This window comes from Melopsittacus undulatus, chromosome 4 (genome assembly GCF_012275295.1).
Source record: "Melopsittacus undulatus isolate bMelUnd1 chromosome 4, bMelUnd1.mat.Z, whole genome shotgun sequence".
Taxonomy (NCBI): Eukaryota; Metazoa; Chordata; class Aves; order Psittaciformes; family Psittaculidae; genus Melopsittacus; species Melopsittacus undulatus.
Window position 1 is genome coordinate 27454757 of NC_047530.1, and position 144179 is coordinate 27598935.

The 144179-nt window shown below is 39.4% G+C and overlaps 1 protein-coding gene across 1 annotated transcript; it reads left to right on the forward strand.

Annotated features, from left to right (window-relative positions):
- The first annotated feature begins 774 nt into the window (after positions 1-774).
- On the forward strand, positions 775-59941 carry DICER1 (dicer 1, ribonuclease III). Its single transcript, XM_034061630.1, has 29 exons — positions 775-864; positions 7875-7940; positions 8857-8957; positions 17785-17977; positions 18806-18968; positions 19393-19523; positions 20412-20546; positions 21327-21487; positions 22823-22991; positions 25048-25520; positions 29320-29452; positions 32985-33227; positions 33324-33478; positions 34915-35047; positions 35525-35600; positions 36730-36869; positions 38726-38905; positions 39759-39972; positions 40299-40452; positions 43092-43274; positions 43577-43682; positions 43783-43958; positions 44245-45028; positions 46424-46579; positions 50250-51132; positions 53136-53404; positions 55845-56007; positions 56099-56174; positions 56461-59941. Exons 4-29 carry the CDS (start codon positions 17834-17836, stop codon positions 56624-56626), a joined length of 5766 nt encoding a protein of 1921 aa, XP_033917521.1. The 5' UTR covers positions 775-864; positions 7875-7940; positions 8857-8957; positions 17785-17833; the 3' UTR covers positions 56627-59941.
- The last annotated feature ends 84238 nt before the right edge of the window (positions 59942-144179 follow it).

Consider the following 144179-nt stretch of genomic DNA (forward strand, 5'->3'; position numbering starts at 1 on the left):
GCCTACTCAAATAAGGCAGCTCATTTGCTGATAAAAGCAAATGATTAGTCAATGAAATTGAAAGCCAGTTGTATTTAAATATTTAGTTTGCATAATTTAAAATTTTAATTATAACTTTAAGATATATTTGCATTGATTGAGTTGTAAATTCTTTCCAAAGGCACCATAATAGGCATAATAAGCAGGGGGAAAATTATACTACATAATGGAATATACCAGTTAATAAGTTAAATGGTATAGTTACTTGAATATTAATAATGGCTGTGACATTACCCTCTTCCTTAATCAGATGCCTGTATTTGATAGTTGCAAATTGAGGTAAATAATGTCAGTGTGGCAGCACTTGTTTGTAAAGAAAACTGCAAACCAAAATGCTTTTGATAGAAAGGTTAGCCATATAAGAAACATATGTAAGGTTTCCCAGTATAAATCCAGATTAAATTATGGAGTGTTAATACTTTTGATCTAATCAGGCTTGCTGTATTGGGGTGTTAATGGTAATTTACTTTAAAATGATTGATTATTCCCTACTTTAAATTTTTTGGTCTCAAGATTTTTAGTAATTTTGTTTGTTTTCCTTTTGTAAGCAGAATTATCTCAAATTTTCCAAGGTTTTTATTGTGTTCATATTTTTCTGGTTTACTTCGAGAAGCTTGCTCCTTTTCTTTGATTGCCTCATAACTAGATTGTCTTTTAAATGCCAGCAGCGTTTCTTCTGATTCTGCCTAACAGGCTACCAGTTCATTAGGGCTGCTCTGCTCCATCCCCTTCTGTGCTGCTTTATGGATCTCTTCAGAGAGTCTGGGTTTGATTGACCTCTGGAGAACTACATAGTCTGACCTTCTGGAATTGGTCATCTGCAAGGTAATGCAAGGACAAATGAGGGAAAGAAAATATTCCTAATTCAGTTCTCATCGCTAAGTGAAATTATTGAAAGTGTCTGCAGAGCTGCCCAGATTGGAAGAAGGATACAGTCATAACTACATTAGATTGTGTGTGAATCTTATTTTTCTTTTCTGAAATTCAAAATGGTGGAGATGTGTTCTTCTGCTTATCTGATTCTCCTGTCATTTCCCAGCTCTTCTGTTTGTTCGCTTGCTTTTGGATTTGGTCAATTGCCAAGATTTCTGCAGCAAATGTACCTGCCAGTCTGTCACTTATTTTTTGTAGGGCTTGATGTATCCAGAGCAGAAGCTTAGCAGAACCAGCAGAAAGCAGAGATGGTTCAAGCTCTGCTGTTGCAGCTGTCAGGAAGACCTCACAGAATTTGACTGTTTGTTTTTTTTTTTATTTTTATTTTTTCTGGAAACTGAGTTAATGAAACAGTAAAATGCTTCAGTTTTTGTGGATGGTTGCTTGATGTTGATTGTTTAATGTTGCTGCAGTTAAGCAGCCTGTAAAATGACTGCCATTATACTTCTGGTAATTAGGTTGTATTAGTCATTGACCACTTCTGGGGAAACTACAACTGGTGTTGTAAGAACAGGACAGAATTCTTTTGCTTCATATTTTTTGTTGATACTATTGTTACTTGATAACCAATGCTGTGGAGATGGTAATTCCAGGTAAAGCAAAATCTATGGTGATATTTTTAGACAAGAAATTAAAACTAGTATATTTTTTCTGCCTTGAAAATGCAATTCAGGACAGATAGAATTACAGTATTAGAGAATTTTAACATTACAGAATAAAGGAGTTTACTTCAGCTGATGGCTATGGACCAGAATCATGTAGGTATGTCTGTCTTTCAGTGAAATACTGTGCCACTTACTCAATCTGAAATGGAAAGAACCGTAGGAAATTAAGTTGTGCTCAGCAGAAGAATTAATTGACAGGTGCAGTACTGTATTAATTGCTTCCAGAACTCAAGCTAATGTCAGAAACCCTCAACTGCATTATATACAGGGATTTAACTCATTTAAAACACAGTTTCTCAACCCCGAGTGTTTTTAGAGAATAATATAGAAAATGTGGATTTTTTTTTCAGCAGTATTCTATTACCTTTCCTTCTAACCTGCCTCAATAGTAATTGAGTAATGCCTTATTCAATAAACTATGCTTTGATGTCTGGAACAGTCCTTTCATTTGCATAACTGGAGAATGCTTTTGCCTATATGCTCTAATAGCTTTCACTCCATTCTGAGAAAAGAAGGCAAAAAAAATGAACTTATCTTTGCCCCTCAGGTTTCGAAGGTTTTATACTGTTCAACATGGAGTAGCAGCTTAGCTTCTTTTTTTATTAGCCACATAGTATAATACCCAGTCCTATATACGTAATGTGCACAACTAAGATGAAAAATTGTGTTGAATTGGTCTGCACTGGGCTGAAGAGATTCTTAATTGTAATGTAGACTGGCAGCAGGCAAAGATATCTATTAATATACCTAATAATATAATTCAGAGAAATCTCTCAAGGATACCTGATTTATCTTAAGCTATTCTTTTTCATCTTGCATTTGTTCTGCTACTGTGGAAGACTGACAAATGGTTGAGTTGGGAGTGGGTCAGTTTTCTGGTTTGTGTTTGCGCTGAAAGTGTTACTAGTGCTTAGTTGCAAGTGTTGATGGTAGGAGTTACATAGCAACTCTTAACATCCTAGGCTGTTCTGCTGTTTAACCTTGTGCTTTCATAGTTGACCAGAATGTGAATAGCTTTTGGGGGTTGGGGGGAGGGGAAAGCTTCTATATTTAAAGCTTCTCAGTTATTTTTTAGACATCTATGATGCCACATAATGGGGAGAGGAAGCTGTTCCAATTGAGTATTTTGGATATTGAATATTTTTACTTTTCAAAGTCAAATCATGATTATTCCATATTTACTCTTAAACCCAAGACTTCCATTTAAGGCATCTGTTAAAACTAAAGGGATTTTTTTTTTTAATAAATTAAAATTTTTTAAGTTATACAGCACAAGATGAAGTCCTCAGATCTTTGCAGACCATTCCAGTTTCTCTTACCTATGTAGCTCAGGACTGAGAAGAATCAAAACAAGTATGTCTCATCATATACTGGTACTTTTTTGCCACTTTACCTCAAACAGGGACTTCAGCTCTCCCATGGCTATCTTTTCACCTGATAAATTCTTGGATATATGTGAATCAGTTTCAGTGTCATCTCAGTTGTTCTTGAAGGTCAACAGTGTTATGAATAACTGTAATAAGAAAATACTACATGAAGCTTCTGCCTTTATATTCTTAAAAATGTAGTGACTATGACTTCTCACCAGTTTTGAGCCACACACAGTATGTAAATCTGTGCTTTATGGGGAAATATTGAAAAGTGCAAGATTGATGCATATATTAGTTTAACTGTAAAGAATGTAAAGAAACAATAATGTTCTATTCGAAATGCATATATTTACGCAAAAGGAAACAACAGTATAACATGCTGGAGCTTATTAACATGATGTTCATTGTATTCAACTAGGTATGTATCATCTAAGTAGCTGCTTCTGTGCTGAGGCGTAATGCTTCAGTAGGAATAGAAGTAATAAAAGCAGCTCTTTTCAGTTTGACTCAGAGAGAGCCAAATAGAAAGCATTAAGTTAAGGATTATTTCAGTTTTTATAAAGGGAAAATTTAAAATACCTGGAATACCTGTAAAGTGCTTCATTGTGCAGAGATTTTTAGCATTGATCCATTAATGCTGCAGAGTGCACCACACTTGTTAATTTGAGATTAGAGTCATGTAGATAATTAACACTGGCCGGGTTGATTCTCAACTCTTAAAATAAGAAATGGCTCCACATAAAAGCCTTTTCTGATGGCTTTGCACACAAAGTTGGTTAGCCAGATGGATAAATTGCTAAGAATTTCCTTTTCTAATGGCCTTTTCCATTTTGGAATCAATTCAGATTGTTTTACAGTCAGGCACATGTATTCTTGTCTTGCAATTATAATGTGGGAAATTTTGCCCCTCATCTTGTGTGAGAGCTCTTGCAACAATATTTGTATTCCAGGGTGGTTTTGTCTGCATCTTAGACATACTCTGGTGCTATGCAAATGTCTTTCCAGTGGTTCAGTATTGGGTTGTTTGCCTGTGGGTTTGTTATTTTCTTTTCCCCAATAAAATGTAAGCATTAACAAAGTATGGGGGTGTTTTGGTTTTGTTTGTCATGTTTTGTGCCTCCCTTCTCATCCTCCACTCCTCCCGCTATCTCTCTGTAGATTTGATTCTATGGCATCTGAGCAGCTTTTGATGTCTTCTGGAAGCAAAAATAGTCTTTATACCACATATTTTATGGAACTTAATATTGACATCAACCCAGCTTCACATGAAAGAAAATTCCAGTAGCGTGCTGGCAGCTTCTTTACAGGAGAAGAACATGTGCAGACACGTAGGGTGAGAAGCCTTTCTTTTTTAGGAAGTTAGATTAAAAGCTTCAAAGCCCAAAATGTAATTAGAGTAAATAATGTGCCAACCAGTACATATACTTGTGTATTTTAAGGTTGCATTAGTATGAGTTAGTTTGATGCATCATTAATAATAAACATTCTTTTTTTTAAAAAAAGAGCCTATCATTTTTATACTGATTCTTGGGTGATACAGAAACTGATATTATGACCATCTGTAGATTTGAACACTAATTTTAGACTTTTTGGAAATTCTAAAGTGTGACTTAAAACCTAAATGTCTGCAAGTCTTGCATCATGCAATTACTGACTTCAGAGGACAGCCTTTTGTAATGTAGGGATCTTGGTAATTTTGGATGTACTGGCACAGAGATTACAGAAAACTGCCGAACACCCATTCATGTTTTGGGGAACTTGACTTTATGCCACATGCAGAGAAAAGATTTATGTTTATGCAAATAATGGGATTGAAATCCCCACTCGGGGTTGTATTCAGGAGGCAGCTGCTGCTTTTACTTATAAGCAAGAATAATTGGTGCTTTGGAACTGTACTTGCCTCACAGCTTGCTCCCAGGTTGGCGAAAAGCGAACTCCCTGCCCTGATGTGGGCTTAATTGCCTTCCTATCGAATGACGTAGACACCTGAAAAGCTTGAAGCTGACCTTTAAATAAGCTAAATCACAAGCAAATAATTTGTTACCCAAGTAAAGGACCAAATGATAAATAAATTCACAGATCTGGTAATTTATTTCTTCTTGCAATAGTGATATAATTATAGTGCAGTTACTTATATATATTAAGATCTATAAACTTAGATGTGATTTTTTTTTTGTGGGATAATTTTCAAGCAGTAACCCTGAAAATGTTATATTAAATAATTTAACTCTAATTGCTGTTAAATCTATTGTGTTTGAGTGTTCAGATTTTTTTATTTATGTCCAGAGTGTAATCTTTTATTATTATTTTTTTCCTGACTTCCATAGAGAAGGATTAGTTCTTTGGATGCTAAGAGTATTTTGTTTTGGAGTTAATCTGAGGCACTAGAGAGTTTGTATTGTGGTTTTTGACTATTATTGTTTGTACGATAATAAAAGAAAAATATTTTTAAGGTTGCTGGAATAACACTTGGAAGAGAGGATGGGTCCTGCTTTATAGTCAGCCTCTCCACCCCCCCCCCCCCCCGCATCTGCGACCAGCTATAATTATAGAGAGACAGGATGCCAGACCAGACAGACTTTTTCTTCCCAGTCATAATGGTAGTTTTTGTACCTTACCCTCTGCTGCAGGGATTTGATTCTTGCTGGAATTCATTTGTATTTGCACGATAATTCATCATAGTTCTGTTGCGAGTTTAAGAGTCCAGTTATATAGGTCTTCTCGCAAGATAAGAACTTAATTTTCAAGTTGCTAAGTTTGAATAATGGTTTAAATATGAACGTCATTACTGAGATGGGGGGAATAGTTGATTAATTTCAAATTGTAGATGTTGAAGAGCAAGAACCTTGATAATCTGTGTTTCAGGCTCAGCGTTTTGCCAGTAATATGCCTGTAGGTCTTTTTTTAATAGCAGCAGCACTTTTTTAATAGTTAGACATCATATTAACATGATTATTTTAAAACACTGCATTACAAAGCCTGTTGATATATTCTGTATGCTCTGGTATATTTAAGTACTTAGGTTTTGTATTAGCAAATGTGAAGTAGCACACAGCCAAGATACTTGAAGATCTTGGCCAAGACTCGGAGAAGTAAGTCTTGGTTAATTCCAGATTTCTAGGGCACAGGAGCTTTGTGCAAGTGAATGGTGTGTCACTTCTTGGATACTTCTCTTGATGTCTTTATAAGAAGTGTTTGGGTTTTGGTTGAGTGTTGGGTTTTGTTTTGTGCCTTGTTTTTTTTTTTTTTTCCTGCTGCTTTCTGAGAGTATTTGGTGTGACACAAATGGCTCATTATCTTGGAACTCTCACCTTCCTACCTTTAGATAAAATATGTGAATGTTGAGCTCTTAACAGTTCTTAATAGCTGTTACTTTATTTGCTATGAAAAAGTAGGGTTAGTGTTCAATAGAAGAGATTCTAGAAACCCCATCGATTTTTTTCCCTTTTCAGCCCTTTGCTTGCTTTTAACAAGGTCTCTGGTCACTCTAGAGTAAAAAGATTTTCCTTTTTAAATGTGGTAAAAAAACTCTTACGAGGTTGGACTCCAATGCTGTAGTTAGTAAATGCTGAAGAGGTTGGTTGTTTGCTGTGGTAACCCCTGGCTGTGCCCATGGTCCTCTGGGATCCTTGGGAAGCTGCAGATGCCTGTGGCCTGCAGTGGTCCATGGTCAACCCTGCCCAGCTACAGGCTTTTGTCTAAGTGGGCACCACTACCATTTAGATGCTAATGTGATATAAGCATGGCGTTTTGTGCTAGAACTTGACTGCATCTCAGGAATGTGGCCTGTCTGGTTTTATATTGGCTTCAGCGTTAAAAGGGCCTACTGTAATTCATGTCTGCCAATCGGTTAAAGCTGCAGTCTTCTGTTGTACGGCTTTGATATGCCAAAGGAAATTGTTGTGGTTGGTGGAAAATTACATGCTTTTTTTGGTTCTCCCAGATCTTACATCCGCATCTGTGTGCTTTGTGTTTGCCGTCTATGAGTAGGGAATAAAGTAAATTTGCTATGCGAAGTCGTATGTGGCATTAGCTTTGCTGACAAGACCTGAACCTTTTCTTTCTGTTCATACTTATTATATAGTGGGGTAACTAAATTTATTTATTGTTCATTTCTGGTTTTCTTGCAAATAGAGAGTGGAATATATTTATCTGTTTCTACTGTAGATGTGGCAGTTTTCTGTTCAGCTATTTTGTGGTTCAGTGGAATATATATTCTGGCTCATGTTTTAGAGACAGTGAATAAATGAATAAGCATAACAGGAACATTTACAGTAAGTTTTAATTGCTGCAGCTTAGCAGAATTTAATGTATTTTGTGCAGGAAAAAGGGATGTAGGTATGGTGCAAATACAAACGCAAAATGCAGCCCTGGGAATAAAATTTGTGAAGGTCTGTTTTGTACTTGAACTCAGGACTGATCAGATTTTCTGTGCTGTGCTCCCTACATATTCTTGTAAAAGAAAACAATAGCTGTTTCTTTATTTTGTTTTCTGAAAACACATTCTTTAAAATACCTTTTTAAAATGTGCTTAATGATAATTTTGGTCAAGATTTCAGTACTGTATTAGCTGAAACATGTGGAGGGAGGACAGGGGAGATAAACTGTAAGTCTGGTTTGACTCAGCTCACAATTTAGCAGATAAAACAAAATATGCAAATATCTCCTGAGTGCTTAAAGCTGATCTTGCAGACACTGCCTGTCTGTACCCAGACAAAAAAGGACATACGATAATTAGATTTTGAAGGACCATGTGCTACTGCTACAGAGCTAAATATTAAAATGCAGGAAAACAGACTACCACATGGCACAGTTGATTTTTATGGTAGTTCATGTTAAAATGCTCTCTTCTTGTATTGCTTTTTAGGTTACCTAGGGTGAAACAAAATTGCAGGCTTGGAGACTCTGGAAAAGCTCAGCATCAGCATTTGAGGTAAAAATGAACATACTGAAGTAATCTTGGGAGTGTCCTCCTTGTTAACTTTATGGAACTGATTGGAATGGAAGTTTTCATCAAGATTTTTGCATTTAAGTTTTCAGTATCAATTTAAAAAAAAAAATGACTTAATCACTCTTTAGGTCTGGGAAAACTCATACTTTAGGTGAATATATTGTAGAATTTTTTTATTTTAGATCTTGAACTCTGCAGGTCTGTTTAAATATGTTATTTTTGATATAAATTGTAGTTTTATGAATGGTTAATGTAGCTATGAAATTCTTCGTCATGAATTACCATCTTCCCTAATTTTACTTGTTTAGCTAAATGTGATTTTATGTAAATAACAATTTTAATTGCACAATATTTTTTACTTTTGTTAAAAAATGTATTGATGAGCTCAGGAAGAAATGGTTGTTGCTTTTTCATGAGTTTACTGTACTTATGCTTTCAAATTGAAATACTTTAAAGAAAGTATGGATTACAAATTTATTTTTGTTTTACATTTAAGTCAAATGAAAATATATGTTCATGGAGAAAACAGTACAGTTAAACAGAGCATAGTAAAATTAGGTGGAACATATTGCTACAGTGTTTCTCACAGCCAGGTTATCATAGTAACCTGTAAATAGGATTAGGGAAGTGGGGTTTCCTTGCACATTTAAACTACCAAAAATTGGCTTTTAAATCACATTTTACATTTTACGTTTTAAATTTTTCTTTCTAATACTAAATTAAAATAATTAATGTTCAGGATGGACTTAAATTGCTTATTTTCTGTCATCAGGTTATAGTGTAGTCTTGACACATTTAAATGCTTATAAGCAACTGAATCACTACAATTAACCCTGCTATTGTAGTTCCCTTTTGAAATCACTTCTGTACTTCATAAGTTTTGTTGTTGTTTTTTAAGAGCCGAAGCTTGCAAATTATGTGATAAATCTACAAGCTGATATCATGATGTCAAAGTGCAGTTCGGGAAGCATAAACACAGAGACTGCGGAAATTAAAACGGTAAGGTTGTGCTTTGCAGTGTGGGAGAAGCAGGTTTTTAAGCATTGCTTCACTGCATTCTTCTGTCTTATTTTTAAAGCTTCTTCAGGACCATAGAGTAAAGTAATTTCCATGTATAAGATTACAGAAATTTAATGTGAATGTCTTGGAAAAGAATAATGAAAGTAGCTATTTGTAGATGGTTAGGTACAGCAGTGGCACAGATTAAAAAAAGGTGTCATGAAACATGTGCTTTGATATTTCTTATGAAGCAGAATACTATTAGAAAATATACTCAGTTTCTTAAAATGGGGTGTGTGTGTAAATATTTATTGTGGATTTTATATTCAAATGCAGTTGTGTTGGTGAAATACAATCCATTGGGGGAATAGAAAAAGTGGGAAGAGAAAAGAGGAGCGATACAAAGGGTTAGAATTGAATTTATATGTTGCTCAAGATAGAAGATACAAAATAGAAATTGAAGGAAGTAAATGGCAGGTAAATTGTTAAAGCCTTAGCTTAAATAGTGTGCTTCAGTTTGAAGTACAAGTTCAGCAAAAACAGGGACAGATGCTGGCCAGTTAAAGAGACATAAAACAAAAATTGGTATGTGGTTTGAAAACATAGTAATGAGCACACAGAAATGTATCTAACTTCTCTGGTCCTCACCTTGCCGGATGCTCAACGTTTTATCTTGTGCTAAGGAGACAAAAGCAGAAGAATCTGCATAGCACCAGTTTTGCACCACTGATTAAGTAATTACATGGTTAGGATTGTTGCACTGGGCCTTATACATATCATTTTGAAAAATGAGAGCTTGTTCTAGAATCTGGTTGAATGTCTGAATTTGTTAAAGGAGAAACATCCACTGTTGTAAACTACTACTCTGCCTCATGTGCACTGGTTGTCACTATAGGTATGCTAGAAAACTGGATTTTATTTTCACATTTTATTTCTCTACTAGTAAATGCTGTACAGCCCACATATGTTATACTGATATCTAGTGGTATAATCCACTATAGACTGTTGAAGTGTACAGCAGCACAGCTTTGTTGGTGTGAACTGTGATCTTCTGGTTCTGTTAATAAAGGTAGACTAATTGCAACAGAAACTGTTTATGAGGCTTTTGCCTCAAATGTGGGTTTGGTCATACCTGGTGAGTGAACACTAAATTTAGGACTTGAGGGGTTGTGCGTTTTTCTGAGTCTGTTAAGTGTCATGTTTACTCCATTTCTCTTATGTATACAGACATTTAGGATTCTTGACAGAAATTCTAGCTGTTAACTATACTGTATTGATTGTAGAAATGCTTCAGAAGAAGCTCATTCAAATGTAGAGCCTTAGTGTAATCTTCATTTAATAATCTCTTTAATAAAACTTTCCTGAACAACAGAAAATAGCCTTTGCTACTTTGGTATGCTATTAGAGACCAGTGTTCTGCTTGTGCTGTTAGACTGGTTCTGTATCAGGAGAAATAGAGCAAATTCTTCTAGTTAAAGAGCAACATCCAAAATGAATATTGGTGATTATGTTTAAGAATCGGATTCCCTGGTTTCCCTTAGGGATGCTTACGTTTCAGTTTTGTAAGCATTTGTGCATTCTGTTTACACTTCTTGAAAGGGAACAGATCTTAAGTATGATTTTATATTTAATATTCTAAGACCAAATATAAGAATTGTTGCTAAGCAATGTATGTGGTAAATGTCTTTGACGGGTAACAGGTGAGAGCCTTGTGCAGCTGCATTGTACATTAAAGGTAGCATAATATTAAAGAGATTTCTCATTCATCTTATTGATGACTCTTACCTGTTTGACAGTATTTCTGTACTTTAGATCTTCTGGGCCTAATGTTGTTTACAAACTTTGAGTTTTGAGTTGGGAACAGAAATCTCAATGTGCTTCTATTTTGGAGTATACTAGATACCAGCTGCTAAATAAAGGGGCAAAAATTCCTTCCCATGAAAATGAAACTTGTTAATTTGTTTCCAAGATGTTTGAGTTTTGGACACTTACCCCAAACCCCCACACTCTCTCTCCCCTCCCTCTCCCCCCCCCCCCAATAAAAGCTGTGTGTGGGTTTATGTTTGGTTTTTTTTTTCGTAAGTTCTCTGAGAGAACTGAAGTTACAGGAGTAATATTCACGAAATATGCTTGTGTGATGCTTTTAGAATATCACGGGAAAAGGCAAATCCTTTTAAAAAGTACACTTTTTAAAGCAGATTTAGAAACCAGATGGTGTCAGAATCCTTGTATGTTTACCATCACTTGGGCAAAACCAATTCTTGCCACTGACTGCTTATAGTGTAAGTAGTAGTCACTTTACTGCAAACTTCTGCAGTAGCTCATGCAGAACATTCTCAGTGAATATTTTTGTTTTGTAAATTAACATTTACATTCATTTTCTACTCTGTATTTCATATCTGTAACATTTCACAGTTTTCTTTCTGTTTGGTCCTCCATTACCAAAGTAAGAATTTTCTGTGTTCTACCTTTCAACGACTTAATATTTCATGTATCAGTTGGACATAAAACTTGCATATAAAGAATGTGGTATTCAGACTCTTCAGGAGTGCATGTAAGAGAACATTCAAGCAGCAAGGGTTTTTTTTTTTCTTTTCCATAGATCATGGTTTATTTGCTTTAGAGTAAATGGATTTTTTTTTTATCTTTAACCCATTGAGGTTGACATTTTTTGCTGATGTTGAGAGTGTCTTTAGACCATTATTGATTTTTTGTGTCACAAGGATTATATTGGGTACAAATTTACAAATCAGTGCTAGTGATGAAAGCAAATGAAATAAATTGCACATAGTCATAATAAATTTTTGATCATAATAGGAGATAGTTGTAGCTTTGCATTAACTTGATAATTAATATAATACATGCACATGGTGGTGAAAACTTGAAAGATGCATCTGCAGGGCTCTGGTCTCTTATCTGTTTACTTCAGTGTCACTCCATGTTTTAAACAGTCCTTGGAGCAGGGCTAGATCTGGGATGTCTTATTTCAGGTGCCCTGCTTGGTTTGGTTTGTATTCCTTAGTGCAGTAAACCTTGATTTTATAGATTTTATTTTTTTTAATTCTTTTGGGGTGGGGGGAACACTTTTTTTTTTTTTTTTTTGCATCAAAGGACTGCTTCGACTTGGATATAATCCTGTGACTGAAAAACCTACAGCGTGGTTCCAGAATAACTGTAGTCTGGAAGAAATGGCTGTTAAGTGTTGTTGACTGTTCATGCCCTCATGAACCTTCATGAAATTCATGTTCAACCTCATGCCCTTCTGAAATTAAATTCCTTAATTAGTAGACCAAGGGCTTAGTTTTAGCTTTCCAGTTCACTGTTCACATAAATATTGAAGTAAGGACACGGAGTTGTGGCTATTGTTCTTAAAACTGTGAGCAGTAATGACCATAAAACTGGACCTTTCAGTATTATTTTAGTAGAACAGGTAAGCTTGGACACTGCTGTTTTATCCAGCTTCTGTAACCTAGTCTAAAATGACAGAAGGCGGACTTGCTTGCTGTGTTTCTCCCTCCAGATCTGGGTTCAACAAGTTCTTACAGTTTCTTGGTCTTATCAGTTTTCAAAACAGCACAGTGAATAATATGGAGCATCTTAGCAGGTATGTTTATTACTCTGGCTGAGCAGGACTACTTGGGGTTTTTTCTCTGCTTCTCTGTTAGCTGGTTTCAGCTGGCTAGGTTCAGTTGACTTCTGTCTACAGATTCTGAACACATGTACTTGCATCTCAGATGTTTTCAATTTAAAACCTGTTCTTCAACTAGATGTGTGTTTTCCCTTTGTTATTTCTAGATGGTCCTGTACTCCTTTTCTTTTATTGAAGAGCATGGTATTTTTCCTTGCTATTGAAATAGCAACTTAGAATGATACAATTACTTCATTTTCTGTCTTACTCCTGTAACAATGTTGACATTGATCTTGTCAGATCTTGTATACTTAAAATAAAAATCATACAAATGAAGGCCAGTACTAGGAAACTTCAGCATAGCAGGAAGTAACATTGGTGGTTTAGGCAAGAGAACTTTCACTTTATATTTGAGTTAGCATACAGTGGAAGAGGATTTAAACTATTTCAAGTGTGTTCCGCTTCGTTTGTGCTTACTCTTCAAGGTGCAAATGTGCGTGTACTTCTTCCTTTGCACTTCAGAATTTTTTTCAGCAGTGCTTTTTGATTGTACTTTAGGGCAGGTCTTTAATAAGAAGATACACAGAAACCGAAATTGTAGTATATGTTGGTTCACAGATCTAGCTGGAACCGTACATAATTATAAATCCTCTTGCTTCTTGCGGTGGGGTAGCTGACTTAGTATCACTGTGGTGGTGTGTAGCAAAGGAAATAAGATTATTTGTGAATATTAGATTCTATGCTTGTTTTTTATTAGCACCTTTCTAAAATAAGGTTGGTTTTCTTTTCTTGATTCCCTCCTGGTGATGTGATGCAGCTATCTTATATGTTTCCAAAGTTGTATTTATGATTTGGAAAAGAAACACAGAATAGGTGGAATAATAAACAAGGAGGAGGCAATGCTGACATGAAATAATTTATGAAACTAAAGTAGCTGGGTTTGGATAAAAGAATGCTTGAAGAATTGGCTTTAACTTTTACTACACAAAAGTCTTGTTCTGTTGGTTATTTCCTAGTCCCTTCTAGCTTTGAGTAGTTGTGACACTGATGAGGTATAATTTTAAACAAACTAAACACTAATTGTATTTCCACATGGGTTGCTATATGTAAGTAGAGAAGCAGACCTGAGACTGTTCCAGTGAAATACTCTAGTCGTGATAAACACTTTGTGTTCTTCAAAGGATTTTTTTGTTTGTTACCAGTTAGTGTGATACTTATTGGAATATAAAAAGGGAAGCTAGATACATCAAAGGAGACCTCCATCTATAACCTTGGGGGGGAGAACTGGGGATGTCACATTTCCCTATGTTTTCTCCTTTCTCCCCTCCTCATACACATAAGCTGTCACTTCATAGAAAAGCTTCACTTATGTTAGCAGTGACCAATTTCCAAATGCTTTCAGTGAGTGGCTGGGAAAGATTGTGTATCATGCTACTGTCCTTGCCACATGACTGATTTAATCTGATTAGTCACATACTGATTAACATCGGTATATTTTATGGGCAAATGCTCAGTAGATCAGAATGTGAAGGGTGACCATCTTTGCTGTGTGCAGTTGTATAGCACATACGCATTTTTCCTCCTGGTTGTGTGCCAAGACCTAGAGCTGTGGAATCGCAGTGGAGGAACAGCCATGAAGGCACTAGTTCCAAAGAGGGAGTGAAACAGAACATCTACAGTTGTGCCAGATTTGAACTCTATAAAGTTACTAGTTGAATTGTTAGAACAGAACCTGTGTGTGTTTATATGCATTGTTTGAAAGGTATAAGACCAATTTAAAAATCTACAGGAGTCTTTCTGTATTACAACTGAACTGAATAACTGTGTTACTGATTTTATGTGTGCAGACTATGCTGTTTTCTAGTTGCAGCTAAATAAGACAATATATTGAAGCATTTCACCCGTTCAGATAATCTGAAAGACTCAGTAGTTTAGGTTGCAGGATGGAAAAAGTAATGAGAAGATCTGCATGAGTTTGGAGATCCATTCAAAAGCCACTGAAAAAAAAATTGGATAAAATGTAAAGAACATTGTTTAGTGTATCTTGTGAAAATATACATTCACCCCTTTTCTTGTTTGGTGTGGGGTTTGTTGGTTTTTGTTTGTTTGTTGCATTTAAATGTGCTTTCCATAAAGAAATACTGTATTTGATAGAGGGGGAAGTATATTTATTGTTGAGCCAAAGACCAGGAAGTTACAATTACTCTCTTTCACTAAGTAGTGTTTACTGTTGAATGTTTTGTCTTCAAAAGTCTTCAAATAAGTATTCAAATAACTCAATAATAAATAAATCAACTCAATACTTCAAATAAGTATTTATATTATGATATATACACTTTTATACCTGACTATTTTCTATGAAATGGTGTTACTTGTACATGAATCTCCAAGAGGAGTGATTATATAATTCAATGTGTTGCCTTCTCTTTATTTTACAAAATATGCCTGAGATGGAAAACTAGAGAGAACTAGTCTGATCTCTTCTGTCAGTGATTCCCATAGTTATTTAGTATTAGTTGAATTAGAGTATAAATCCGTGTTTACGCATGAACCAATTATAATACTTAAAAATGTTGAATATACAATAAGGAACTAAAATGTTGTATTAGGTGAAGACTGTGGTAAATAAAATTTCATCTTGAAAAGAAATCAATGCCTTTAATTGTATGGCTTTACTTACAATCTCTCAAAGTGGTTATTTCTCATAACCATTAGCAGTTAATAGTGTCTATTAGATAGAATCATAGAATAGTTAGGGTTGGAAAGGACCTTAAGATCATCTAGTTCCAACCCCCCTGCCATGGGCAGGAGCACCTCACACTAAACCATATCACCCAAGGCTTCATTCAGCCTGGCCTTGAACACTGTCAGGGATGGAGCATTCACAACCGCCCTGGGCAAACCCATTCCATTACCTCACCACCCTCACAGTAAATAATTTCTTCCCTATATTCAATCTAAACCTCTGCTGTTTAAGTTTTAACCCATTACCCCTTGTCCTGTCACTACAGTCCCTAATGAATAGTCCCTCGCCAGGATCCCTGTAGGCCCCCTTCAGATACTGGAAGGCTGCTATGAGGTTTCCATGCAGCCTTCTCTTCTCCAGGCTGAACAGACCCAACTTTCTCAGCCTGTCTTCATATGGGATGTGCTCCAGTCCCCTGATCATCCTCGTGGCCCTCCTCTGGACTTGTTCCAGCAGTTCCATGTTCTTTTTATGTTGAGGGCAGCAGAACTGCACACAATACTCCAAGTGGGGTCTCACGAGAGCAGAGTAGAGGGGCAGGATCACCTCCTTCGACCTGCTGGTCACGCTTCTTTTGATGCAGCCCAGAATATGGTTGGCTTTCTGCGCTGCAGGCGCACACTGAAGCCAACTCATGTTCACTTTCTCTTCAGCCAACACCCCCAAGTCCTTCTCCGCAGGGCTGCTCTGAATCTCTTCTCTGCCCAACCTGTAGCTGTGCCTGGGATTGCTCCGACTCAGGTGTGGGACCATGCACTTGTCATGGTTAAACTTCATGAGGTTGACATCAGCCCACCTCACAAAGCATGTCAAGGTCCCTCTGGATGGCATTCCTTCCCTCCAGCATATCAACTGAACCACACAGCTTGGTGTCATCGACAAACTTGCTAAGGGCGCACTCAATCCCACTGTCCATGTCACCGACAAAGATGTTGAACAAGACTGGGAACTTCACCTGACTGCCATGATTTTTCAAATATGATGGCCAGTGAGTGGCTTAGCAACTTCATTCGCCAGCTTCTTCAGGATCCACAGTTGGATTTCATCAGGTCCCATGGACTTGTGTACGTTCAGGTTCTTAAGATGGTCTCAAACCAGATCCTCTCATACAGTGGGCCCAAGTTCTAGATTTTCACAGTCGCTGCATCCACCTTCTAAGACTCAGGTGGTGCAGTCAGAGCCTTTGCCAGTGAAGACTGAGGCAAAGAAGTCATTCAGAACCTCAGCTTTCTCCAAACCCAGGGTAGCCAGTTCTCCTGAAAGCTTCTTTTCTTGTTTTTTTTCTTTCTCACTGCACATTTGCAAAACTGAACCAACTTTTCTGTTCTGTGGAAAAGCAAGGGCACAATAGAATGATAATCAGCTTTTCTGAACTTATGTCTAATGAGTGATGAAATTTTAAAACATTAATTTTATGCATTTCTCATTTTGAGATTGATGCAAAAATGAATATAGGTAGAGCACCTGGGAATTTTTAGGGAAACTAGATTTTGAAAATACTGTCTTGTTGAATCTGGTATGTATCTGATTTGAATTGAGGGAATTTTCTGAGGATTTGATGCAGTATGTTTGTATTCTACTTCAGCAATATTTTTTATATTGTCAGGACTTAGTTTCTGTGGGCAGGGTAGATATTTTTTTTCTAAACCTCTATCATTCCTGACAGTTAGCAAGCATTTTAAGAAAAGCCCAGTGATGAGAGCTTCACTGCCTTAGCAGGAAAGTGTTTTCCATAATAGTCATCAAGTTGTGAATGGTTTGTTTGTTTATTAATTAGAATATCTTTCCGGAAATTGGTGGTTAACCTGAGAAGCTTCCCTTTCTCCATTAGTCCTTACCAGAGTTGGCAGCGATTATTTGTAATTCTTCTGCCAGTCCTTAAACAGATAAGCATATCAAGATCTATTGATTTGAAAATACTGAGGTTCTTGTGTAGTTCCTATTCTTTTCCCACAGTTTAGGATAAAGTTCCTGTTTGCACATATGTAAAGTTTTAAGTGGTCATAGGGACATTTTGACTGGAAAGAAAAATGGAAAATGTGATGCTTATTTATGTCTGTGCTCTAGAAAATTAATATTTTTCTTTCCTGAAGTAAAGGTAAACCAGCTTTATTATTTAGATATCTGTTAATATCTGTTCTTAAAGATGTTTTAAATGGGATTCTGTCAGAGCATTAATGGAGCTTTATACTGAAATGTATACTTGTAAATTCAAATGCATAGAATTAATTTCACTCTCTAAAGTACATCTTCTTTTTCTTTGGTACCTTGATGCACACATCTTTTAGTGGAAAAGTGCCTGTAAATTTCAAATTAACATTTTCTGCTGAAAATAGTATGATATTAGCACATACTAGAACTAAAAGCAAGTAGTGTCCTTTTCTTACACTAAGTTTTCTCTTCTTGCTTTATATTGTGACTGTATTTAATACTGTTCCTTTTTCTTCTTGTAGTAGGCTGTGCTGGAACAAAAATGCAATGAAAGAAACACTGGATGAATGAATGAAAAGCCCTGCTTTGCAATCCCTCAGCATGGCGGGACTGCAGCTCATGACCCCTGCTTCCTCCCCAATGGGTCCATTTTTTGGACTACCATGGCAACAAGAAGCAATTCATGATAACATTTACACGCCAAGAAAATATCAGGTACAAATGATAATAGTAATACAGTAACATAAGAAAAAATGTGCAATGAAATCCATTAATTTAATGGGAAAAGAACTAGAGCAGCTGTAGAATGTGCAGTGTTGTGCACAGTCTAGGCGTGTGTCCCTCGCACCTCCACCTGTTGGGAGTTAATTGTCTCTCTTTTCCTTTTGCTTGGCTGTGTTCTATGTTTGCAGTATTCCCCATTCCTCCTCCTTAGTTTGCTCTAATGAACAGAATATCTGTTAAGCTGAATATTCCTTTCCTGCTTTCTGCAATGCTGTTAGGGACAAATACAGTAAACATTACACTGCCTCTCAATTGTATGCATACAACTATGTCTTCTTCCACCTCTGACCATTTGTCTTCTACAAAGTAAATCTTGATTTATGTTTTTTTTCCCCCACGTACTGGTCAAAGGAGCTCAGTAATGTCAGTAAACCCCTCAGAGCACTCTTGATTTTCATTTTGTTAAGGAAAGCTATTTCTTATCTCTAGAATTTCAGTTCTCTTTGCACTGCAGAGGTGCCTGAAAACTAGCATTTGGTTAGTATTACTGAAAAAACTTGGATCGCCTTGAGCTAATATACTTGCTTATTTGGTGGAATTGATATATACAGTTAGACTTAAAAACTCGAGCTTCTTTCTTCACATAATGTATTTAGCAACACAGTCATCTATTACAAAGATAATAGTTACTTAAAATAGCAGCAAATTTGCTATTGTCTAGAAATACTGCTGATTTGTCTGTAGTTTATTTACTGCTTATATTATTTCTGTCAGTTTTTTCACTGCATTGCTGCAAATGAGGATGTTTTTTAAACCTAGGTTGAACTGCTTGAAGCAGCTTTGGATCATAACACAATAGTCTGCTTAAACACTGGCTCAGGGAAGACTTTTATTGCAGTACTACTCACTAAAGAGCTGTCCTATCAGATCAGGGGAGATTTCAACAGAAATGGAAAAAGAACTGTGTTCTTGGTCAACTCAGGTAAGAGGAAAAACACATACTGAATTCCTAAACATGTTGCTAATATCTTCATTCCGTAATAGAAGTTGTGTAAAAGTAAAGTTGGGACAAACTTTATGCAAAAGTCTTCAACAGAAAGGATGTGATACTTTTCATCTTTTACTTCTAATCCATTTAATATAACCTGTTTATGACATCTTCTGTTTCCTGGTGTGAAATTAAGGCATCGAATATGAAGTGTAATTTAGTTACCAATCTGTTCTCTTGCTGTGGTTTTACCTGGAGGCAGTTATCATGAATGCCTGACTTAACATTAGTCTAAGCTGAAGATTGTTATCACACATGGTGCTAGGTAACATGACACTCATCTTGAAAATTAATGTATGAAAAGACCTTTATGTGATTCAGATTTTTTTTGTTTGTTTTTGTTGTTGTTTTTTCTTAGCAAGTCAAGTTGCTCAGCAAGTGTCAGCTGTCAGGACACATTCAGATCTTAAAGTAGGAGAGTATTCAAGTTTAGAGTTAACTGAATCATGGACGAAAGAGAAGTGGAGTCAGGAATTCTCTAAGCATCAGGTAATTTATTAAGTATAAATTACACAAGCAGAATCTACAGTAAGTTGGGCTTGATCTGAAGTGATTTCTTCCAATTATATGTTAACTTTTTCAAATTCAGCATATTTGTAGTATTTGTATGTGAATTTTCAGGCAAAGCATGTGTAGGCGTTCTCAGCCCTTTCTGTTATAATCCCTTCTCCCTGCTTCCCCCCAACCCCCTCGCTCTGACCCAGGTATCCTGCAGTAATAATACTATTTATCATTTCTGTGTTTTTCTCTCCAGTGTTTAGTAGTGGTTGATAAAATGTCTGAGGAACTCTGAAAAATGAAAGTGTTATGCTTAGTGGAGTTCTAAATCTGCATAAAAATAGTGCATAATTTTGTTTAGAAACTTTATCTGTGATAATGTACAAGAAATGAGTTTTCCTTTAAAAAAGAATTGATAATATCCTGCTTCTGTAACCATTGTAGGTGCTTATGAGTTTATGAAGAACTGTCTTTCTTGCCAAGGACATGATGACACATAAGGGACACTAACTTGTTTTGAATTTAATGGCATTTGTTCTGTGTGGTCTTGCTGCTGTTAATATCATCTGATTGTTGTATTTGGTATTTTGTTCTGGTGTTTTGGTTTGTTTTTTTTTCCCCTAAGGATGTGACTGGTGATATGTATGTGTGTGCCAAATGTATCAGTCTTTCATACACACACACACAACCTTCAGACAGAAAACTTTCTCAAATAAAGAATGTCTATTATTGCTTATCCTTACCTTTTGTATATAGATGAATCAGAAGAATTTTTGCTAATACTGTCTAGCAAGACCCACAGAACACTTTCCTACTTCACTTTGACCTGATACGGCTTGAACTTTTCTTATACTGGCACTTGTTTTTTCTTTCATCTAGGTTCTGGTTATGACATGTCATGTTGCTTTGACTGTTTTGAGAAATGAGTATTTATCCCTGTCAAATATTAATCTTCTGGTGTTTGATGAGTGCCATCTTGCAATCCAGGATCATCCATACCGTGAAATTATGAAGGTGGGTTTCCATTGCATTAATGTTTTCATCCTTGTTTGAGGAGAAGTCTGGGGAGGGGGGGGGGGGCATGGGGCTGGCCTGGAGAAGTGGGAATCATTTAAGGTACCTTTGCTACCAAGGAAAGATAATGGTGGAAAAAGTGTTTCAGCTGTTGTCATGAGTTAAGACTTTAGTAGTATTATGAGAGACATTGTATTTTACAGTGGGGATTGAAGAAAAATCTGACATTAACAGAAAAGATAAGGTATCTTTATAGAATTGGGAATTTTATAAATTCCTTGATAAAATATTTGAGTTTGCAAATAGGATGTACTAATCAGTTTTAATTATTTTTCAAATACTGGTTTCTGGAGATGTTTGTAGGACTCCTTCTGGGATATTCTTGGCTTTATGTGATATTTGGCTTATTCAGTGTAAGAAACCTGTATAATAGATGTTGTTTCAGATCTCCAAGTTTATCAAGAGCATGTGTCTTTAATTTTTTTAGATGACGCTTTAGTTTTTAGATGGTGTGGAAGTATCATGTGTTTTGTAGATGTGGCAAGGCTATTCTGTGTATTGCTAACTTTATATTTTTCCATGTTGTGAATATTTACCTTTCCAGATGTTTGCTGTTAAATGTTACTCAGTTTCTACTTTAACTTCCAGTCAGTAGAATAGAAAGTGTTTATTCAACATTCAGTTCCTTTTCCAACTAAGCATCTAAGTTTGCAGTCTATTAGCTTGATAGTAGGTTTGCAGGATAACTGTCCTAAGGTATTTCATTCTGTTTTACTGAAGATCTGTGAGGGTTATCCATCATGTCCTCGAATTTTGGGATTAACAGCTTCCATTTTAAATGGGAAGTGTGATCCTGCGGAGTTAGAGGAGAAGATTCAGAAACTGGAGAAAATTTTAAAGAGCAATGCTGAAACTGCAACTGATTTGGTTGTCTTAGACAGGTATGTTATGCAATTATGGCTTTTAAATTGATGCCTGAGTTTTCATTTTGGATAGAGGAGTAACCCAGTAGAGTATTTCCTCTTAAATTTTAGAAAACTGTATATGATACCATTACTTCTCTTAGGGTGGGGAGGGAATGTTAACTTGTGTTTTAAGAAACCATTGTTGACTGATTGACCTTGATATTCAGAGATGTTCCATAATTGCTAAGAACAAACCAAGCAAGCAAATAAAACAAAAAACAAATAAACCCCACAAACAAACCAAGGCACAGAAACAAACCAAAACAGAAAAAGAACAAAACAACTAACAAGAGCCCCAAAACCCCAAATAAACCAAAGAACCTAACCAACCAACCAAAAAAAAACAAAACCCAGCATACCACCAGCATAAAAAAAACACATTCCACACCACATTTTGAACTTGTAAAATGCACTGTCTTATGTTGCTATTTAAATTAGAAAAATGTTGTAATATCCACAGTACAAGATGGTCTAATGCCAGAAAAGTTGCATGATTCCACCCCACCAATGAGTAACGTGGCTTTATAGAGGCTGAAAGACAGTGGGAGATCAGAGGAAGTAATGAAAACAGTATAGAAATATCAGAACAAGAGGGTGTTTTCAAAAGCTGTTCTTATAGAATGTACAGTCCTGTAAATGTTGTTTACGATAAAGATGGTGGTAATGTGGTGATTTGTTGTAGGGGAAAACTAGTGTGAGGTGATTCATATGTAGCATGTGTTCTTGCACTAGCTGTGCTATGTTGTTGAGTTTTGGGCAAAATTAAAGATGGTTATTATTTATGTTCTGGAACAGGTGTTTTCTGGCTGTTTTTTAAATGCAGTTTATAAACTTCGTAAACCATTTGTTTTTAAGAATTTTGCAGTTACAGCTCTTCTGTTCGAGGCTAGTAATTATTTTACTTGTATAAGTGTATGCATAGACCTAATCTATGTTATGTAGATGGCTTTTATTTGGTATATCAAAAGAATATACTGGAAAACCAAAAGTGAGGGTGGTTAAGTAAATTCAGTCTGGTTTTACTTTAAATTTTCCAGTATGTGAAACCAAGATAATAACCTCCTTTTTTTTTAGGGAGTGTATTAGAAAGAACAGTATTTTAGAATTTAGTAGTTCAGTATTTGGGGTGGTGGAGGTTTTTCTACTTTAAAAGTATTTAGCTGTGTACGTGTTCATCATTATTAATTCATGTTGAGGAAAGAAATGTACTTGACTACACTTCATGTTGTTAATTGCTGTATAACCTTAACAGGCTGAAATAGCTCTGACTTTTAGAAGCTGTATTTAACTTGATCTTTGCACTCAATTAAGATACACTTCTCAGCCATGTGAGATTGTTGTAGACTGTGGACCATATACTGACAAAAGTGGATTGTATGGAAGATTATTAAAGGAATTGGATGAAGCACTTATTTTTCTAAATGACTGCAACATATCTGTACATTCAAAAGAAAGAGATTCTACCTTAATTTCTAAGCAGGTAAGAACATCAAGCTATGTAAAAAACCTGGAGAATAGAAATCTTATTACTATTTTTCCTTGCCATGTATGATACATTACTGAAACTTTCTAAGCTAGCCATCACAGACTGTCTGAGCAAAATGAATTCTGTTTTTTCTGCTCACTAACAGGGCAGGCCTTTTCATAAATGAATGGGGCTTGAATGTCAACCATTTATTACAACTTCATCTAGTTTGAGATTTAGATTTGCTTAAGGTAGTAAAACAGTTCTGCACCCTGATGTTTTGGGTCCTTATTTCTGAAGTCAAGTATTTGACATCATTGTGGTCGCCTGTGACCTTTGAATATTTCAGTTTAGAAGAGGAATTAATGCCTCAGAAAGTATTTGGAAAAAATGTGCCCAGGTATAATGAAAGATGATAAAGTAAGAATTGGGAAAATGTTCCAGCCACACATCTAAACTTTCTACAATTGATCTTGGAACAGTATCGGACTAGTGCTACACCTTGCTGGAATGGAATTTGAACCTCTAGCTCTCCCCTAACTTTTTATGTGTTTGCCCCCTGTTGTTATGCGAGATGGCAGATCCAGGAGGCATGGTGTATTGACCTGTCACACATGGGGTCCAGGCAGCTTTTGTTTCCCTCTCAGGCTTTGTGGTTTGGAATTGCCTCCTGAGGTACAGCTATGTAGATACTTAAGCCTTTGTTCAGCAAAAAGTTTGTAGTGAGTCGTACTTCTTTAATAGTCCATGAGGAAGTTGGAGAATATATTTTTCTTCAGCCCAAAGTGTTCCAAAGTGTTCTTTAGCATTCTTAGAAACCCACCATTCTTGATGCTGTCCAGAAAACAATTACTGGCCAGATACATAGGGAAGCCTGTTGCAGCTGAATGGGAAAAGCAAATCCTGCTTTACTTTGTGCTAAACTTAAAATGCAAAAGGCTAAAATACATAAGAAATGCTGGGAAGTGGGGGAAATCTTAAGAATTTGCATAATCCAGAAGAGTGGATTAAACGCTATGCTTCTAATGCGCATAACCCTGTGTGCTTGTTTTCTGATCAAGTAGTTCTCCAAGATGAAGGCACCCATATGAAGAAAAGAAACCAGTTTTCAGTTTCAGGGGCCTTTTGTCTTGGCACTGGAGAAAGTCAAGCCTCCATGTACAGTTACAATAGTTTAGATAAATTTTGCCCTTAAGTCTTATAGCCAATAAACTTCAGGGATGATAGTGTAAAGAGGGTGATAACCTGTTGTTCTTCACAGAATGGAAGGAAGATAAATTAAAGCAGCAACTGAAACTATGAAGCTGATGGTTGTTACAGTTCTGTTGTAGTTCTTCTGTTGTAACAATGCATCCAAATCATAAGTCTTTTTAATAGTATTGTCAATATAAATTATCAACCCATTTCTGGATTCCTAGTTTATTGTTTAACCACTTAGCTTTTGTGGAGGAAAATACTTGCTGTGAAAAAAGACATTGATGGTACTCAAGTGCCTATGCTGTTTTCTCTGAGTAGGGTATAGTTCTCTGGTTTTATTCTATTCCATCCCCACATACAATACCCTAATTTTTTTACCTTTGAGAGGCTAGACTTGCTGAGATTACCCTGAGGCCATTGTACAACTTTCTGGTTGGATACTTCTGAAACTCTGGCAATTATCAGTAACAAAGTAAAAATGCCCAGTAAAGCATTAATTTTATTAGTTCTGTGTTAAATATAAAAGTATTCTCCTTTTTAGCATAATTATCTTAAAGTAAATTTAAAGTTACAATCTCTGCAAAAGAACTCCAAATTCCTTTTTAAGCTAGTGGGATTTTTGAGATTCAGAAATGTACAAAGTTTAAAGTTTAGCTGTAGTAATTTAAGGGGGAGGGGGGAAACTTGCTCCATTAGAAACAAAAGTTGCCAAGGTAATTTAAATAACAAAAGCAGACTAGTAAATATTCTTATAAGAGAACAATTGTAGTAATCCTTGCAAAGATTGTGCTATGTAAGAAACAAGATCCCAGTCTTAAATGAATAGTTCATGAATGTACTCCTTTGAACTGATATTTGAATTCATTTGTTGTAGATATTGTCAGACTGTCGAGCTGTGTTGGTTGTTCTGGGACCCTGGTGTGCAGATAAGGTAGCTGGGATGATGGTGAGAGAGCTACAGAAGTTTATCAAACATGAACAAGAGGAGCTGCACAGGAAATTTTTATTGTTTACAGACACTTTCCTAAGGAAAATACATGCACTCTGTGAAGAGCACTTCTCGCCTGCCTCACTTGACCTGAAATTTGTAACCCCAAAAGTAATAAAGCTGCTTGAAATCTTGCGCAAATATAAACCGTATGAACGGCAGCAGTTTGAGAGTGTTGAATGGTATAACAATAGGAATCAGGATAATTACGTATCTTGGAGTGATTCTGAAGATGATGAGGAGGATGAAGAAATTGAGGAGAAAGAGAAGCCAGAGACTAATTTCCCATCTCCCTTTACTAATATTTTATGTGGAATTATTTTTGTGGAAAGAAGATACACAGCAGTTGTTCTAAATAGGTAAAGCTCTTTGTTTAAAGAAAAAAATAAAATCTTTTAAAGAAAGAAAGGCAGACTCAGCTGCCAGTGTATGGGTGTTAGTATCATGAGTATAAAGGGAATTGTCTTGTATTTTCAGAACTTCGTTTTAAAGTTGGTTTAGGAGATCATACTGGATCTGCATAAAGAATAACAAAAAAAATAATCAGGCTATGTGTATATGGGGTGGATGAGAAGAAGATGTGTTTTTGAAAATTGTACTCATAGGCTTGTTTTGGACCTAAGATTCTTTTAGAAGGCAACATATGAAACACTGGTTTTAGCCTATTAAATAGATATACCCTGATTTGTTTTAACCAGTCTTTAAATCTGTATTTGCAGTGGATGCTGGAAACTTCTCTAGCCTACTGAGTGCAGTACTTCTGGAAACTTTACTATTACCTTACTAAATCACAGTATTATATGATCTAAGTCTACTGAAAATCAAATTTGCCCTTGCACAAATATCTCTTAAGATTTATCACTACTACTTTAACAGTTGAAGTTTATAAAATGCTTATTCAGTCAAACACTAAGCACTTTCTTACAGTCTCCACCAAAAAAAATGTGAACCCTAGAATATTTGCCTATTTTCAGTACTGTAGTTCCTTATCAGTTCTTATTCCTGAATGTGATTTTTTTAGTTGTGTATAACACTTAATTGTTTAATGCTATATTCCACAAACTACGAATGACATCTGATTTATTCACTTATCTCGATTTGGAGTTTTAATAGTTTTTTTTTTGATAGTGTGCTAAACGTTCTGTGCAATTTATTTATTGCATCCCGGATACATCTGAATCTGACCCTGCTGTTAAATTTTTGCCAGAGTCATTAGTCATAGAGTCTGTAATACCTTCTTTGATCTGCAGACTTGCCTGTGTGTTTAGTTTTTCTTTTTGTGAGCTTCATCTTTTTTTCTTTGCCTTTTTTGCATTTATAAATGTTTCTGTAAATAAGCAATATGAGGCAAACTAACCTATTAAGTTAAATGAAGATATTTTGTTAACAGCTCCTGAAGAAATAACAGACTCTTATAAACTTTTGCTGAGCTGAAAATGAATATTTCATTATCCTGTGGGAGAGAACAGAACTTTGAAAAATTTCCTCCTCTGTTTATGAATGTGATTTAAGCTATACTTTTTCCACTGTGCACTCTTACAGACTGCTTTATGCATGATACTATATACTAACTCCCATTGAACCTGAGAGAATGTGGTCTTTAGATCAAATCAGTAACCAAATTCTGCTGTCTGTAAGCCTTAGACACCTTTGATGCAAGTTATTGGTAGCAAAAAAGAAAACTTTGTGTAACTTTTTATCCACTTCTGAAAGCTAGCTATAGCAGGCTTTCCTTTATCTCATGTAACACACCTGGACTCAAAATACCTGGGTGGTCAGCAGGCCTGAGTTGTTGGAATTAGATCTGAAAGCCTTCAGTGAAAAACCTGACTGTAACCTCACTTCTGTTGAGTGGGTTTAGATCAAGGGCCTCTGCTGAATGTAACTATACTTACATTGCATATAAAGGTGGAAAGACTGTCTCCATTGAATAAGGCAGTGAATAGTGTTTGAATTTGTGTATCAAGGCCACTCAAGCTTCCAGTAATCCAATATAGATCATTATGCAGAACTAAGTTAAAGCAAAAAGTATATTTTTTTTCCTTGAAATATATTTATTATGGTAGTTATTTAGAGACTAGAATCTCATTTTATGAAATCCGTGATGACTGAGGAAGGGCAAAATTCATGGCATGTGTTGTACTTTGTGGGAGAAATGGATAGAAAATTTCTCCGAAGCGGTAATCATTGCTAGTATCTTTCTTCAGAGATCTGTAGCAACAGCCACTGCACATATTGCAAGTACTGGAAATTAGAAGGATAAAAATAATCAACTTTATTATTACACACAACTGAAGTGGGTCATTTACTGTTTTATTTTGTGTACAAAGCAGAGGTTTTAATTTTCACTGCAGTGCTCCTCAACTCCCTTAGGGAGGCATCTGAAAGCAGAAGTTCTTCTATGCATTTGAAAAACACCTGTTACCTACCACTAATGGTACTTTATTAACCACAAAGTTGAAGTCTTGGGTGCTTCCCAAGAACTTGCCAAAGATGTGCAGAGAGAAATGTGTTTATTCAGATTTTTTTAAATTTTCCATGTCTGTAATAAGTGAAGTACAGTAAGTATGTTTGAGATGCTTAGTAGGTACTCAGGCTAACGCTGTATGACTTGACAGAATTGTCATGTATAAAAATAAATAGAAAAAAAAAGGATTTTGTCTTCAGGCCTAGACTATATATGGAAATGTGAATTAGTTTAGCCGTGAACTAACAAGTCACATGCATTTGAGTACAGGTGAATCCTTCTTGTCTGCTTCCATAAGGATAGCAAGCTGTTTGCCACTTCTCCATTCTCTTGCCTGTACTCCCTGTCCATTCCAGTTTTAACAGATTGCAAAGGAATGAAGTGGTCAAAGTGCTTTATGTTCTCATCTATTCTGTCTAAAACAGAAACCAAGAAAGAGGAGAGATTTTGATAGTTTCTGAGTATAGAAGGGTCAGGGAGAATTTTGCCATTTGGTTTTGCAGCAGTTTGCAGGGCAGGTGGTAGACTAGCACAGTACCCATCTTTGTATATGTGGGGCAGAACTGCTAGAGGTTTTATTGGGAAAGTTTTGAATTGCCACTGGAGTATGCAGAGGCAGGCTATCCTTTGGACATGAGGAGCACTTGGTAGTGGATACGACGGATGTCCTGTGAGCAATGTGATGCTGGAATGCCTGTATTAAAATGTGCAAGGGATGTAAATTTCTTTGTATGATCCCTTGGTTTTTACTGGCTCAGCTGCTCAAAGGCCTGTTATTTTTGAGAAATCACAGGTTCTGTCCATTCTGGAAACAGACAACTAAGGATACCACAGCGTAATTACTTTGCACAAATATTTTTTTAAATCTGTAAATGTCTAGTTCTGAATTCAGGATATTATTTACATGAGTAATCTTCTGCCTTGTTTGTGAAATCAAAACATTGGAGAAGCTATGCTCTTCTGCTTCCATAACCTAAAGAAGTACATAGGGGAATAAATTGAGAGCATGGCTGATCCTTACCTCCCTGATCAGTGTTCCTTTTGAAGAACTGGATTAAATCCTCCGACAGTAGATGAATCTGGGTTAATTTCAGAAGTAGTAAACATCTCACCGGGTGGATTAAATCCTCCAACAGTAGATGAATCTGGGTTAATTTCAGAAGTAGTAAACATCTCACTGGGTAGGCTAAGTATCAGTCTTTAGAAACAGAGGTCAACATTTTGTCATTAGTATACCTGAACAGAATATATATTTTAATATTAAGGAGAGTAACATGTATGTTTTAACCTAAAAATTGAAAACTTATATTGAGAAAACATGCTTTGAGTTAGTGGTTAGAGGTTTTTCTGCTAAAATTACTAATAATTTACAGAAAATTAGGTTAACTAAAGCAATTGTGAGTAGGGTGCTTTAGCAACAAGGAGCCTTAGGGCTTGGGTTTTACTGTTGTAGGTCTGAAATGTATGATACATGCATACCCATGCTGTGTATATATATAGATCGTCTTTTATTCTTCTGACAAAGGTTTTCACTAGAACTACTGTTTTTAAAGAAGGCTAAGGTCAGTTTGTGTTAGCACAGCTTAATTGTCATGCTTCCTTTCTTAATTTCAATGTAGATCTTGCAAACAAATTATTGTTTTTCATTTGCTGGGCTGTGCAACTTCTAAAAATGCATGTAATGTTTTTAGGTTGATAAAAGAAGCTGGCAAGCAAGATCCAGAACTGGCTTACATCAGTAGCAATTTTATAACTGGACATGGCATTGGCAAGAACCAACCTCGTAACAAGCAGATGGAAGTAGAATTCAGAAAACAGGAAGAGGTAACTCCAAGAAAAAACAGAGTACTTCCAGCACCTTTTATTTTCCTTTTTTTTTTTTTCATCAGCAAGCGGTGTCTGGGGTACAGTTGTTGGAAGTCCAGGGGATACCATTGGTTTAACAAATATGCATACTTATTGGAGATACAGGTGACTTTCATATGCAGAGAAACAAAAGAAAACGTGTTTGGGGACAGTGCTATATCATATTACACAAGCAGAAATTGAAACTCCATGTAAAATCATGTTTGTGTCTAGTGAGATCATCAACTATTTTTTTTAATTGTTATTATTCTGCATTGGGTTACTAGTAACCCAGTAATACTGTCGTGAAAATGGAATTTATTTACATTTTCAACAGCTAAGTTTTAATATTAATCTTTGCTAAAAGTGAATTTGGTAAAGCATTAAATTATATACTTATAAAGTAATAGAATCATTGAATCATAGAATAGTTAGGATTGAAAAAGGCCTCAAGATCATCTAGTTCCAACCCACCTGCCATGGGCAGGGACACCTCACACTAAACCATATCACCCAAGGCTTCATCCAACCTGGTCTTGAACACCGCCAGGGATGGAGCATTCACTACCTCCCTGGGCAACCCATTCCATTACCTCACCACCCTCACAGTAAAGAATTTCTTCCTTATATCCAGTCTAAACCTCTGCTGTTTCAGTTTCAACCCGTTACCCCTTGTCCTGTCACTACAGTCCTGAATGAATAGTCCCTCCCCAGCATCCCTGTAGGCCCCCTTCAGATACTGGAAGGCTGCTATGAGGTCTCCATGCAGTCTTCTCCAGGTTGAACAGCTCCAGCTTTCTCAGCCTGTCTTCATATGGGAGGTGCTCCAGTCCCCTGATGATCCTTGTGGCCCTCCTCTGGACTTGTTCTAACAGTACCATGTCCTTTCTATGTTGAGGACACCAGAACTGCACACAGTACGCCAAGTGAGGTCTCACGAGAGCAGAGTAGAGGGGCAGGATCACCTCCTTCGACCTGCTGGTCACACTCCTCTTGATGCAGCCCAGGATACGGTTGGCTTTCTGGGCTGTGAGTGCACACTGCTGGCTCATGTTCATTTTCTCATTGACCAACACCCCCAGGTCCTTCTCCTCAGGGCTGCTCTGAATCTCTTCTCTGCCCAACCTGTAGCTGTGCCTGGGATTGCTCCGACTCAGGTGTGGGACCTTGCACTTGTCATGGTTAAACTTCATGAGGTTGGCATCAGCCCACTTCACAAGTGTGTCAGGGTCCCTCTGGATGCCATTCCTTCCTTCCAGCGTATCAACAGAACTACACAGCTTGGTGTCATCGGCAAACTTGCTGAGGGCACACTCAATTCCATTGTCCATGTCAGCAACGAAGATATTAAACGAGACCGGTCCCAACACCGACCCCTGAGGGACACCACTTGTTACTGGTCTCCAGCCAGACATTGAACTGTTGACCACGAATCTTTGCATGCGGCCATTCACCCAGTTCTTTATCCACTGAGCGGTCCACCTATCAAATTGATGACACTCCAATTTAGAGACAAGGATGTCATGTGGGACAGTGTCGAACGCTTTGCACAGGTCCAGATAGATGACATCAACTGCTCCACCCCTGTCCATCACTTTTGTAGCCCCATCATAGAAGGCCACCACATTCGTCAGGCAGGATTTTCCCCTAGTAAAGCCATGCACCAAGCACCTTGTTGTTTTTCATGTGCCCTAGCATGCCTTCCAAGAGAATCTGCTCCCAGATTTTGCCAGGCACAGAGGTGAGACTGACTGGTCTGTAATTTACTGGGTCACCATTTTCCCCTTCTAGAAAATGGGGGTTATGTTTCCCTTTTTCCAGTCATCAGGAACTTCACCTGTCTGCCATGATTTTTCAAATACGATGGCCAGTGGCTTTGCAACTTCATTCGCCAGCTCCTTCAGGACCAGCGGATGGATTTCATCAGGTCCCATGGACTTGTGTACATTCAAGTTCTTAAGATGGTCTTGAACCAGATCCTCGTGTACAGTGGGCCCAAGGTCTAGGTTTTCACAGTCCCTGTGTCCAAGACTCGGATGCTGCGGTCAGAGCCTTTGCCAGTGAAGACCAAGGCAAAAAAGCCATTCAGAACCTCAGCCTTCTCCAAGTCCTGTGTAGCCAGTTCTCCTGAAAGTTTTTGGAGGGGGCCTACGTTGTCTCTAGTCTGTTTTTTAGCCGCTACATACCTATAAAATCCCTTCTTATCATCTTTAACATCCCTTGCCAAGTTTAGCTCCAATTGGGCCTTAGCTTTCCTAACTTGGTCCCTAACTACCTGGACAACATCCCTGTATTCATCCCAGGCCACCTGTCCTTGCTTCCACCTTTTATAAGCCTCTTTTTTCTTGTGAATTTTTCTCAGCAGCTCCTTATCCATCCAAGGAGGTCTCCTGGCCCTCCTGCTGCACTTCCTTCTAGTTGGGATGCAACACTCCTGAGCTTGTAGCAGGTGATCCTTGAATATCAACCAAGAGTCTTGGGCCACCCTGCCCTCTAAGGTTATACCCCATGGAACCTGACTAAGCAGGTTCCTGAAGAGCCCAAAGTCTGCTCTCTTGAAGTCTAGGGCAGTGAACTTGCTTCACGCTCTTCTCATTGTCCTGAGGATCTCAAATTTGATCCTCTCATGGTCATTGCATCCAAAGCTGCCCTGGAACTTCACATTTCCAACGAACCCTTCCCTGTTGGTGAGCACGAGGTCAAGCATGGCACCTCTCCTCGTCGGCTCCTTTATTGCTTGCAGAAGGAAGTTGTCTTCCACACAATCAAGGAACCTGGATTGCTTGTGCTGGGCCATACCGTCGCCCCAACAGATATCAGGGTGGTTGCAGTCCCCCATGAGAATAAGAGCCTGTGAGTGTGAGGCTTTTCCTATCTGTCTGTAGAGTTCTTCATCCACAGGTTCCTCTTGATCATGCGGTCTGTAACATATCCCCACAGTAATGTGTCCCATCATCGATTTTCCCTTAACCCTGACATGATTTTGATCTCATTTAAAGCATTCACAGTATTTTGAAAGCAAATGCATTTATCGCATACTCCTGGCTGGGTTGTCCTTTTGACTTCCCCATCTCCCCAAAACCTTTCCTTAGTATTGGTTAGTAAATAGTATAAATATCAGAAGTACCAGTTCTAGAATATACTCTACCAAGAATATTTTGACCTCAGAAATGTTTGAAAAAGCTGCTGTCCTGAAAGCAGCATTTTTTTTTAATATTACACTGATAAATTGTAAATGAATAGGTGGGATCTTCTCCATTGTTAATGGTTGTTAGTAGCTTCTTGGACGCATGTAGTTCCACTTACCAGATTTCATTCCTAGAAATCTGCCTCTTCTGATAAGTAGTCTTGCTGTGTTTCTGGAAAGCGTTTTTTCTCATAGTATTATATCTGCATATTTAGACAAATTTTTGGGACATTCAATCCACTCTGTTTTTATTGGCTTCTGGTGTATCTGATGAAGGAAACAGATCTCAGACTAATCTCTCAAATGTCTTCATTATTTTTTCAGGTTCTTAGAAAATTTCGAGCACATGAGACCAACCTACTCATTGCTACTAGTATTGTAGAAGAGGGTGTTGACATACCAAAATGCAACTTGGTGGTGCGTTTTGATTTGCCCACAGAATACCGTTCCTATGTGCAGTCAAAAGGAAGAGCTAGAGCGCCAATTTCCAATTACATTATGTTAGCAGATACAGACAAAATCAAGAGTTTTGAAGAAGATCTGAAGACATACAAAGCAATTGAGAAGGTATGAGGTTAAAGGGGTGCGCCTGATTTTGTTGACTATGTCACAGTATCTTTTTAAGGGAGAAAGTCTCTTATGTTCTGTTTTTGAAATGTTAAGATCCTCAGAAACAAATGCTCAAAATCTGTTGATACCAGTGAAACTGAAACTGAGCCCATTGTTGATGATGATGATATATTTCCACCCTACGTGTTGAAGCCAGATGAGAACAGTCCAAGAGTTACTATAAACACTGCTATTGGACACATAAATAGGTAAGAGGCATATTAATGTTTTACTCTTTGTGTTTGAATAAAAACTTTCGTAGTCTGTTTTACATAGGTTGGGGCATTGTACACGTTTCCTCTTAGGGATCTTAGAATCATAAAATAGGATGGTTGGAAAGGACCTTGAAGAACTTCATGATATCTTCTGTCCTAGAGAAAGCAGTCCCAGTGGTTTGAAGAGGTAATTTACTTTTTACCTCTTTATCCTACAGAGGTTCTTGCTCTGATAATAGATGTAGCAACATCAATTCCTGTTTAATTTAAAGCTGTCCTGAAAATGTTCATTTTAAAAATAGGTAGTAAGATTATTATGGTGGGTTTGTTTTGTTGGGTTTTTTTTTCCTCTTGATAAAAATCAAGTGGCTTATTAAAACTAATAAAATCTTCCAATTCTAATATTTGCATCTTGTGTCATAGCAATCTGTTGTCATAAATAAAAACAAACATACACTAAGGTGAACTTACCAGAGGCCCACAAGACAGGATGGTATGCTTCCGTGGGAGCTAGCCAAATGTCATCTTTGTAAGCCCATGGCATTTAGAGGATGGTCCTCAGTGACAGGAAAAGTTAAATGTCATGACACTTCAAAAAAGTCAAGGAAGAAGACCAAGGGAGCTACAGACTGGTCAGTTTTATCATAGTTATGGAATATTATGGACTAAGTCCTCATGGAAGCACTGTGCAGGCATGTAAAAGAAAAGAGGGTTGGCAGCAGCCAGCAGTGTTATTGAGGGCAATTTTAGCCCAATCAGCTTTATTGTCTCCTGTATGATGAAGTGACTGACTCTAAGATGGGGAAGCGCAGTGAATGTCATTTACTTAAGTAAAGCTTTTGATGCAATTGCTGTAGTACCTTAGTAGCCAAATTCTAGAGGTGCAGACCATTAATGGTGGACTGCCTGGTAAATAAAGCCTGGCATAGCAGTCAAATTTGAAGGGTGTAATGGTAAATGGTTCAAAAGCTAGGTGGTAGCTGGTTGTATGTGGCACTATTCATGGGCCATTAAGAGGTTGAGTATGGTATAACATTGGCATGTTTGCAGTTGATGCCAAGCTGGGAGAGGAGGAAGTGAGTGCAGTGGAGGAAAGGCTACCATTTAGAGGAAGAGCCATGACAAATAGGAGGAATAGGGCAACAGCAAACTCAGAAGATTAAACAAATGCAATTCTGGGACCTGAGTTGGAATAGTCTTGTACATCATTGTAACCTTGAAACCACCTTGCTGGACACAAGCTTTGTAGTAAAGGACTTAAAAGTCTTCTGCTCAGTAGCGTGGAATATAAGTTAGTGTACCCTTGCAGTGCTCATTATGGCCTGAAGTCATTTTCTAGCATTTACACTAGTAAAGCAAGGTTCCACTGAAATATGTTTAGGTTTCAATTTGCAGGTTTTGATGAGTTGTAAAATGTTTTGTCAACTTAGGTACTGCGCTAGATTACCAAGTGATCCATTTACACACCTAGCTCCCAAGTGTAAAACACGAGAACTACCCGATCATATGTTTTATTCTACTCTCTACCTGCCAATCAACTCACCTCTTCGAGCGTCAATTGTGGTATGTATCTGGGGAAAGGAAAGCATGAAACCAAGTGAAATACGTTGGTATTGATGTCTGTGCTGTTTCTAGAATTGGTTTCATTGTTATTTATGTAAATCACTTTTTCTTTCCCTGTACTGCACTCTATAACTGTATTTAGATCACTGTTTGCTTTAATCTGTTTTCAAGTAGTTACTGTTTATTCCAAAGGTAAAAATATTTAGATATTCTTCTAAGTGCCATTCCCCCCCCCCCTCATTTAAGTTCTATAGAAAAATGTCCTATATTGGTTTTGATCAATAATTTGTCGAATTCTTGTTATTTTGTAATTTTGGCTTCTGTGAAAAACAGCATAAGCCTGAATATCTTCACAAAACTGTTGTCACTGTATTTTTTCGAAAAGTCTTGTTTACCTAATATGTTTTTGTTAAATTAAACTAAACAAGTAAGTAATGCACTAACAGAAGTTTTTAAGGCATATTTAAATGTTTATAGGGTCCTCCAATGAGCTGTGCAAGACTGGCTGAGAGAGTTGTAGCTCTTATTTGCTGTGAAAAACTGCACAAAATTGGTAAGAACGGGAAAAACAGTACCTCTTTGGTAAAGAATATTTTATAATTGAGAAATTGAACATGGAAAGGGTGTTACGCATATACATGCATTTCTGTCATAGCCTTCTGCTGTAGTTTCCTTTCTCTTGCCTTGTTTTGCAGTACAACCATGTTACTAATTTACCTTACAACTTGTAAGCTGAAGTTAATTTTCTGGGGGAAGCTTGGTATTTAATATATCTTGTCTTAAACAGCAAATGTAACATTAATATAAGAAGTGCAGATTTTGACATTGTATGTGCCTAATAGAGGGGAAATGAGTTTTGTTCTTTAGATGATGCTGATTATAGGTCAGCCAAAAAATAACTTATTTTTTTTTAATTGTAACAAATTACATTATGGAATACGCCACCCTCCATTTATTGTATTCTCTACTGTATCTTAAGTCATGTTCCAAAAACAGGAATTGCAGGATTACTTCAGCTCTCTTGTCTCTAGTAAGTGTAATGCAGCATATTTTTTTTTTGTGGCATTATTTATGAGTGTTTTGGTGTGAAGTACAGAAACTTTTACGTATCTTAAAAAAATCAAACAAATCTCTAGGTCTGGGGCTTGTACTTCCTCCCTCACCACCCCCCCCCCCCCCCCCCCCCAGTTAAATCTTTTGATCACTGAATTCATACCAGCAAATGTAAAATACCACGGTAGCACAACTCAGTATTGAGAGTGAACATTTTATGGTAGTAACTCCCTTTTTAGAATGATAGATGAATATAACTGTTCCATCTTTGTTGGCATAACTCCATGTGAGTGATTTTTAGATGGGTATTTCAGTCTCTGGTTGTTTTCTGTGGGCAAAAATAGGTTAGTTTTCTTTGGAATCTTCATTAAATTTTACTTAAAATTCCACAGGGTTTTTACCATAAATGAGGGGGGGGGGGTTTGGTTGTTTTTTTTTTTTCCCCAGAAATTCCATCTTTATCACTCTTTCCCCAAAGTAACACATTCTGAGCCTTGCAGTAGTAAGCGTATTTTGAAACCGTAGATGAGGTGTTTTTACAGGCAATCACATCTGCTGTGTAGTATCTGAAAGTACCAAGATTTGATTGTTCATAATGCTTTTTCTTTCTACTCTTTCATAACATTCAGGTGAACTGGATGATCATTTGATGCCAGTTGGTAAAGAAACGGTTAAATATGAGGAAGAGCTTGATTTACATGATGAAGAAGAAACCAGTGTTCCAGGAAGGCCAGGCTCTACAAAACGGAGACAGTGCTATCCTAAAGCTGTTAGTATCTCTCATTTTGATCAAATTGTCAACTCTTAATCTTCTTAGATAAGAATCTTTTGCAAGTCTTGCATTTATAGTGGAATACTTTACAGTTTTATCTGCATGGAAACTTGCACTGTTACCTGAATGGGGTTATGGACCATATGTTTTGGAAGCATGCCTGAAGTTCAAAGAATGTATGCTTTCAGTAAAACTCATTGACTGTATTTGCCTAGAATAGAAATAACTGGGAGGAAAAAATGCCTTGCATTAAGAATCTGTGAAATCTTTAAGTTATCTGGTAAATATGCAATAGCAAAGGAAGAGTTACTGGCTTTTTAGACAAAAAATTGAAGGAGATGCGCAGGAAGTCTAAGTTGTAGGTTTTGTTTTGGTGACTTAACTGGTCAAACACAGAACTTCAGAATTTCATGGAGAACCGATAGCCTTTGGCCACCTGTAGGAATGTCAGCGTGTACATTCACAGTAGTAGGCTACAAAACTGTGTTGTATGTTCACATGCAGCCTCCAGTTATGGTGATGGACCTTAAGTAATTCCATTACTGGCATCCTCCATGTGGTCCAATTTTATTAGTAGTTCAAATAATTGCTTATCAGGAAAGCTTAGGAAAGGATACCAGGGCATCATATTATGGAGAGAATGACAGATGAGAAGACCTTTTTCTTGGAAGACTTCACAAACAGTTTAAATATTTGCACAATGTTTCTTGGTGCTTCCTGTTACAAGTGCCTTTCTCAGTCCTTTTGCCTTACTAGTGATTGTTAGAATAAGGGTGACTCGTAAACTGCTTGATCATGGTATCTCATTCAGAGGAGTTGATTTGTCAAGTGATGCTTCATTCTTTCTCATTTATTTTTCAATACAGCATCCAAGAATACTTTCCTTTGTTTTTGTCCCAACTTTTCACATCTGGAAAAGAAGCTTTGGCAAATGTTTAAGGTCTACAAGATCCTTTTGGGCTTAATGCAGTTATTAAACTTACCAGTGATTTTCCATTAAGCCAAGGCCATAGTTTTGCAACAGTGTAACTTTTAAAATATAGGACATGTATTGCAATTTAGTTTTTAGATGAATGGGAGGATCCTTTTTGGGACATATAAAGTAATGAATTTCCTACCAAACACAAAGCATGATTTCTTGAGGTCTATGACAGATACAAGCAGCAGAGTTAAAAGTATTGTGGCTAGCTAGAATTGTTAATAGAAAGCTTACATGGTGTAGTGCCTGGGCAAAGGGGCAGTGTATCAAATCTTGTTTGTGTGCTTGTCCCAAGTGTAACAAAAACATTTTGATACTTTTAAACAGCTCTGCTGGAAAAAAAAATCCGTGTTACTAAAGCTGTAAATTCAGCCAGGCTTGCATGAAAATTAAATTACTGGGATGTAGGTTTTTCCTGTGCGTACTTTTTTCTCTACTCTAAAGGTCTAAAGAATGTTGATCATAAAGCACTCCAGAGCTACTGGCTAAATATGGAAATTGGCATCAAAACTTCAGTTGTGGTTAATGCTGAAGTGCTGCCTGTGTTCTACAGTTAGACTTTATTTCTAACACAGGATGGTTGTAGAGGAAGTTTAGGAATGAAATAGAATTGCCACTCAGTAAATAAAGAAATCTGGGAGTATCATACTCTCTTGATGCAAGTGTTTGGACAGATCTCATGGTTTCCAGGCTAGGCTGTTGGCCAGTCTTGTTGCTTAAGAAAAAAAAAACATTTGTTAAGTCCTGATTACTTGGTTTTATTCCTCATTTTTAGCAATACCTTTCCAAATAAACACGTGAATTTTTGTTCAAAGGGTAGCGTTTGGGTGAATTTTTATTTTTATTAATTGGTTGGGCTTTTTTTTATTTTCAGATTCCAGAATGTTTGAGGGATAGTTATCCCAAACCTGATCAGCCCTGTTACCTGTATGTAATAGGAATGGTGTTAACGACTCCTCTACCTGATGAGCTCAACTTCAGGAGGCGAAAGCTATATCCTCCTGAGGATACAACAAGATGTTTTGGCATATTGACAGCCAAACCTATACCTCAGGTGATTAATCTAACGTCTTTCCTTTCTCTTCATGCCCTACAACCTGTCATTTTCCACTTACTCCCCACCTCTAGACAGAAGAATTGGATATGTCCTTAAGAACTGCTTGATACAAAGTAACCTCCAGAAAAATAGCAGTAATAGCCAACCAGTCTAGTCGCCACTTCATTTTCTGTCTTTAGCGATGGAACAGTCTATTTTTGCCAAAATTTTGGTTTACAGTTTTATTTTTTATTATTTTGCAGTGGTAAATGCAAAATGCTCCTCCTTTTGTATATGAGGTATGATAGGAGTGGTGTACCAGCTATACAGGAGGCTGCAGTGCTACTTTATGTATATGAAAGCTATGGTAAGAAGTCCTCTCAGCATTCCTAGTCTGCAGCAGAAGAAAAAGTAGTCCATTTTAATTGAAATTGGCACCTCTTGCTTCAGAAAGTTTTAATAGAAATGCAATTATTGTGAATGAGGCTCAGCTGAGGAAGATTTTTTCAAAATATGTTTTCTATTGTTCTCAGAAAATGATATTTCAGGAATATTGCTGATTTTTCCATATTTATTCCTTCATAATGGAAAAGACATGCATTTTTATTTGGTCTTATAGAAAGAAAAGAGCTATAAAACACAAGAAGAAGTATTATATATATAAAAATTAAAAAATGAGGTATTCTTTAAGCCTTCAAAACCTTATCGATAATTCAAGGTCATCAGAGGTCCAAATTCTGATCCAGCTTGCTTTGGCAAGTGCTACCTCAGCATCTAAACTAAACAACCATTGCTCTGTAAAGGAATCCTACTCTGCATTTTTTTCTTTTGATTTCTTTTGTGGGTTTTTTTTTGTTTTGTTTTTCTTTAGATTCCTCATTTTCCTGTGTATACTCGCTCTGGAGAGGTTACGATATCTATTGAGCTTAAGAAATCTGATTTTACTCTGTCTCTGCAAATGCTTGAGCTGATAACACGACTCCATCAATATATTTTCTCGCATATTCTTCGTCTTGAGAAACCTGCACTAGAGTTCAAACCCACAGAAGCTGATTCAGCCTATTGTGTTCTACCTCTTAATGTTGGTAAGAAGAGAGTTCTTGGTTTATGTTGAATTTTAAGTGTTAGCTGTAGAAATAATACTATACGTGGTATCTGACAAATATTTATACTACATTTTTGTTATTTCTTCACAATTTCAAATTTGTTTTAACTTGATGATCTAAGTTGATTTATAGTAGGTTTCAGCTGACTCTGTAGGAGTCTGAAGTCATATATATGTCTCCTTGGTAAGTTTTTTAAAACAATCAAGTTGTGTAGACTAAGGAAAAAAAATTGTAATTTACAACTTCTCAGAAAAATTCAGCCTGGAAAGCTGTCCTCTGAATAGTTATGCATTTTCCTTTCTAAGTTGATGACTCCAGCACTTTGGACATTGACTTTAAGTTCATGGAAGACATTGAGAAATCTGAAGCGCGTACAGGCATTCCCAGTACACAGTATACAAAAGAAATGCCTTTTATTTTCAAGTTAGAAGATTACCAGGACGCAGTTATCATTCCACGGTGAGTACTGTATATATACTTCAGGTATGTACCTATTGTGTTTATATAAACACTTATAATATGGGATGTTAGGATCTGCAAGATAATTGCTTGTAAGAAATCATAGAGTGGTTTGGGTTGGAAAGGACCTTAAGGTCATCTAGTTCCAACCCCCTGCCATGCAGGGACACCACCCAGTAGACCAGGTTGCTCAGAATTCTGTCTAACCTGGCTTTGAATACTGCTGGGAATAGGGCATCTTCCTTGGGCAACCTGTTCTGCTCTCTCACCACCCTCACTTTAAAGATTTTTTTCCATGTATTTAACCTAAATCTCCCCTGTTTTAAGTTTGAACATATTTCCCTTTGTCCTATCACTACAGTCCCTGAGGAAGAATTTTACTGTTAATCTGAAGGTATCTGGCAGTGTTTCAAATAATTTAAAGATTTTTTTGTTTTGTTTTTTTTTGTTTGTTTTGTTTTGTTTTGTTAATCTAGTATAAGAGGTTTAAAATGTTGAGGGTTTCCAGAAGCGCCTTTTTATAAGGAATAGTAGAGTTGACCACAAAACTTATGTAGTGTTCTGATAAAATGTGACTTCATCTGGAACGGGCCAGTTTTAATTTGAACGATTGAGTGGGAGTCCTGTTCTCTGGTTACTGCTTACTCACATCAAAGGCCTGCTAAAGGAAGGTGTTTTGTTGGTAGATGGAAAAATTGACAGATGAAAAAGACCAGTTAAAAAAAAAAGTCGTTCTATTGAGTGTCATTCAGAGGAGAAATCTACATCATTTTATGTACTGGATATGCAAGGGTTCTCCAGAATTGGTAGGTTTTATGGAGACTTAATTATTCCCTCTACTCTGCTCTCATTAGACCTCAATTGGAGTATTGTGTGCAGTTCTGGTGTCCTCAACATAAAAAGGACATGGAACTGTTAGAACAAGTCCAGAGGAGCCCCACAAGGATGATCAGGGGACTGGAGCACCTCCCATATGAAGACAGGCTGAGAAAGTTGGGGCTGTTCAGCATGGAGAAGAGAAGGGTGTCCCTGCCCATGGCAGGGGGGTTGGAACTAGATGATCTTAAGGTCCTTTCCAACCCTAACTATTCTATGTCTGGCACTATGGGGAAGGAAGAAAACAGACTGACTGGCTTGTGCTTGTACCTAGTATATTGTCAGTAACAGTAACTGTTGAATATATATCAAAGATAAGTATCAGTACTTTGTTTTGGCCTCATCTGTGTTAGATTTTTTTCTTTTTTTTTTTTTTAAATGTCTTGTTACCAGTGCTGATGAGTACTGTGATAAAAATAGTTGTGTGAAATAATGGCAGCAGACCATCACAGTGTATAAGAATTACTTCATGTGATCAGGGTCAGCAGTGTACAAGTAGATCATAGGTGGTGTGAATGAAGCTATGGTATTTCACCTGTCTGAAGATCTGGCTGCAGTGCCTAAATGAATATTGTTCTTCTGGGAGAGGTGGCAGAGTCCATCATAAAAGAGTACCTCTCTTTTATGACATTTATTACTTGCCATCTGGTAATGCTCAGGCCCAGGAGAAGCCAAAAAAATTTTGACCCTGTTTCACAGATTAAGAAATCTCAGAATTTCAAGTACTTCTGCTTTCAATCAGCATAAAAATTGTGGAATTATATGCTTGTCTGTACATCCTACTTGGTTGTAAACTCTTCAGGGGAAGCATAATATGGTAATTGTAGTGCTACAGTTGTAATTAAATTCTTCAGATGAGGCATGACTATGAATAAGGTAAGATAAAGAAGTTTTCAGGAAATTCTTTTAACCATTGTATTCTTCAGTGAAGTTCAGACAGCCTCATAATATGACTTTCCTGATTTATTTCACCCCCCCCTGGAAAAAAGCTATACAGACTTCTTAAAAGTGTGTTAAGAGTCCTCAATAGTGTATTAATTTTATTTAGGGATGTCTATTTAGATATTTTATTAGAAGCTTAAAGTAATAGATGCAGCTGATCAAGGATGACATAAGCTAATACACAGATCTAAATATTGAATGTTGATTTAATTTCTTTATTATTTTTCTTTGCATCTTTAGCACCATACCATCCAGTGAGCATCAGTAGCCAAAATAAAGGGGTTGCAGAATTCTGGCTTTATTTTTCTAACATTCTTGCTGCATTGTCTTTGGAATGCTTGTGAATTTGCCTTACATATTTGGAGTTTGGTATTTTAACCTTATTTAGAGGGTGACTTGGTTAAAATACCAGTTTAGATAAGAGGTAGTACAGTCTTCACATGCAGTAGACCTCCATTTCTATTGATGGCAGTACATAGAAGACTGGACATTAGAAAGCCAAATTATCAAGTTTAATTATTAGTTGTTTGGAATTAAGAAATTACCATTTGCAGCATTACTCTCAGATTGTTGTCCAAAGGTTAATTTTTGTCTTAGATATTGAAGACACAAATTCTGCATTTAGTTTAAATGTTGGGGAAATTTCAGAGATCATAGGTTAACCTGAGCACACTTCTCATTTAGTGCTTGAGTTGTGTAAACAAATTGGTTTTATAACCAAAAAAACCTACCAATCAAAACTCTCAAGTGAGCTATTTAATGGTTTATACCTGACCACATTAGAACATTAAGAATTTAGCACAAACTTTTTTTTTTTTTAGGTATCGAAATTTTGATCAGCCTCATCGATTCTATGTTGCTGATGTATACACTGACCTTACTCCACTCAGTAAATTCCCTTCCCCTGAATATGAAACTTTTGCTGAATATTATAAAACAAAGTATAATCTTGACCTTACTAATCTCAACCAGCCACTGCTGGATGTGGACCACACATCTTCAAGGTAACAACAGTCGTATTTGTGTCTGAGGCTTGTAATTTGACTGTAAAGTGTCCTGTTTGGTTTTTTTTTTTAATTACAGGATAAGCTGAGGGTTTGTGTTTTCCAGAATAATTACCAATATTTTTAAGAGGTACTTAATAGGCTGTAACAACTGTAACTTGATCCCATTTTTCTTCCAGAGGTGACTCTGCTGTCACTTCACTAAGGTTGAATGCTAAGAATAAGTCATCACTTTAGAAAGTTTAGACTAGTAAGTTCTATTAATTAATTATGTACTTAAAGTATTTTCATGTTGGTTTTAGACTTAATCTTTTGACTCCTCGCCATTTGAATCAGAAGGGGAAGGCACTTCCACTAAGCAGTGCTGAGAAAAGGAAAGCAAAGTGGGAAAGCTTGCAAAATAAGCAGGTAAAATGGAAGTATTTAGTTGAAGTTGCCTCTCTCTCAACAGTGATCTGACAATTACTTTTACAGGTAAAATTCTTTCCTTCTCTCCTCCTTTCCCCAGATACTGGTTCCAGAGCTCTGTGCTATACATCCTATTCCAGCATCATTGTGGAGAAAAGCTGTTTGCCTCCCCAGCATACTTTATCGCCTGCACTGCCTTTTGACAGCAGAGGAACTAAGAGCTCAAACAGCCACTGATGCTGGTGTGGGTGTTAAATCACTTCCTGCAGATTTCAGGCAAGTATTTTTTCAGGGTATGTTTTTCAGTGTGATATCTGACTTCATTGGACAGTAAGGTGAAAACTATTACTGCATTAATTTAAAACTGATACCCTTTGTTTAACTCACATCAGTTTTCAGTGAAACATAGCTTAAAAGGACTTGATTATGAATGGTGAAGGTAGATACTGTAGTCAGTGTTCTTTTCAGAGGAATCTAGCTTTTTTAAACGTGTGTGCATGGAGAATCTTCTCGGTTTGTGGCAATATATTTTTGTTAACAATATCAGCATATATCTTTTCAGATACCCTAACTTGGACTTCGGATGGAAAAAGTCTATTGACAGCAAATCCTTCATCTCTATTCCTAACTCCTCTTTAGCAGAGAATGAAAATTACTGTAAGCATAGCACAATTGTAGTCCCTGAAAATGCTGCACATCAAGGTGCTAATAGAACCTCTTCTGCAGAAAACCATGACCAAATGTCTGTGAGTTACAGAACACTGCTCAATGAGTCACCCAGTAAACTCCAAATTGATGTCTCGGCAGAACTTGCAGCAATTAATGGTGTTTCTTGTAATAAAAATCTTGCCAATGGCAATTGTGATTTAGTTAACAGAGACTTTTGCCAAGGAAATCAGCTGAATTACTGCAGGCAGGAAATACCTGTACAACCAACTACCTCATATCCTGTTCAGAATTTATACAGCAGTGAGAACCAGCCCAAGCCCAGCAATGAATGTACTCTACTGAGTAATAAATACCTTGATGGAAATGCTAACAGATCTACCTCAGATGGATGCCCCAAAATGGCAGTGACCACCAGTACTTCAAAAGCTATTAATCTTTCAAAAGACACAGCAGATTCTGAAACGAAGCCTTCCAGTGGGTACTCCTCAAAAACTCTTGGTCCTAATCCTGGTCTCATTCTTCAAGCTTTGACTCTTTCAAATGCTAGTGATGGATTTAATCTGGAGCGGCTAGAAATGCTTGGTGATTCATTTTTAAAGCATGCCATCACTACGTACTTGTTTTGCACTTACCCTGATGCTCATGAGGGACGGCTGTCATATATGAGAAGCAAAAAAGTAAGTAGTAACAATCCAGTGATGGTATGTAAAAGGCACATTGTAACCAGCCACATGCATAAGAATTTTGCGAGAAGGTTGAATGGCAACAGGTTGATTTAATTCCACCCCTTTACCAATTATACACTGGGTAGTATGCATATAAGAATAAAAATACTGGACTAAAGGATTAATGTTGCCTTAAGTGTGATTGATTGCAACTGTTTTCTGCAGTTAATTTTGAAATCTAGACCAGTGTATTACTAGCCTAAGAAAGAATAGGACTGAATAAAAGTTCTAGGTTTGCAAGGATAATTGATGGACTGAACACTAGAGCTGTATTGCGTTTCTTTAACAGGAGTACTTGAATGAAGGATTGAGTTAGCAGCACAGACCCTTAGGTTGTAGCTTTGACTGTTCCTTTGCTTCCTCAATAAGTTACTTTCCTTAAAAACTTTTACAGTGATCTTACACAAATGCTAAAAATAACAGCACCAACAAAAAAATCTTACAGATGTGTTGCATCAAAACGTTTGAAAGTATTTTAAAGTAAATGTAAACAGTACAGAGCAGAGTCTTCAGTTCTGCTGCTGCTGTTTTTAAATTCTGGAATAATCAATCACACAAAAGTGTTCTGGGTTTTTCTTTTCCCCCACATAATGTGATAACTTGAATTAAATGCTGAGGTTTTGATTGTCTGTCTCTGATAATAGTTTAATTCTCAGTGATGTATTTCGAGTAGTTTCATCTTGGAAAATAAGGAGGGCTAAATAAATTGCACAGTTCAAGTAAAAGAAGTGATTAAATATTCAAGTTCAAATTTCAAGACTTTAAAAACAAGCATGGAAAGTGTGTTTAGAATGAGAAACGAAGCTCAGAAGTTGATAGTTACAACGTAAAAGGAAATATGTTTGCATGTGAGTGCTTTTTTTTTTCTCCCTCCCTTTTAAAATATTTAAAAGAATTTTGGAGTCTATGAAAACAACATCTGTGTTATGACTTTATAAGATTTGTTGTATGGAACTGTGTTAACATTTTCTACTGCCAAGGTTTAGGTGAATCTACCCATAATAACAATTTTTCATTCCAAATCTGAATGTTAATCATTAATAACGGTAATTAATGACACTCCTGCAGGTCATTTTTACTGTTATTTTAACAGAAGCAATAATTTTGTTTGCAAATAGGATTTAATCAGATTTCTTTAGCTGAATTTGACACATCTAATGTGCTTAGCCTTAAAAAATAGAAATAAAATAATCTGTTTTAAGAAAGCTGAAATGCCTTTTGAGATCTAGATAAAAATGCATGATGGTACAAGATCTGGCTCGACATGTAAACTCGTTTTGCTTCTGTTGCATTTTAACCTAAATTTCTGTATGTCCAGAGGTTTATGAGAATGTGTTTTTCTTGAAGGTCAGCAACTGTAACTTGTATCGCCTTGGAAAAAAGAAAGGACTGCCTAGTCGTATGGTGGTATCAATTTTTGATCCCCCGGTCAATTGGCTTCCTCCTGGTTACATAGTAAATCAGGATAAGAGCAACACTGATAAGTGGGAGAAGGATGAAGTGGTAAGACTTGATTTAACTGTGCTGAAGAGTAAATATTCACGTGGCTGTATTCTCTCACCCCTGCCTCCTAACCCTCAGATATTTTGCTAAGAAAGTAAATCTGTATCTTTGTTTCCTTTCTAAAACTTCACCTTAGTTTATGGAAAAATAGAGGAAAACTGATACGGAATAGAACCTGGAGTAAGGAAATTTAGTGAACATCATCCAATAATGCATGTATATTAATGGAAAAGTAGAGAAGAAAAAATGTTTTGTTTGTAGTTAGCGTACTCTCAGGAGTTTTTCTGAAATAAATGAGTTCACCTTCACAGAATATATGGAAGGGAGTTGGTTTTCATAGTGCTGAGAATGAAGATTAGAACTGGCTTGAGAAAATGTTCAGTATTGGTTGCTGTTAGCTTACACCATGGGTATGGCCGAGGGCTACTTCACATGCAGAATACAATGCTAGTTACCCACGCTCACTGTCTAAAGCTTCAAAATGACATCTTAATTAGGAACAGTTCCAATTATTTTCTGATTAAACTCATTGTATGTTGATAGTAGAAGTGTGTGTGCAAGAAATATCACTGATCACAGCAGTCAGTAATGTAATCTTTGAAGTGTTTCAGGAATGGTTTGGAGGTCAAGGAAGGAGGTGGAGGTATTTTTTTTTCTTTTTCCCAAATCTGAAGACCACACTCGATTGTAGAACCACCAGAGGGCACATGAGAGGACTGTTAGTTAGATGTGCTGTGCAAATAAATGTTTATTTCAGAATAAACAACCTGAGTATTGTGGTACTGTGTGTGCCAAGATTTCCATTTCAAAGAGACTTACTGCTGTACCTCTCTAAAAGTAAGACCGTACATTTGGGACAGGAGTTAATAATTGTTTTTTAGAAGCTTTCAGTTCACTATAACATTTTAGTGTCCTCTTTCTCCTTGTTAGTCACTGTTTATTTGTAAATAAAATACACAATTTCAGACCAAAATGCAGACTGTGGTGCAATTAAGTAGTACTGGGGTTTGTGCCAAGTAGATATTTTGCTTTCTTGCATATAATTTTCTTTCTCCATTCATGGGCTGATTTACTATAACTGGAGCTAGAAAAAATCATATTATTATGACAAATTATTACAAAAACATCCTAGTTGGGTGTTGGTATTTTTGTGTTACCAGGCTTTATTAAGGGGAAGGATCTTCCTCCCTTCATTTGGTCAGATAGCTTCTTTCCAAAAAGCATAGAAGAAGCACTTGCATGTATTCAGCTTGTAAGTGTCCATAACTAACTCAAAATTGATCAGGTATTCTTTAAGAAAAGGTTTGTTTTTCTGAGGTTCATTATTGATTAATTTTTTAAAATGCTGTCTGATGAAAATAATGACCTATCAGACTTGCTTCCTGGCTCCTTTAGCTGTTGTTCATTCTCATCACTTAAGACTTTTATTACTTTTTTTTATACATGAAGCAATGTGCAAACAATATTAGGGTAGTTCATGTAGCCATTCTGCTAATTAAAATTAATTTTAAGAAAATTGTGAATGAAGTTGTAGTAAGAATTAAATTTATCACTTATTAAATCTTTGTGAAAGCAGACAGCAATCTGTTTTGAATCATATAGCTAGATATGTCTCAATGTGTTTTTTCCAGTGACAGATATGACAAGGTGGTATGTAACAAGAAAAAGTCAGCACTAGCTTTAATTGGGACTGGTTAAATTAGTCTTACTTTGAGCATTATACTGCTACCAGTATCCAAAACAACTATGTCAAATCAATTTGTGCTATCTCCTTCTGATCAATTAAATATATGGAAATCCCAGCTGTGTATGTGAGATGGGTAATCACAGCAGCAGAAATTCTTTTGGCAAATGTTTAAACTGAATTTCTGTAGCCACTTTCTTCCTCCCCCATCACTAAATCTCACTAAGCCTGCTCTGTCCTGATGAGGAATGCTGTGATCTTATCCTTAGGTGGTTTCAAGTGTTGCCTACTGCACCTTACAGCTGCCACCCATCCACACATCTAGAGGGTTGTGCATTTGGCCCAGAGGGAGAGGTCCCCTATGGTAGCATCTGGTTCACAGATATGCAAGATTAAGTGTCCAAGACCTATAATATGACATACATAGATTGAGGGCAGATATGAGCTCTTCCACTTGATTCAAAATGGTGTTGGCTTTCAGGACCCAATCCAGAAAAGCACTTTGAATCTGATCTTGCTTCTATCAAATTAAGTGGCAGAATTCCCGCTGACATCAGTGATGCTGGTTTGAGTCTCTGAGTAGTCCCTTTCATGTTAGGAAGACTACTTGTACATTTAGCTTATATGTTTAAGTGCTCTCCTGGATTGGGGCCATGGCGAATTATACAGCATTGTATAGCTTGGGCATATCTGTGTTCAATTCATAATTTACATCAGTCCATACCAGTTTGCTCAATATGAACAGGGGAAAAGACATGAGGTGTCATTAGTTTTGCTGGTGTGGATATGTATGTAAATATTAGAAAATTGGTGACAACTTTTACTTGATTAGTTAAGGCTGTAAGTACAGCCTGAAACAAGCCAAAACTTTAAGCCAGTATTTACTTGTTAAAGGATTAATGCTATTGGCCTTTGCATCTACTTCATATCATGAATATGTTAATATTCAGTTTAAAAACTGCTTTTACATTTTTAGACTTGCCATATTGAAATCCTGGTGATATTAAATGAATGGAAGACTGGAGAGATAGCATATTTGTTAAAATTGAGAATTATTAATTTGCACTGTGGTTCTTGCAGAAGAATTGTTCTATATCTACTATGATAAGCAGCCAGATCACTTCTTGAATCCCCAACCTATGCAGTGAAGACAGTCACACGCATAAGCATTAGGTTCTTGCCAGCTAACTGGTATTAGACTTCCAGTTTTGATCTGTAATAAAAAATCACCTACACTGATACACTAAACTTACTTTCTACTAGTTTGCCAAGTAGACTGAATTAATTAGCAGCTAACTGTGTTTGAGAACATAGAGAAGGGTATTTTGCTGGTTCAGGTTATTATTATTGAAGAACTAGGGTAAAGAAGTTCTTACAGTTTTTACATGGATTGCATTTTCCAATTATATGTCCAGAAACTGAGATTATCTTGATTATGACTATAGCAAGTCCTGCTAGTCCCTTAGTATTTGCCATAGAAAGATGTATAAAGAATCTCCAGAATTGCTTTGGGTCAACATTTGTTAAAGCTTACTTAGCAGCTAGAGAGAAGGATGCACCCAAAAATGTTTCTTGTACTTCTCCAGATTTGTTAATATAGAATTCCTTTGTTTACTTGGTATACAAGTGTATAATGTTTAGTGGATTTAGTTAATCCTAGGTGCACCATATTCTAGTATAAGCATGAGTTTCTATGAAACGTTGCATGTTACATGTAGAATATATGCAATTATAGGTTAGTAATAAAGGGTTTATTCTAAGACAGTTATTCTAGTCTTAGAATGCTAGTGTAAATTGAGGTTTTATTGTGCATCTGGTCAGACAATGTCATTAGAAACATGAAAAAAAATCAGTCATATTGTTAGCAGACACTACTCAAATCCCACACTTCTGACAGTTCTGGAGTAAAAGTTTCTCATTTCAGTTCTGGAATAGAAGTTTTTCTCATTTCCCTCTTCAGTACCATATTTTTGTGTTCTTTTATAGACAAAGGAGAACTTGTTGGCTAATGGCAAAATTGATAATTATGAAAATGATGAAGAGGATCAAAACCTAATGTGGAGGTTACCCAAGGAAGAAGCAGACTTTGAAGATGATTTTCTGGAGTATGATCAGGAGCATATCAAATTCATTGATAATATGTTAATGGGATCAGGGGCTTTTGTGAAGAAAATTTCTCTCTCTCACTTTTCAACCACTGATTCAAACTATGAATGGAAAGCACCCAAGAAGTCTTCCCTGGGTAATGTTCAATTTTCATCAGATTTTGATGATTTTGACTATAGCTCGTGGGATGCTATGTGCTATCTGGATCCTAGCAAAGCTGTTGAAGAGGATGATTTTGTAGTGGGCTTCTGGAATCCATCAGAAGAAAACTGTGGTGTTGATGTGGGAAAACAGTCTATCTCGTATGACTTGCATACAGAGCAGTGTATTGCTGACAAAAGCATTGCAGACTGTGTGGAAGCCCTGTTGGGCTGCTATCTGACCAGCTGTGGTGAAAGAGCTGCTCAGCTTTTCCTGTGTTCACTGGGGCTGAAGGTGCTCCCTGTAATTAAAAAGACTGATTGGGAAGGCACTTTGTGTGCTACCGGAGAGAATTGTAACAGCGAGCAGAAAAATCTTTCATCAGACTCTATTTCTGCTTCTATGCCTAATTCAGAGCCTTCTCTGTATAAAGACCTAGAGTATGGTTGTTTGAAGATTCCACCAAGGTGTATGTTTGATCACCCAGATGCTGAAAAAACCCTAAATCACCTTATTTCTGGTTTTGAAAACTTTGAGAAGAAAATAAACTACAGTTTTAAGAACAAGGCTTATCTTCTTCAGGCATTTACTCATGCCTCGTACCATTATAATACCATTACTGGTAAGTAGTCTTAAACGAGTGGGTTTTTTCCCCATATTGTAAATACAGGAGAAGCGGTATATGATGTGTTCTCATACATAGATTTTTTTTTTTAGTCAACATGTTTCTTTAAAAAGACAACAGTCTCTGAATGTTAAGTCTCTGAAAATACTGTCTTGCTCGTTATTTCAGGAGTGAGATATGTATTGAAGCTGTATCTTGGTGATTATTCGTGATTTGATGTAGATAGAAGACTTACTGAAGTCTTTATCGAGTTTTGGGAAAGAGCAACATTTTTCATCTTGGCTGTATCACAAGTTGTATGTGACTGACATTAGATCCTTATTTAGCTGAAATAAGTTCTTGTAGAACTCTGGAAAATTGCAGTGTACTTCTAGAAGTAGCAATCATGTTTTGCAAATATATTTAGCAAGTTTGTCCGTAATTTAATCCCAAGAATATTACCCTTTGACCATACTTCTGAAGATTAAAACTAGACTATACAACTTTAATTAGTTGTATAGTCTGTAGGACTATACCACATGGAGACTTCTCTTTGAAGCTGTGAATTAGAAGGCATAGTTTAAGTCTAGGCATTGTATTGAGTATATATTTAAAGGCCAAGTTTGAAGCAGTTGACTAAATCAGGCTAAATATTAATTTCAGGCTAACTGCTTAATGTTTCTGTACATGCTCTCATAGAAGATTCTACAGCAGCACAACTTCGTATTTCTATGGTCTTGAATTACTTTTGCTTATACAATTAGCATAGTATTTGTTCATTCTAAAACTTTAAATATTTTGCTATTACAATTAAAAACAAACAATGGTAAATTCCAACCCTGTTAGAAGTGAATGGCAAATTCTTGTGCAGTGAGCAATCTGAATTTTTCCCCAAAGTGAATTGGTTCTTTATACCAAGGAGTAAGAAAGCTCTGCTTTAATTAAAGAACTTGTTTTGACAATGTTACTACATTGAAAAACAGTTCACACTGTACACTGGAATGCTCCTTTAGCTTTTTATTCCAGGTAATACTACCGTCTGTGTATTTACTTTTCACAAATATTTCACAAAAAATATAGAAGGTAGATAATTCCTTTACACACATATCCATGCATACTAACAGAAACCTTGAGGCATAGTGTCTAGCTGAAATTGCGTTGTTAGGTCCAGAAGTTTTGATTCCATTTCTGTTTACCAAATAAGGCAGTTATGAATTGCTGTTGCTTGTAACGTCTGTTAAGGAGTAGCTAGTGACCAACATCTGGCAGTATCTTAGGTACAGGTGCTATAAAAACAGCCATTTCACTCTCATGTTAGTTTTGTAGTAATCCTTCCATTCTATCTACCCATCCTTGTTTTCTTTCAAGACTGCTTTTTGCCTTTGTTTATATTCTAAAAATGGATTTGCATAGCTCTCCATTCCTGTCCCCTGCCAATTTTCAGAGCAGCCAATGCTTGGCAATTATAGTTTCCAGTTTAAAAGACTCAATGGGAATCTTAGTTCAATGCTTTTTGAGAAATCTAAGTGTGTGGTGAATTAGATGAAAAATCTGAGATTGTATGTTTCTCCTGCTTTTGATGCATTGTTTTCTTATGAATTTTTTTGAGGTTTAACTGTTACAATTTTCAAATCAGCTTGCTAGTGGAATCCCTTAATTTTACCTGTTTTAATCTTTCTTGGTGCAGTGGTGAAGATTTTGAGTAAAAGCATTAATTGATTATAAACCCAAATGGTTTGCTAGCCTGACAAATTTATATTTAGTAAAAAATGTCTATTATTAGATGTAACTTCTGTTTTTTTGATTTTTTTTAATTCTTTTTTTAATAGAATTCAATAGTTGATCTCTCTGAACACAAAGATACCTGTTTTTAAAAAACAGATTGTCTCCTCTGAGAGTTGGCTAGTTTGTGGAATTTAAATGGCAGTGTACCAGACCTCTTACCCAGAATGGCCTGGGAAGAATGTGTGTGTTAAACTTAATTGTGGTGTTGTACATTCTTTTATTTCCAATGCTTTAAGATTGTTACCAGCGCTTAGAATTCCTGGGAGATGCAATTCTGGACTACCTCATAACCAAGCACCTTTATGAAGACCCACGGCAACACTCTCCAGGAGTTCTTACTGACCTGCGATCTGCTCTAGTCAATAATACCATTTTTGCATCATTAGCTGTTAAGTATGACTACCACAAGTACTTCAAAGCTGTCTCTCCTGAACTGTTTCATGTTATTGATGACTTTGTGCAGTTTCAAATGGAAAAGAATGAAATGCAAGGAATGGATTCTGAGGTTAGTGGAAGTAGAAGAAATGTGTTCATTATCTGATTCGAAACATGCTACTGGATTTGTTAGTGATGGACATTTTTGTAATACTTCAGTTTTATGCACACAGCAACCAAAGAAGCAGGCTCCCAGTAACAAAGCATACAATATGCAAATTAATACACAATCTTTAGAAAGTATAAAGTAAGAACATTCATAAAATAATTAAATTGAAAACAGTATCCCTCTAGATTTTTGTGACACTTGGTTTCAGTCACTATTTCTCTTTTGTATTATTATTAGAACTGTATGCGGGCAGGGGGGAGCAGGACCACTTAGCCTGGAAGCTACTACTATATCATAAAATCATGACAAAGAGTTAAGAAGTCATATAACACTGACTTAGTATAGGATATTCAGACTATGTAGAGATTATTTAACATAGCACACTGACAGAGGTTTCCACTGTTTTTCTTTTGACCATTTCTGCTTGAGCAGGTGTTACTGCACTGTGCTCAAGCATGTGTGACATGCTCCTGAAGGCTTTATATCTGCTAGTCAGGGAAACATTGCATGCATCTTTCAATTAAACCACTTCAAAGATAGATTAACTGAAGACCTGCAAGCACAGATCCTATCTGTGCTGTGCAGGAAGAAAGCTAATGATAATGAACATCTATTTGCTGGAGATCTATTAGTCTAAAACTAATTCATTTAGATAAGCTGCTCAGACAATGTATGAGAAGAGGGGTCTTGTGAGTCAAATTCTAATCCGGGTCCTGGAAGAGATGGACTTTTTCATTATCCGTTCTTTAGACGTGTTATCCAATGCATAAACCTCATAGTTTGTCTTCTGAAAAATTGTGACCAATCTCTTGGAAAGTATTCTATCTGAGAATACTCCAGCATTAAACAAATATGTTATCATTGTCTTTAGTAATTTCTTCTTTTTGCTACAGAACTTGGAAGCTTGGCAGTCAAAATACTTCTGTTGCAAACATGTTTTTACAGTCCTTGCACTGTGTTGCAGAGTGAAGTCTATATGAGTGAAAAGGCTAAAAACTTATTTTAAGAGATCAGAGTAGTGATTTTAAAGTTCGTTCAGTTTTTTGCTGGTATGCAAAAAGATTGCCTAGAAACTTCCTCCAAAGTTGCAACCAAATTGTGTGATAGCTGTTTCAAATAAAATTCTCGTTTCGCTGTCCCTACGCCTGCTCCCTATCTTGGTCTGGCACTGAATTACTGAAACTCTTATTTCATCAGAGTTAATGCAAGAGTCTTTGTTTCTGCAGTTCATGCCAGCCAGACTGGTTTCCATGTGTGTCTCCACGTCATCTGCTTTGCTTTTTTCAAATATCACTTGTGAAACATCTGTTGTCCCTTGCTTTATAGCTCTTAATTTCTCTCTCCTGTTATTTCAGTATAACTCAAAAGCTTCAGTTTGCAGTTGGTGTGAAATACACTATTCAGAAAAGTTGAACTTGGTTTTTAACATCAAAATCCCTGTTTGGAGTGTTTACACATCACCTCTGACTTCTTGTTTGATTTATTTTTGGTAGAAATACTGGTGGTACTGGTTCATGAAGTATTTTGGTGGCTCTTAAGAGGACTGACATTGGCCCCTACCTTGGGGTTTAAACCCAACAGAGTAAGAAAGTAGTTGCTGGGGGAAAAGATGAACTTACTTCCTTTTAGGCAGAGGAGTGTTACGGTCAAAAATTTCCGTTTCAGATCACTTTGTGTGGACTTAGGTGAATGTATATTGTATGTGTTTGATGTGTTTCTTATAAAGGATTAGATTAACTTAAGGCCTTTAAAACACAGACTGAAAGTTTAGCTTTAATAATGAGACTATGCTGTTGTCTTAAGATAGTAGCATAGAAGAAAACACTGCCTGCTACCTTTAAAAGGTAGCTAAGTGTGCCTGCTAGCTGTCTCATGTTGCTGGTTATCACTTATTAATGGCTCAGTTTACTGGTGCTTGTTTCATGCTTCTCTTCTGGGTTAAATGAGATAAAGTACACCCAACTTTCATTCAGAGTTTTTTAAGCTTTCATACAGATTTTTGAAGCTACTTCTAGGAGATGCCTAATGTATGAAAACTTCCTTTATTATGCGTAGCTTTCTAGTATTAACTGAGCCAAGTCTGTTTCTTATTGGAAAAACCAGACCGATGGTAAAATCCTACAGAAATACATGAGGAATTCACAAAGCACATAAGGTCTCTGTACACAATGGTGCTTGGAAATTTTTTTATTTTTGCATTTGAAAAATGACATATCCAGCAACTTGGTTTCATTGGGGAATAAAAGAACAATTTCACTGTGGAAAATTGTCAGTGGAAAGCTTAAAGGAAGAGGTACAGGGTAGCATGAAAGAGAGCCTACGTTTCTGAAGATCTTTTTATTTTAAAATATGCAATTTTTTCTTTCTTCCCCCTTTCTTCCCTCTTTTTAATTGCTAACAGCTCAGAAGATCTGAAGAAGATGAAGAAAAAGAGGAAGACATTGAAGTACCAAAGGCCATGGGGGATATATTTGAGTCTCTTGCTGGTGCCATTTATATGGATAGTGGAATGTCTTTGGAAATGGTGTGGCAAGTGTACTATCCAATGATGAGACCATTAATAGGTATTGTCTGACTTCAGAAAAGAAAATAATTAAGTACCATCTGCTATGAAGAGAAGGAAACTAATTTTTTTTTTTTTCCCCTTCCAAATAGAGAAGTTTTCTGCTAATGTGCCCCGTTCTCCAGTGCGAGAGCTGCTGGAGATGGAGCCAGAGACAGCCAAATTTAGGTAAGAATATGCTTCCTTTGGTACACACTGCCATAAAATATTTTTAAGCTGTGCTTCATAAACTGCTGAGGATTTTTAAATGTCAGAAATTAATTTCTTTTGTACTAAGCAGCTAGCATGATTGTTCTGTTCACTGATTTTATTGCCTTTTATTGCATAACTTTGAGGAAAAGTAACAATTTCTGTTTAACTATACTGCTTTAACTTCTGTAGAAGAGAATATAGGTCTCTTTATTTCACATTAACTTACCTAGGGAGTAAATAATTCTTGTGTATATTTTTGCAGTCCTGCAGAAAGAACTTACGATGGAAAGGTCAGAGTAACAGTGGAAGTTGTAGGAAAGGGAAAGTTTAAAGGTGTGGGCAGAAGCTACAGGATTGCCAAATCTGCAGCTGCGAGAAGAGCACTACGAAGCCTCAAAGCAAATCAACCTCAGGTCCCAAACAGCTGAGACTCCTCTTAAAAATAAAATGGGGGAAAAAACACAAATAAAGAAAAATTTTAAAAATGTTGATGTTGAGAGGAACAAATTGGAAGACAGAATTTAAAGTTTGTTTGATAACAGAATAGATAACAAAACATTTAACATGTATAAAATTTTGGAACTAATTGTAGTTATAGTTTTTTGCGCAAACACAATCTTGTCTTCTTTCCTCACTTCTGCTTTGTTTAATCACGAGAGTGCTTTAATGATGACATTTAGCAAGTGTTCAGAATTATTGTTGTCAGGTCTTTATGGTTTACTTTTATTGTCAGTACAGCTTTGCTTAGTGTTAGAAGGCCAGGGAGCTTATGCCTAATGCAGTTGCTAGATTTATATATAGTAATCTTGAAATTCTTCAATCTGTGCACTAGTGCCAGTCATAAAGCAGTTGATAAACTGTGCTGGATGATTTGGTATAAGAAAGAATAAGTGTGCCAGTATTCTCTCTCTTTTTTTTTAATCTCTCCATGTCATCTTTACATTAAGATGGCATTTCCGATCATTATTGCACTTATTTGTTAGGGACAGATTCTAATTGAAAAGACTGGCATACTGGTAGAATGAAACTTCCCTTTCATTATGCCACACAGTCTTGCATAAAAAAAGGTTCTTGCCTTAAAAATAAATAAACCCTCATTAATAATCTTTTAATTTCTGATCTTTTTTTGGAACAAGCTGTTTTACATTCCCTTCATTTTATTATGCATTTTACAATGATACAGCTCTATATTTACAGTACAACTCATTACTATAGCTGTGACTTATTACAGGATTATAATAGAAATTGTATTCATATATATGTAATTAGGTTATTTTTAACAATTCTAAGGAGGTGGTTAGTCAAAAATTTGTTGGTTTTTTTTTTTTTATACCATAAACAAATACGGTGTTTGGTTAAAATTCCAATTTTACACAAACATACAAGCTAGATAGTTCCAGTACTGGAAACAGCAATGAATAATTGCACAGTGCAAACTGTCACTCTAACAAAATAACCTTTAACATATCACACCTTAAATATGCTGCAGATTTTATAGTCAATTGGTTACATATTTAACAAACAGAGCACCTTTACACTTAAAGATATTTCCACATAAATTTCTTACTGTACTTTTCAGAGTTGCATGCATATTTCGCCTACCAAAGCTGTGCTGTTAAATAACATGAAAGTTGATGTTTGAGATATAACTGCCGTACTTTTGATACATCTGTGATTTAGGTCCTTAATTTAGAGAAACTAGCTCATTGGTGTTTTGGTCTGCTGGGGGCAGGGGGTGGAAATCATACTTTTATTTTTTAGGCTTTGCCTATACTTCTTTAATTAGATTTTTGTAGGCACTCTTTACTTAAATACCTCAGTTCTTTTCTTCTTCTCTTTCTTTTTTTTTTGTTTTTGCATGCATTGTTTCTCTGTTTTGGTGCTATGTTTATATATTATGCTTGAAATTTTAATTTTTTGCACTGTAACTATAATACCTCTTAATTTACCTTTTAAAAAAAGCTGTGGGTCTTGTATACCCACCAGTATCAATAGAGGTTTGCTGCAATTTTGCCCTGTTAATTATGCTTGAAGTTTGAGAAAGCAGAGCAAGGTGTTTTAACGTTTTCCAGCACAATAGTTTGAAGTTGATGCTGTGTCTTATGTATTAAATTACAAATAAATACTGTATTTCCTGATTTTAAACCCTTTTCCTTTCCTCACAAATGCACACTAAAACAAAATGAAAACTGTCAGCTCTTGCTTTCTTAACAAAAGAAAATAAATGCCTTAGTGACAAGGGATAGACATTAAGCTTTTCTGAAATACAGTTTTCAAAAGTTCATGTTTTCTATCTGAGTCATTTTTCATTCTGCAAAATGACCATTCTTATATATTTGAAAGCAGCATTGTTATAGTAGTGAGAATGAGAATTAAAATACTGGCTTATAAAAAATTTTAGCATTTGTTTGGTACTTCAGTCATGAAAATATAACATGGAAATACAAGACCTGCAAGTCTTGATATATATAAACCAAGTGTAGATGAGATGGAATAGTAAAAACACACAGTCTGAATTTTCAAAAGTAAATTGTTTTAACTGGGTTTTCTTTTTTTTTTTGTTTTGCTTTTAAAGGTCACTGATTTAAGTTACAGCTCTTTTTTCATGGTAGGAGTGAAGTTTTCTAGCAAAAATACGTGATTACTAATGTTAACAATTCTGTGCTTCTGGCCAGACATCAATCAGCAGATGAATTCAGACCATCTAGAAAGTCTTAAGTAGTTTTAACTGCATTAAGAAAAACTATAGTTTAAGTTAGTCTTTGAATGCCTAAAATTTCTTACTGATTATTACAAGGTTATAGATTCTCAGGGGTTTCAGGTAATTGCTAGCAGTAAAGTGCTACAGAGTGTCTTGATGCAAAGGAAATTAACTGAACTTGTTCTGTGTTTCAGAATAGTTTAATGATTGCTTTGTTACTAGATAAAGCCTATGAATTGGAAATCTGAAATGTGTAGTGGCTGACTATAAAGTAGTTTCTGCTGCTGATGCGTTTTTAAATGTGTTTTAAATGCCGTAATTTTTTCCAGTGTGACCTCATTGAAATATTTTTTATCCTTTGAGATAGAAAATTCTTAGTAGTTTCCATGTTATACATCTGTGTGTTTTACCCTACAGTTGATATGATTTTGATATTGGACATTGTATGCTATTAAAGACCTAAATCTGATCATTTGAAGGTTGGGATAGAAATCACTTGACATGCTATAAGCACAAGTGTAAGTGGACTGTTGTAACCCATCTTCAAAAGCAACCACACAGGCTTGTCATAAATAGTGTGGGGGTTAGTTGGCATGAACCTTGTTTGTTTTGGTTTGGTTTGGTTTTTTTTTAATCTAAGTTCTGTTATACTGTACTTTAAACAGTCCTCCTAACTATGCTGCGTTTTTATTTTTATGGCTTTTTTTTTTTTGCGCTGTTCTGTTCATGTAGCACAAATAAGCATTGCACTTGGTACCATGCTTTACCTCATTTCAAGGAAAAATGCGTAACAGAGAGGAAAAATGTGGTTTGGCCTTGCTGCTGTTGTGATTTACTGAATTTGAAAAAGATAATTATAATGCCTGCAATGTGTCATTTACTTGCACAACTGAGGTCATTTGTAATGTCTGTGGCATTTTTACTGTATGTGGAAAATACAACAATGATGTGTAACAACTCTTGATTGTATTTTAAAGCTATTGTCTTTCTGCTACATCATTTTACTGTTATGTGAAGTAATTAAAATTAGAATGACCTCTGACACTCCAGTAATTATCTCTGAACAAACCAACATATTATGCATATAATGTAGTTTTTGCGAGTAGACGGCCCCTGGTAATTTGGTCAACTTCAACTAAATCTCTGCTCAGTCTGAACGTTGAGTGCGCAGTAGTGACTTCTGAAGTGTTTGTTCAGCTTGATGCTGCTAAAAGTCCATGCAGAAAAAAGCCTATTATTTTTAAGTCTTATTACACAGTAGTAAGTTGTGACTCCAGAGTACAGAACTTGGGCAAGAACCAGTTTGCACGCTGGGGAGGAATATAGTGGTGGCCCAGGGATAAGGTGCCAGATCCTCAGCTAGTGCAAATTGATGTGGTATCATTTTAATCAATGGAATTGCATTCTTTTACATACCTGAAGATCTTGGTTTTATATGTATGTTACAGATTGCGTTTTCCTCCTTGTAAGGAAATACAGAACCATAAACTGGAAATTATGGGGTTTTATATTACTGCATATGACATAGCTACGCTACATTTATTTGTATAGAAGGTGAAATCTTTGTATCACAGTCACAGTAGCACATGTTACCCAAAAACAAGGAGTAGCATCATGGTCTTTTGTGATGCTGTACTTGCCTCTGTGACAGTATTCTGCGTGTGTATGTTTTGGGGGGATCCCTACAAAAACATTCTCATGGAAATACCTGTATTTTATTACATGAGTGAATCATAGAATCATAGAACAGGACCTTAAGTTCATCTAGTTCCAATCCCCCTGCCATGGGCAGGGACACCTCCACAAAACCATGCCACCCAAGCTTCTGTCCAACTTGGCCTTGAACACCACAAGAGATGGAACATTCACAACTTCCCTAGGCAGCCCATTTCAGTGCCTCACCACCCTTACAGTAAAGAATTTCTTCCTTATATCCAATCTAAACTTCCTGTTTAAGTTTTAACCCGTTACCCCTTGTCCTGTCACTGAAGTCCCTAATGAAGAGTCCCTCTCCCGCATCCTTATAGCTCCCCTTCAGATACTAGAAGGCTGCTATGAGGTCTCCATGCAGCCTTCTTTTCTCCAGGCTGAACAGCCCCAACTTTCTCAGCCTGTCTTCATATGGGAGGTGCTCCACCCTGATCATCCTCGTGGCCCTCCTCTGGACTTGTTTCAACAATTCCATGTCCTATTTATGTTGAGGACACCAGAACTGCACACAATACTCCAAGTGAGGTCTCACGAGAGCAGGATGCTAGCCATTCTCCTTTTGATGCAGCCCAGAATACAGTTGGCTTTCTGGGCTGTAAGCGCACACTGAAGCTGGCTCATGTTCATTTTCTCATCGACCAACACCCCCAAGTCCTTCTCCACAGGGCTGCCCTGAATTTCTTCTTTGCTCAACCTGTAGCTGTGCCTGGGATTGCTCCAACACAGGTGTAGGACCTTGCACTTGGCATGGTTAAGCTTCACAAGCATGTCAAGGTCCCTCTGGATGGCATTCCTTCCCTCCAGCGTATCAACTGAACCACACAGCTTGGTGTCATCGGCAAACTTGCTGAGGGCGCACTCAATCCCACTGTGCATGTCAGCAACAAATCTTTTGAACAAGACTCATCCCAACGCTGAACCGTGAGGGACACCACTCATTACTGGTCACCAGGTTGACACTGAGCCATTGATCACAACTCTTTTTGTGCAGTCATCCAGCCAGTTCTTTATCCACCGAGTGGTGCCTCTGTCAAATTGATCTCTCCAATTCAGAGACAAAGATGCTGTGTGGGACAGTGTCAAACACTTTGCACAAGTCCAGGTAGATGAGATCAACTGCTCTACCCCTGTCCATCAGTTCCATAGCCCCGTCATAGAAGGCCACCAAATTGGTCAGGCAGGATTTCCCCTTAGTGAAGCCATTGGCTGTCACCGAGCACCTTGTTGTTTTTGGTGTGCCTCAGCATGCCTTGCAGGAGAATCTGCTCAAGATTTTGCCAGGCACAGAGGCGAGACTGGTCTGTAATTTACTGGGTCACCATTTTCCCCTTCTTGAAAATGGGGGTTATATTTCCCTTTTTCCAGTCGTCCAGACCTTCACCTGACTGCCATGGTTTTTCAAATATGATGGACAGTGGCTTTGCAACTTCATTTGCCAACTCCTTCAGGACCCGCGGATGGATTTCATCAGGTCCCACGGACTTGTGTACGTTTAGGTTCTTAAGATGGTCTCAAACCAGATCCTCCCCTACAGTGGGCCCAAGGTCTTCATTGTCACAGTTCCTGGATCTTCCTTCCAAGACTTGGGTGGTGTGGTCGGAGTATTTACCAGTGAAGACCAAGGCAAAGAAGTCATTGACAACCTCAGCCTTCTCCAAACCTAGGGTAGCCAGCTCTCCGATAGCTTCTGGAGGAGGCCTACGTTGTCCCTAGTCTGTCTTTTATTCACTATGTACCTGTAGATTCCCTTCCTGTTATCCTTTACATCCCTAGCCATGTTTAATTCTAACTGGGCCTTAGCTTCCCTAACTTGATCCCTAGGTTCCTGGACAACATCCCTGTATTTTTCCCAGGCTGCCTGTCCTTGCTTCCACCTTTTATAAGCCTCTTTTTTCTTGTGAATTTTTCTCAGCAGCTCCTTATCCATCCAAGGAGGTCTCTTGGCCCTCCTGCTGCACTTCCTTCTAGTTGGGATGCAACACTCCTGAACATGTAGCATGTGATCCTTAAATATCAACCAAGAGTCTTGGGCCACCCTGCCCTCTAAGGCTATACCCCATGGAACCTGACTAAGCAGGTTCCTGAAGAGCCCAAAGTCTGCTCTCTTGAAGTCTAGGGCAGTGAACTTGCTTCACGCTCTTCTCACTGTCCTGAGGATCTCAAATTTGATCCTCTCATGGTCATTGCATCCAAAGCTGCCCTGGAACTTCACATTTCCAACGAACCCTTCCCTGTTGGTGAGCACGAGGTCAAGCAGGGCACCTCTCCTTGTCAGCTCCTCTATTACTTGCAGAAGGAAGTTTTCTTCCACACAATCAAGCAATCTCCTGGATTGCTTGTGCTGGGGCATTCCATCCCTCCAACAGATGTCAGGGTGGTTGCAGTCCCCCATGAGAACAAGGGCCTGTGAGTGTGAGGCTGTTCCTATCTGTCTGTAGAGTGCTTTATCTGCAGATTTTTCTTGATCAGGCAGTCTGTAACAGATCTCCACAGTTATGTCTCCCATCACTGTTCTCCCTTTAAACCTGACCCACAAACTCTGTTAACTGATCGCCTGCCTCCAGACAGAGTTCCATACTCTCCAGCCTATCCCTAACATAAATAGCAACTCCACCTCCCCCTGCCAGGCCTGTCTTTTCTAAAGAGCCTCTAACCTTCCATTCCAACACTCCAGTTATAGGAGCCATCCCACCATGTTTCTGTGATGCCCGTTATACCCTTGTAGATGTGCATACATCTCTTAATTCCTCTTGTTTGTTCCCCATGCTACAGGCATTTATATAGCAGCATCTGATCTGAGCTCCAGATGAAGCCAGCTCATTGGCTGGAGTGGCTGGAATATCTCTACGTTGCTCCGAGCCTTTATTATTGGTGCTCGCAACTGCCTGGGTTGTTGGGATGGAATGATGCCCCCCTCCCCGACACATCTAGTTTAAAGCATCCTTGACCGGTCTGGCAAGCATCTTACCAAATTCGCTTTTCCCCTTCTTTGTCAGACCAGCTCCACCAGCCCCCAGTAGACCTGGCCTGCTAAACTGAGTCCCAAGCAAGAAGGGTGAAGCAAGAAGGGTTTTAATTTTCGGTACTTACTGATGTTAATCCTTTTTCCAATTGCTCTAATTTTCAAGAAGCTAATTTCTTTATATTCAGATTGGGTTTAAAACTCAAAACACTACAGTTTGTGACCATGAAATGTAATCTAAATATCAACTTCAACTTCATCTGAATTCTGTTAGCAAATATCTAGAGGTCATAGTAAACTCCACTAGCAGTTGAAATTAACTTCTGTCAAAGCTGACTAGATTTTTAAGAAATAAACTTTATCCAATAAAGCCTTTGGGTTTTTTTTCCTCTTTTATTTGAATGGCTACCACAGACTACTTTGATTGCTTTGTAGATGCACTCAGAATTTACTGCAGCAGCAAGTTGGAGAGGAAAATGTTTGTGAACAAGAATTGGAAATTGCAGGCATTTTTATTGTAAATAGTTTGAGAAGATGGTTAAAATCAAGTAGAATGAATAACATAATTTGATGGACAATAAAATACTTACCATCACATGCTGCAGCTGTCTTTAAGGGACATAAAATGTAATTCATTCATACTGTAATCATGCTGCAGAAGTTTGCAATCTGCACCTTATGGATCACAATTACCTTTAATAGTTTTTTGTAATAATTGTAGCTGAGTATATCTCCAATAAAGTTATGGTCTGTTCACCTTCTATTGTCTTTTTGATTTTGTTTCTTAGTTCCTCTTTAATCTTTCCGTAAATCTTCTAGAGTTTATAAAAAACTACTTTTCAGTCTCAGTCTAAAAAAAAAATGTAATTTGTGAAAACCTTATTTCTTGACCTTGTTTAAAAACAGGTCTGCTTGTCTCCTTTCTCTGATGAATGAACTGTCTTCATAGCTATGTGAAGACTCTTAAGGGACACCCAGCTTAAAAATGATGGTGTACGTGCTACAATTGGATCTCTGTGTTGACCATTATACCTGCAAAATTTCTGCTGGAGCTGGGAGCCCCCAGAGCACAAGGGTTCAGTAACACGGGTTTACACAATTCAGCACATTTTAAGAATAGCATGTTAGTACTAGCTGATAGTTTCAACATTAGTAACATTGACTTTAATTATTTTTCTCATTTGTTTTCCATTAGTATTTCACTTACCCTGAATACTGAAAGCATGTTTGTACAGTGTTCTGACTGGCACACCAGTGTCATGCCTGTGTTTTATGGAGACCGGACAGACCTGACAGTCTGTTTTGAAAACTTCCCAATGCAGCAGTCACTTTCTTGGCATCTGCAATGGGCAACATTCAACTGTATGTTTCCTCTTGGATTCCAGAGGAAAGCCTGCTTGAACTGCTGATAGGCATGGTGGTGGCTTCTTCCAGAACTTGGAGGAGGGATGAATCACCTAAGTCTTTCAGTGATCTCAGTTTGTCCCTTGTCTCAGCTGAGAATCCTGAGGAACACTGTGGATCTTCTGCAGCTTTCCAGCAATTTTTTTCTTTCCCCAGCCAGGTTCTACCCTGGCACTGATGGCACTGGTAGGTAAAGCCCTTTAAGCTCCATGTGTAGGCTAGTAACCTTCAGTAGGGGAGGGCAATGCAGCCCCCACCTGCCAAGTTCTAGGAAGAGGATCAAAGAAGATGCCTTTATCTTCCTGGTCATTGTGGAAGAGTGACATGAGGGATAGCCATCTAAACCTGTGTCTCAAATTACTACCACATTACTACCCAGCAAGGGATGAAGCCTCCAGAATTCTCCAGAAAGGTTCTGTTTTAAAGGCAGGTGATCATATTTTTTTGCCATCACCTACTTAATGTAGAATTTGAGTACAGCTTAGTAGCAATGATGTTGAAACAACTTAATATAAGGATCCTATTGGGTTTTTAAGTTTGAGCTATTTAGAATGCAGGTGTGATTCTTCCTATTTCCTCCCCCGAAGCAACATCAGGATTGATTTAAAAAGGGGAATAATTAACTGTAGTAAATATTATACCATCAAGACCCAAATTTTCGGGGTAGTTGCTATTTGTCATTCTGATAAACCTTGATGGCCACTTTATAGGAATTGGAAAAAGAGACTACCTTTATGTCCATCTAAAGAAGAGTTTACAGTTACTGGTTTCTCACGAATAAATGTGTTTCATAATTGTATCAATAGAGCTAAGATATGTATTTAGGTAGCTGCTGTTCTTAAATGAAACCATACAGAAAAAGGAATTTGAGTGAAAACTGAAGGGAATAAGTTTTTGAATATTCTTGCCTGAAAAGAGGTAGTAACAAAGCTAATCATTACTTAGTCCAGAAACACGGAGGAGCAGATTTGGTGCTTGGCTGGGCTACCCTTAACACTTCTGCTGGATTCCAGGTGCAGGATCTGTTCCTTAGAGAAAATCTTCATGTCAGTGGACACAGGCAGTACTGATATGTAAGTGGGTTTTATTTTTCTCATAGCTGTGATTATGTCCTTTGTTACTGTAGAACATGAACAATGCTTCCATTTTGGTGTGTAAAATAACCAAGGACCTTCCATATGTTAGGGAAACAGTATCATTTACTCTGCAGTTTAACTGTCACCAGTTACCTGGCTTATACTCTTTATATAGATATATAGATATATATATATCTGTATAATTTATTGGAGGCCTCATGCTAACTCTTAAATTGTGAAGTAATTTTCTCCTGTTCACTTGAAAATTTCCTGTAGTTTTAAGTTCCTGTCCAGTTCCCACTGAAGTCACTGGGAAGTCATCCACTTGGGCTCTGTAATTTCTGTGCATTTGAAGTTAATGTGAAAGCCCTTCAGACATAATAAGTGTAGATTCCAGATGTCAGCCAGAACTTGAGAAACACAGTGATGTGCAGAGGCAGCCTCTTTTGCTTTTATTTTTTCAGGCTTTGAAGAAAAAAGGATGGCACACTCACCAGCTACCTGCTTTGGAGATAGCCACCTACTGCGATGAATACCCAACTGATTGCTCCACTGTTTATTTTGGGGGCAGTTCTTGCCACATGGCCAAGGTGTAGAAGGGAGGAAGCAGGGTTGTCTGTCTTAGCTTTTACTAACATCTAGGATGCTTCAGCTGACTTAAGGTGTGCAATTTGCAGGCAGCTGCATCTGGGCTAACTGCCACCCATTTATTCTGCTCTCAGTGGAGCCACATCAGCAGGTGCAGGGCACTGGTTTTCAGAGAATCACAGAATGGTTTGGGTTGGAAAAGACCTTAAAGCTCATCCAGTTCCAACCCCCCTGCCATGGGCAAGGACACCTTCCACTAGACCCAGCTCCTCAAAGTCCTGTCCAGCTTGGCCTTAAACACTTCCAGGGATGGGGCAGCATGCCAGTGTCTCACAACCCTCATAGTAAGGAACTTCCTAATGTCTAATCCAAATCCACCCTCTCAGTTTAAAGCCATTCCCCCTTGTTCTATCATTTGCAAAAAAAGTCCTCTCCAGCTTGCTTGTAGGCCCCTGTTAGGTTCTCAAAGGCTCCTCTATGTTCTCTGCGGAGCAGCAAAGGTGATAAACAGCACCAGTCCCACCCTCGCCCAGGAGGAACACTGCTCCTCACTGGTGTCCACTTGAACTTCAGGCTGCTGACCACAACTGTTTGAGTGTAAGCATCAGGCCAGTTCCTTATCCACTGAGTGCTCCATCCATCAAACCCATTTTTCTCCAATTTAGAGACAAGGATGCAAGCTGGAACAGTGTCAAGTGCTTTGCCCAGGTCCAAGTAGATGATGTCAGTTGCTCTTCCCTTACCCACCAACACTGTAACCCCATTGTAGAAGGCCACAAAATTTGTTAGGCGCAATTTGCCCCTAGTAAAAACATATTGGCTTTCACAAATCACCTTGTTATTTTTCACGTGCCTTAACATAGTTTCCAGAAGAATCTGTTTGGACAACATCTCTCTGTTCATCCATGACGTTCCACGTGCTTTCACCCTCTGTAGACTTCCATTTTGTGTCTGAGTTTGTCCAGGCGCTCCTTTTTCATCCATTCAGGCATTTTTTCACAAGTTCCTCTCTGTTGAGATGCATTGCTCCTGAGCTTGAAGCAGATGGTCTTTGAATATTAACCAGCTTTTTTGGGCCTCCCTTCCCTCCAGGGCTTTATATCCTGGCAGTCTACCAAGCAGATCCCTGAAGAGGCCAAAGTCTGCTCTCCTGAGCTCTGGGATACTGAGCTTGCTGTGTGCTGCCCTAAAGATCTGTAACTCCATCATTTCATGGTTACTGCAGCCAAGGCTGCCCTTGAGCTTCATACTCCCCACCAGCCCCTCCTTGGTGGTGAGAACAAGGTCCAGCATAGCCTCTCTCTTCTTTTACCACTTGGAGATCGAAGTTACTATCAACACATTCCAGGAACTTTCTGCAATGCTTATGCCCTGCTCTGTTGTCCCTCCAACAGATACTGGGATGGTTGAGGTCACCTCTTGCCAAGGTGAAGATGAACCTCTGCTCTTTACCACCACTTGGTCTGAAGCAGGAGTATGTGTGAGTACAGACTGTTGCAGCTGCTCCAGCTTTGTAATACACCGTTTGCAAACTTCACTTATGTTAACTTTGAAGCTCTGAGCTTCATAAGGGGACTGAAGTAGCACCACTCTGTCCTCAACTAAATGTTCCTTTAAGCACATAGTTTTCACAGAAGTATGTGAGCAGCACTTTAGTATCAATTTTAGGGTAAGGTTTTTAACTTTATTTTATAAATGAGAATCTAAGTAACATACAGGAGCACTGCTATGGTTGTACAAGTTGCTTATTTCGTAACTACCAGCATTAGCACAGCCATCAGTGAACACAGGTATCATTAAGCAAAGACATCTTTTTCCATGTTCTTATACCACAACTCCCTATGCCAGTCAGTTTTTGCTTTCCTGTATTCACTCTCCAGTCACCTGAGTTTAGGCAAGACCCTGGTGTCAGAATTAAACCCTTCCTGAATTCAGTACAGCCTCAATATCTTGATAGCTAAGATCTGGTCTATTCTCACATATCTATAGCAATTAATCATATTTTGCAGCATCAATTTTAAGTTAAGAAATTATTGCTTTCAGGGTGATTCTAGCTGGAGTAGGAGGGCATTGTATTCCTGCCAGCAGCACTCATCACCTTCCTCTCAACTTTACATAGTACATGCACTCCAGGCAAAAGAGACCTCATTATACAAACAAGCATGGCACAGGCAGCTGTACTCCCTGCCTGGCCAACCAGCTGCTGTTTAGGGCCATGCCAGAACAAAGCTTGCTTAAAACAAGGGCAAAAGTTCCAGGACCCTTCCTCAACAATAGTGCTGAAGTCACTGGTGGTGGATGGGAAGGGATCTATGAAAGATGTAGTAACCATTTTTTCTGGACTAAATGCCTTTGCTAGGCTTTAAAAAGTTGCCGTTTCTGTGGAATCCATGTGTTAGAAGAGTTCCTGCACTGAGCGCTGCCTGCCATGGAGAGCTGAATTCCCCAGGAATGCTGCTGTTCCCAGCAGGTAATGCAAGGCAGAGAAGGACAATTCAAAGCCTCCTGATCCAGCCTGTGGAGCTGAACCAAGCACACATACTTGTGCCTGTGCATTTCAAGGGTCCTCATTTTACTTGGATGCCTATTTTAGTTACTTAGAAGCCACAAAATTAGTTTAAAATAACCACACAGCAATTTCTGTGCAAAGTTTCTTGTAAAATGATGTTGGTTTATTGGCAGTTTAGCTAAGGTGAAAGTTTACTTAGTGCATCGACTAAATAAATTGCAATAGAGTCTATGGCACATCAACTGAAGGAACAGCCTATGTGTGATAAAAATGAGTACATCACCTATGCTGGATATATAGCAGCTGCTTTTACATGCGATATAGTGCATTGATGTATGTCAGGAAATCCCAGAATGTACAATGGCTCAGGTAAGGAGTGATGGGGGACCTGCATAAACTCCTGAGATGTATCAACAAATAGTGAAAGCTGTACGATGGAAATATTTCTGAAGAAATGCCAGGATTCAGAGGAAAGGGAGCAGACCTGGGCAACTTGGCTCATAAATCAGGTCCCCAGAAAGGGGTAACCATTATGGAGGAGGTCTGGGTGGTGATGGAAACAGTTAGAGCCAAAGTTTGCTTATTTCAGCCTAAAGTTTTAGGGGGGGGTGAAGTGGGACATGAAGTGGGGATTGGGAAGAAGAGGCCAGCTGAAGTAGAGCCTTGCATGAAGTGGATGTTGAGCTTGGCCACTGGGTATTGCAGAAGTCACTTATCAGTTTTTGCCACTTCCATCAAACTTCAAGCCCCAAGTATCCCTGAACTTGGTCTTCTGAGGTCTAGGACAAGTCCTGTGAAGTTTGTGACTCCAGACGTCACCCCTGTGAGGACTCCATATTTAACTTCAGTAGTGAAAGCTCTGACTTGCATCCTAAGCAGGCTTGTCGTGAGAAGAGCTATCTCTGTCCACTGTGCCAACAGTAAAAGTACAGTTTCTGTGCCAGCCATGCCATGGACATCAGGCACGGTAGGGTTTTGTTTGATAGGTGGGAAAGAGATAAGACTAGCTCTGGCCTTCTGGCATCACTCTGGGAATTTTCATCTTGTCATGGTTGCTCGCACTGAAAGCTATGCTTGCTCATCCCACACACTGGCATGGTCTTCTGTCTGTTTTAAAAAAGCATCTCTGCCCTGAGCCTTTGTTGGTATAATATGTCTCAAATTAGAGAGAAGCAATTGCAGCTTAGGGTTTTGGTTCTCTGGTTGAAGTCTAATAGGCAGGATTAAGCCCATTGATAGTGAGTTTCAGGGGACAGCTTTAAGCATTTGACTGATTTCCTTGTAGAGTTAAATCCAACCTAATGTTCAGAAGCTGATTCTTTGCTGTCATCAAAGAGGTTCTAAGAAGATCCCGAGTGCCAGGCTGGAGAGATTTGGAGTTCACATGTAGCCACAGGAGACTACTTTGGCAGTTATGGCAACTATGAAGAAACAGATGAAGCTGTGATTGCAGTCAGCTGAGGACCACAAACATCTTTCAGTGGTGTAGGTAAGAGCAGTCTTTGGTGGCCAAGTTCTAACTGGGTCAATAGCTTAGCCACAAATCCGTGTACCTCCCTGAATTTTCCTAATATTGCATTGGTTTTGGACAATTTCACACAGTCACCCACTGCAGAGGCCTCTGGTCAGTGGGCTCCTGTTGTCCCATAGTTCCCTTGAAGGGCAGCTCGGGTTATCTTCGGGGAATCTGGGCAATGAAGTGTGATGTTACTAGAGATACAGTCTTCAAGCTTTTGGATCAAATCCCTTGGCAGCCAGGAGCTCATTTCTTTCCCTGACCCACTGCCTGAGGGTTGGAACTGAAGCTCCAGCTTGGCCCTGCAGGACTGCTCACCAATGAGGGCTACCACAAAAATACCCCAACTCAGCGCATGTTCTACCACAGCTGCCTACAGTCCTCCCTCACCTGCAGCTGGGGTTATGCCTTTTGTATGATGCTCCTGAGACTTTGGCATAATTTTCTTGGCTCCCCGTCCCCAACCATCTCTCTTGACTGTCAGTGTTTATAACCGCTGTGTACAATTACCCTGCTCCCCTAACCCCCTGCTCCACCCCAGAGGCAGCTGTATTTCCACAGCAAATGAAGCAATTCCTGTATGTATGATTTTAAAGTGCTTTGGGACCCTCTGGGAGAGAAGGTGCTATTGTACAAGTACAAGATATTATTAAAACAGGAATCTGTGTAATGGGTGATAAATTTTGATACTGTATGTTTAATATAATATGACGGTTGTAAATCCAGCGAATTACCATAGGTATTTGCTGTGCAGTGTGTTTATTAATTGTTTGGGCAGGTGTTTTTCAAGTCCCGTTTTTTCACACGAAATGTGAGTTAAAGGACAGTTTAATAATATTCCTTACTAGACTCCAATATGCAACAATTAGTTGCAGAAATGTTATCACTTGATGACTGAGCTTGCTGGCTGATTAAATACGTGTACGAAAAGGTAAATGAAAAAAGCAGCACAGAGAAAAGAGTTCTGCAGAAGTGAACTTTTAGATCTGTCTTTGATCTCTTACAAGCAAATATCCTTTTAAAGCTGCAGAAATCAATAGTTTCGGTATTGTCCATCTGTATATTACATGTGCTTCCCTATAGGTTAGAAGCAATTTATTTTGATTGCAATTATGAAGTAGTTCTCTAAAAGTTTACATTCAATAGTTATATTATTAGTACTTATTGATGTGAAGGGATATCTGCATTGCACATGCTATTTGAATCAAGCCTTGTTTGATAGTTTTTAAATCAGATCCAAAATAACGTAATTCAGGATTACAAAGGGTCAGATATTCTTATTTTTATTTTTTACTGACTTCCACATAAAAAAGACTTATAAGACCTTGAAAAAAAAGTTTCCCTTTTCTGAAGAAGAAAGAAGTGCTGTATTTTACTCTTCCATCTGCTTTTGTACTACGGGATGAATCTCATACTGAGCTGATGTTACACCAAGCAGCACAGCAGTAAACTATTTAGAGGTAAGGCTCAGTAGAGGATTTAAAGCTCTGCATCTGAACAACACATCTTCTCCATCACTATAGGATTTTGTGACTGTAAATTGGTCTGTCATTAGTTTTATTAAAATCTATTGCCAGTGTTCTTTTGGCTGTAGGTCCCATTGCTTTTCATGTAGATATTTGCAGCTCCAGTGGGTTTGCCGTGACTTACACACCTCTGTAGCCATTGCTGGCATCTTCCACATGAGCGAGACTCAAGTCTGGTTTTCAGAGATACTGCACTCCCACCACTCCAGCTGACATCCAGGGTGGCTGAAGGTGCTGGATGTCACCACCTGCCTCTCCAAGCACCACCCCACCATGGCTCATGCCTTCCTTGAGTACCTTGGAGCTCAGCACCACTGAGATCAGGCCTATCACTGAGTGTGGCTGGATCTCACTAGTTCAACGCTACAAGCTGGTAGCTTGGATGAAGGTTTAGTTAAACATTTTCTTTCCCCTTGACTGATGTAAGGAAGGTGTCTGCAGCTCGTCCCCCTCCCCACACCATGCCTCTTGTATATGTAAAAGCTGCCCTTGGCCCCAGATGATATGTTAGCATTTCATAATTAATTCTGAACTCGACTTGAGGCAGATACCAAAGGACGATTTTTTAAACAGATGTTGCAGGTCACTTGTAAGTTATTTGTCAAGTAAGTTTCAGAGTGCAAGCCGCTGCTTTTGCCTTTGTAACCAAAGGTGTATGCTGTTCAGCAGCAGTAATTACAAAGCCAGGGCAACGCAGGGAAAATTCATCTTATTTAAAAGTGTTTTAGTGTCACCAAACAGCTTGCTATGCCATTAGGTAAGCTTTGCTAGACACGTTCAAGTTGAGGGTTTTAATTTGTTTGAAGTATTCTCTAAAACAGAATTATGTTGGAGTTTACATAAAATGAGAGAATGACATGAAAAGTTTTAACTTAAGCAGCAAAATAAAAAGGCTAATCTTATTTAAAAGTAATATGTGTGTCTTGATTGAGTGCCCAGATACACTCAACTGGGACATTTTAGTGGAATCGGTTCTAAGCTGTTACACTGAGTTATACAGAGTAGGTTTTCCTGAGCTCACATTGCCAGACCTGAAATACTCTTGTGGCTGCATTTAATAAAGAAACGAAAGTCTTGGGTAAGGGGATATGATTTTTTATGACAGAAGGAATGCAAATAACTTTTAGTCTCATTGCCTAGACCGGGTTTGGTCTGATTTGATGGAGTTTAATAATGACTTATAACCTGTGCTGACAATGTGCAGACCTGCACAACGTCATTTAACTCATTTATTTTGCTTGCTGTAAAAACAAAGAGATGGCAAATAAATATATGGAAAGTTCATTGTTTGTCAGAGGGCCCAAGCCAAAAGTTTTCAGTGACCTTTTAAAATATGGTCCCAGGCTAGTACTAAAATGTCTGTCACTCAGCGCACACACTTGCACAATTTGGCCTTTTAACCCGTGCATCTTGTTTTTCTCTCTTTCAACTGGTTGTATGAATTTCAAATCAGCTGCAGCTATTTAAGTTTTTGCATTGGAGGATTACTGTAAATTGCAGTCTGACAATTACAATGTACAGCGCACAGGAGAGTTATTAATGGATAGGCCTACTGATGGCCTTTCAGCGCTGACGAGGGCCTGGTGTTCCTCACCCGTAATTAGATCCAGTGGTCGGGGTCTGCGCGGATGAGGCAGAGAAGGAGGTTGGCTGTGGAGTGCCGCTTTATCAGAGGAAGATATCAATTGATCAGAGATAGTTACTATCGGCAATGTCTAAATCTCTAATTCACCTTCTTCTTAATGACTTGTATTGGCTTAAGAAGCTAAGTTACTTGACAGCATGGAGCTCGGCTGACAAAGCCACGCAGGTGGTTTTAATAGAGGATTTCTGTTGCTTGAGATTTCACTAAAGACAGAGCAACAGTTCAACAGACACAACAGAGGCCAGTAAAACCCCCGGTCTGCTGCTCTGCTCTGCTCTGCTCACAAGGATACCAGCGGGACCCAGGCTGCAGTGAACCACCACTCCCATTTACACGGCACTTTTTCCCTTTGCAAACCCTGCACAAAGGTTTTCTCTGAGGTTTCAGTATTTATTTTAAGGAATGAATCTTATGCGGGCATAAATTATATTTGACAAATGAAAACCCTTTTGGGGGGCTTTTTCTTTAGTGCCCTATGAAAAACATTTTCCAGAACATAATGTTCCTGAAAAATTATATATACTTATTAGGGTGAAGGGAGAGCCCAATGCCCAGGAAGAACCAGTAAGCTTTGTAAAAGTTTTAGACAATATTATTTACCACTGATAAGCCCAGAAAATAAACTGACTGCAGGCCAAGTGCTTAGGTTAGTCATAGCATTCTGAACCAGAATTTCAGCTTTTTAATGAAGTAACCCAAGGAGCAAATGTCCTTTGCTTAGATTATCATAGTGTAAATCCAATAAGAGATGGGCATCTAACTCTCAAAGGTGCTGCTGATCCAGCCCTGATCCTTTTCAGAAGGATTACAACCACCTGCTGGGAAGTTTTCCATGCAATAAAGCTTGTAGCCAATCTGATGTTCACAACACGTCCCTGAGGTTCTTTATTATTATTCAGATTATGTATACCCATGGCAAATATAGGTTTGAGTCTGTTAAGGCTTTTTCTCGGGGTAAACATTTGTGTAAAATCTTGTTCCAATCTCTTAACACATATTGAAGTAAAATCTAATTGAGCAGATCACTGGCATAAGCAGAACATTCTTCTTGTTTTTCTTGAGGGACAGCTCAACAGAAAAGCAGGTCTGTGAGGCTTTGCCTTTTAGCCTTGAGTGGAAACATATTTATCAATACAAAGAGTGCTTTTTTAAGCCATCCTAAAACTATCAAAACTGATAGACCTGTCTTCTGGTTTCACTACCAGGTTTGTGACCTCACTCCCAATACCACTTCTGGCTTTGTGTCATGGTTTCTACTTATAAGCACTAATTTATCATTTGTACTTAAACTGAACCTGCAACCCGTATCTGGTGCAAGTCGCACTGAATTTGCAACCCTAGGAGGTTTTGCATTTCCTAGGTCAGGGACACTGTGTACCTGTAGCATGCTGTTTCTCAAGATCTCAGAGTGCTGTCAGAACTTGCTAATTATTAGCTAAAGCTCTGACTGTTGTCCTTGTCAGAGGAGAAAACAAATGCAGAGTGAAAAAAGTAACTCTCTCAAAAGCAATAAATTGTTGAATAGTTCATTAGGTGATTTACCCAGCTGCTGTTACAGACTGAGCTAGAGCATGAATTGAAATCCTGATCTTTTGATGCTAATGGTGACAATCCCATTGCCTTCAGTCTTGTCAGGAGCTCACTGGCATGGTTTTTGCTTTCTCAAGCTCCCAGGAGCCCAAATTACAGATGAGTTACCACATAATTATAAACTGTTCTCATTAAAATGAGAGCTGTCATTTTGGAGCTGACTGAGATAGTTAACTCAGCTAACTGAGATGTCAGCGTCACCCTGACACCTGAATTTAATGTGGATAGACCAGCAGAAAGATAACTAGAGAACAGTGCCTAGGTGGAGGGCAAAGCAAAAGCATGGTGATAGTAATCTCCAACCTGAAATGTACCTATTCTGCCACGGACAATGAGGGATGTCCAACAAGTCCTTTTCAGAACAGGTGTGTAGGTCAGCTCTTTGTTATAAAACATGTTTTTATTTTACAGTTGCATGTGCTTATGCCCTTAGGCTTCTTTTTCTCTTTGACGTTATTTTGTGCAGTGAAGCTTTTTTCACTCACTTTTGTAGAGTACCCTGCCCAGTGTGAAGATATTACTGACATCTTTGGATGCTACTCTTTATTCACAAATGACTATCGATGGTGGGATCAATAAGCAACACAGCTCTACAAAATCCCAGTGTACCACAGAAAGGTGTTTTCCCCTTATCCTATGTCTTGTGTGAGCTGCCGGGTATCAATGTTGGGACTGATCTGAATCTCCACTGCGCTGTCTGCAGCTATGTGCCAAACAGGCAGAAGTTACTTCTCAATGAAGGCTCTGGCATGAAGAATCAAGCACAATCCTTTCTCTTGCTGTAAGTCTGTCTTTTTTACTATTCAATTTTCTTTTAAGTGTGGACTGGAATGTTTCAGTTACTTTATTTTGCTTTACCTGTGTTCAAGGACTTGCCGAAATAATCATCTTGGATGTAAAGAGCAAACCTTGATCACCCAGCCCTCGAAGGTGACAGTTTTGGCACATTTGGAGGGTTCAGAGCAGGGGGTTCAGAGCAGGGGGGCCACATTTTTTATTCTTGTAAAAATGAGAACCTGTGCTGACTCAGTCGAGCTCTGTTCATTTACACAGAGAAGATAGGACCCAGTGGTTTGCTCTATAATGGTTTCCATAAGAGACAGCTCAGTCCTGTAATAGTCTGTGTGGTGTGAATAATCGCCAAGCTGTTAGCAATTTTGAGCAAGCCTGTTAGCCCCATGATTGGATCAGCTGAGTTTTGCAGAGAGGAGTTGCTGAGCTGTACTGTTGCTCATAACTGCATTGCTCTTGCAGTTCATGTCTTTCTATGGGGCAGTGTAACTTGGGAGCTGCTGATATTGGGGAACTCTTCCTCCTTTTGCTGGACAATTATGACTGTGTGTGCCACCATGTAATATTTCAGTTCAAACATGCTTATTTGCTTCAATGAATCTGTAGGTACTTTTTGTCCTGCTTAGTACCCATTTGATGATGACATTGGGGTAAGCTGGTCAAAAGAAGGTATATGTTGGTTATCTTATTCTACCAATTTGCCCAAAAAACAAGACCAAAATATGATCTTTTTTGTACGTTGGAAAGTGTATCTATACACCATGCTTCTTCCCCAAGTAAAAAAGTTTACTAATTGAATCTTTAGTGTCTATGTGTCTATATTTATATGCACACACTATACATGTGTGTATGACTTGGTCATATGACTTGCATGTCAAGCCATCTGACAACAAAGTGAACTACCAGCTCCATAGCTTCTGATGTGAAGCTCTGCTGCAAAAAACATTAAAATGAATAACTGACTTCTTAGTAGTGCCTTCAATCTTTTTCTTCCTTTTTGAAACAAAGTCTGTTTTGACTGCTTTCCTATGCTGTTAACCGACAGATACACTCAAAATATTGGCAGTTATGTTCAAGGCTGGATTAATATAGGTTTGTTATTTTACTAACATATCCAAAGGCAAATACTTCTACCGGTCTCCACCCTTCAACTGTGAAGCAGGTTGTAAATCAGCCCCTTTTTTGTTGTTTTTAAAATAGTTTAGGGGCTTAAAAATGGTATTTAACATTATTACAGTCTGCTTGGATATTGTACAATTTCTATTTCTTCTTTTCTATGTCCACTTTTCTGCCACTCAGAAGATTCTAAAGAAAACAATGCAGTCACTGCTAATGCCAAGATGTAGCAGAAGTGCTTATAATGTTCTTAATGACTGTTCTCCCCCAAGTATTTAGGTGCAGTAATTTCTAGCTTGCTAAGAAACCCCAACATTTACAGAAGGAAAGAGTGAAAGTCAGGTTTCAGACTTTATACCTTTGTCTTTGAGGCTGGAATGGATAAATTTGCCCTTGCTTCCTCCCTAGGAAAGCTCCAGTGGATACACAGCCAGCTGTCCCTGCCCTCCTGAATGTACCACTATGGAAAAAAATATTCTGTGCCTGGAAATACAGAAGGAAATGGCCACTGTGTCAGGAGCCAGCAGTTCTGGTGGTAGCACACATTCAGCCACATCCATCAAGAGCTCTGTGACCTGTGAAAATTATGCCCTAAAATATCCCTGTTCATTTGTTTGTATTTTGAAATTGTCATCTCTGGGTTTATTCTTTTTTGTCAAAGTCAGAGCAATGTAGCGTGAAAGCTGGAGGAGACTTATTTGAGCTGATCTTAGATTCTTGTCTGATTCTAAAAATAGGGCTCTTCCTATCCATTAAGATAAGACTGAAATGCTGGTGACATTAAGCATGGCTAATAGCCTTGGTGTTCTTGTCTGCAAAAAAATGTCCATCCTGTCTGGCAGGGCCATTGTGTCTGTCTGGTTTCTCAGACCTGGATGAGAGGTTCCAGTCTATCATGTGTCACCTCCTGCCATGTCCTAGCAGCTCCTGTCTTTTGACAGGCACCCAGCAAACACAACTCTTGTGATAAAGCTTGTGTACCCTAGAAGATAAATCTGTTTCTGCTTCAACTTATCCTCTTCTGATTTCATGTCCCTGAAACCCCCTGTGCTCTTTGCATTGCAAGGCTCCTTTTATCTGAACTTCTACTGGATGTTGTGATCTTAAGGTCCCTTCCAACCCAAACCATTCTATGGGTCCATGGTTCTACGTCACATTCTTCTTTGTACCCTGCCCTTTGCTGGAGAGTGTTGTAGGAGTGACACAGCGTGGGCTGGGGAGCATTCAGGCTCAGCAACAGACTGGCATCTGCACGCAATATGCTGTGCCAACCCAAGGCTGCTGGCCATGTCAGAAGCATGTTTAGAGCTTCCCAAATGTAAGGACCAGCCTTGGTTCTCTGCCCTGCCCTCCCAGTGCAGGGTTCTTTCCTCTCCTCATGCACCAGCAGCAGTGTTTGCTGAGTGCACTCTGAGCTGGGTGAGGTTAGTATCATCGTCAAAATGTATCTTTGGGTATTTTCCTGGTATGTGGTCAGGTTAACTTTCAGCCAGATTAAGTTCCTCATCTCACCTACTGCATAACTTCAGGAACACCAGCATCAACACAAGAGAGAAGGCAGGAGTGCTGAAGGTGGGGAAAGCATGGGCTGATGCCAACCTCTGCTCCCCCTGTTCGCTAGCTGTTGCAAGACTACTGGCTGTGTCCTCTCCACCTCTGTATCCTGTCACACCAGCCACGGAGGTCTCACCAGGACCAGCTCCTCACCAGGTGCTCCTGTTACTTGACTAGCCAACTACCTGCATGTGGCCGCACCATCCCAGCATAAAAAAGCATTGTAAATGGATGACAATGGGCAAGAGAGGGATTGCAAGGCCGCTGCTCTTGGGAGCAGTTGGCAGCTGAGCCAGACTACATGGGGTGTGAAACCAATCATGGATCAAAGCACCAGCTCAGCGTGTTCATGTCAGACACAGCAAGTGTTCAGCAATTTACTTTAGTGGTGAGATAGAAGAAGTCTACTTAATACTTCTGGAAGACATCAGTCTGTGTGCTGTGGCTCACTCTCTCTTGCTGCCTTCCCCCTACACTATGCGCTCGCACACATGTGCACACACACACAGTCTTCTGTTGGCATGGAAAAATGTTCTGTGGGGAGCTGCACATCACAGAATATAGCTCTGTTTGCATCTACAGTCATGATGGATCACCATGGGGAACCTTAAATTTCTGCAGCATTCAGATTATCAAAAATAAGGGCAGCTGCAGTATGCTCCATTTAACGCAAACTACATGCTTATCTGGATTCCTTACCACCTTGTCAATGCCACCCCCAGCTGCCAAGGTCTGAGAGCCCCTGAGTCTACTGAAACCAAAAGGAGGTGAGGATTTTCTTTGACTTGGATGCAGGTTTTTTAAAGGGACCTTGGGAAATAATTAACACATAATTAACCTGTGGAACTTTCTGCCAGGAAGTATTAATGAGGCCAACCACTCTGCAGGGTTAGGAATTTATATGAATAATAAGAAATCCAAAGTGGAAAAGGTATCAGCCTTCAAAGCAGAGAGGACATCATTAACCAAAATGAGTTAAGGAGATAGTTTTCTTATGGATAAATTATTTCCTAGTGTGCTATTATGGGATGTCTTGTGCCTTCCTGTGAAGCCTCTGGGAATAGCTACTGACGAAGACAGTAGAGCACTGGTCTGATCCACTCTGGCAAACATGTTTCCTGTTAAATATACAGTATTGCAGATGTTATGCTCTAGAGTTGATAGAGCAGCGCTCACCCTGGTTCTTACTGTGCTCCAGAAAATAATTGCTTGGTCAGATGATTTAAAAAATATATATTATTTGATCCTAAATCTGTTGCTCTTGTAGATTGCCATTATTGGAATGATTCATTGTCACTTCATTTCACTGGCAAGTTGTGCATTAGAAATTAAGCAAAACATATGGAGGAAGCCAGTCTGTTTAAGGAGTGAACTACATAAGGATGTGACATAAAATTGTCAGAACAGCTCAGACTGAAAGGCTACCCTCTTGTACTGACCGCTTCCATGTGTGAAAGTCCAATACATCCTTGTCTTTTACTGCCCCTGATGGACATTTCTCCAGCATGCTTGTTGCTTTTCCCTTTTGCGGGGATTCATGACATGGGGGCACTGTGCATTTACACAGTGGGGTGTCAAGCATTGTAGTTGTTTTCCTAATCCTAAGATCATGTTTGATTTTTAGACCATTGTGAATCCCACAGCTAATGCTTTCAGAGAACAAGTCAGTTCTCTAATAGTTCCTGAGCCTACTGAAGGAACACAGCTCCAGGAACAACTTCTTGAGACAACTCCTTGTGGACATTTTCTTTCCACTGGGGAAATGAAAAATGGTTCTGACCTTTCCACAAGAATGCAAGTAGGTCATATTGGATCAGACCAGAAATGCACCTTGCCCACAGACCTCTGCCTCTGATAGTGGCTTGTGGATGCATAGGGAGAGAACCAGGCGGCGTTACACTGTGTTCTCTATATATTTTCCATGTTATGCCAGGCTGTGGCTTGGAAGCTTCTTGGCCAGGAGATTGCATCTGTTTTGGTTCTGACAGTCCTTGAGGGATCTTCGCTCTGTTCACTTTCACAAGGATTTTTGAATACTTTTTTTTTCAGCTATTTATTAACCTACAAGAAGAACTTGCCCTTAACCTTGAAGAGCCTAGATCTAAGGGGTAAGACCTCTTGGCTTCTGACCTTCTTTTGAAACTCCAGACTTGTTCATCGGACAGCTGTAATAGCCACTGGCATTTCTTTGAAAAGTATATTTTTCTAGTATAGTCTCCTTGTCCATTTGTCTGTCCATGTCAGAAGCCCAAGGGGACAGCAATTCATAAAAGCCCTCCAACTTAGCTTGAAACTAGCAGCATAGAGCACGGGCAGACCATGGCAAGGTGCACGGCTCTCTATGAGTTATTCAGACTTGACTACATCATTATCAGTACCCAGAAAGCCAGATGAAAACTAGCTCCACTGTGCTGAAGTTGCAGTCACACCTCCAGATTGCAGTAGACACCCCCTCTGTCTGAGAGTGTTACACTACATGAGTTCTTCCAGTTATAATAAATTTATAGTGAAGTATTAAACACTGGCATATACATTTTTTTGGCAAAAAGAAGCAAAAGTTGGAATCTGGATTTAAAGCTGTAATGCAACAAGTGAACATGCAGATTTATGGGCTTAACAAACACATACAACTTTCAAGACATGCCTAGCAGACATCATGCTTTTAAAATGTCACAGTTCATGTAGTTGTCACTTCAAACACTAAGGAAACTGGCACCCCCAAAGTGCTAGCAAACTCTGGCTGGACAGTAACAAGACTCAGAGGTTTAAAATTAAAAACTGTCCAAGAAAATGTATAACTTCTTAAAGACCTCATTCTGAATCTTTTATACCACACTCCAGTTTGCAAAGAAATGGTTGTCTGATCAGCTAAATAGAAATAAGATGTTTCCACCACACCTTTGGTAGAGGAAACAGAGTTGTTTGTAATGGAGCAGCTTCCATGGGGACCGTTCTGAGCCCTGCTGACTGAAGAATGTCTTCTCCTATGAGGTTTGCTTGCTTTTCTCTGGCAGATGTCTAATCAGTGATGCTGACATGTGTTTTATGCAGTGGCCCATCTAAATGTTACTGATGAATAGGATGTATTCTGGTTCTGCAGTTATCAAAAGCCTCATTTCAGTTCACAAGTCAGATAATTTTTCTTTCTGCTGCAGCATTTTAGTAATGTCAGCTTGGAAATCTCACTGCAGTCTGTTTCAGCAAACAAGGTACACTGACCTAATTGAGATCTCTGGTATAAACAGACAAAACTCCCCAGGTTTGGAGACCTGCAGCCCTTCTCCTAACAGCAGCAGACAGAAACCTCTATGGAAGCAGCTTTCTCCTGCTGAAATGCACCAAATCATTTGATAAATGAACCTTTTTCTTCTGGTGCTCCAGAAACTTAAAATAAATATCAGAACCCAGAATACAAGAGCACGTATTATGAATTCCAAGCAGACTTCACTTTTAGAAAAAACGTGTTTGTGTTTGAGTTTTGGAACTTAAAAATACAATTTTTCTGGTTAACTAAGACAGGACAACTTTGGAGTGAATTTATTCTCTGCTAACAGGATATTCTGCTGACGCACAGCATTAAATAATTGTAGATCAGATGTTTTAAATGTTATTTTCCACATACTCCGACCAACAGTGAGAGACAACTCTCATTTTTGCTGTGTCCCTTGGTGACATCACACTGACTACCTTGTTCCACTAAGTTCCTTGTTTCCCTCAATGGCTTCAGCCATGCTTCCAAGCCAAAGGTTACTATTGCGTATGGTGGGACTTTGCACTTTAGCTTAATTAAACACACAGGAGAAGCAGAGCCAAGTCTTGTCTGTGAAAGTGGAAACATGCTTGAAGCGCAGTTTTGTTGTAGTTTCCTCTCTCTTCTAAGAAGAGTTCCACATGTGAGACAAATGGAAATAAAACAGAAACAAAAATAAATATTGTTCCCCAAGGGAAAGAAGAAGGAATAATTGGAAGTCCTTTAAAATCCTAGGACTAAAAGTAAAAAGATGAGAAAATAATTAATTCCTGCATGGCCACCAAGGGACACAGCAAATATGAGAGCTGTGTCTCACTGTTGGTAAAGTTCCTTTTTTCTCCCCATAAGGAATAGAAGATGGCAGCAAGAACCACGATACCATTGCACTTCTCAAGTTTACTACTTTCTATTTTTTCCATCTACTGAATTGCCAAGGCTCCTCAAAAGTTTTTTAGTTCATGAAAAGTTCCTGGATAGCTTGTACATAGAAGGCTGAAATAAGAGATTTTAATTAAATTCCAGACTTGTTACCAAGTTATTGTCACAACAGAATATTTTGGTCTGGAGATTTATTTTTTTTTTCAGCACAAAACCAACCTAAAGCAAAAAAGCCCTTCTTCAATAAAACAAGGAAAAGAGGAATCTCCAGTCTCTGGCTTATCAGATTCTTTTTGCTCAGAGTTTGTACAGGCACATGGTGGTATACAATGCAGTACAGTACTATCTGAATAGTACTAGACAAATTCTTGCTTTCATTTGGATCATTCTTTCTTCTCATTTGGGTGGGAAAGGCTCCTTGCTATTGACTACAGATGGAGGATTACTGCCCAAAACACAGTAGTAAATTTATCAACTGAGGCAAAATGTACACAACCTCAGCTAAACATAAGGTTTTGAATTTCCTGAAGTAGTTGTCAGGTGAGCCCATCACAGGCTTTTTAACCTTTCCAGTATTTAGGGCTACTTTTCTTAGACTGAGTCCCACAGTTGGATCCTTGAGAACACAGCTGCCAAAAATGTGAATTCTCCATGTATGACCACACGTCCTGCCTGTTCTTCCCCTTCCAATGCATGGGTATCACAAGCCTTCTGCTTCCAGCTGGGCTGATTAGGTGTGTGGCTAGAGTTGACTGACTAGTTGGGATGATTTCTATAGTTTCTCCACTGGGAAGTTTAAACTATTTCCCTAGCTGTGTCCAATGAGCTGGCCATGTATTTGACACCCTCTATTTACAAGGAGATGACAAGGCAAAACATTTGGTATAGGGTGTAATAGATGGATGGATTATGCAGAAATTTGGAGGCAGAGAAAGCAACATGTTTAAAAGAGGTACAAATGTGTAGATTGTAATTGTAGCTTACCTTAAAAACCTATGAAAGATTTAAGTCCTTTTCACAAGAGTGAAAAGAGTGACTCATTGAGGGTGTTTTGGGTTCCTGGAGTAACTTCCCACACACCAAGGGAGTTTTGAGGCTGGCTTGAGGCGAGAAGGGAGACTTATGAGAGGTAGGAGATCACTCACAAGCCATTGGTCCTTATGGTGTCAAGAGCAATTTCTGGAGTATCTAGTCTCTTCTGACAGCCCCATGGGCTGCTAGGTAGATCAGGATAGACGTTTGCACCAGCACCTTCCAGCACTGCGTGAATGCTGTGCTAAGATCAACCCCCAAAAGTGTTCAAAATAAGCTGCTTCTCTCCAAAGATTTTCCCTTTGGCTAAGGGAATTAATAAGAAAGATGCAGAGAAGGAAGGCCAAGTGCCTGGCTGGGCAACATGGTGTGGGCAGGCTGCGTGGTGACAGCCTCTCCTCTGGGATACCACATGTGTGCCTGGGCAGATCTAACAGGGGACATGGCCCCTATTACCCTCTGCTCGGCAGTGTACATTTGTCACCACAAGGCATTACATATTTAATATCTCACAAGACTTGTATGACTTCCAAGGCCCATATGTCATGAATGAGATGAAATATATTTCAAAGCATAAAAAAAACCTTTAATTCCAGGGACAGCAGCCCTGGATTTTAACACTGCTTCTATCATAGGTTTTTCCTGAGCCCAGAGGTCTACAGTTTCTCTGGTTTGACCATTAAGCTTTTTCATGAACCCTTTAGTGGACCACAGGCTGTCTCCTGAGCTTGGTCCTGCTTCACCAGATGGGGAAGCTGCAGGTCTTGCTGGCAGTGCCTACTAAAATAAATGCAGAGTAGCTCACACTCTCTTGAGTCGTAAAGCACTCCCATAATGAAAAAATGCATTTATGGACAGGAGATGCTTGTGTGGTATATTGGTAATAGCTTTCTACTTGTAGAAATATATATTCAGAAAGATACAAAAATGATGAGCTGTCAAAAATCTGATTGAAGCAGCTACCTATTATCTTTCAGGGAATAAAATGCTCATTTGTCAGTGACCATCTTCTCTTGATGTGGTTATCCCCAATTAGGCTAAAAGTGCCAGAATTACCATATAGTATCTGCCAATTTAGTTTTACAATGGCTCAGTAATTATAGAGCAAGAAAATGGTATGTCTGGAAGGGTGTTAACTGAAGAGCAAGGGGCTGTGTAAATAAACTTGACAATGATATTCGAAAGCAAGAAAAAGACACTACTGGATAATAGCCTTATGGTGTACAGAAGTTATTTACATGCAACCAGAGCTTGTCACAAATAATGAGAATTAGAGGAAAGCTCCTGCCCTTGCATGCCAGGCTTGCTGTGGAACCTCTTTGATTGAAAAATGCAGACATGGGAGTTTAATTTGTCCTCTGTGTTGCACAATGCAGGAAACTTGTCTAGAAAACTGGGCCTAAACTATGGTCACAGTTCCAGCCTCCACCTACCAGCTCTTCAGGCAAGTTCCTCTTTAGAAGTCAATCAGCTCCAGAGAAAAGTAGGAAAGTGATATAGGTCGTGGGGAAGTGGACTTTTTGGTGGAAAGCATGGGGTTTGGTTGGCGGGGAACTCCAAAGAGCTGTAAGGTGTCATAGTAAAAAACACACGAGTTAACTAGATACTACTCTGGCCTTCTGCTCATCATCAAATAGAACTTACAGAAAGCTTAGATAAAACTTCTGTTGATTTCTGGTCCAGTATTTAAAGGTCGGTTACAAACCCTTTTCACAAGGAGTCACATAGAAAAGACAAGGGGTGATGGGCACAAGTTACTGCTGTGGAGATTCTGACTGGACATGAGGAAACTTTTCACAGTGAGAACAATCATCCATTGGAATGATCTCCCCAGGGACATGGTGGATTCCCCAACACTGGACACTAAAGTTTCAGCTGGACAGGGTGCTAGGGACATCCAGTCCAGGTCATGCTCTACTAAGAATGTTCAGACCAGGTGATCCTTGAGGTCCCTTCCAACCTGGTATTCTATGATTTTATGGATTTCACCAGAGACCTTTATGGTCTTCATAAGACAATGAAGACCTTCAGAAGGTCTTAGGCTCTTTAGTGTGTAAGAGATATTAAAGTGCAGCACAAAATGCCTCATCTTCCACCTGCTTAAACTAACAGCTTCTATAAGCCGCTTGTAGAACTTGTCTACACGTGAGCCTGGTCTGCCTGTTTTCTGAAGCAGTTTAACATTGCTCTATGCAAAGGTGAGCTTTCTCTGCTATGGTCTGCCTTCACCAGAAGTTATCATTATGCAGCTATATTAGTTATTAGAAAAGTAGATTATCAATAAATGCAACACTGTATTAACACAACCTCATTGCTGTTAGCCTTCTCTGAGCATGTGCAGAGTGAGCTGATGTTTGCCATGAGAACACTGTGTAAACCTTCTTTTCTCTAAATTAAAAGGAAAGCTTGTACAGCATCCAACAGAAGGTCCTGTTCTGTGGCAAGGTCTTGATCTATACCAAACAGTAAACAAGGATCTTATCCATAGCTAATAAATATCTTCAGGATCTGGCCAACAGAAATGATAAGTGAGATAGGTCTCTCAGATTATATGATGTACGTAAGATTTGTTGTTTCTTTCCAACTGTGTGGAGATGCTGTGCCAGAACCTACTCAATATCGTGATATCCAGGATATTGCATAATGCCCTATTTTGTCAGGAGTAAAGAAAAAAAAGAGCAAACCAAGCAATATTCCTCTCATCTGAATGAAGAAATGCAAATTTTTAGATGCTGTTGTGACAGAGGAAGCATAAAAAATAGAAGCAAGCTCACTCTTCAGTACTGAAGAGCAGGACAGCAGGCATCAGTTGCCCTGCATTTTTAAGTAAATCAGCCTCATGAATTATTTTTAAGTCACTGTTCTGATTTTGTGGGGCTGCACCGCTGTGCTTACAGAGGGAGGATGCATCCCACTGCCTGTTGCCCCCTCACTGGAATCATATTGCCTCCCTGTGGTTTTCCAGCAAACACTTCGACATGGGAAAAGTAATGTTGTGCACAGTTCCACTTTTTGTTTATTTCTTTTAATGCAACGTAGCATCTGGGAATAAAGGTGGAAGAAAGCCTGTGTCAGCATCCAGCAGATTCCCCCTGGATTACCAGGAACTAGCACAATGCAGTCTGGTAGTGTTCTCACCTATAGATGCTTCAGTAGCATCTCTTGTAACATCCTATGTGAGAAAAGCCATTTCCCTGCTGACTAAGTCTCATACTGAGAGTTTTCAGGAAAACTGCAGTTATCAAATTCACCCCATTAAGAACTGCTCTCCATCAAAGCTGTTGATGCTCAACTGTAACCAAGGTTGCTGCTTGCACTGGTGGTGAAACACTGCCTGTAAGTGTATGCAGTAGTGTTGCAGTGAAATGGCTGTCTGTATGACTTGAAGCTCAGCCTAGTGAGTGCTTTCACCCACTCTCTTATTCATATCCCCACTTTATACAGTTCTTGCCCTCAACTGTGATCTCAAAGCTACCTCTATGGCGGCTTTGGGCTTGAACAGAGTAAATTGGTGTGGATAAGAGCAAAATTTCAACACCAATTTTCATCTGGGGAGTGTACACGGTACACTGCCACAGCTGTGCTACATTGAATGTCTTCCAGTCTTCTCCTCTAATCAGGTTTCATATCTCTATCTAGGGATATATAAATATTTCTAAATCTGGCTTTAAGTGATGAAGGTGCCTCAGTGCCATCTATTTTCTTTGAAAGAGGACATATTCTTCTTGACTTCTTCATGCTGAGGTATCACAGCTGAACATCCTGGTCCCATGCTGTCCCACGAAGGTTTGTGAGTCCTTATCTACACTCTCTTCTGCTCCCCCTGTGTTGCTCTGTGCATCAAGCCTGGCAGTGTGCAATGAGCAGCAGTATGGGAATCTGCAACCCTCTAGCCCCCCACAAGACATCTCTCTGGGGGGATGCTTAAACCTCATATAAAGCGGGACCTGTGCACCACAGGAGCCATCTCCTCTCCCCGTACTCTACTGCTGTCCCTTTGTCCCTCACCTGCCCAAGACTGAAGCTTCCTACCTGCCTCCTGGACAGATTTGTGTTAGTGGGGCACCTATCTCGATGTGTTTATTTCTAGGCCTTGAGCACCATATAGCAATGCATGTCATTCCTAGTGGTTTCATGCAATTGGAAACTGTAAGAATAGAGGTGTGTTTAGAGGTGTGTTTAGGGCTTGAAAATGTCATTCAAGGTAACTGCAGGCCTGAGACAAGCCAAGGTCTGAGACTTCAAGGTTTCACATTAATACCTCCTGGTGATGTACCCAGAAACAGAGAAGTCCTTTTCAGGTCCTGTACTTCAACAAAGAAAGACATGCCCTGCTTTATATCCTTCAAAAGTTGGTGATATGATGCATTAAAATGGCAAAAATTCTTAGCTGAATCTCAACTGTTAAATCTTACTTTCCTGGCATCTTTCTCAGGTGTTTGAGTTCTTCCTTCCCTCCTCACTCAGGCTCCCATGACTTGGAAGAGTCAAGCATATGGACACTTAAAAAAAGTCTTCCTAAGAGTCTGTCTGCTTCTCCAGGCATTTAAATACTTGCAAAACTCTGGCCTGTTAGCACCCTAATGAGTTTTATCTCTACATATTTCGTCTATCTCCAGGAGCACCAAGGGGAGCACAAAAGTCTGTGGTGTCTCTGCAAATTCTCTAACCGAATAATCTGATTTCCAAACATACTGAATAACTAAGAGAAAAGCAAGAGCCTTAAGATCCATAGATGCTATTCTATTCTATATTTAAGATCATTAAGATTCTATTCTATGATTCTAACAGTACAGCAACTTTATGCCCTTTAATGTCATTGTTTCATTTCCATTCACTTGGAAAGACCCAACCACATGGCAAAAATAAATACCTACAGTGTCACTGGCCCAAACACACCCCTGATGTAAGGCCAGTGACATGACACTGGGGACAAATTTAGCTCAGTGGTTTTAGGTATGCCTCTGGTTTTCATATCAAAGGACTTTCAGCTGATAGAAGGCACATTGCAGTACATTCATGCCATCCATGAAATGAACCTGTGCTTCATGTTTAAATCTGAAGACATAATATATGTTTTATATTTCACTTCAAATAGCCCTCAGAATGCTATATCTGCCTACTTCTGTCCTTCATAATGCCATCACCTGTGAAAGTTGGTGTAACTGGCCTTTTAGGATTTCTGCCTCTTGAGGCATGATTCAGTGAATGGAGCAGAGACAGTGCAGGGAGATGAATGCCCCTTCCTTCCCCAGCACAAAGAGGTAGAAAACAGAAAGCTGTGAAAAAGGATTCAAGACCAAAGCATTCAAGCCTCTGTTCCATGCCTCCCTGTGGAAGGGAGCATGGGAGCCACAGAAAATGGGGAACACACTACAGCAGGTTCCATTTGGTCCCTCCTTATTGCACCTCCCTCTGCTGTTGTGAGCCCAGTGTGTCAGATCCCAAGGATGTATCCCAAAATATTTAGCTCATTTTGTACATATTACCTTCAAGTAATCATACACCACTGAGTCATACATCATGGGATTAACAATCCTACACATGGTAGAAACAGAACCTAAATAAAATCCCAGAAAAAGGATATTGCCTTTTAAATAAGTCCTGACAGCTGTGGAAAATATTATGCCCCAATACAACCCTCACATATGACATGCATTAATATGAAGAGAACCCCAAACTGTTCCTCTGGATATTTTGTAAGGTTTTATTTTATTATGGATTGGACATATTGAAGTAAGACTATAATCTTATTGTGCTCTGACCTGTGTTTTTACTGCACTGTATAAACAGCAGTTACTATGTTAGATGGAGAAATGTTTACAGAAAGAAGAAATAAAAGCAAACGGATTTATTGTTTTGCAGAAATTTGAAACAGGGCTGAAGGGCTGCCCATGTGTTTTGTGCTTGTAAGATCTTTCCCTGATGGAAACAGACAGCTTAGACATGACAGAAGCACAGAGAGGTCCTGTGCTATCAAAACTAAAATGCAATATCCGCACAGCACTGACTCTCTCCAGCCAGCTTTGCCTACAATAAAAGCCCTTGGTACTGCTCTTGCTGTTGTCTGTTCACATACAGCCGGTTTGGGATCTAATTTTTTTAATAGATTTTGAAATTGTTTCTAAATGCTAATGGAAAGTGCCAGATTGACAGCTCTGGAGTCTGGTCTCTTTTTAACCAGAGAAACAGTACAGCATGGGAAATGGCAAAACAAACTTCCTTCCCAGCCCCACTCCCCAGCCCCATCAAGCAAGCACCAGGGATGAGGGAAGCACAGTGGGTTACCCTTCCCTCCTGTCTTCTCTAATGTGTTATAACACCCAGAGCAGGCAGCCACCAGCCTTCGTGGGCTTCAGGATGAGAGGTCACCTGAGGCATCCATAAAACTGGTCCAGGTACGCAAAGCACTGGGGAAAGCAAGCCTCTATCTTGGAAAAGCCTTTCACTCCTCCTCTCTTTGACTTTTTATCAAGACAAAGATCGTTAGAGAAAACTGGAACTTTTCACATGTCATCTTTTGGCTTCTTTTTTCTGTTGACATTTTTATTAACAAGCATCATTAAGATCAATGCCAGCATGACCATTTAGATTTTTCATTTTTCCAGATTCTGTGCTTTTGGCAGAAAAGAATGCTAATAAACATGTCAGTGATATCCTTGATAAGAACATTGATTAAAAACATTATATGCAAAATCTTCAGCTACAAAACAGAAGTGAAAAACTGGACTGTTTTCAACTCTACAAAATGGATACAATTTCAAATTTTTTTAGAGTTTTTCTTTCTGTTTCACTTTTCAATCAGCCTTGTGATCCTCCAAGTCAGATCTCCAAAAGCTGGTAAAAAAGGGGGGAAAAAAGGTCTCTTAAAATGAAATCCTGACCCCATTGAAGTAATCTGCAAAGTTCTAGTTGAATTCAGCCCAGCTAGAATTTCACCCGTTATTTGTATACTGAGCAAATTTGATCTGGAGTCGGTAACACATAATAAACATGGGACCCTGGGATGCCATTTTTAGTCACTTTTCAGGGGAGAGCTGTGCTTTAATTTATTTTGTCAACTGTTTCCACTTAGGTTTTTCCTATTAATGCTTCTGTTACCCACTGCACAGTAAGGTTATACCTCATATAAGTTTTTCTTCCTTAATAGTTGTTGTACTTTTGCAACTGTTACTCTCTTTAATATGTGATTTCAGAATAATGAATGCTTGTCAAACTGATTTTGTGCTGTCTTAAAATGAGTGGATGTGTTAAGCAATTTGCACTAAGAAACAGGCATGACATGACTTAAAACTGGCAGTAGCAGCACAGAATAGGCTGAATTATCCAGAGCATCTTCCCAATAATCAGATGTCAGCTATTTGGCTGTTAAAAGGATGCATCAGAACTCACGATACTCCAGATGAATTCTTTGCCTTTCAACCCTCCATTGTACAATGTCTGTGTATACATGAAATATTAATTTCTGAGATTAGCTGTATGTCAGATAAAACCCTGAAAAGTTCTGACAGCCACCAAGCAGGATAAGGAAGGTGACACACATCCTTTCACCTTCATAGAAGAGGAAATTGTAGTTCAGGAACTATTCTTAGTAGCATCAAGAATAGTTTATAACATTAAATAAACCAGCAATGTGAGGGGGTGATCATGAAATAAGAATTAGTCAGAAAACAGAAAAAGATGATGATGAAGTTTCCTGATTTCTTTTTTTTCTCTTTTAGCAGAGAACAGCACAAATCTTCCGCTTACAAAGAGCTTCTTGAGAAGCTATAGGGTGGATATTCTGAAAAAAGCTCACTGACAAATTACTGCTTTTTGGGTGGAAAATTTTACTAAACAACAAATGTATCAAAATTAGGTTTTCCAGAGTTAAAACTATTCAGTTTTTAATGTTTAATCCCTTGTTTGGTTCCAGGGCTGGGACAAGTACTGGCTGACCCACCGTGTTCCAGCTCCACTCCTCCTTCCAGCAGTGCAAAGCTCCAGCATCTCACCCTGCAGGCTGTGAACAGTCAGCTTAGCGTAGTTCTACATATGTAAATGGTACATGATGTCACATCAGATGCTGAAAAAAGTAGATGTCAATAAATTATCATATTGGTACAGAATACCAAATTTTGGAGGAAAGAAAAAAAGATTTTCTGATGTATGTATCCATACATACATTAGTAATGTCTGGTTAAAATTGCTTAGAGATTGGGAGAGATTTCGGGAAATGCCTAACTCACTGAATTCAGGTCATGGTAGGCAAAGAAAAATTAATTAGTCTTCTGAATTTCATGGTTTTTACACTTCTGATAAATAGGGCTGGAAAGAAACTCAAGAAGTTAACTACTCCAGCTTTCTTTGCTGAGGTGAGATCTGTTGCATGGGGTCTACTCTGCATCCTCCTAGCTAAGTGTCCTGGGTTCAGCTGTAGCAGTCATTTTTCTCCTTCTTAGTAGCTGGTGCAGTGCTGTGTTTTTGACTTTAGCCTGATCATGGTCTCTTCCCTGCCAGGTAAGTATTGAAGAGAGCCTGACAAATACAGATTGCTGAAATGGAATAACTTGAGTTAATGAAAAATTGAGAAAATATAAGAAGTATATAACAAATATAACCATGACACTAGGTGAAGGGTTTGAAGTGATCAGAAGTGTGTAATCTATGCAGATTACTACCTGTGCTTGCTTTCAGGCAGCAGAGCTCATGTGTTACTATGATATAGGTAGGAATTCATCCTTGATTCTGAAAAAGCTTCCTCAACGCAGCACTGAGTACTTGGCAACACCACTTCTTACGAGTCTGTCAGAGGATGATGACTGAGAACTGTTCAGAAATGTATGGGCTGGTAAGGTCTTCAAAATCTGCTTTATAGCAAAAGTGTAAAGAAATGTAACCTGTTTATTTTGTCAGAAACTGGTACATGGTTGTAGGTGACAGAGGAACAACTCCAGCAGCTCACTGCTGCTAAAAGTGTTGGCCTGAATGCAACCTTTCTGCTCTGGTGTCCACCTGTGTATCAAAAGTTCCTTATGGAGAGAAGATTTTGGTTATCAGATAGGTCTCAATTTTATCAGTGCAAAGGGAATAAAAATCAGTGGCTGAAAATGTAAACTTCAGAAGGCAGTGATATTTTCTTCACAAAATGTGGCCAGTTACCTCTGCTGAAACAACTTGTAGAATCATTGAACAGTTTGGGTTGGAAGAGACCTTCATAGATCACCTAGTTCCAAACCCCCTGCAGCTTCTTCAAGGCTTTAGTAGATCACTCAATGTTTTAAACCTCTTCAGCTCAACCAAAAGGTTTTGTTTTGGTTCAGGAATTCCTTCTTGGCCTTTGTTATTTTATGGCCTTTGTTATTTCAAAAGTCCAATGATCATAACTAGATGGTAACAGCCCCCTTCAGCCACCAGCTTTTTTTATCCTATTTTAGAAAATCCCTACCCTGGCTCCAATGAGTTACATGTGGAATTGGTGAAAGCAGAGAACATTGTCTGTTGGGGAATGTGTGCTCTTAGTGTATCATTGTACAAATAGGTACTGTGTACAAAAAGAAAGATAAATGAGCAATTGTGTGCCCATGTGAATGAAACAAGATGATGTACTACAGAGTGAGAGCTTGATAAAATGTATATATATATCTATATAAAACCAGAGGTCTAATAGAAAAAGAGAGAACAGATGGTGAAACAGCTCTCTAAACAAGCTTCTGCTTTAGACTCTGGCCTTCCACAAACAAGTTGCAAGTATTTCTGATCCATGGTCCAGTGATTAAAGAGACAAAATTCAAAGGGAAAAGTGGGGAAAATAAAAGAGGTGGAGGGGGGGGAAGAATGCATAAAACCCCAACCCAGTTTAAATTTCATAGTGGAATATCAAAGCAATATTTAAATATAGGAATATCAAATACCAATACTTTGTTTTCATGTTTTGCATTTACTGAATCAGTTTCAATTGTATGAAGCCCTCTGCCCTTAAGCTGTGTGATATAAATTTTATTGGATTTAAAGGAAACAGATTGGGAATCTGGGACAGAAATATATGTATATTTTACCAGTGCAGATTTTATGGTTTTGCTAGAGGAAGCTTCAAAACCATTTGAAGTGCTTCTTATTTAGTACTGCTAATATATTCAGGAGTTGGGGATGAGAAGAAAGAGAGATGTAAGGGACAGAGATCTGTGCAAAGACCAAGTAATGTTCTCCCCCTGGAAGCAATAAAGCAATGGAGCCTGCAAGTGTGCCTGTGGACGTGAAAGAAAGAGGGAGAGAGGTGGAGGGGTGGAGAGAAGGGGCTCTAGCTGCTGGCAAGGCCAAGTAGTGTTTTCACCTCAGTTTTAATTTGCCAGTCTGAGGGTGAATGCTGTAACCTTATCAGACAGACAGGGGAGATGACAGCACCTGTTAACACCCTGATGCTGAATGCCTGCTGGCATAAGGGCATCCAGATGCCCCTTTGCAGGTGCTGGCCAGGAGGCTTCATTGCTCACATTCAGGATGGGGTAAGTGTCTAGCACCTTCCATGCCACCAGCTAGCAGTCATCTAGCCCAGCACCTCCCAGACCCCTTGGGCACACAGCAGCACTTAAGAGTGTGTTAGCCAACATTTGAGTTGTTAATTTCTGTCTCACAGTTGGTAATCAAGATATACGAAAAGCAGCAAAACACAACATCTCTGACTGAAGCTTTGCTCTCCACTGGGTGTTGCAGAAACCCCTCACACTTCACTAAGGCAGAGGTCTTGCATGGGAATTTGGCCTTCAAGCCACCTTGGAGCAAGCCCTCTGGTTTTCAGGAAAAGTGTGAGTGTTAAACTGAAATCTGCTACCATTTGCATAACTGACTGCCAGTGAACTGGTAGTTCATTGACAGTCTTTGTTACCATGGAGGACAGGAGGGGACACGGGATCATATGTTCGTATTTTCCAAAGACTGTCTGCTTGTCCACCTCCATTTCTACCTCCTACCAAGCCCTTCTGGCTGGGGATGGAGGCTGTACCTCTGGAGGACTTAGGCTGCAGCTTCCTTAACTTTAAAAAGGTAAAACACCATTCTCTACGGAAAGTTTCTTTAACTGAGAATATGAGCAGTTCATTCGTCATAATTCCTCATCCTGCTTGCTTCAGCTGTGTGTGTCTTGAACTGACCACTAACAAAGTCAGCTGGTGGTGGTGACCCTGGTGCATGAGCTGCTTCATAGAAGGAGTCACCATTTAGGACAGTAACAAGGAGGGGGATTTAGTCCTCGTTTTACTCTTTCAACTCTTGTATAAGAAAGGTAGGGGAGAGAAAGCTTTTTCCTGGAGAATATAAGGAATGGTGGAAGAATGTGCAGAAGGTAGGGGAAGCTCTGATATTTCCTGAAGGTTTGGACTATGCTAGTACACTATGTCTGGCTGTGGGGAAGCAGAGGAAGCCAAAAACTTCAGGACTTCCATAGGTGAGGCAGGTATGGGCAAGAAGTCTGTAATCATGGTTGTGTCAGCTGTTGATCTTTTACACTGAGGAATTCAGATGTCTCCAACATCATTGTTTAAATAAGCAGCCACAAATGGACCAGCCTACCACAGGGTAGGAGAAATGGAGTTGTTCCTGAGGAATGGGAAGATAATTGGAGGTAGCTGTAAATGAATGAAGAATGCGTGTCAAATTGCCTTTCTTAAAATATGTGGGGCTGGGTATTTAGTTCTGGTGGTCAGTGAATGGTGTACTTCAACCATGAGCTCTTTTGTGTCTTGAGTATCCCCAGAGCTGCTCCACTGCTGAGGGAAATTGGAAGGCAGAATTGCTGGTGGGAAATGAAGGATATGAAGCCCTGTTAGTGGCTTCCTCTTACATTACCCAAAAATGTTCCAGAAGCTATGTGAGAAGAAGTAGGACTAGGCAGTTAAATCCTCCGCCATGGGTGGGAGGTCATGTGGTTCTGATATGTATGGTTCATATCTAAAGTGCCTTAATTCACCAGAGTGACTATTTGTATAAACATATATACTGCAGAGTAATCTGATTTATTTGGGCATTGGTCATTACAAGTGTTTGCTTGCTAATGTCTGTTTATGTTGCCATCACTAGGTACTGTTTTAAGTCACTCTGTCCTCAGAGTTTACACTCACCCTTATGCTAATGTTACCACTTACTTGTCACTAAATTATATTTCATATATGTAGCATCTTTAATAAGAGATAGTCCAAGCAAATAATTTCTAAAACAATATTTTTGTTAAGCCATGTCCTGAGTTCCCTTCAGCTGTGTTTGTCTTCTGTGAATATTGTAGAGAGCATCTTTTCTAACAGTGGTGTTTTCAGAAAACATGAGTGCTGAGCAGATACCAGAGAATATCAGTGGAAAGTCAGCTTCCCTACATAATATATTCCCTACATAATAGCTACATAAAAGTGCACATTAACACCTATATTGTGGTAAGCAGAATAGAGGCAGTAATATGTACTGTGCTCAATAAATTTAATGTTGGATATTTCTAATTGCCTACTAGAATTATTTCTTGTACTGTTTTTTTTTTTTGTTCTTCCCTAAAAGACATCTATATTTTTAAAAATTCTTCTTCTGAAGCAGCCTATATTAACCAAGAAATGGTTCTCAAGTCTGGCCTTTCTTTCCTATGTCAGCAATCAAGATTTCTGTATGAAATTCTTAAAAAACAGGAAAAAAAATCTCATGAGATTCTGTGTAAAACCTGAAAATCAAGTGATCAAGGACTACAATAATCTGAATAAACATATTAAGTGAAAAAAAAATTGCCAATTATATATTTTGAGAACTAAAATTATTTTGTGGAATGATTCGGAACAAAAATAAAAGGGTAACTTATACTCAATTATTAGTGGGATTTCTTAAAACCACACTGAACATCCCCCCAGGTTTTGTGATAATATGAAGCTAGAATAAAAAATTAATGTTTTCTAGTGATAAAATATTTTTCTTCCTTTTGACATGAAGGAAAACTTAAATTAAATTTACTGGACTATAGTGTCCAGGCTCTGAAAAGAAGGTTATTGCTATCCAGTATGGAAAATGTCATCCTGTGGGAGAGAAGGGGCAACCATAATACTAGTAATGCTAGACAAAAAAATAATCCATGTGGCTGCTGAAGGAAGACAGCTATAGCATTAAAAAAAAAATCTTTGCTATTGAATTACAATGTGTACTAAACTTACACTGTGAAAACAACTTTCTTGCGCATAATCCTGATTAATAAAATGGTTGAAGGGTTTGAATATTCTTTAGCTGATGGTTCTGACAGTTAAGACTAAATATACATTGCAGCAACCACCATTGTATATATGTTCCATGCACAAATAGAGAAAATAACATGTTCACTGTAATTTCATAAGACCAGAGCGATCAGTCTCAGATTCGTATCTTAAGATAAAATGGTGCAATTACCATTGCAGCCCATCTCTCTGGAATATCTTCAATCAAAGAAAAGTCAACCATAATTGTGGATTTCAATGGAATATAGATGGAGGAAAAATGTTTCAGACCACTGTGATTACATCATCTGCATCTTGAAGATCCTGTACTGTTTGCTCCCAAGAGCAGCACAGCCACAGCTCACTTAGTGCATTGCAAAGATCAGTGATACTGTACAGATGAAAACAAACAAAACTCCAGTCAGGGCTTAGAGGGATTAGTGTGCCAACATACACAGGTTTGCTAGCATGTCCAGGAGGTGGAGGGTGAGGCTCAGAGGTCTTGACCACAGTCCCAGCCAGTAAGCTTTGATCAAGCCCATGGTAAGTGGTGAAAGAACCAAAGCTGATGCCATTGCCCATCAATGGGTCCCTCTAATGAGACCTCTGAGAGGCAGAGGAGACTGCCCCTTTCTGTGGACAGTGACCTCAGTTTGGGATACCTGAAAGTATGATAAGGAGCAGCTCCTTTCCTTGGGGAGTGGAGTAAATGAAAACAGACCTAACAAATGAATCAGTGTATTAGCAGGGAAGGGCTAAGACACATGCCTCTTTTCCTTCCCTTGGACCTCACTGAAATTGCCTTGTTCTGTTACATCCTGCTGAAAACTTTGTCTTCTCTAGGTCACAGACAGTTGAATCCATTGTCTGCAGGACTGTCAGGTCCATGATGGATGGGAAGTGGGCAAAAGGAAGGAAGATGGTAAGGAGCAAGGGAGAGGGCAAGAAGGATCTCTTAACACCACTACCACCCTGAGCTTTTGGATTCTTTTCTGTCCCACAAGACACTGTGTATACATTGTATATCTTGCTTCTCAGCTGTAATAGACCAATGTGACACGCCACATATAGTGCCATGGATCCCTTTTATTTAATCCACCCTTGAAAAAAAAATGTAGTGCCACCGCCATCTCGCAGACTTATGCAAGTTATAATAATCACCTTTTTAATTTTCCCCACAACTTTGAGGCTTAATAGCTTTAAAATCTTACAAGTTGTAAAAACAATTAAAGCAATAATTTTAAAAATAAGCAGAATGGAACCTTCAAAGGAATGTGAAACTTTAACACTTCACGGTTAAATAAGGGCCTTGTAATACAGTCACTTGAAGGCCAGCTCTGAGAAAACGCAGAAGCATCCTGTGAATTTGTTGATGCTAGTTCAGACAGACTGTTTATTTTCATGATTTCATGGAAGAATTTTAATTTAATGAGTGTTTTATACACTAATGTAAAGCATAGTTTCAACCCTATAATTATAGTGTCAAAATATTTCTGCTTAAACAGCAGCAGCTGACTACAGAAATGTGATTTACATCTGAATTGTATCAGGGGGACACTGCTAAAAATAATCAGCATGTGCCTCTTAATTGAATAAAAAAATTAACAAAGAATATCAATGTATCTCTCAGCCTAAGTCTTTCTGTCTTTCGTTTAAACACTCTGGTTATTTGCTTATTGCCTTTTTAGGGCTAAGGTTTCCAGAAAAAGTTCAGGCACAGAATGGCTGTGTGTCATTTTGCCCACCCGTTTCTCCCTACTGCACTCATAGCGATGGGAAATTGCATGAGCAAATTGTCAGTTCCTGTCATTGGACGCCTACATTTTCTGAAAATCTCACCATTAATCTTTCAGCTCAGTTTTAAAATAACCAACTGCCATCATGAAACAGGTTTCTCATGCTGCTTAAGGCTGTCAACAGGTTTTGACCAGTTCAGGCCATGTTTTGCTCTTGGAATGGGGTTAGAAATCTTTTTTGTTGTTGTTGCTGTTGGAGAATTCATCTTTTGAGGTAATGCCTAGGGCAGCTTCAGATGGGAGAAATCTTAGCTGTGTGCTCCCAATCTATTTGCACCACCACACCACTGGAGACAGAAACACAACCCTGCTGCAGCTGCCCTGGTCTTTGTCTAGCCCTTGTCCATCTACAAGGCAGAATTATTCTCTCTTTGTATTACAGTACCTTCTAGAGGCCCTAGATGAAATGGCATGCCACTGTGCTCTTCCCAGGGAGGGGTAGTCTCTTTCCCAAAGAAACTACAATCTACAAGCCAAGGCACACAGAGGAAGGACCTTTAACCTTATTTTAGAAACAACTGATATTGAGTCTACATCCATATCCACTGTGTGTGGAAGGACATGGGATCCTTCTGAATATATTCCTCTGCCATGTGCTGGCTCCACACTGGGAAATGCCAACAATCATCATCTGAAATGTGTGCTTGGAGTTCCCATTTTAAGAGAGGGAGAGGTGGTAAGTGAAGGCACCAGGGTTATGTCTCCAGTTAGGTTAGCCAGTAAATGCAAACCTGGGAGCTCATTGTAGTGTACACCTGCCCTCCAGTCTAAAAAACTTTCAGGGTTATGTTAATATTCATATTCAACTAGAAAATCTGACATGAACCAACAACTGTATGCCCACGATGTTTTGTTTCAGTCATGGAGGAGAATCTGGGAGGAACCAGAGCCCATGATGCTATGTCATGTGCACAAGTATGCCTGTGTTTGTCTTATCCTCGATGATTGTGATAGTCTGCTTCTCCCTTTCTGTGCTGCCTGAGCTTCTATGCGTTTAGGTTATGCAAATCTGTCTTGTTTCTTCAGGGAGGGTTTAAGTTTGCTAGCTAGTCTGCAAGAGACACTCTCAGCTCTGAGCTTTGCGCCAGCTCCTTTGCACATATCAGTGCTCACAACCAGCACTTTCTTTTCCAACCCAGACAGTCTCAGCAAGCCATTCCAGCAATCAAGCAGCCAGTGTCAGGAGCCCAGTGTTCAGCAAGGAGCAGCACAATGCAGCCCCAGTGAGTTACTGTGATCTCCATGACACAGACTGATAGCTAAACACTGTCTAAATCTGTTTTGGGCTCTCTGGTTGCTATTTTCTAGCCTAACAATGTATGATTATGGCCTTGTATAACCAGTACGTGATCATGGATGCATCTGCAAGTTAGAAGGAAGTTTCTATTATGTGTGGCTAAACTGTTTAAACACTGTATACATGCATTATATATTACATATGGGCATAGAGTTATATACTTACATACAGGTGTACATGTATAAATATTGTGCTTCCCTTATTTAATGAAGCACAAATTTAAGGTTCTCTGGAATTCAAGGCCTGATCCTGATTCTCATAAATGTATTAGCTTTAGTTTGTTGTATTCCTGAAGCACCAGATGCTCTCCAATGCCAACAAAGTGACATGAAACTTTTTTCACAGAGCAAGATCCTAAAATTTTGCTATGGCCTTTCATGACACTAGGATCAATGTATGGATGAATCTGGTATTTGTATAGACTTTAATGTCTGTGGAAAGTGCATGCGTCCTTTTTATTTCATACTAAAATTCCACTAAATTGTCCTTTGGATTTATTTCAAAGAAGGAAAAAGGGGGAAAAGGCCGTAAAGATTGCTCTTCTTATGCTTTAGTTGTTTTTTTAACTCAATTATATTTTGACAATTCTGTATGAAACTTTGGAGTATGTCTTTGTTTAAGCAGTATATCTTCCATAGGAATAGTCAGTTAAATGTATATGGCTAGTTTCAGGCATAACAAGCTTTGACAAGGGCATTTAGCGGTTGTAATTCAAATCTAATTCAGAACATCTTAGCGCTGGACCTGTCAAGCACTTGAAATGCACTGTAGCTGCAAAACCAAGGGATATGGTCCCAGTCGTGATCTGTGTGGCATCAAGCTGATGTGTCAACAAGAGCAGTTACAATTACAGGTTCTTTCAAGCATACTAAACTAATTTACAGTACTCTGAAAATGTGGGAAAAGACCTTAGTATCATAAAGGTATATGGTATACTATAAAGGTAGACTACAAAGGCAAGGCAAGTGGCCATTTCATTCAGGAGTTTAAATGTTACGCAGTTTCAGTAACACCTCTCGGAGAGATAGATTTGTAAGTAGATGTTCTGTAGATAATAATATATTTGCCTTGCAGCCACCAAATATCCTTGTCAAATCCCATTAGAATCACATTGCACATTTATCTGAAACCTCAATCTAAAATGCATGCATTTAGTAAGTGAGGAGGGGGTTCTAATTGCACTGGCATTGACTGGTCCATTTTGTTTGTCTCTCTTGTTTACCTGATAAATACCATTTACACTAGCTACCAAATGCCTAGACTTTTTCTGCTTGCAGGAATTAGAAAACTTAGTATAAAGCGAAAGGTCTTTCCAGAAGCAGATCTGATCCAAGGATGTCCCACAAAAACCAAGACAGAATTACAGTAACCAACATGTAATTTTAACATCACAATATAAAAAGACTTGATTTTAAAGTGCACCAGTGATTTAAAGCAGCTGCACACATTTAGAGGGCACTGCTTTAATGTGCACACAAAGGCTAATGGAAGCTTTTACAAAAGAAAAAAAAAATCAGGTTTTATGATTTATCTACTTTTTATGCACAACATTATAGGCCCTCCCCCCAGGGACTCATAAATGTGATTTTTACTTCCCAAATTACAAAGCTAGTCAATTATTTGGGAATGAGTCATTCATTCAAAAGTGTCTGTAACGGGATGTGTTAACCATCAGGAAATTTTACACCAATTGGAATTATAAACACCGGGATAAAAAAACCCCTCTTGGCCAACCAGCTATGTCTATTTGTGAAACCTTGAGTATGGTGTGCAGTGTAACACATGCTGGAGAAATCCTGAGAAGCTGATTTGGAGGGGAGGAAGGAGTGGTGAATTTTTATTTTTTTTTTCCCTTTTCCTTTCAATTGTATAAAATGTGTTTATTTTATTTTGAAATAATGTAGTTAGCAAGTCTGCAGCAACTTGTAGTCAAAGCTCCTAAAGCACCTTATAAACCTTCGCTGATTAAACCCTGCAGCCATGTACAGGGTAAGGAACTATTAGGCCCATTTTATAGAATGGGAAGCTGAGGGCCAGAGGTAGCTGCTAGTGGGCAGACACACAGGGGTTTCCTTTGGTTGCCAAAACCACTCCTTCCCCTACTGCACCTCCATCAAGACTAACAAGAACCAAAGAAACTGATACCTTCTGTATCTGTCTGTTGGACCACAAAGACTTGCATTGACTCACCCAGAACATGTCCCTGGGGCTAATGGTGCACCCTGAGCATGGATGTGACTGATTACTTGTGCCTAAGCTCATGGCCAAAGGATGTATCATTGAAACATCAAATTGTTCTTTTGTCCACAATAAACTCTTACTGTATCCTAGGCCAAAATTAGAAAATCCCAGGGGATCTTTATTAGACACTAGTCCTCTAAAGAGAACACCAGTCTGATAGAGAGGGAAGAAATGTATGGATAGGTAGGTATGTCTCTGCTGACATTTCCTCTGCTCTTCCTTCATAAGGGAACATCAACATATAAAGTCCCTCCTCATTGTCAGTGTACTTCTTTTCTGGGGAAGACACTCCATCTTTATTCTCAAGAAAAGGAAATCCATACACACACTTGAAAGTAGATGAATGAAAAATGAAGGGTGGAAAAATAGATAGGGTATTCATATTGCTACTATTTTTTTAAAATATCATTAGGACTTCAAACATTATTTCTCTTTTTTTCTAAAGTTACTGGAATATTGTAAGTAACTTCAGTGATGGAAATATTTCCCATGGTTCTGCACAGAAAGCATAACAAAGAACTGTCGCTTTGCTTGTGTGATATTCTAGCTTTTCCATAAGAACTTCTGAAATACATTTTGGTGCAAAGATGGCTCTTAATTACTATAAGTAGTCTTCAGGCTGCTACGTCATCTTATGTCATCTAACATCTGAAATCTAAATCTCAGCTCCTCATACTCAGAGGGGCCACTGATTCCATGTGCAGAATACCTGAACGCCAATGTAAGGCAGAAGTACAGTCACAAAAGGCTTGGAAAGAAGTAGCAACATGCAGCAACATCCTGATGAGGTCATACACAGCAGGTACTTTGGGGCTAAACCATGCAAAGGGTAATTCAGACTTGAAGAAATGACCAGCAGGGCCTTGACTAAACACTGCTGAGATGGGAAGAGCTTCAGGTACAGGAACAACTGCCACAACTCTCATCTGCAGGAAGATGCAGAATGGTGAAAGGTGCCATAAGACTTAGAGCAGAAAAACATGTAGCAAGAGCTGAACTGCCTGTTACTTTTTGAGCTAGAGAAAAGATAGATCACAACCCTTTTCCCTACTTAGACCATGCTCAGAAGGTTAATTTTTCAAGGCTTGCACAATGCTTTGTTTACATTTTTCTACTTAAATCTACACTACTGGAGTGCAGAAATAGGTACTTTGCATCAGGTATTTTCTCAAAACAGCATTTCTGATGCTTGGGTTTCAAATACTGTGAACACATGGCTGCCATGGTGAGTTCTGTTTTCATTTCTCTGGAAATGGAACTAAAACAAAGCAGCATCTCATGAAGCCTCTAAAAACTGGGTGTTCAGAATCCGTGTCCAGATTGAGTTATGTGATACATAATTCAATTATGTATATAATTATGTGATCTGTTACTGACTACAGAGGATTAAGCACTCTACAGACAGATAGGAACAGCCTCACACTCACAGGCCCTTGTTCTCATGGGGGACTGCAACCACCCTGACATCTGTTGGGGCGACGGTATGGCCCAGCACAAGCAATCCAGGAGGTTCCTTGATTGTGTGGAAGACAACTTCCTTCTGCAAGTAATAGAGGAGCTGACAAGGAGAGATGCCATGCTTGACCTCGTGCTCATCAACAGGGAAGGGCTGGTTGGAAATGTGATCCTCCAGGGCAGCCTTGGATGCAATGATCATGAGATGGTTGAATTCGAGATCCTCAGGACAGTGAGAAGAGCATGCAGCAAGCTCACTGCCCTAGACTTCAAGAGAGCAGACTTTGGGCTCTTCAGGAACCTGCTTAGTCAGGTTCCATGGGGTATAGCCTTAGAGGGCAGGGTGGCCCAAGACTCTTGGTTGATATTTAAGGATCACATGCTACATGTTCAGGAGTGTTGCATCCCAACTAGAAGGAAGTGCATCAGGAGGGCCAGGAGACCTCCTTGGATGGATAAGGAGCTGCTGAGGAAACTTCAAAGGAAAAAAGAGGCTTATAAAAGGTGGAAGCAAGGACAGGCAGCCTGGGAAGAATACAGGGATGTTGTCCAGGAACCTAGGGATCAAGTTAGGGAAGCTAAGGCCCAGTTAGAATTAAACATGGCTAGGGATGTAAAGGATAACAGGAAGGGAATCTACAGGTACATAGTGAATAAAAGACAGACTAGGGACAACGTAGGCCTCCTCCAGAAGCTATCGGAGAGCTGGCTACCCTAGGTTTGGAGAAGGCTGAGGTTGTCAATGACTTCTTTGCCTTGGTCTTCACTGGTAAATACTCTGACCACACCACCCAAGTCTTGGAAGGAAGATCCAGGAACTGTGACAATGAAGACCTTGGGCCCACTGTAGGGGAGGATCTGGTTTGAGACCATCTTAAGAACCTAAACGTACACAAGTCCATGGGACCTGATGAAATCCATCCGCGGGTCCTGAAGGAGTTGGCAAATGAAGTTGCAAAGCCACTGTCCATCATATTTGAAAAATCATGGCAGTCAGGTGAAGGTCCGGACGACTGGAAAAAGGGAAATGTAACCCCCATTTTCAAGAAGGGGAAAATGGATGACCCAGGGAATTACAGACCAGTCAGTCTCACCTCTGTGCCTGGCAAAATCTTGGAGCAGATTCTCCTGGAAGGCATGCTGGGACACATGAAAAACAACAAGGTGCTTGATGACAGCCAGTGGCTTCACTAAGGGGAAATCCTGCCTGACCAATTTGGTGGCCTTCTATGATGGGGCTAAGGAACTGATGGACAGGGGTAGAGCAGTTGTTGTCATCTACCTGGACTTGTGCAAAGCGTTTGACACTGTCCCACACAACATCCTTGTCTCTAAATTGGAGAGACATCAATTTGATAGGTGAACCATTTGGTGGATAAAGAACTGGGTGAATGACTGCACACAGAGTTGTGGTCAATGGCTCAGAGTCCAGCTGGAGACCAGTAACGAGTGGAGAAGAGAAGGCTGCTTGGAGACCTCAATAGCAGCCTTCCAGTATCTGAAGAGGGGATATAGGGATGCTGCAGAGGGACTATCATTAGGGACTGTAGTGACAGGACAAGGAGTAACAAGTTAAAACTTAAGCAGGGGAAGTTTAGATTGGATATAAGAAGGAAGTTCTTTTCTGTAAGAGTGGTGAGGCATTGGAATGGGTTGCTCAGGGAGGCTGTGAACGCTCCATCCCTGGCAGTGTTCAAGGCCAGGCTGTTGGCTTGTTTTAGTGTGAGGTGTCCCTGCCCATGGCAGGGGGGTTGGAACTAGATAATCTTAACTAGATTATCTTAAGATAATTATCTAGATTAACTAGATAATCTTAAGGTCCTTTCCAACACTAAGTATTCTGTAATTCTATTTTATATAAACCAATCAAAATGACAGAGGAATGCAGGTTATTTTAAGATAGTAGTAAAGCCAAAGAATACTTCAAAATAATGAAGTTCATTCCATATCCTTTTTGCAAGTAACGCCATTATCCAAGTAAAGCTGGATCCTACAATGGCTGAAGTGTGTGAGCAGATACGTTGACTTCAGAAAAGCTATGCATAACATAAAACTGAAATATGTGTTTAGGTGTTCACAGAGCTGATTTCTAATAAAGCCAGTTATGAGTTTCTGAAGCAGGCCCTGAATATTTTGGCAGTGCATGATGAAAGCTTTCCTTCTCTAAATTACTTTCTGTTAAACACTTTAACTGAGTTCCAGACAAGTGGGAAGATTAAAAAAAAGGTGGAAAATTTCCGAGAAAAATAGATTTCCTGAATTCTTAGTTAATACTTCAAGAACTTATCTGCTACATACAGCTAAAGCTCAGTTTTTACATTTTTAAGTATTTTCCTGACATGTATTTTTCCAAAGAAATCTAAAAAATGTTAAGTAGCCTGGGCTCAGGTATTATTTACAGTGCAAATCAAGAATTCTTTTTTTTCCCCCAAACTCCCATGCCAGGAATCTGACACAGGATCTGAACCACAACGACTGAAAATTATGGAAAGTAAAGGCTATTCTCTTTGTCATCACACTTCCACTTATAGTGATATGCTCTTTTGTTATTAAACAGGCCCAATCAAAACAAAAGGGATACTGTTTCTTTTATGAGTAATGCACTAACCCACTAGCTAAAAAAAAGCACACGTAAAGTGTATGGGTTCAGACAGCATAAGATTTATTACGATGGCTACAAAAATTATTCCTTCTTAACAGCACTTAAATTGTCTAATTATTCACAGCTGTTTTCAATTTGTTTCAGGTTCTTAATTAGGGGGTAGGGTCATCTGCCCAAGGCCTATGCTAGCACTGCAAAAAGAATTGCTTCATGCTAAACCAGCCCAGCCCTGGGGCTGATTATTGGAATCCACTGCAAGATAATTTCTTATTCATACTTATCCATCCACCTCCCCATAGGCTGAGATAAAGACTATGGAGAGACACACTTTCCTTCTTGTTTGTATTACTATTTTGATCCACCAAGGTAATCATGGTCTTGGTGGTGGTGGTGGGTGAGTAAAAGAGGGGGAAGTAGTGTTTGCTGTTGTTTTAGAAGAGCAACACAGGGTAAACAGGTATGTTTGGAAGGCAGCACTGATTATTAATCTTTGAATGTGGGGCTAGGAGATCCTTGTTAAAATCTACTATAACAGAAGGAGGCTGTATGCCTGAGGGATTTTTGGGGAGAAAATAGCTATGATACCTGCAGGTAGGAATGACTGCTAGGGATTTAGACTTTCAGCTAAGACAGCTTTCCATGGGGATATTACAGCAGGGCACAGCTGGTCTCTGCTGGTTTTGGATAGGGTGCTAACAATTTATTCCTGAGAAGAACATGCCAGTTCTGTTTATATATATGGAACTATAAAAGCGGAGGATTCTGTCATATTTAGAGAGATGAGGACTCAATTCTTTTCAGATTAGTGTATTTCATTTGAATAATGTCTATGCTTCAATCTGTACAGTTTTGAGGAGTCAAAAGGCAATGAGACTCCTCCTTCTCCCTCCACCTGTGAAACAGTTGTGCATTTTGCATTAGCAGAACATGTGTAGGTGCAATTCTTGCCCTTGCATGCAGGAATTTGCAGGCTGACTGGGCACATGCAGTAAAGGGAGCTTCAGACAGTTCCAAAGGAAGTTTTACTGGTTTAAATGGGAGTAAGTTCAGGACCTGAATAAATCTTCTAGGTCACCAGCTGTATTTAGCTGGCCTCTTTAAAATTCAGGTCCTTAATACCTGTGGGTGAGTGTATGAAAGGGGGTTATGGGGTGAATTGGTCAACAGACTTTAGGTTTGTTTGTGCTCCCTGTGGATTCCCTTACTGAAAAAATCCTAAAGAGTTTAATAGCAAAAAAAGAACCTATCTTATTTTTTTAAGTGTCCTGTAGGATTTTATAGGGAATTATATTCTGACTATGGACATTTTTTATGGTTCAGATAACTGTAGGCAAGACTGATTTGTGCATTAATGCATTTTTCAAGTGTGTCTCAATTATAGAAACATCTGCACTAAGTGAACTTGAAACCTCTTTGATTCCCTGTGCAAATTCTCACTATTTGAAAGTCTTCATGTTTTCCTATTTCTTGCCTTTAGCTTAATAGCTTCAGAGTGGGTTGCAATAGTATGTAACTGTGTAACTTACAAAGGAAAGAGGCATTCTTTAAAATAATTGCTTATATCCTTCAAAAACCATACCTAGCACAGCACCTATGGATCTCCCAGAGGTTATTAGCAACATCTGTTGTCTCTGATAGAGACAAAGATTTTCAGCCTAAACAAAAGTGCTTACCCCATGCACCACTTTATTGGGCCAGGGAGATTATAAGAATCCCTTCTTACAGTCATGGGTGTTGAGTGGAAGAGTAGAGTTTTCTGGTTTTCAGCCTGGTACACAATGCAAAATTGGCATAAGTTGCTACCTCCCAGCCTTTAGCTGGGCTGTTTCACAAGGTGTGGGAAAGTGGAGGATTTTCCTTTTTCAGCTAATTGGAAAATGAAATACTACTATCTTACTACACATTTTTAAGTCTGTAAAGTCCTTTTCCAGGTGCATATAAGAAGTTTCTAGCAAGTTGCTATTGTTCTGGGTGTGTTGGACTGCACAAGCAAACTCCCACAGGTCTGTTCAGTGGTTTCAATTCAGTGTTCACTGCATGGTACATCCAAAGCACAGCTGGTACCAGCTCCAGGCTCTTAGCAGCATGATCCCTCTGGGTAGATGGCATGAGACCAGTTTTGACTCTGTCTGTGAATGGAGTCCAGGGGCAGTATTTGCTTTCCAGCCAGTTCTCCACTACCAAAATGCCCCTTACTGCTGAGGTTTTCCCCCCTTTTTTTTTTTGGCTCACCTCAAGAAGAACCCTTTCTTTCCAGCAGGCACTGAGCTGCAAGCAAGGGGCCTTTGCCATCATCTTACTTGGTAAAAAGCTGTCCTGTTCTTGGAAAGTTTTCTGTCCAAACAAGCACACAAAAAAAGCTAACAAATAATCCCAGAAACAAAGACACTGAAGTCAATTATTATCATTACCAGAATCAAAAGTGCCACAATAAGAAAGGACTCAGTCCTATAGTTCTCCCTTTTGGAAGAGGCAAGGAAGAATGCCACTATGGTGGAGAATCTGTGGACTGACTCTGCAGGCTGCCCAAGAAGACTGTGGTAGACTTCAGAATTGAATTAGAGGTTCACATCTAGTGTATAACTTCTCTGTTTACGTTTGTTCTGATTTGATTTTTTTTTCTCTGAAATAACTCTGCTTAAGCCTTTCCATCTAGGTTATGCATGTTGACACACTTTTCTTGCTGGGGCATAAACTGCTGGGTCATTGTATGTTAGTTATCACAGTTAGGTGGCTGTTGATATGTACACTTCTGTGTATAGAAAGGTCGATTCCCACCGAAATCAACTGAAAGTCTGTTATTAATGTCACTGACCTGGAGTAAAAGTGTTTGCACAGATATTTGAAAACTTCAGTTGTACTGAGACCATTGCTGTTAATCTTGTGCCCAAGTTCAGCATCAAGTGGATTTTGATACGAGAAATAGCACAGCAGCTTTGAGATGGCTGATATCTGGGCCTGGAGAAGTTAAGTCCAGTTTCAGACTTCTGTAATAGCAGCCTGAAATCTGTGCAGTAAACTCAAACCACCCTGGAGAGACTACAGAAAAATCTGGACCAATATAATTTTATGTTTGTATGAATCATCCCAATGTTTTGCCTACTCTTAACTTAGTTTACATTTTAGTCATTCACTGGGACACCAATAAGAAAGAAATATTCTTAAAGAAAAAAAGAGGTGGTGACTCAAAATCAACTCCTGCTAGTATTTCTCACCCTCTCAAACTGGTATCACTGATATAGCGGCAAATTACTCATATTATATATAATATAAGTTCTTTACTGTGAGGGTGGTGAGGCACTGGAGTGGGTTACCCAAGGAAGTTGTGAATGCTCCTTCCCTGGTGGTGTTCAAGAACAGGCTGGACAGAGCATTGGGTGACATGATTTAGTGTGAGGCATCCCTGCCCATAGCAGGGGGGTTAGAATTGATGATCTTAAGGTCCTTTCCAACCTTAACTATTCTATGGTTCTATAATAGAACACGTATGCGCACATAAAACCCTCATGCTTTAAGAACTAGGATTTTGAAAATATATTGGGAAACAAAATTACATTCACTGTTGGGCACCATATGACCAAAAAAAGATCTAGATAAACTGTAGGGACTTCAGAAAGAAGATGTTAGAGTGACAGGGAATCCAGGGGAACTGAGTCATGAGGAAGGATTAAAGCACATAAAATCTGTATCTTGGAATTAATGGTTCTGACTCACAGAGTCAGGGCTCTGATTCACATCAGAACTGGCACTGGTTTTGGTTGGCATATGAAGGTAAATTGAAGCTGGGACTAGTTTGCACTGGGCTGTAAACTGCCATGGTTTTGATAAAGTTTTACAAGCAACTGGGTCATCTCTAGCAGGGCTGGACACCTCAAAACTTGGGGGCCAAAATGCCATTGTGCTGCCTGGGAAGGCTTCTCTGTTCGGAGAAGGCATCAGCAATTCCAGGTAAAGTGCTGGCAGCTGAGTTATGTAAATGCACTCAAATACCTGATCAGCAGGAGCTTGCTATTTCAGAGTACTGGCAACAGCAAGGTTGGATCCTCTGTGCTGCCATGCCTTGAACTGCTGACAAGGTCCAGGTGCCACTTTCTAGGCACTGTTGTCCTCACATGTGGAAATAGCTGCTCACGAAGGGGCTGTGCTGCAGCTGGGAAGCACAGGGATTCAGCAGGAGAATACAAGTATCCTGCAAATATCTAGTAGAGACACAGGAGGAATGGAGTCATCTGCTCTTTGACACACAGTTTCCAGCAGAGGCAGGCATCCAACCCAGACCCTGAGGTCCAGGTACATAACCAAACCAGAGAGTTACTTGCCCCTGTAGAACAGCCAGGTCAGAGGGAATATCAGGAACATACACACATGAAATCAGGGAAGAATCACACCAAGAAAAAATGTTAAAGCATTGCCTTGTGCATGGATCATTTACTCTTTTCCCTGTTTTCAGATTTTTTTTTCTTAACAGTTTTCACAAGAACGTATTCATAAATTTTCTCCATGCCCCTTGGAAAGGTTCTTGTTGGTGGCCTAAAGGACATAGCTTCTGTTACTTGAGATTTTTGTTTAGATGTGGCAAAATAATGTTACAGGGAACGGCACTGCTCACAATGTTTATCTTTGTCCTCTCAGACAGGTTGGTTGATCCAGTATACCTTTTTTACTCCAAACAAGATTTACTTCCTTTCAGATATTATCTAAGATAGCAGGGTATATTTTCATTATGAAATCCTACCCTTTATCAGTCACAAAATGAAGTCTATTCCTGCAAGAACATAGAAAATGACTTAAAATTCAATACATTGATATTATAAAGTCATTTTAGGTGTGAGAAGATCTCTTTAATGACTGGAGTTCTATTAATAAAGAATTCTGACTTGCACATCCAGGCACATAAGGCCCAGTACAGCTGATGCTTCACTTCAGCATGGCTTTTGTGGGGACAGATTGATAAACTTTTGAAAAAGTAATGGACTCTGTGCACAAATTCTTACTTAATCATGTCACTGATTACTTCTGTTTCCCCCATACTTGGAACTTCCTCTTATTTTGTTTAGAAAAAAGTGTACTTATCCCACTTATAACTATTTCCTTTTTCCTCTTCACAAAGTGAAAAAGCAGAAATGGGAATTAGTAAACATAAAAGAGCTATACATCTGCTGCATTAACTTATTGTTGGAAATCTTGGATCCTAATTAAGGGAAAGAAGAGAAACTGACCTTAGGAAAGCAATAAGGTAATATTTTATGTATATAAGGACTTGGAGAACTGTAACCACTTTTGTGTTTGAATTTATAAGTGAAAGGTAAAAGACTACTAGTGTAAGTGAAACATGCTTCAAGCAAAGAATAAAGCAATGAATCGTGTTAAATGACTTTTTTAAGAATATGCAAAGAATGTGTTACTATTTTTGAATGGTGAGTTTCTTGCAAACAGGCTGCTAGATTGAAACCTTAACTGCTGTTTGCTGTTTAATGAAAGAGCAAGATAAACTGGAGAGACTACAACAATAATGGAAAAACAGAAATCCATGAGACAGGCTTTGTGGAGCACTTCCTCAGGAAGGGGAAAGACAGGAGGGATGGATTGCTAACAACTAGAAGCAGAGCGTTTGATGGCATTACCAGGCAATGTAAATATGAGCTAATGGCCTCATCCTGCAACACTGCTTCTGAGGTGCTGAGTGAGCATCTTCAAAACTGATCACAGCCAGTAGAAACCTAGGATGAGATCTGAAGTTACTGGGAGCACAGAGTGGGATTTCAGTCCCTGTTAGCACTGCTGGAAGAAACAGTGGGATCTGGTCCCCAAAACACACAAACTCTGTGAGTCAGTCACATCTCTGTCTAGGGCAGCCTGAGTTTTATGGTCTTATGTACTAGTTTCTGCTTTAAAAACTCACATCTTTACAGTTACTTATGCAGACATTCAAGTCCCTGAATACAGGTAGCCTCCAGCCACCACTCCATAAGGGCATGAATCTCTTGTAGGAGTCCTCAATCATCTCTGCTGGCCTTGTGCTAACGTCCTAGGTACCCTCAAAAGTCCAGGATGGCACTCCATCCCTACAGCTAGACACTGGCACTCCTCCCCAGGTTCCAAAAGGAGTATCTGTATGGAAGTGGTAGGTTTTAATTTGTTTCAATAATCTCTCTCTAATATTCCCATTGTATTTGTGCAGGTGAAATGTTCCTGGCTTAGTCTTCTACAGGCTGTAATTCTCCTTGGATAAAAATTAATTTGGATGTAGCAGCTTTTTACACAGCTATAGTGCATCTTTGATGATGCAAGTCTATTAAGAGAAGAGTACCCATGATTACTGTTGTCTAAAAACCCCAAACTGCCAATGTACATTGAAGAAAAGCAGTTGTTCTGGCAATGGAACAATATTACATAAAAGTTGTCTGTATGGGTCTTGGGCAAAATTCAGCTATTGTTTACGTACATGCACTCCTTTTGAGTGGCTGGTGCTTTTCCCATGGACATTACAACACATTCTCTCTTGCCATTTTCCCTTCAGCTGCACAGCTCCCTCTTCAGATACAGCAGCTTTAAAACAACAGCAAAGTATTCTTTAACCTAACCAACCTTTAAACACACGGTCTGTGAAAACATCATCTTCTTTCTCTCTACTGTACTCTGTATATCTAAGCGCACATTTGACATTTATGTTTTCCTGAGGCAGTAAATTTTCCTTCTGCTGACACTGAAGTAAATGCTTTAGTCAGAACAAATCTGACTCTTTAAATCAGCTAACTACATCTATAGCAAATTAATTGCTAAAAATGGCTGTATTTAAGGAGGCTGGATGTTTCTAGTGTTAATTAAGGGCATGACTCTTTTTCTAAAGTTTCTCAAGAGATTTAATATCTGCTCAAGTCAGTAATTCCAGTTTACTTCAATGGGACTAGTATGTGGGTTAGATTTTATTAGTTTGAGCCCTAAAATTAGTATGAAAGCTACTGCAGGTAGCAGACTTTTGTGCTCCCATGTGAAAAACAGGACTGGACAAGGATGAAGTGAGTAATTTTTCACTCATGTTGTCAACAAAATGGGTGTTCCTGGGAGAAGGTGATGCTTGAGACCTTGCAGGAAGGGCCCTGAGCTTTGTGGTCAGCCTAGGGTTGGAGGTGGGATATCACTGAGCCAAGCACAGAGATCAAGGAAGGGGCTGTACCAGAACATATCTCTCTGCTACAAACCACACATCAGCCTTGGCTCCAGGCAGGTACCAACTCTGACCTCCTCATAAAATACTCTTCAGGTACAGTCATTGAGCCCAAACTGAAGATTATAAACCCCTCTGCATTTTTAACAGGAAACGTATCCTGCTTCTATAACAACAATAACTGTTATAATTAAAGACATTCTTCAAAATTTCATTTGGTTGAGAAAGAAGCTTTGGCTGTTTGGAGGAAATGCCAGTCCAAACCCCTTATGTGAAAAAAAACCTTAAAGTACTTTCATAACCTGCTGTAACTGCCCAGGTTAACTTAGAACTCCAAACTTCCCAAGTTCTCTTCCCTGCAGATGATCAAAGAAAGCTCCCAATTTTTCTGTTTTTCATGTATTTCACAAATTTCTGTCAATTATATTAAAACACAGAAAAGCCCTTTGTTATGAAAGAATGTATTTTCCAAATTTTCCAGAGTTTTCACAATATCTTTCCCCTAACACGATTGCTACTGCTCAGAAAGCAGTGAGTTTGGCCAAACCTCTTTCATAGATGAAAATTATAATGGGAACTAAAAGTAAGAACTTCCCCCACCCTGACAGATTCCCATTATTTAGCCCTTTGTTTCTTTCATTTAAATATATCAGATCTTGACCTGAATCTTGAAGTCTTAATTAAATCAAGGACCTTCCACTGACTGTGACAAGAGTTTTGTCAGAGTAAGGACCAAAGGGTTTAGAGTTAAATTAGAAGGCAAGTAGTTTTAAAACCCCAGGTCACTTGATGAAACAGACTTTAACTGGATAGAAACAACAGCAGTTGCAGACTCTGTATAACTCTGATGAATGACAGTTTTGACACTTGCTTGCAAAATCATGCAAAATGATTAGGGTTTTCCCCTTGCTGTTACAACTAAAAGCAAGTTAGAGATTAAGCCACTGATCCACCAAAGACTTCAAACTCTGCTGAAGGGTGGAAGACAACAAAGCTGCCAGATTCATGAGGTCATGTTCAGAGTGAGATAGCAAATCTCATTCTGAACATGAGTTTGCTTTCTGGTATGCATGTGAAACCTTTCGGTTTCTCCATTGACTTTAATTTTCGGTCATTCTAAGCTTGCTAGTCTGGTAACTTGGACAAAGATATTAAATATATGAATGAGTAAAAAAGCTTGTTTGACAAAGAGATAATTTTCTGACTTCCTGTGCTCAGAAAAAAACATCTGAAAAAAAAGTAATACTGATCCAGCCAGTGTTGCAACCTTTGTGTTTAACAAAGATGTAACCAAAGTGATCTTCTGGATTTAACATCTGTAGTTGCAGGAGGGTTCACAAGCTGTTGCGAACTGTGCCACTAACTTTTTTCCTTTCTTAAATGTTTAATCCACATCCTACAAAAGCAAATTTTACGTAATTTTCGTCCTGATCTCTTTAAATTGGCATATGGCCTACAGACTAACACTAAGCCAGAAAATAATGCTAGGAAGTGGGAATTCGAATGAATGAATACCGGTGAGGAGGTCAGAAATGGTGCAAATAGTAATCACAGCTATGAGCAGAATGATAATAAATTCACAGATTTTTTTCCCCCCATGGTGTGCTGCTGCAATGATTCCACCAGGTTTTTTTTTACGTTTGGATCTCATACAATATAGTGAAATGCCTACATTTCATCATGCCTGTCTCATAGATGATAAGGCTGAGGCACTGAGAGGGTCCCATGCCCAAGGTAATCACTTAAAATCAACAGAATGCCCCATGTGGTTCAAAACGTGTTCCTGTACTGGGTTACTGAGAGGCACTGGCCACATCCAGCTCTTCCCGCAGGTGATGAGGCCGTTGGAGGAGCCAGGAGAGGGGAGGGAGCTCAGTGTTGGGTCATGGTGTGTCTGTCACTGCTTAGCCCTGCCCATGTGCACAGCTATGCAGGATAATGCTTTTCTAGAAGGATTTGTATGTGGTCTGTGACACAGCTCCTTGGGCCCCGCTATCCTAACCCCATCCCTGGGGCCTGCACTGGGGGTTCTCTGTTCAAAAGGGAAGAGAAATGGGCAAAATGTTGTAAGAGTGGCACAGGAATTGGTGAAAAGCATCTGAATAGCACCTGAGATGATTGCTGATTTTAACTTTAAACTAACTGGATACCAGGTTAATTGAACTTCTGAAGCCAGAGGCAGGCTGTTCTCAGTAAATAATTTGAGGCATTTGCATTCTCCAACAGGTTGCAATATCACAGATTTGGCAGCTGACCTTGCAAGTGACCCCTGCTAAGGCAGAGTACTCAGCAAGTCTCTTCTGCTAGATTAAAGCAGGGTGATTAGTCATGTAATTATAGCTTCAGTGAGGCTGTGCTGTTCTGAAGCATTTCCAACTTTAAGATTCAGTGAGTAACCCTAAGGACATACCTTGAGATATTTAATCTTGAAAGATACTGAGATGCTGGAACACACTGACGTAGTATTTATCATAGCATCCTAAAATCAACTAAGTTGGAAAAGACCTTTAAGATCATAAAGTCTAACCATTACCCTTGGACTGCCAAGACCACCACTAAGCCACTGGGGGCCTCATCTACACTGTTTTTGAACACTTTCAGGAACAGTGATTCCACCACTTCCTTGGGAAGCCTCTTGTTCCAGTAGCTGATGACTTTCTCTGTGAGGCACAGACCTAGGTATTTAAGTACCAAATACCTGCTGAAAACATGTAAATCTATCATTTAAATATATCAGATCTTAACACAAATCTTGAAGCCTCAATTGAGCCAAGGACCTTCCACTAACTGCAACAAGAGTTCTGTCAGAGTAAGCACCAAAGGGTTTAGTCTCAAATTAGAAGGCAAGTTGTTTTAAAACCAGTGGTCACTGAATGAAACTGCTTATTTGGAAAACTGAGAGCTGGTTTTGTATGGTAGTTGCAGAAATGCTAACACCATTTCTTCTTGCAGAGCAATGGCAAAAGCAGAAGTTTTAAAAAATCAGGTTTTGAATAAGTTATCTATGATTTTAATAACTCAGTGTAGATTTGTAGGCATGCTTAATTTGCCTGTCTGTATTCATTATTTGATAAAAAAAGACTTTAAGGTAACTATTTCGGTTAAAAATGATAACTTTCCAGTGATCATCTGCACCCTGTCATTTTGACTTCTTAAGCCTGAAGTTTGCAGTGCCTCGGGCAAAAACATTACTGTTACCGTACCTCAGATAAGATGCGGCCTGGCTCTTTTTTATATATAATATTTATTGTATATTGGGCATTGCTAAAGGGGATCTTATTTTAACTGAAGCCAGATTTTCTGTAGTTAATAGAGTTAGGAATGGTGTATTATTTTCCAACTTGGACGGGTTATTAATACTTATAAGTTGCAAACATGGAAAGAATTCCCATAAATCTGCACAGTGTACTGCAGTTTAGGCAGAAGAGATAAAGATGTATGAAAAGCTGCTGAGTGCCTCCACGTTACATTTAGCCCCTCTTCAAGCACCCAATTCTGCTCTGTGGCTCTGTGGCACCCTGGAGGAAAGGATGCCTGTGTGGAGCTGTCATCCACTCCCAGGACTGGCTGAACCCAGGGTCAGCTCTTCTCCTCCCCATATTGTGCTCTCCAGTTCTGTGTGCTCCCCATATGCGTTATGACAGTACTCTGCCCCCCCAAAGGGCGTGGTTCAGCCAAAAGGGGGAGGATTTAGCAGGACAATGCAGAAATGTTAAAGAATTGATAGTGATTAATTTCCCCCCCTCTATTTTAATAGGCAGAGTGAGTAATATGCTTCTGTGTTGCTGAAAGGGACAAGCAACATTCTCAAGTTGAAAGGCCTCATTCCAGTTAAACAGCAATGTCATTTTCAGATTTCAGTGTCCTAAATCAGATTTTGGATCTAAAAAATGTTATATACACCTGTATGTGTAGAGCTGCCCTTTTTCTCCTGCTGTGCCATATGTAATTAGGGGTCATTTTTACTCAGGATCATCTTTCGAGTCACGCACATGCCTTCCTTGCACGCATAAACATGGCGTTCATGCAAACCAGGTGCATGCAGAAAAGGATTTTGCTCTGAATATGTATTTAGGCAGCAGTAACTAAGCTGTCCAAATTCTTCTCCCAACTTGCACAGGGCTTTGTGTAAAACCTGGAACAGACTTTTGCTCTTATCTTTAATTATTTGGTCATCCTGTTCAGGAATCCAGAGGAGACATTCCCATGAAACCACCGCTCTCCTGCTGCTTTGCTGCATGACTTTGGGCAACAACAGGGAGTGCGGAGCCCTACAAGGTGCTGAGGGCTCTGGCCTCCTTCCAGCAAAACCCTTAAGCATGTTATTGAAATCAAAGGAAAGCCTCACTGTCTTCAATGTAGCCAGTGCTTGTGTTTTCCTTAAACAGAGTTGGAGCATTCAGCACCTTATTGGATCCAGTCCTTGATGGTTTTGTTCCAGCTCTCACTTTCTCCCACTGTAAAAATGCAGGTGATGGTACTCAGCTTGCAAGGATTTTGTGAGGCTACACTTTATGTAAAAAAAACACTCAAGAAAGTGAATTATAAATATCAATGTATTATTTTGGTAGGTGTGATACATCCAGCCTATTTGAACAATATCCATTATCACAATTGTTTTGTCTTCTGTGCATTTATTCTCACTGCAGTTGCAAGGTCACACTAGTATCCTCAGTTTTATGGAGGTACAACTAAGGGAAGCTAAATGACTTGCATAGGTAACAAAAAAATTGACGGTTGTGTATAGAATCAGGTATTTGACTCAGGCTGTAACTTCTGAACTGCCTTAATTCAGTGATATAAATACCCTGGGTCCCAATTCTCATTCCACCTACATTTCTGTAACTCCATTCCATTCATTTATATGTCACTGCTCTATGTCTCTGTAGGAAAGCTTGCAATTCAGCTTCAGGTTCTCTCTCACATTTGTTAAGGAGATGATAGATTAGATCACTAAAGCTGAGGTTTGGTAACTAAAGTAAGGCTTAAAGCAGACGTAAGTACCAAAGTAAACAGCTCTCTCTCAGAAATTTACAGTTGTGTCCTACACAAATCTGGAAGTGGTCTCGTATGTGTCTGCATATGCATTAAGCACTGATCATATCTGAAAAAAAAAGCAAAAATGGAAACCTCCCCTAAGGCAAGATCCCCAGACGCAAAATTAAGGCACAGAATATGTGGACGGTCACATCACCTACACTGGACGCCATGGGACACGCAGCTGCAGTTTTCTCCTTCTCAGCACTGACAGCTTGTAGTATGTGGTGGTGATACAAGAGGTAAGGTTGTACTTTCTTAGCATACTCCATAATAAACTGAAAAAAAAATCAGTTTTCAATTAAACAGGGACTTTCTAATGTTTGTGGTTATGAAAAAATGTAACTGGTGTTAAAGACATGACATGGGTCTGCATGGAAGTTTGGACCCAGTACAGGTATTGTTATGGCCTGATGTTTTTGTAATTGTCCAATAAATTAATGTGGTGAGGAATTATCCTACCCATCTGACAGTACAATTTCTGTTCTTCAAACTTATTTTAGCAGGGTGCAGCAGTAGTTACAATAGCAGTTTGAAAAATAATTGTTATTTCCAGCTTGTACCACAACACAGCTGTAAACACTGGCCTTGGTATGGGCTTTGGAAACTTGCTTTCAATAGGCATTTTGACAGGGTGGATTTGCCTTCATTACTGGATGTGTTTTTCTCCTGGAGAATGCTTGGCCTTGTGCTCTGGGTGTGGGGCTAACAAATTGACAAGGCGGGTGTTAACAGATGGGTGACAGTGTAACTGGGAGGGTAGCTGTCAGGGTAGGGTGGCAGGCTTGGTAAACTGCAGAGGCTTGCTTGAACCACTGGGAGTGAAAGGCATGATCCCACCTTGACAAGAAGGCTTTAATAACTCACCAGCACTAACAAAAGGAAACACTGAGAGTATCTTTATGTGGATGAGTCACTCACTGCAGGCAATTAAGGGGGTAGGTTAGTGTTTTCAAGAGCACATGGATGACTACAGAGGTGTTGATGTGTTGCACGTCTGCAATTGCAGCTGTTTTCTTCTAGAGCTGGAGTTAATGTTTAAAGTTAATTTTTAAATCTACCTATACAAGAAAATCTTAGGAGTTCAACTCAGATGCGACTGCAGCTTAAAATCAGACCTCTGCCAGGAGATTGCTGCCACCAGTGCCTACTGAATAGCACTGAAGGAGGTTGCTGCATTTACAGGAGTGGCAGTTAGAAAGCTTGTGAAGAAGCTTATGATTTTTTTACCTTTTTGTTCTGCCACTGTGGTGTGTTTTCAAATGGAAAGTGGAAGGCCACCCATTCTGCACCTGAAGTAGTATCATTCTCCCAATGCAATGGACTTCATAAAAAAGCCTGATCTGAAACTGAGCTAACATCTTCCTAGACCACAAACACAGAAGCTGTAAGTCCTGTTTTGAGAATCTGTATGTGAGGCAGGGAGAATGGGAAGGCAGAAAAGGAAAAGCCAGCAGAAAGCAAGTGAAAGGGTTGTCTCTGTGTCCTTGAGAGGGAAGTGACACTGAGCTGACTCCAAGGCAAGTTGTAAATTATGAGCTAGGACAGTGCATGCTGTTTGTCTCTCTGTTTGCATTGTTCGAAGAAATGGAAATTTATGTACAGTCACGTAAATGAACTAGAGTGCAGCAAGAAATAACCCTGAATTTATCTTCCTTTTTTTTTCCTGACAGCTGCTTCAGGATCTCAAACACCAGCAGACAAATACATGGTTATCCTTTGGATCCCAGTGGTCAGACAGTTTCTAAAGACGGATACTAAATATTGAAAGACGGTTGTGTAAGCATGTGCATGCCGTCTTGGAGATCTTGTGCATGTATGTGTGTTTTCCAAACCTGTTCCCAGAGAGAACAGTGTTACTGTTTAAGACATACAATGACTTAGTTATTGGGAAAGGCAATCCTATTGTGATTCGAACTGTGCCTGCAGTTATTAAAAAAATATCAAACATGGTTTTAATTGCCATGAAGGTTTTAGTTGCTTATAGCCAGGAATTTAGCTCAAAATATCTGCACTCCTGAGTTTAATTTGTGCAAACTTTAATATCTTCATGCAACAAACCACTGAGGCATTTCTGGTTTTAGAACAATATACTAAACCATTCTGACTTCTCCAGGCAGGATCAGTTTAAAGCTTTGATTACCTAAGCTTTAAATCTTTAATCTGCATTTGGAAAAGGCAGGGGAGATCAGTTAGTGGAGAGGGTCAGGATTTTCTGAGTGTCCAGCCAGATATCTCACAAACAAAACAAAAAAGGTATTTTCTGGGGCACAGATACACATGAATTTGCCTGTGATAAAAACACACCAATGTGCTAATTTGGTGGATGTATGCACGTGTAGCACACGCATTGTCTCTAAAGCTTGGGACAAGTGCCTGTGCTCCGCAGTCCTTGCCCCTTTTACCCCTCGCAGCCATGTGCAAGTAAATCACTGCTGTCAGTATGGTAGCAGCTTGATTAAAGTTCAGGGGTTTAATAGATCATTTTAAAAACCCCAAATTACTCCCACTCCCTAGTCGATCCACCTGGACCCTTGCCCTAGGTGCATGGCAGTTTTCAACCAGCGCTGGAGAAGCCAAGTCTGGGCCTGAGGTTCCTGCTTATTCCCTGAGGATCCTCGCTGCAGACCTAGACCAACATTCTCAGCTGTATTTAATCTGCTCTGAGACAAGCTGGCTATGAGAAAATGCAAAGGAAAGGCACATAAGCAAAGACATGGAAAAACTTGGACAGTTGGCCTGCTTTGTTCACTTGGTAAACTGGAGGCTGGCCAGTAACAGCGGAGCTCCCTTGGCAATACAAGTCTGTTCCAATTAATCGTGTTTAACCATTCTAATCACACTTTAGCACATTAATCCTATTTTCAATCCAAAACACATCTGAAAGAGCGGCATGTGGACCTTTTTATAGCAACCGCAAATCAGATGTAACTGAGAGACATAGGGCCCTAGTTTACTCTGCACTTTCACTGAACTTAAACTTAATAAAATATGTGACTGAGTTGTGGTTGGATTTACTGCATGATGTTGATGCTTCCACATATAAATAGATCCCTTAAGCAACTTAAAAACCTGTCAGAAAGGGCAGTGAAAATTTGATTATAAGGTAACCAGTGCGTGTGTTTTCTAACAATGACATTGCTCCTCTGGTCAGTGGTATTGAGAGAACTTTTAAAATTTAATCTGCATATGGATAGAAACGATGCACACTTGGAATCATGGGCTGCATTGTGTGCCTCAGCTACTCTCACAAAGAATTTTATGGTTTTCTTTAACCATGAAAACAAGATGAAGCTGTTATCTTCTTCCAAGCATGCTTTCTCCTGGCATTTAAAATAAGTTTAAAAGCAGCAAAATTTTTAAGTTTACTGTAAACACCATGCACAAAGTGAAATAATACTTTTTGATTTGTACTCCTGATAGAATTTAACCACTTTGTATTGCTTCTGTGTTAAAAACCTTCCTTCCAACGAGAGATGATCTTATTAAGGTATAGATCCATGAGGCTGCATTTTACTCTACTCTGTGGAGTTGCTTTAAACTAAACAACAGCAAAAAGCAAAAAAAGCTTGTGTCCAGATACGTCTACCCCCAAACCTCTTGATGTTTTTAGTGACTGAATACATGTTTATAGGCAGGCTCAGAAGAACTGCATTGAGCTGTAAATTATGCAGAAGGGTATGTGTTCAAGCCTTGCATTTAGCTGTGGAGTGGGAATGAAGTTATCAATTCATGCTAAATGAAATAACAATTCAGAATATGGCAAGAAAAGGTATAAAAGAAAGTTCAGTCTTAAAAGGGAAAATCTTGGACAATTACCAGTATTACACTGAATGTTTGGTTTTCTAAGTAAACACTTCTAGCTTTTTATGTTGCAAATAATAATTTGGAAAGATGCATTATAGGAACCTAAATGCAACCTAGAAATGAGTTTATCCAGGTAAGTAAGGTTTTATTAAACAATTTAATTAATTCCATTTCTTTTGGAAGAAACTGCAGGTTATGGTTAATGTAGTGTATCAGACAGGAACAGCATTCACGGAGCCACCTGCATTTAATATCCAACTGTCAGAAATCTCAACTCACTACCACTTACCCAGGAAGAAATATGCAACAATTTGATCAACCCAGGACTTTTGAATCCTAAAAAAAAGAAAATAAAGAAATTTTAAAATTCTGAATACAATGAAAATACAGATTCAGTTTGTGGGGTATTGCTCTTCAGAAGACTCTATGTGGTTGTTTGAGCTTATTGAACTGTCAGTTTAGCCCCTTCTGTATGCTTTAGTAGGCACTGGAAAATGCTATCCACTGGGACTGTAACCAAATAGAGAATTAAGAGAATGCATTCAAAGCAAGTCTTATAAATTGTCTTTTCCAAATATCATGAAATAAGGTCTGAAAAAATAAGTTAGTCCTAGTGATACCAAAGCCTGAAAACCCTTGAGTTAAAGATACCAACTGATGCATGGAATATTGTAAAATTCCATGACCTTCTAATGAAACAGCTTATGTAGACAAGTATTTCTAATATTCTTCAAAAAGAAGTGAAGTCAGTGGTGAAAAAAAGCAATTGGGTGCCCTGGTATCAGTGGTGGTACAGCATAAAAAGGTAAACCGCAAGTTTTGGCTTCTCCCCTGTTGCTGTTGAATAGCATGATCTGAAATGAAATCTGAAGCTCTTTTGCTTCCTGTTTGCCCTGAAAAATGGGGACAACCCAACAGAGGTTGCAAAAGTCAGTTTTTCCAAGGTTTAAGATGCCTACTAGACCAGGCTGCCTTCACAGGGAGATGGAAGGGGAAGGCTGCTCATTAGGGAAGTTAGGAACAGTGTGAATAATTTAGTTTTCACTATCTATCTGTACTGTTTCCTGCAAAAACTTGGCACAGTGAAGTGAGTTCACTTCAGGAGGCAAAAGGAGTGGGAAGTACTTCTGCATATCCTCAAAAATAAACTACAGCCAGTAAGAGTTTGTTTGCCTGTGCTTTAAGTAAACAATGATGCTGCCTTCTGCAAAGCAGAACCACTAAGGGACAAGGGATTTAATGTATTAATCTTCCCTCTTCTGAAGTTCAGTGAGAATTTTACCATCTCTTTCAGCAGAGCCAAGATTAAATCAAAATCTACCTACAGTCCCATTTCAGCCACAAACTTCAACAAGCTCCATGGGACTCTGCTCAACAGGCAGAAGAGAGGTTGGATTTAATTTCTTCCCATAATTTGTAATAATTTATCTTCTGAAGAGAAGCTCTGGCCAGATGACAGCAATGGAGCCCTATGGCTCCGCACACCATAGTCTGGCTTTCAGCACTCCCTTTCACTGCTAATCTGCCCACATAAAATATCCATCCATAGCAGCCTGGAAAACCTCTGAGCCCAAGCGAATCACATATGCATCATCAGTGGGTACCCATCCATCCCTAACACAAGAGCATCCTCACTGTGCCAATGCCTTCTTTTTTCATTGGCCCCCAAATGTAAATCCTCCATGGACTCATCACAGAGGTGTTGCCTCTAGCGGACCTTAAAACAGGCCTTGAATTTCAGTCTGAAAATGTTTGCTTGCTTTAGGCTAGGTTTTGTCATTGTACTAGAATATGGCAACTCCTCATGTGCTCCCAAAGATTTCATGAGTTCAGCAGGGAAAGACCATACAGGTAAGAGTACATGTGTAAGTATTTTGACATTAGAGCAAAGATATTTCCCAGAGTAATAGGATAAGAAATTTGAATATGGCCAGCTTTTTAGAAGAGATATTCAGGTTACTTAATAATGCATTTATTTTTAACCATCATTTCAGATAACATCAGGGTTAGAATATAAACAAAGTAACTATGACAATAGAGGTGACAAAGTAAGAAACAAAGGTGTAAGTACACGTAAGTAACTACAGGTAAGTAACTACACATTACTTGGCCACCTCCTGGATTATAAAATGCAGTGGATTTCTTTGGCTCAGCATTACACTCCTGGTCTCCATGGGGGATTGGGGTAGGAAAGCCTAGATTATTTGCTCATTTTCACTGGTATGAAACTGGAGTAACTCCAGTAATTCAGATTTGGATCCCAATTATAGTAGTTTAGCTAGTAGTAACGTTATTATCCTTTAGGCAGACTCTGGTGCTTATCCTGAATAATATCCATGTAAATAAGATCACAGCCTAACTCACAGAATCAGTTTAGAAACTTTTATAATGCTAATTTTAATTCAGATTTAGTTGGTCTGTAATCTCCTCCAACCTCTTGTTTTAGCTCTGGGTGCTAATGAAGCCAGTGGTGTAAGAGCTGCTGTGGAAGATCCCCAGTTCCCCTTCAGGAAGGGCATAATCCCTTTGTCCCAGGTTCTTAAAAAAAAACAAACCTCCCTTTAAAAAGGATGCTTTTATCTCTGTCCTGGGATAAGACTTTTGTACTCAATCCACTTCTATTCTCCAGAACAGAAGAATAAAACTTGAATGTATATCTAATCTCCTGGAATGGCTTGGAAACTCCCATTTCAGATGCAGTCATGTATTCCACAGATGAATGAAGAGGATACCAGGATACCATGCCATGGGCCTGTTGACTACATGGCAAATGCTTCTGTAAAGATTTTCTGTTGAATTCACCCGCATGACCCAAATGCGGCTGTTCCTCTTAATTTGTACTGAAGAAGCAGCCATCAAACAGCTCTGTTGTGTTGGGCACAACAGGGACTTTCAGTGAAAAGACAACCCCAGTACCCCCAGAGGTTGCAGCTTGAGCTTAAGGTATTTTTGCTCTTTACATTAGATGTTTCCAAAACTTTTGGATCAGCAGACCACTATCAATCCTTAATACTTCTCACAGCCAATATTTACAGTAACACTTTAAATTGAAACGTGATTAAATCCACCGCTTGGTGCAGTCCATCAGTGGATCACTGACCATGGCCTCATGACGTTCTCTAATGAAACAAGGAAAATTATGACAATTATGATTACCTCTTCAATAAGCATGACAGAGACAAAGATCCCATTAAAACTTGTGATTGTGTTCCTACCATTTCCTTAAAAAAAAGAAATATACCATCTTTTTTTTGACTAAAGTATATAACTCTAGATGACCTACAAACCAGTCTATATGACAGATAACACCAGCTTGGCGTGAACTGACCTGAGTACGTAGTATGTGTCAAACAGTAGCAGGAGTGCACAGGCACCTAGAAAAAAAATGTTTTAGCCTTTATCTTAAGAGGAAACAGTATACAATCTGTATGTATGGAAATATATACAGGTACCACCTAGTGTCAAGACACCACATCTTCAGACATGAGGCTGAATTTCCCAAGTGTGGAAGTGAGATCTCAGCTCAGGGCAATTCTCAGTTTGTCTAGAATATTATAAGCTTGGCAAGAAAACTCTTCTCCTGACACAATACTTATTCTGTATGACAGCTGATACCCCAAGAGATAAAGCAGATAAGGCATGTAGGTTTTAGGCATGAGAACTTCAAATCAGCCAGGCAGTGGCTATAGGGAGAGGTCAGTGCAGTATTAAAGGAAAATGAGGCCAGTTTCAGCATTTTGTTTGTGGCAGTGCTTTACATTTGAGCAGATTATGTATTTTAGTTGTAATAGAATCACACGGTTTTGCAGACTGGGTGGTACTAATACATGCTTTTCAGACTAGATGAGTATCTGTTTTTATATTGCTCAGTAACAATATATAGTTCAATCGTTAAACATTGTGCAATAACAATACTGAAGTGCTTAGGTATCCCAGGTATGGACAAGAACTACAAGGTGCTGAAAGAAATACAGAGCAAAGAGATGTCCCCTTCCCTAAAGATATGGTCCTAGAAGATGAGAAAATAGGTGTGAGAAAATTTAGGATACTGATTGGGCCACATTGGTCTGAGTAGTTATTTATTGGGCAGTATGTTATTAAACTCACTTTACAGTTACTTAATGCCGAAGTGTATGGCGATGTATCATATTTCTCATTCAGAATGGGATTTCTTTTTACAAATACTTTAGCTCTTTTTATAAATTGGTGGGAGGTATCCTAGCAAAGTTTCTGCAACTCTGCACAGAACAATACGAGGAATATAGAGCTCTTTATAGTTTCTTGTGCACGTCGACTCTTTTTAATGAACACATGTGTATTAAAACAATAAAATAATGTAAATCATTTCTGTTACAGATTTGTGTTTAGATCAAACTAAAGAGACAAGCTTTATAATCAGCCAATTATTGTAGATGCAAGCTTGCAGCTTTAGGGGTTTTGGGTAGGGGCACCTATCGTAACCCCATCCCCAGAAGGGAGGATATCTTCTGTTTGTTTGTTTAGTGATGCTGTGTGCTGGCCAAACAGAGCTCAGAAGACTTGAATTTTGTGGTACCCTTAAGGAACTGATGCTGTGCTGGATGCTCCTCTCTGATCAAACTTTGGTAGAATGACAGCCTAAAGAGAAATGCAACAGCCTGTTGGACTGCCAGCCCTGTGTCAAAGTCACTGTGTCACCAAAATGTCACATAGAGTTTCCACTTTGAGTGAGAATTTCAGCCAGATGCATTTAGCCTTTTCACCCATGCCTGCAGAATAAATACATTGGTGTGCTTTCACATTAACTCAAATATGGCTGAGGCTCTCTGTGGAGCTGAGAACCCTACTATTTTAAAAATGGGAAAACAAACCCTAAATGCTATTATGGATGTAGTTAAAATTAGAAATAGATCCAAGTGGAAATGTGGGGAATGAATCCAAGTTGAAATACAGAGGCTGAAACCTTATTTTCACCCTGCTTTACATCTGCAGCTCTGAAAAGAGTCTGGGGAGTGTTTGAAATGCACACAGCAGGTCTGGGGAATGCCCATACCTAACTGCAGTTAGCAGTGGTCCCCACAGGCAAGATGCAGACTCACAATGGACTTCTATGTTTTCAGCCTTCTGGAGTCCAAGTCATTTGGTTTAGGCATTACCAAAAGAAGGGTGCAGTGCATTTGATGGCAGGGCCATCTGTCTGAGATTAAAAAAAAGAGAGGACTCCATGCCCTGCTGCATGGATATAAAGACATGGCCTCCAGCTCTCTACCTCAGTGCTTGTTCTCACCTGGCTGTGAACCAGCAGGGTGTTTGCAGCAGATTTAGAACTATGCAGACTTCATCCAACATTGCAGCACTTCCCACAAGCGCGGCATCCCGAGGGGGCTGTAAGGGCAGCCACATGCCCTTTCCTAAACTGTTTCCAAAGTACATTTTTAACAAAGCTGCAGCAAGCTTTTTGTTTTCCCGTTTTCTTCTCAGTCCAGCTACGCCTGATGAACAAGTCTGAGAAACCCAAGTCAAATTCACTGCTGATTTATCGAGTTCAGTGGAGTCAGGATACTTCTTGTCTATAATTCAGCCTCTGGGCTTTGGGAAGCAGTTAGGCTGCTTAGCTCCACCCTGAAGCTCTCTGAGCAGTGGATGACCACTGCCTGAGCAAGCTTAACTGCATCACTGCTGTGCTTCAGTACATCTTCAACCTGCAGCTGCAGCCTGGGCAGTATTGGTCTCTAGAAAGCAAAATGATGCCCACAAGCACTTCTTTCCATCCCTTCCAGTCTCCATGCAAGCAGGCACTTGGATAACTGGACTACTCTGTATTTTCAGAGGGAGGTGAGGAATGCAGGGCTTTCTGGAGGCAGAGAATAGTCTCAGAGCTCACTGCTGAGGTGTGTTTGTTTGGGTTTGACAAATATAGGTTTTCCTTTGCAAGCCTGAACCTTCCTTTTGAAAGTCTTTGAATTCCAGCTCTGAATTCCAGCTGCCTAAATTTCAAGTAGGCAGATTTCGAATCAGATCCCTGTGGTTTTGGTTTAGGGTTATATCCACAATTGAAATGGGCCTTAATTTAGCCAGTTCCTCTCGGGAAGAGGGCCAAAATATTGAGGTTTCTGCCATCTTGAGCAAAACCTTCATAAGAAATGCTCCTGAAGTTTCTTTGCTGTCAAATCCAAGCCCTTCATGCTGTTTCAGCATGACTTCCCAGGTTAAAGTCTAAGTAGAACAGATCACTGCCTGAATCATTGAACTTTTGTGGGTATTGGACAGGCAGGGATTACAACAAACAGTACTTTGCTTCCTCATCACTAGTTGGGATTTGAGACTGCTGCAATTCTCATTCCTTCCAGCTGTTCTGGCCTTGGAGATTTTGATTAGGAAAAGAAATAGAGAAGCCATCAAAATGAGTGGAGAGAAAAGGAAATTGGCAAAACCAAGCTGCCTTGGGACATATCCTAACTGAAATGGTACAAGAAAAGAAAAGCTGTGGCCCTGCTGTGTTCATATTTTTGACCTCACTCTTCCCCAGTAGAAATGAGGATGTGCCATAGTCAAGAGAACACATGCTTTCATCTCACATTTGGCTTTGTTTGATCTGGTGAATGAGCAAACTGCTTTGTGTCTATGTAATAGCACCTGTCCTAGTTACCACAGTGGGGAAAGATTCAGAGATTCCAGAGCTAAAAGCTGTGTGCTCCCGAAGCTGTGATAAGTGGCTCTTGGGGTGTGGGTGGAAACCAAGGTCTTGCTGGAGAGTACTGTGGGGCAAAATAAGGTGCTTAACAAAGGATACGAAACTTTCAGGGCTGGCAGAGGACAGGGGTAGTAGAGTGCCACTGGTGATGTAGGGGTAGTAGAGTGCCACTGGTGATGTATGACAGCATAATCTCTGTAGCTCTCTGCATCCAAAATTTAAGAGCTGTTTCTTCAGACTGTGTTGCTTAGAGGAAGTTTTTCAAAAACAGTTTGACAAGATAAGTCTGCTGGGGTTCATCACCGGATATGTGATTACAGAGCAGAAGCCCTTTCACTTCAAATAGATTCCCAAGTCCTCCTTCCCTGATGAATAGTGACATCCTCTAGTGTAGGAGTGTCTTGGCAAGAGGAATGTTTTTCCAAAAGGTTGTTCTGGCCATTGGCTCTTTAAGTATAACAAAAAGTAGCTGCAGCAGCCCAGAAGCAACTGCAAGCCATTTTGGGTCCTGTCATCACTCCCTCTGTCTCCTCTTCCAGCTGGTAGCTTTTGTCACATCTTTCTTTCCTTGTTCCAGTGGAATCTCCTGATGTTCATAATTATTCCTTATTGCTTCTAATTATTTAATTGGTCCTAAAGTTTTCTACCCTCTCTCCTGTGTGTGACAGGGATGGGTTGCTGCTTTTTCTCTAGGACTTAGAATGGGAGAACACCAAGAGGGCAGATGGGGGAATATCTATATTTAGCAGTGTTGATGCTGACTGCAAAATCCCTGCTGTGCTTGTGCTGGGAAACCTGCACTGAAATGCAAATTGGTGTGAGCCTGGGGTGACATTCTCTCCTGTGCTTTATAGCTTTACCTGCCTGCAGTATACAAACCTCCTTGTGGTCTCTGCATCAGCTGCAGAGGGACCAGGGGAGGAAAGGGGGTCACCTCACTGCTGGACTACACATTTGTTATTGTTTCATTTTAATTGTCCCTAGTAATTCTAGACTGCAAGCCACTCTGTGTGTGTGGGGAAGTCTGACTGTACAAAAGCTGCTTTTTTTTTAGTTTGAACTATTTTTCCTTTCATTCATTCTTCAGCTTTTTTGAATCTTCCATTTTTTTTTTTTAAATCTTTGCAAAAAACATTACCTTTCTTCTTTTTCTTCTAAGCTATCATTTGCTTGTTGTTGAAGTGGGGAGCACAGGAAACGGTCATTATTACTACTTTTCATATTATATAAGGATACTGTTCTTTCACAGCTGCTGGCCATATGACCAGCCTTTCTTTGGGGAAACGCTGCCTGGTTTCACTGTGTAATTCTGCCCTCATCCAAAACCTGCCTTTGTGCTGTTACAGGCTCTTATAAAATGGACTTTTTGTTATGAATTAGGTGTAGATGTTGAGGAGAAATTTAACAATAATGAAGGTTCTGACATCAAAATACAGGTAAAAAAATTGTTTTTTTTTCTGTCAGGATTGTAGAGATAATGGTTTTAGTGAGCAGCATCTTTCAATATTTTAAGAGGTTGAAGTAAGCAGAAAAACAGCATTAAATTTTTAATCCCATTCTTTAAGTGAAAATGAGATATGTTTGAATTTAAGGAGAGATACAGACTTCAAGTTCTGATACTGGATCTATACTCACAAAGCTGTGACCCTCTTTCTAAAAATCTGCAATGGGACTATTACACCGATAAAGTTACTGGAGTGAGGTTTATGGGGATATGGACAATAAGGAGATACGTGGGTTTTTACATGTTCACATAACCCTCTGGTACTTTCTGAAGCTCCTAGAGAAGTGGGTGGAGTTGCACATCCGTATCACTTATAGTTCTGTTGCAGAAATATCTGCCACATGGAAGGGACAGTCTGGGGAGCAGGGGAGCTGTGGCCAAGGCTGGGATGGGGCAGCCTGCCCCAGCAAAGTGGTCCCAGCAGGCAGCAGCACCAGTCCCTGGGCCAAGTGAGTGCTGCAAGTAGGAGGACAGATGGTATCAGTGAGGAGGAAACCACCAAGAATTCAGAAGTTCTGCATCTCCTCCTGCTCTGCTTGTATAGCTGTTGCAATGGCATTTTCAAATGAATAAATATGCAGACAGGAGCCAGAAGCCAAGTTTGCTGTTTCTCCAGAACTCAGCCTGAAGCACTGTGGTGGCGGTGGTTGGGATGTTGTGAGATGGGTCTAAACTTTCTTCTTCTTCTAAACCAAGCCAGCCTGGGGAGGACTCCATAGCAGATGTCATGCTTCACGAGTGGGTTTTGTAGCTATTCAGTAATTTTGGGAAGCTTAGCTCCTATTGCTCCAGTCCTGTTTTTGAATTGAAAGTAGCCATTGGCTGCCATGCCCTCATGTCCTGGGTTCAGCAGTAGCAGTCATTTTTCTCCTTCTTAGCAGCCAGTGCAGTGCTGTGGTTTTGACTTTCAGCCTAGGAACAATGCTGATAACATTGATGTTTTTAGTTGTTGCTAAGTAATGTTTAGTCTGACCAAGGACTTTCTGAGTCTCATGCTCTGCCAGGGAGGAGAGGAAGTCAGGAGGAAGCAGAGACAGGACAGCTGACCCAAACTAGCCAAGGAAGTATTCCATACCACAGCACCTCATGCCCGGGATGTAGAACTGGGGGCAGTTATCCAGGAAGGGCTACATCACTGCTAGGTCAGACTGGGTATCAGTCGCCAGGTGGTGAGTGGTTGTATTCTCTTCTCTTGCTATTTCCTGTATCATTATTATTATTGGTAGCAGCAGTGGTTTGTGTTATACCTTAGTTACTGGACTGTTCTTATCTAGACTCATGGGAGTTACGTTCTTTTGATTCTCCTCCCCATTCCTCTGGGAGCAGGGGTGGGGAGGAAGGGGGTGGGGAGTGAGCGAGCAGCTGCATGGCAGCTGGGCTTAAACCACAACACCTTACTTCAGTGCTACCAGTGTGTGCTGAACCTGACAGCTGGAGGTACTCATCTGTGAACTTGTTTACCCCAAGTAGATCTGTCTTTTCCTGGTGCTAAGACTCACCTTAGCTTTGACTGATGTGTATCTGGCCTACTGGATAGCTTTGTTTTCTTGACAGTTGTACTTAAAATGAAAGTTTCTTCAAGCCCCAAAGAACCCAAGCAGCTAGACTGGCTTTCTGAGCTCACCTGATTGGGTTGCCCTATTTTACTCAAGGGATGTAAGTCTTCAAGCTTTTCCTTTGCATGGTTTCACCTCTGCCCCTGTGCTCGCCCCTCTGTTCTGACATAACCCATGGAAGATCCAATGGAATCCCCTCTGAGGGTGAAGGTTATCCAACATGGTCCTCCTGTGACACAACTGTCAGCATGGCTGAGCATGCAAATGTGAAGAGGACACACTGCTGTAGACCTACAGAGACACTGAGCAGCTTCTACAGGAGCAGGAGCACCATCCAAGGTTGTGGTAGGAGGGATCTTCTTCAACTGCTGTAGAGAAAATGTTTGTCTACTTTAGATCTTTGATGAATCAGCCTTGATGTCTGTCAAACAGCGCTGTCTACTTGTGAGTGGGCAGTTGTTTCTCCTTGGCTGATGGACAGACAAATGCCTGTGGGTAGGCAGACACGTGACATCCTGGATACCAGAGTAACTTTTTCCCTTTTCCAAGAAATGAGGGAATCGCCTTTTCTTGTACTGGGAGCAATAAACCACTTGCTGAATGCAGGTCTCCAAGCCTGAATTAAAAATGGCTCTGCTGCCATTATCCAGCTTGCTTTTTTTTCCTTTTTTTTTTTTTTCTCTTCAGGGCAACACTTGAAGAATATTCAAGAAAATGTAAAATGGGAGTGAAACAAAAAGCTCAGGCTTTGTCACTGGATGCAGAGCATCTGCTAACTTACATTATACCCCCAAAGCAATTGTGGGATCAGACTGGGGGTGATAAGGGGTGGTATAAAAGGGATACCAAGGTAGGGAAAAGGAGAAATGGGTGAGTGCACCTTAAATGTGAAACTTTCTGTTAGGTTAATAAAACAACACAGTACATCTGGGTTGACTTTTTCCTTGGTGACAGAGGGTTATTCTAACAGCTAAGCCTTGGTCATGGCTGACTTGGACATCCTTTAAACTCTTTGATAGGGTTCTCATATCTCTTTCTCTTTTTCTAAAATCATGAAAAGAGGAAAACATTTATTACCAGGAAGGCTGCACCCCTAGGCAAGAACTAGTCATCCTTAATTTAAATTTCAATTGAAGTTGCTGGATTAAATGTAGTTTTGCTTTTATCTGTTTGCATGGAAAGCTTCCAGATAAAACAACTGGTTTAGTGACCTGTGCACTTGTATAATGTTAATTAGGTTTGAAAACTCATATATTGTTTTCATAAGGCTATTACATTTTCTGTAATTTAATTAAGCAAAAAATAAGGATGCATGGCAATAATATTTATTATTAATACCAGACTCGAAAGGCTTACAACATGTGAATTGAAGGTAAGGGCTTTGAAGACAGCCTGAACTTCCGAACAGTGTCAAATAGCCTTGCTTTTTCAGCAAATCATTACTACATGTATTTAAAAGAAAGCATTGATATGGTGAGGAATAGCCCACTGAACAGACAGACTCCTGGTCGCATTTGAAACTGAGCGATTTCTGGGATCTTTTCTGCCTGAATGGGAATGAAGTTTTAACCCCAGTTAAACGGATAGTGGTGTGATTTTGTGCTGTGTCATGTGTCTCAGCTGGGGATAAGTTTTGAGAGGTTGCTGGCATGGTCATCTTTCCCAGGAGCTGTTGGGGGCAGAAAAGGATGGCATAGGAGCACATAAAGGGGGCACTTCAGTGGTAGGAGCACTTCAGGTAGCCTGCCTGCAGGAGTCCTGTATGTTGGCTCAGCACAGGAACATTCTGTGTCAGACCGTTGCTAGGTACCTATCCTGTTTGGTACCCCATCTTTGGTAGTAACCAACCATAGGTATCTAGGAAGGAGTGCATGTATACAAACAAGGCAAAAATATTCCCCAGTGATAGTTGTGTTAGAGATTATCTGAGACAGAGGCCATCTCACATGATAACTTTAATCTAGCTGCTGCCTGAACTTAACTTTTGGCAGTTACCTACCTGCAGGTTCTATGAACCATGATTTCCTTTGGTTTGTTCTGAATCTGGAACCTGCTTCTTTCCTCTCTTGGCCTGTACCTCTGGGAAATATATGCTGCACCTGGTAAAAAGCATCTTAGTGTGTGTCCAGTCTTGCACAGGCAGGGTGGCAGTACAAGAGCTTGTGTTTGTCCATTTCCTAGATCCTGCCAAGTGGTGAGGGCAAAGTCTTGCCTTCAAAATATGTTTAAAATAAGTAGATATTAAAATAGACCCATGCTGTGGCCCTGACCACAGAGATGAGAGCCAGCCTTGCTAATTGCTTGGGAGCAGATGTCCTGTATCGCTCTTACTGTGGTGGAAAGCCACTGGACTCTGGCTGCAGCTTAGCACAGCTGGAAAATCCTACATGGCCAGGCTCTGACACCAGCAGCAGGGTGGCCAGCAGCTTGTGTTTCATAAAGTTCCTGGTGTTTCAATGAAGGGCAAAGGCAAGGCTCTGCCCCAGGAAGACAGACCCCTGGCAGTGCCCTGGGTTGGCACTGCCTGCCTGGGAAGTGCTGTGGGAAAGGCCCTACAGGGGTGGTGAGCAGTGATCTGGGCACAGACCGACCAAGGAGAGGCTGTGGGACCAGGGTTTGCACAGCAGCCCCCTGGTACCTGCAGGAAGGTCATGGAGAAGATGGAGCTAAGCTCTGCTCAGTACTGCATGGTGGGAGGATGAGAGGCGACATTGAAACCAGAGGGGTTCAGACTGATTGCAGGGAAATACTTTCTCCCTCTGAAGACAATAAGTGGTGGGACACATCTGGAGAGGCTGTGTGGTCTCCACCCCTGGAGGTTCTCCAGACCTGTCTGGGCAAAGCCCTGAGCAACCACCTCTGGCCTTGTGTTCAGCCAGGTATTGGACAAGAGCCCTCTTGAGGCCCCTGCCAGCCTGAAATACCCTGTGGTCACATTAAATATTTCTCGTGATTGAGGGTGTTTAAATTATGTTTCTTATGTAGGTTTTCTGTTGACCAGTAAGGCAGTTTTTCTCACAGTGAGGAAAATATTAGAGGCAGTTTGCCTATTTGCATGAAACTCAAGGAAGTAGCGTCTTGGAGACCTTCCACCTCTGCAAAGTTCAGCTGAAGTTTGCTAAGGGGATCAAAAGTTCCAAAGCAGGAACACTCAGACAAATAGACATATACACATGGAAGCAGCATAACTGCAAAAGTCTCATTTTCTTAGGTAAGCAGGCTAATATCCATCTCAGTTAATTTCTAAAAATGGACTGAGTGGGGTTTGAGTGAAATGTAATAATTACTAAAGCAGTTCATCTGGCAGTATAATATAAAAATAATTAAAATAGGTAGTCCTTCCCCGAAAATAAATTCATGACAGCTAATTGTGGTTGCACTATGCTACAGTACAGGCAGACTTTGCATGACTTGTGAGCAGAACACTCTGAATTGGCTTGAGTGCATGTACATCAATCAACCAGAACTAATCTCGTGGTAAACATATACTGTGCAGCAGCAAAAACCATCCCTTGGATCCTCTAAAGTTTAATTAAAAACCTATGAGAGATTTTTAAACACTAAATGAGATTATCAAATGTGGTCATAGCTATAGCAAAGATATTTGTAATCTTGGGCTTTGTCCTTTAAGGCTGTATGTCTTGTAGCAGTATAACTCTGCAGGCTCATATATTTGTTCTTTTATGGGGTACTTTTGACTGGTTCTTACAATGGTGTCTTTACTGCTGGGGCCTAGGCTATTGAAAATATATTCGGCCCAGGCTACTGGTGGAAATGTATTGCTTAAGGTGCATTACTTCACATGTTTACAATAGAAATTGGATAGATATGTTGAGCAGCTGTAATTTAAAGCCTCTGAAAACAATAGCTGTGCCACAGTGTTACTGTTTAAGTCACATTTGTGAACCAGAGATAGAGGTTCCTCATAATGAGAGGTTTCTCTCTTACCTTAACTCTTTGCTAGTCTTTGCTATCTCTTGACCAAGTTCTTCTCTTGTCCAGCAAAGTCTCTTCCTTCTCCCTGACCTGCCTGTTGCCAGCCCCACAGGTTCCTCTCCATCTTACCATAAGCTAAGCTCCCTCTGTGCCAAATGATTGTGCAGTCCCATGCAGCAGAACCACCTGCACTGCTCCCAGAACCTCCCCTTGGCCATCATTTAGCTGAGTCTCCAGAGCTCTATAGGTGGTGGCTCCCATGGCCTACTCAGATGCATGGTTTTAGGAAGTGCAGTGTTGCCATCCCCACCCTTGTTGCCTTTGCCTAAGGATGAGCCACCAGCAGGAGAAGGAACCACTTCGTTCCTGTCTTATATAACAAATAAGCAGTAGTCACAAGATGAACGTCTGTGGTTTTCTTTTCATGTCCATAGAAAGAACAAAATCATTTAATAGAATTCTTTAAATTTGTTTTCTTGTGCTGCTGAAGTTGTATTTTGAAAGGTTTCTGAATAAAACAATCAGTAGCCTCCCTTGGGACAGATGATGACTCTTCAGAAATTGTTTTGGTGTAAGGATGGCACATGAACAAAGCTTTTCCTTTCTTTTCTAATTCTGGGCATCAGCTGCTGGCAGATGGAGATTAAAACAGCTTCTTATACCATACTGCCTATTTACATTTTCCATATGCTGGATTTTAAGATTATAGGGTTTTAGATTCTGAGTTTACATGTTGTATTTTACATAATAATGAGTTTGTGTCTGAGGTTGAGTTGGTACATGAAAAAGCAGAACCACCACCACCCAGAAAGTGGGGCAGTAAGAACACACATCTTGAAAAGAAGCTCTCAGTAAGCTCTTTGCATTTTTTTTTTTCCAGAAAGCATCTTCAAGTTCTGTTTTCTGCCATGCAAATGGTATTTGTATGGAAGGATTCTGTCTTCCTGCTTTGTGGATCTGTTTCCAGTAGTTCCCTAGTAAAGAGTTTCCAAAGAGATATAAGTCAGATTTTTCATCATAAACTAGTTACTCTACTAAAATAATTCACCTCAATAAGTTCTTGTCTCAGTCCTTAACTATAACACTTCTGCACCTCCTTTTCATTACAGGCCTTTACTACCTGTTTTAACTACAGAAACATCACTCCAGAAAAAGTGAATCTTGGGGTAATGCTACACTCTTAACTATTTGTTACCCCATTACAAGGTGTTTCTCTACGTAAAGGAAGGTACAAGTGTCTCTGTAGTCTGGATGTTACTAGGAATCTGGGTTAGATGACATCCTGAGATCTCTTCCAAACTGAATTATCTAAAGATCTTACATACTTTAAAAAAAATAAAATCTCCCATATGTCTATCTGCAAATGAACTCAAGGCTAGAGTTTGTTCTGGTTCTTCCCATTTTACGTTTTTTGTCGCTAAGCACTTGCAGATGAAATATCTTCCAAGTTTTCACATAGCACAGAGTCATGCTGATCATTGCAGTACCCAGGTGTGCATGGGGAAGTGGTCCTTTAGCATTTGTGCAGCATGGCGATGTTCTGCAACCTTTTGTTTCCTCCATCTCTCACTATTTTTACCTATAGCAAAATTGAAGTAACTGGCCTTTGCCATATCTGAGAATCCATTTGTGGATGGATCCAGAAGCTGAAGTCCTTTCTGTCGCTCAAAAAAAGTGTCTTCAGAGACACTTTCAGGTCATTTCTGCAGTCACAATGCAGCTGGCACCAAACACTCAAGGAACGTCCTGGTGTATAGATCCGTCACACTCTGTGTGGTCCTAACCTCTTCTCATGCTAGCACTTCCCCTTTGCCTTGTGGAGCAGAGGCCTTGCAAAGATCAGTGTTACACTGAGCAGAGAATGCGAATCTTGCTTGTGGAGGAAACCATGTTTTACACCTCAGACTCAGTGGTCACTTGTCCTCAAGCCAGATTCTTTCTGCTTGTGTATAGACTTTGACAGTTGACCTAGGAATAAGACTTATTTCAATGCATGCTCCCAAAGGAGAGAATTGCAAGCATTTGCTAAGCTTTTTGTGTTAGAAAGAAGCCAATATCTATATTTATGGTGTGCTGATAATGAACAACTCTAAATAGCAGTCTGACCCTGAGCTTAGGATAGTTATCTGTAGATGTATCTTGCATACTTTACTTGGAGTGACTGAACAAGTCCAAACACTGGTTTTACCAATTTCTGGCATAAGAAAGAGAGGATTATTAGCGTATAGAATACCGCAGAACATCTTATTACTACATTGACTGAGAATGAACATGGATCTGCTGCTACAAAGGACTACAGTAAAACCTTGGAGACATGAAATGTGTCTGAATTCTTCAGCTTCAGGACAGCTGTAATTATAATGAGCTTGCAGAAATAACACTGCAAGAGTAGCCTGTTCTCTTCCCCTATCTGGGATTAAACATAAATGACTCATAGGGAGGCGTAACACTACCTTTCCGTTGAATGTCAGTTCTCCAGCTATATGATAAATCATTACACGTTTATTAGGGAATGGAGAAGAAAAGAAATGGTCTTCCATTATATGTTTACCCAATTTGTGTCCAGCTGCTTTAAGAACATGCTATTCGTATTTAGTATCGTAGCAGGCTTTGCTAAATCCATCTGTTCTAAAGCAGTATTGTGTTAAGCACAAAATAAAGAACCCAAAGCAGGCACCAGCTGCAGTTTCCAACAAGCAGGCTATTGAAATCCACTTACTCTAGCTTACTAGACACTTATGAGAAAGAAAGACCATTCTAATATATTTAAGACTAGAACAAGCTTGTGCCTCCTCAGCTAAGGCAAGCAGCCCTGATGATCATAGCTGGTGGTCTGGATGGCAAGAAAAGGCAGGATGGTCTAGTAAAAGCTCCTTTGAATTCAATGGCAATATGGATTTGGCCTCATGCAAACAATGGGAGTATGTGAAACTAATTATCCTCCCATTGAGGTTTTCTCCTCCACCTTCCCCCTTTCTAATTTCTAATGAATGTAGATAATTGCTGTGTTCCCACTAACACACAGATTAGGCCTTTGGGATTAGGCTATGTGATTGAGTAGCTAATACTAAGGGTAAACGCCTCTGGTATTCTTGCTAAATGCATTCTTGCTAGTAAGTTAAATAATCACTCTACTAAAGCATTACTAAAAGATTTAAATACTTGTTTTGGAGACTTCTAGTAGATTTCAATAGTTTCTGACGTACTGTGACATGCTTCAGAATGTTCATTTATATACAGTTTGATTTCTTTTGATGATTGTCAACTTAAGTTACTAAAAAAGGAGAGTATTTTGTACAGAGAAGGGAAGGGGGTGGAGGGAAAGCAATATATTAGAAACATGAGTAGGTGCCCTGGCTTGTCCATCAGTCTTGGCATCATTTTATTTATACATTTTTTAAAGGATTAGAAGTAATCAGTTCCAGAGGATGTGCTCTGGAGAATTGGCAGCTTCTACTTTCTTGGCAATCACTGCAAATATTTTATAGAGTTTCATATTGTCTTGTATAGTACTGAGCACTGGCGGTTTGACGTAAACAGTGTTAATGTTTTCACTTCTATGGCAGCGACATCTTTCCCCCTGCAGTGCCCTGTGTTTCCGAAGGCTCAGTGTCAGCAGGGCCTGTCTGGCATGGCGGGAGCACTCACCTGGGAGGAGCAACAGGACCCCGTCCTTGGAGGCAAGGCACCACGTGGCTCTGCCTATCATAGGCTGTGGCACGAAGGAGCCCTCAGAGCCTCCTGTTCCCACCTCCCATCAGGATGAGGGCCCTGTCTGCTGGCAGCAGGGCTGGGGCATTCCCCATGCTCATTATGCTCATGTTTACGGCTCTGCTTCACTTACCAGGTGAGAAATAGCAAAGCCTCCCCAGTCCATTTGTTTTAACATTGCAGGTAAATAGCTTCTAACCTGTTGACTTCACCATGCAGTTATGGATGTTCCAGGTAGATCTCACTTCCATTGATCAATAAAGGTTACAACTGGAAACATGTTTAGGGAACAAGGTTGATTGATTGGCTCATAAAAAACATCTGAGAACTTATTGAGCGCTATGCTAGTACCTGTCTTCATCTGTTCAGAGTGGAGGGGGACTGGCTTTTCCTAATGTAACTAACTGTTGACTTCAGTGAGATGCTTAGAAGAGGAGTAAGCCAGGGTGTTAATGCAATAACTAGAACTGAGAAACAATAGAGAAGATGAGAGAGGAACATGACTTAGAGTCCCTCAGATGAAAAGTATAACACTAGTAAAAGAAAGCTCTGTATTCCTGGAGGGTTGACTCTGTGCAGAAAGAGCAAGGACGTATTGGACTATCAACAAAAGGTTTTCAGAAATGACTAGCAAAGTCCTAGCTTTTAATAAAATCTAGATAACATGGTGAAAAGAAACACAAGAAATAATCGTTTCTTAATATGGCATTTGCCTAAAGTAACAGTGATGTTGGTAGAAGTAATGTAATTTTCATATCTAAAATGTTGCAGAGGAGAGTATGTCTATTTCATTTATGTTTGCAGAAACTTAATCTACAGGAAAAGATTTTATAACAGAATTGGAGGTTAAATTTCATTTGCTGATTTAATAAAAACTAACAGGATGGATTTGGGGATATTTCATTAATCTTTCTTTCCTTTCACTGAAAAGGAAATTAAGTTCAATCTAGTTCAAACTTTGCTTCAGTATTATACAACAGACTGCCAATGTCCATGTTCTCTCTGGCAAGTTAAAACCTAATTAGTCACAGAAAATTCTTCCCTGATCCTGTCACTGTGAGGCAGGAAAAGCCTGGGCTGTAGACAAAGAATTCAGATGCACTCGATGCTTTGCTGTGGCTCTTTGTTAATGTCTGTGCTTTCCTCCATAGCAGGCAGTGACATAACTAAAAGCAACGTATTTTGTCTTTCATGTAATGAGATCAGATACGAACTGCCTTTTCAAAATATAAGGGAAAGCTTTTAACATGAATTAGTGTGAAGAGCATGCTGCTATTGACCTCTCATCTCTTTCTGCTTGTTCTTTAGAGCAGTGGGAGTGGGTGCTTGGGTGATGGTTTTACACAGAGAGACGATCAGATCAGGTGGGCCCAGCTGGGGTGGGTAGGGGCAGAAGTCTGTGCCTGGCTGCAGTGTGTTGAACCTCCCACTTGGGATTCATCTCTCAGCTGAGCTCTCTCATGCCTGGCCCTGCTGCAGAGATGCCCAGGACGCAGGGGTGAGGGTGCCATAGGAGCAAGAGAGCTGGCCCTGCGCTTGCTGGCACTACAGTAACAAGGAAGGTGAAGCTTCTCCCGCTGTACCTTGAGTGCAAGATGTGCTGGGTTTACAAAATGCAACTTCATATTTCAACCTTTTAGAATTATGAAGAAAGGAGTCAACTGATAAAATTAATTTAGAAGTAACACAGTGATCAGGCACTTCTCTTACCACTTATATAAAATAACACTTGTTCTTTCAACACTCTTGATTACACCTAATCAAAAATAATTAACTACTAAAAATACCTGGCCTTTCTTATTCCGGGCTCATTTCTAACAACTGCCCTTCTGGGACTGAATTCGGCCTCTCTGAGATCTATGTTGTCTCAGAGTATATCAAATTTCCACTATCTCATGGAATTTTTATGGCATACATTGAACATCAGCTGGGAAAGGGCAGTTATTTTACTTCTGGAAGTGAGGTTATATCAGATAACTGGCACAAGCATATCTTGTAAAGGAGATCTTTGTTTTTTCCTGAACTATTTGTAGCTAGGTCACAGGCAGAGTGTCAAATTAGTTGGAGGGATGACCTGTTGCTGTTTGCATTTAGGCTGGGATTTTCAAAAGCACTTAGTGGCACTATCTTCATTCAACCCCTCTGAAAATCCCAGCTATCACTGCAATGGCTTCACAGTGAGCTTTATGGAGGCAAAAAGCCCTCTGTGGTGTAGTCCAAGTGCAATTAGCACTAATTCCACGTCTTTCTGAAATTCAACAACAAAACATGAACCTTAGGGAGAATTTCAGCTTCCACTTCTAACCCTGTCTTGGACAGGGTACCTGAAGGCAGCCCTGGTTTTCCCAGAATATGCGAGTGAAATAGCTGGGCAAGTCTGCCCTTCTGCTCTCCCAGCAATTATGCTCCTCAGAACAGCAGGTGACTAAAGCAGTGCAGGTATGCTAGTCCAGGCAGAGGATTATTGCAAGGAAATCCTATAGGATTTGTTTTATGAAGACTTTTTTTTTAATTTTTGCTCCAGTGTTGTGGCTTTGCAGAGCTGGGAAGTGACCCAGCCCTTGTGATTTCCTCTGTGGGATGATGGTGGGATGAACTGAACATCACCAGCAGCAGCTGCACTCACCCAACATGCCCTGGCCCTTGCCCTCTTCCTTTAGAGGTCCTGGGGGAAGATGTCCTTGTGAGTAGGGGAGGCAGGTGTCCTGGGGCTAGGCTAAGACTAGCTCTGTGGTGTTCCTGCCAGAGAAGAAAAAAACCCTGGTTCCCAGCTGTGTTTAAAGCCCCAGACAAAGTTCTTGGTTTCCATGAAAGCCACAGTGGAGCAAATCTCAGGTTCAACCCAAGATCTGTGTGCAGTCTCTGCATGAAGTCTGACTGTGGACTGACTGAGAAGCCACCCCAGACATCTGTTCAAGCACCACTCATTCCCTTCAGGCTATGCAGCACTTTGCTTTGAACTGCTCTTGCCTTTCCTAGCCTGTGCATTTGAGTGGCTCCTAATTGAAAGAATTAATCCACCTGTGGGCTGTAAGCAGAGATTCACCCTGTCCCTGGGCAGGACTTTGAGGGACCATTATGATCTATGCAGTTGAGAACTGCCCTTTCCATTTTGGCATGCTTGTCCTGTCTAGCACCAGGAGAAATTTCTCCACAACTGCTGTGTTAGGCATTTGCACTCCACAGGCTTGTGAATAACCCAGTATACTGAGCCATGGCTTTCTTACAACATTAAACTGTTGAAACAGACAAATGGAAATAAAACAATAACTTGAGCTTAGATATATAGGCTACAGCAATTTGAGAATTCATTATGCTACTGTGGAGCATAATTTTAAATGGATATGTCATGTCAGACCTTAGTTTTTTAATGACTGTTTAAGAACATACTACTGTGGAAGATATCAGCAGTCCAGGCTTTTCCTATATTTCGTTACTGCTGATAGCTATCAAAGCAATTTTACTGCCAATAATAACGCTGGCAGCAGCTTAATTTAACAACATGGAGGCCAGTCTTAATTATATCATTCCTCAAATGTTGATAACTCTGAATGTAACTACAAAATATTTTTGCAATGAAAACTTAAAATATGGGATATTTAATTTAGTGCCCTGGCCTCACTGCTTAAAAATGTTCAGACTACACAAACACACTCTTACACTAGTTGTTTTGAATATTATTTTTCCATGGAACACAGGACTTTTTCATGATATTCTGAGAAATGCTAGTCATTTTATCACTGTAAGGCATGCCGATACTTAAAAAAAATCAGTCTTCTTCAAATAACTGCAGTTTGCCAAAAGCGAATAAATAATCATTGGAAAAATAAATCCATTAATCAATTTTTTCCCCCACATCTTTTCTGTTTTCCTTACCTTGGTAGACTTAAAGTTGCATTATTGCCACATCAGATTACTACCACCAGCTTTGATAGTTTCATCAGAGTTACACCACTAGGAAGAAGCAGATTTTATTCTCATTGCAATTATGGGATTTTTGCCACTGCCTCGAATGGAGTAGATTGGCTTATGGAAAACAGCAGGGTTTCACAATGGTGCCGTCAGTGAGAAGAATGCTGTAGCTGCTTGCAACATGGTGCATGGGGCTTATTTAAAAATATTTATGCACATACATACTCACAACCCAGCATCCTT

What these genes read in the sequence shown, in the direction of transcription:
- DICER1 (XM_034061630.1), top strand. Translation starts at nt 17,834, where the DNA reads ATGAAAAGCCCTGCTTTGCAATCCCTCAGCATGGCGGGACTGCAGCTC. An exon ending in GATTTGGTTGTCTTAGACAG is followed by an intron (nt 21,488 to 22,822) that starts GTATGTTATGCA and finishes CACTCAATTAAG; the next exon opens with ATACACTTCTCAGCCATGTG. An exon ending in CCATTATAATACCATTACTG is followed by an intron (nt 51,133 to 53,135) that starts GTAAGTAGTCTT and finishes CAATGCTTTAAG; the next exon opens with ATTGTTACCAGCGCTTAGAA.